General features: G+C 39.2%; 10 protein-coding genes across 12 annotated transcripts in view; 4 read left to right on the top strand and 6 right to left on the bottom strand.

Moving 5' to 3' along the window:
- Positions 1-16,634, top strand: part of trarg1a (trafficking regulator of GLUT4 (SLC2A4) 1a) — a 20,941-nt gene extending 4,307 nt beyond the window's left edge. Inside the window, exons 2-3 of the mRNA XM_074679256.1 lie at positions 13,360-13,486; positions 14,058-16,634. Coding sequence (XP_074535357.1) covers positions 13,360-13,486; positions 14,058-14,095 — 165 coding nt within the window. The 3' untranslated portion in view covers positions 14,096-16,634. The remainder of the gene's footprint in view (positions 1-13,359; positions 13,487-14,057) is intronic.
- A 4,453-nt stretch (positions 16,635-21,087) lies between these two features.
- On the bottom strand, positions 21,088-42,063 carry gosr1 (golgi SNAP receptor complex member 1). Its single transcript, XM_074679255.1, has 9 exons — positions 41,957-42,063; positions 41,358-41,469; positions 40,085-40,172; positions 39,747-39,854; positions 39,526-39,617; positions 34,014-34,088; positions 25,159-25,188; positions 22,058-22,140; positions 21,088-21,684 (listed from the first exon to the last, which is right to left on the bottom strand). Exons 1-9 carry the CDS (start codon positions 41,988-41,990, stop codon positions 21,560-21,562), a joined length of 747 nt encoding a protein of 248 aa, XP_074535356.1. The 5' UTR covers positions 41,991-42,063; the 3' UTR covers positions 21,088-21,559.
- Positions 42,064-43,734: 1,671 nt separating this feature from the next.
- Positions 43,735-61,898, bottom strand: cpda (carboxypeptidase D, a). Its single transcript, XM_074679177.1, has 21 exons — positions 61,102-61,898; positions 59,810-60,057; positions 55,040-55,182; positions 54,714-54,883; positions 53,826-54,247; positions 53,511-53,702; positions 52,964-53,131; positions 52,630-52,739; positions 52,383-52,485; positions 51,778-51,920; positions 51,156-51,325; positions 50,731-51,033; positions 50,405-50,600; positions 50,032-50,167; positions 49,720-49,866; positions 48,882-48,980; positions 48,717-48,781; positions 48,424-48,555; positions 48,091-48,276; positions 46,038-46,140; positions 43,735-45,825 (listed from the first exon to the last, which is right to left on the bottom strand). Exons 1-21 carry the CDS (start codon positions 61,743-61,745, stop codon positions 45,599-45,601), a joined length of 4,107 nt encoding a protein of 1,368 aa, XP_074535278.1. The 5' UTR covers positions 61,746-61,898; the 3' UTR covers positions 43,735-45,598.
- Positions 61,899-63,312: 1,414 nt separating this feature from the next.
- Positions 63,313-66,382, bottom strand: cryba1a (crystallin, beta A1a). Its single transcript, XM_074679393.1, has 6 exons — positions 66,197-66,382; positions 65,384-65,451; positions 65,101-65,219; positions 64,479-64,620; positions 63,802-63,944; positions 63,313-63,703 (listed from the first exon to the last, which is right to left on the bottom strand). Exons 2-6 carry the CDS (start codon positions 65,420-65,422, stop codon positions 63,556-63,558), a joined length of 591 nt encoding a protein of 196 aa, XP_074535494.1. The 5' UTR covers positions 65,423-65,451; positions 66,197-66,382; the 3' UTR covers positions 63,313-63,555.
- Positions 66,383-70,031: 3,649 nt separating this feature from the next.
- On the top strand, positions 70,032-72,778 carry crybb1l3 (crystallin, beta B1, like 3). The gene is made up of 5 exons (XM_074679394.1): positions 70,032-70,097; positions 71,485-71,603; positions 71,690-71,822; positions 72,338-72,480; positions 72,610-72,778. Exons 1-5 carry the CDS (start codon positions 70,032-70,034, stop codon positions 72,776-72,778), a joined length of 630 nt encoding a protein of 209 aa, XP_074535495.1.
- A 1,968-nt stretch (positions 72,779-74,746) lies between these two features.
- Positions 74,747-92,664, top strand: unc119a1 (unc-119 lipid binding chaperone a1). 2 transcript variants are annotated; one of them, XM_074679617.1, is made up of 5 exons: positions 74,747-75,226; positions 88,529-88,642; positions 88,793-88,883; positions 91,394-91,566; positions 91,686-92,664. In XM_074679617.1, the coding sequence occupies exons 1-5, from the start codon at positions 75,103-75,105 to the stop codon at positions 91,796-91,798; spliced, it is 615 nt and encodes a 204-aa protein (XP_074535718.1). In that variant the 5' UTR covers positions 74,747-75,102; the 3' UTR covers positions 91,799-92,664. The 2 variants fall into 2 exon arrangements, with proteins under 2 accessions (XP_074535718.1, XP_074535717.1); XM_074679616.1 differs by having other exon boundaries at positions 74,750-75,226; positions 88,790-88,883; positions 91,686-92,662.
- Positions 92,665-95,060: 2,396 nt separating this feature from the next.
- On the bottom strand, positions 95,061-102,393 carry foxn1 (forkhead box N1). The gene is made up of 7 exons (XM_074679532.1): positions 102,070-102,393; positions 101,292-101,390; positions 100,911-101,041; positions 100,689-100,785; positions 96,287-96,494; positions 95,735-96,166; positions 95,061-95,374 (listed from the first exon to the last, which is right to left on the bottom strand). The coding sequence occupies exons 1-7, from the start codon at positions 102,391-102,393 to the stop codon at positions 95,061-95,063; spliced, it is 1,605 nt and encodes a 534-aa protein (XP_074535633.1).
- A 13,447-nt stretch (positions 102,394-115,840) lies between these two features.
- On the bottom strand, positions 115,841-131,171 carry LOC141798344 (solute carrier family 13 member 2-like). Its single transcript, XM_074680232.1, has 13 exons — positions 131,150-131,171; positions 122,961-123,067; positions 121,362-121,490; positions 121,124-121,260; positions 120,716-120,969; positions 119,218-119,365; positions 118,983-119,105; positions 118,686-118,895; positions 118,392-118,486; positions 116,948-117,063; positions 116,705-116,866; positions 116,447-116,584; positions 115,841-116,147 (listed from the first exon to the last, which is right to left on the bottom strand). The coding sequence occupies exons 2-13, from the start codon at positions 123,060-123,062 to the stop codon at positions 116,019-116,021; spliced, it is 1,743 nt and encodes a 580-aa protein (XP_074536333.1). The 5' UTR covers positions 123,063-123,067; positions 131,150-131,171; the 3' UTR covers positions 115,841-116,018.
- On the top strand, positions 126,260-134,555 carry slc46a1 (solute carrier family 46 member 1). The gene is made up of 6 exons (XM_074680231.1): positions 126,260-126,773; positions 127,590-127,981; positions 128,076-128,554; positions 129,463-129,546; positions 129,723-129,879; positions 131,996-134,555. Exons 1-6 carry the CDS (start codon positions 126,447-126,449, stop codon positions 132,045-132,047), a joined length of 1,491 nt encoding a protein of 496 aa, XP_074536332.1. The 5' UTR covers positions 126,260-126,446; the 3' UTR covers positions 132,048-134,555.
- Positions 134,556-134,661: 106 nt separating this feature from the next.
- On the bottom strand, positions 134,662-141,554 carry sarm1 (sterile alpha and TIR motif containing 1). Of its 2 annotated transcripts, XM_074680475.1 has the most exons (9): positions 141,414-141,554; positions 140,418-141,293; positions 138,860-139,478; positions 138,565-138,777; positions 138,397-138,488; positions 137,992-138,318; positions 137,664-137,853; positions 137,193-137,314; positions 134,662-136,874 (listed from the first exon to the last, which is right to left on the bottom strand). In XM_074680475.1, exons 2-9 carry the CDS (start codon positions 140,879-140,881, stop codon positions 136,763-136,765), a joined length of 2,139 nt encoding a protein of 712 aa, XP_074536576.1. In that variant the 5' UTR covers positions 140,882-141,293; positions 141,414-141,554; the 3' UTR covers positions 134,662-136,762. The 2 variants fall into 2 exon arrangements, with proteins under 2 accessions (XP_074536576.1, XP_074536575.1); XM_074680474.1 differs by having other exon boundaries at positions 140,418-141,517.
- Positions 141,555-141,920: the final 366 nt, after the last annotated feature.

Here is a 141,920-nt window from a genome sequence, read left to right as displayed (position 1 = left end):
GTTCTGTAATATCACTCCTTCAGGCTCCACACACCAAAGGGAATATCAGGAAGTATCTATGAGACAGCCTGTACTTCCCCAGCCATCATCATGAACCCACTGACATTCACAAGTCAGTCACTTGCTAATGGCACTCTGTATGTGTGTGTGTGTGTGTGTGTGTGTGTGTGTGTGTGTGTGTGTGTGTGTGTGTGTGTGTGTGTGTGTGTGTGTGTGTGTGTGTGTGTGTGTGTGTGTGTGTGTGTGTGTGTGTGTGTGTGTGTGTGTAGTTGTCTTGGAGAGAGATGCTTTGACAGAGGACAGGAGAGAGAAAAGTGAAGGAGGGAGAAACTGGAGCTGGCCACTAACTCAATAGAAGGCGAGAGAAGTCAATTTGGTTTCTCTGCAGAGGGCAGATTGCAGCAGTTAGCCAACCCCAGGGCAGCTATCAGCATCCTCTCTCATTCCTGGGTGTATGTGGAAAGAGGATATGAGCTCTCTACAAAGAAGATCAAAACATCATTCTCTACAAGGGCAGATGGGTGTGAGGTAGAAGGAAAAGGGCCATAAAGTAGTTCCTATCAGTGGATTAGAAAGGAATTGAATCAGCTACCACAGTGATGTCAGATAAGTGCAAGGCAGCCTGAGCAGGGAAATAGAGGTTTACAACACTTACTCTGTGAAACAAATGAAGCAGAAGTAATGTGGTTGATACCACAAGATGTAGCGCCTGAGTGGAGGCTCATAACTATGTGGCAATACTCTCCCCACCCATGTGAAATGGATACTTCTGGAAAGTTCTACAGAAAAAAAAACATTGTTTAATACATCACTAGATTGTGTTGAGAGGGACAGCCTGAAATATGTACAAAGTGAAAAGGTTATTACCAAACAAAAAAAAAACATACTCGATGAATTTCAAGTCAAACTCAGTGTCATTAAGTGTGCTTTGTTGATCTGTTGCATCAAAGAGAACAAACATATTAATATATTTCCTGTCTTTAAATTGTCAAATTCTACTCAGTGGTGTTAAATACTTTATTTTGATTGGTCCGGAGAATAACAAGTGATTAACTCTAGACAACAGAAGAAATACAAGACCACAAACATCATGTCCAGTAAATCAAATATATCCATTACTAGTATTTGTAAAGAATTCCAGCACATTCCACCTATGCCTGCTGACACTGCAGGGAAAATGTTAGTTTGCTCTAGTCACGGTTTGGATTACCTGGCACAGATATAAGATCAGTCGAGAGCCACTGGGACCCTACCAACATAGAGAAAAGTGGGGCAAGATCCCGCCACACAATCCAGACAGAAGGAGCAGAGCTGGCAAGTGGATCTCTGAGCAAAGTGAATCTTGATGGTTGAAGTGAAATTTTAGTTCATCTCACAAAGAGGTTGATGAGCATAATTGAATGCAAAGAAGCCTTTTGTTCCACTGTGTACACTGTTTTTACTTTATAAAATAAATAGGAAAATAAATAAACTAATGAGGTGATGAACAGGGTTAAACAAGTAGCTGTGCAAATTAAAATCAATCCAGAGAGATGAGTGCTGCTCATTCTGAAGGGTTTCTGATTTGCATAAACAGCCATTCACTACATAATCCCAACTCCCCAACATGGCAAAGCTGTCTGTGAAGGGTTTTTGTTTTTTGTTTACTTTTTTTTTTATCACAGAATGACATGACAGATGGTGACGATGATACGGTCAGGTTGGTTTATTTTGTTGAAAAAAAAAAAAACTTTGTTCAGAGTTTATTTTGCATAGTATCTTTACATTTGTGGTCAAACCACAACAAATCTTGAAGAATTCAAGTTACAACATTGCTTTGGAAACTTTTTGTCACTTCTTTTCATAGGACATCTTACACATATGTAAAAAAAATTAAGACCTTGTGGCATTGGAATAGTAAGGGTTCACACTTAGCTTTTTATGGACATAGTTAATGTTATGGATTGTCCTAAGTTATGGTTGTTGAAAAGTATGTGACTCTCTTTAGTCTGATATTCTAAATTCACTTATATCTGCTTAAATCTACTCCCATAAAGCTACTCTAAACAGCAACAGGCAGTAGAACTACAAAAAGCAGGGAGAGTGTTAAATTTGAATTTACATTTAAAATGACACAAATTCAACTCCAGATGAACTTGAAACTGCCAGTAAGCCTGTTTACTGGATATAAATCGGGTGTCAGTATTGTGTTTGAGTATAGCAAGGGCCAATGTGGCCCCAAATATCTAAACAGGAACTTTTTAGTTGCCTGTTGTTTGGTATGTACAACTCAGATTAACACTAGATTCTTGAGCTAAAGTTGATTCTGCCCATTGGCATATGTTAAGTGTTTGAGGTATTGCTGCAGGAAAAGTGGAGATGATCAAATAAATAATCTGGATACCTGCTATCTGCTAGTGCAGGAAATGTTAACCAAAAGGATAGATTTTTCTGTTTTAATAACCAAATGAAGTATCATCAAAAACAGTCTGCCTCTTTTAGCCTCGTAAAAGAGTCAGCATCTTTTTCCTCTGACAGATGGTGCATTGCTAACAACAGAGCAGCCAAAAGTTACATCCATCATCACCCACTACCACTTCCAGCAGCAGGATGGCCTGAAAGCTGACTTCCAGCTGGCTGCTGCCGCAGATCTGTGAGAGATGCTGTGGTGGGGAAGGGTTGTGGCTGGGATACACGAAAGATGTGCAGTCAATTATGTGGATTGGAGAGGCAGGGCTTTTTACTGCCCACACCAGCCTATCCCAGTAATGGGGAGGCCCAAACTGCCAGAGCATTATTGCATGCTCTGCAGATTTGCCTGTGAAATATGGACTCGCAATGCTGCCTTGAATGGACAACTGTGTGAGTGTTTGTGGGCGTCTGTGTGTGTGGTGTTGGAAAATTACTTCCTATTAGCAATCTAATACTGCAGATGTTTAATTCTATTCATATAAAAACCGCTGGAGAGGAAAGCAGAGCCTGCTTGTTTTATTAAAGAAAACCAATGAGTTTATAATCATGTTTGAATTTTCATATCCAATATAAACATTCAACTTTGGATAAAGTACAGCAAGATAACTGCCATGTGGCAGACACAAGACATGTAAGCAACACTCAGCTTTATGAGCCATGGGGGAGGGGCACCATCAGTTACACTGCAGGGTTTTTGCTATTGTAGCACCATTAGCTTCCATTGTCAGAGAACAAGTTAAGTAATTATTTTAAACAACATATTTTCTTTTCTCAGCACCATTTAAAAGCCATTTGAAGCAGATAAAGGCCATATTATCTGCTGCCTGATATATAACTTCATATTACAAATCTATGTTTAACCCAAAGACTGTGGCAATATGATAATCAGAAGAAAATTGTTCACATGAACACAGCCTCATTACATTGTGATATTTCTGTGCTGTTAAAGCATCACATCCTTAAGCATAAAGTTATCATTTATTTAATATGTGTTCTCTCTGGTAAGTGCCTGTGTCATGTCAAGCAGACTGTAGCTTTTCAGTTAAAGCTTGCCCGTTAGTGTCTTGGTCTGAAATGTCTCAGGAACCAGCACATCTAATGTCAGGAAATGTAGTTCACACTCTCAGGATAAAAAAAAGCTGGTGACAGTTTTATTGTGAATTATTTTGTGTCGTTATAACTGGGTCATTGCTTATTTTTTTCTCTCAATCTTTCCCATTAAAAATAGAAATTTAAGTTAAGATTTAATTTTCACATATCTGACTCCTTGCAAAAACTAATTACAACCAAAAGGAGTTTGTCCATTTTTGAGCTTCAGTCTTGCAATGCAATGAGCCGCATGTGGCCCTCTCATTTGTCTGAATCATTGAGAGATCACAGCTTAAGGAAAAATTGAGACCAGTGAGAGTTCTCAGACTTGTCACAATATCACAGGTTTCTACCACAGATGCTAAAACCAAGATCTCCTAAAATGAATGAATGAGACTAGTTCAAGTTCCCCAGTAAATCTCAATATGATCTTATGATCTTTATGTCTCAGACATTTTTTATGTCATGACAGTCTGCAGCGTGTTGCCATAAAAAGTCTCAGAATATTAATTCACAAGATGTATAGATTTTGTTTGGTATACATAAGTCTTTGATATTCAAAGAACTACGACTACTTCACTACTGAAACAATGAGAACAGTTGTTTTTTGATTATTTGCTTTTTTCTGTTTCATACAATTGTAACATATTAATTTGTTGAGTGGTTGACATTAAATTGAGTTACCTATGTGGTTAAGTTGCCTCCAGCTCTCCTTAAGAAAGACTTTCAACTATCTTCGTCATTGTTCTGTCTGTTGATGGCAAATTTTGTCTCAAGATTTCCTTTCGGACCTGTAGTTGTTCGACAGCCCTAGTGCATAAGTGAATAAAGATAAATGTATTTCTCCTGTGATACTGACATTAGCTGTGGCTAAAGAGTTAGAGCTGTGCCTGTGTGTGGTAGCTGCTACGGCTTGATGCATCATAATGACTGAATCGCTCAGATTTAAAACTTGTTTTTCACTACTTATTGGAATTAGCTTCTTATGAACGTTGACATTAATTTAGCCTGGCACTTCGCCTGCATGTGGTGTTGATTAGGAGCTAAAGGCTCCTTGTTCATTATCAGTCTGATGCCTGTTTAGTTACAGATTAGTTCTGGGTGTGTTGACAGGACAGATGGCACTTGGTAGATGAGAGCTATAATTTAACTGATTTGGAAAAACCCATGACTAATAGCAGCATGTTTGTTTGTTCGTTTTATCTTAATGATTGTACTGAGTATAAGCCAGATTGTAAATCTTTACCCTCAGTCAGCCAGTCTGACAATAATTTCCTCAATACTAGTGTGCTAAAAGGAAGAGGCATCCACCATTATGGCTTTGTGTTTTTCTAGTGCTAACACTTAGTTACCTGTTTTCAGTTCCAGGGCCAACCAAGACATAAATGCAATTAAAATTTATAAGCTGCTGCTGCAGCAGCAGTAGCAGCAGCAAGAATGCATTTTATAGCTCCAAGTACAGGAACCTTACCATCATGCATCTGACAGATTTGATCATCTGACCACATTGAGTGCTTTGCAATTTTAATGGAGATTCGAGTGTAACAAGGCTAAGTCTAAAAGCCCTGTTAGCCTCCCCTAGAGGATGTGATGCTCATTACACATGAGACCAAAGTGGTTGGACTGTTGTGACTAAAAGACCAACCTGCAGCCTCATTCTCTTCCCAATTTGGATTTTAAAATCACTGTTATGTTGCAAACCATCTCAGCGGATTTTGGAAGTAAGGCTTTTTTTCTATTCTTGTTTTTTCTTTTTTCTTTTTTTTTTTTACATTAGTTGCTTTATCAAATTGAAAAAAGTACTATTCACTCATGAAGAATATTCTTAAAATAATACTGAAAATATTAATACTTGAAGGAAAATAATGGTGTGAAAAGCTAAAAGATATATTGGTTTGTTAAAAATGGTATTACATTGCAGCACAGCAGCTGCTGGCTGTTCACTGTCCCTCTCCGCCATGCTGCTGCTGCTGGCCTCCATTATTAATGACAAGGGAGACAGGGAGCACTCACTGACTTACTGGCCTCCACCTCCCTGCTGAACGCATGAACAAGAGAGAGGGAGAGTAGTGTGTGTGTGTGTCTGTGTGTGTGTGTGTGTGTGTGTGTGTGTCTGTGTACACTGGCAACACAGAGTGAATACTGGACAGGACAGTTTGAGGGTAGAATTTCCCATTCAGAAAACAAATATGACGAGGGTTACTCTCACTGTGAATCAATACAGACATTCATCAGCCAAGCCTAAGGGTGACTCCCACAAGTCACACAGACACACAGACACACACACACACACACACAGACACACACAGACACACACAGACACACACACACACACACACACACACACACACACACACACACACACACACACACACACACACACACACACTCAGGAGCACAAACGTGCTGTAAATCTCTTCCCCCCTGAGGCTAACATGAAAAAGAGTTAATTAATCAATATAGATTGCAGACAGGGAGCTCTTTCCATCTTTTCTTTTTGTCTTTTCAGAGTAATGGGGGAAATTTTATATTTGTAAATTTACTGTATATGTATTTTATTTTTATTTTTTTGGTATAGAATGACTAAATAGGCAGCATTTTCTGAAGGGACTGTCCATTGACTCAAGGTGCTGATGTTGCTTTACTCTGTGATGTGAGTTAGATCAATAACAGGCTCCACTGGGACTGTGTTGGTACCACAGCTTCACATTGCAGTCCTGGATATGAGAAGCTGAAGGAAGTGTTAGAGGGTAAAAATCTCTTACCTTACCGTCAGGGGCACAGATAGACATGTGTATTGATCATTTTTTTTAAAGCTACACATCACATCAAAATTTCTTTGTATACAAATATTTCTAACTTAATCAAGATATCTAGTAGTTTATTCCCTCTCAGTGTTGCTGTTTTGATTCAGATTATTTGGTTTAAGATATTGCTGTGCTTCAGATTTTCTGTAATTACAAATACTATAAAATAATCATTTTGAAAAATTTAGAATCTATGAGAGATACATGCATTTGATGATCAAAGGAAAGTTCAGTGACATTTTAAATCAGTTCGTTTTATTTTTTACAACACTGCCTTGTGTTATTTTATGTTATATTATAACTCTGAAAAAGCACTATTTGTGTTTACAATAAATAGTGATTAGCAGGAAATTAACAAAGGATAATTAAACGACATAACATAATTACATTTTTTTATATGCAGCAATGTTTTTGTTTCTTTGAAGACAGACTTAAAACTTTATTTCGTGTCTCTACAGAAACTTCTAAAGTAAATAGGGGCATTAGCATAAACAGTGATTAATGATGTTCACATGGAAACATTGGAATGGTTTTGCCGTCAGACAAAGGGATTGAAAGCAAACTGCAGAATAACAGGCCTGGTTACAATCCAAAGATTGAAAAAACTCAAGAGGCAAAATGAGTTTTGGTTACTGATACATGATAGGGATGTTTTCATAACTGATACAGGTCACTTATAATACCCTGCTCCTGATGTACAATACCAATAACATTACAAGTGTACTTTTATACTTGTGTATATATTTATATATATAAAGAGAGTTGGTTGGTGTTGTATTATATTTGTGTTTTGAAGCAAACAGGAGAGCTCATGACTCTACAGTACATCTTGGATGTTAAAGATTTCATCCAGCAACTGGGCTGTTAAACTTAGTTCAAGGGCTAGACTGGCATCAGGGGTCTGTATGTAGTCAATCAGACTACGAGCATGTACAGAGGACAAAGGCCTGGATACTTCTCCAAATACACCACCAACAGGGGTAATGTGGGTCACCAAGTGCTATGAAGTTAGGGATTTTATTAGTTACTGCTTCAGCCAGTCTCTGGTAAACAGTTTTCAAATTTGCACTACAACACTGTTGGCACTAGTTTTAGCTATGTCCACTGCTGCTTTATATTCTTGGTTGCAAAGACAATTTTTGGGAGGCTAGTAAGTTTGATCCTGCTTGAACTTAAAGACTTTTACCTCTCCTTAGAATACTTGGAGAATATTTTTTTTATCTTTTTTTTTCAAACCTTTTTTGTATCATTTTATTCTTCCCTGAAGCAATGGAAACACATGCATATGGGTTACATGTTTATTCTTCTGTGAGCTTGTTTGGTCTGTGCCTGTTGTAAATGCAGTTGTTACTTTACATCATTTTATGCCTGCTATTTTTGTATAAACATGTTGCACTATGCTTTCATGGTTTAAAACGATTATTTCATGTTTACTCTGCATCCATACATCTGGTTAGAAGCACAGTTAAAACTGTCAGCAGTTTGATGTTATTACAGCGTCTGACCACTTTCCTGGTAGCGCTCTAACTTTTTTTGTGAGTTCAAGTTTTGTCTTGAAGTTTCTACTGTTTTTTCCTGTTTTGGTTCACATGCTAGCAGCAGACTCATGTTTTCTGCCAAGAAACAGTCAAAAGTTCAGGCTTTGTGTGCTTCAAGGAAGTAAGTAAAGATGTTTAATGAGACACATGTTAGAAAACACAAGATTGTGAATAAGGTAATATTCACTAATGAAAGATGTGTTTATTGTGTTCAGAAGTCCAGAGATTCTTTAAGAGCATTTATGCTAACCCCAGGCAAGCAGGCAAAGTGGTCAGTGTATTTGTCTTGTCTTTGCATTTGTTTATGTGGACATTTGTTGTAATTTGAAAATTTGCTTTTATGAAGAATGTATTGATTTAAGAATCAACCTTTTGTCTGTATTTATTTGTCACTATTTTTAGTTTTACTGTGTTTTTATCAAGTCACCAAGGACATATCAGTGAAAAAGACCCTGAGTTTCATGTGTGATCGATGTACAGCATGTACAGCAGCAGGTATTTTGTTTTTACCATCACATAACAGTTTGACAGAGTTATAAAGAACAATATCAATATATTCTCTTTCAGCCCAAAATATATCATGTTTCTCTAGTTTTTGTGTCAGAAACCATGTCCTTTCAATATCAAAAACCAAATTAGCAGATATGGGATGCCCTGTTTTGTGCATGGGGATGCAAAATAAAGGATTATTGAATGATCCTTAAACTAGTATCAAAGATATTTATATTCCCCTTTTTCAGAAGAAGTCACATATTTCTTATAATTTTCATGACAATTTTAAAAGACACATTATTTTCACAAACATACAAAGGCAGCGTGTAAAAGAGAGCAGTAAATGTATCCACCTGGCTGAGGGATCTTTACTGGAGACAGCCCGGAGACAGAGAGGCTCATGGGAGAGTGAAAGGATGAAGTAACTGTAGGTGAGCAGAGAAGAGGGACAGAAGGAGGTGTGTGTCTCTCTTTGCCTCTCTCTGCGGTGAAATCTTATCTCACTCTGAGGCAACCCCAGCTCTGCACCCTCAGTATTGATTGAGTGGGCCAGTCATGAAGACACACAGAATTTATTGTCATTTCACATGTGTGGCTTGGATTTCTTTTCTTTCTGTAATCAATTGTAATATATTACCAAGGAGTCTTTTTGGTTACATCTAGATGACATGAAAATACAAAGTCTGTTAATTCAAAAAGTTACTGCAATAAATTAGTAAAATGGAAGACATATTTTCTAGAAAACAAACGTTGACCCCAAACTTCTCCATTTAATATCTAATAAAAATAGACCTTTCCTTCAGATGAATTTAAAAAAAGTATTTCTTCCCATGCTTACATATTTTAGTTAAAGTTACTTTTGGAAGTGACTTAATATAGATAAGCTCATTTCTGGCTGTACTGCACACATGTGGGGTAAAACAATTTCAGCACCGTGGACAGCTCCCGAAGCAAGGCATTGCACTTTATATGACTAATATGCCACATTGGCCCTGTGACTTGGGAGATTTGGTATCAGAAAATTAGTTTTGTTTTTTAACATGTTTTTTTCACCTTCTCCCTTTGCCCAAGCAGTCCCTTAAACAGGAAGTATAAATGACATTTTTCTATTAAATTTTCAAGCCCTGAGTCCAAGTTTTGAGCTTATTGGAGCATGGATCTGAGCATTAGTCTAAAACACACCACAGGCATGCTGACCCAGGCTGACTGCAGTGCTTTTTAACAGCTGGGTTTGTGCTTCAAGCCAAAGAAGCTTTGGATGAAATCTAGAGAGCGACAAGGGCACTGAGTAACCTGATTTTTCTGTATTGTTTATGAAAGCATTCCTGAACTCTTCCAACCAGCAGACATCCTGCACTCCAGCATAAAGACCTCCTGTAGGGTTTCAAATAATTAACACCATCACATTACCTCCAGACTGCAATGTTTCTTCCTGTGTGATGGATTTTGTGAGTCATACAACCAGAGCAAGACAGCAGGAAGTGGAATTCATGCGAGCAGCCGGGCAGTGTTTTACCAGCTCCCCACTGTTCAGTGTTCCTCACCTCAATGAAACTTGTTATTCTGGTTTCATGCAGCAAGAAATGCATATCTCTTTGGTCACTGGCTGTCAGGATGCACTTGTGTTAGGGTGGGGCAGGTTATTATGCATTCTTATTATCATATAATGGGTTTTCCTGACCAGTGAAGCGCAGCTGTGATGCTCTGCATGCTTCCAGCTGGCTTTTCTAAATATCAGACATGTAAGTCTATCTTGACAGGTGTAAAAAAAGGAGTGGTTAAAGTGGTATATACCATGTCAGTATGTAGGAAGAATGAAGGCTCTTATTAACCAATAATATATAATATAATACATCTTAGCTTTCTTTATCTTAAAGTGTTTTTTGGGGCTTTTTATCCTTCGTTAGTCCACGTGGGTAGAGAGTGAGAGTAAACAAGCACCAGATCATGTCAGGGTCAGGAATTAATGCTACAACCAGTGCAATAAGATCTTCACCCCCTGCACACAGAGCTCTGGCTTTACTGTCTGAGCTAAACTGGCACCCCCTATTTCCAAAAAGGATCAGTTTCCACAAGAAACTGTATTGTGTAACTAGGGACAGAAATTGGTACGATTTTGTCAATACCGATGCCCTTTTCAATTCTGCTTATCGATCTGATTCTGTATTGATTCCCTTATCAATTCCTGTTGTGAATTTTCTTGGTACAAAAAGTAGCTTTACAGGTTTTCTGTGTCAACAACATTTAATTGAGTTTATACTGAAAGTGAATAAAATGTAATTGGTCCCTGAGTCTGGATATTTCTGGGCATAATTATAGAGAAACAGGTAAAAATTGCACACAATGTGACACTGATGTACTGTGTTGTAATATATCAATAATTCAAGTAGGCCATCTAGTGTCTCAAAGTGGTTATAGCAATGGTTTAAGTTGTTTGGAAGCTTTCTGTAGTTATGAAGTCAGCCATGAGCCTTTCAATTACCTGTTAGCTTTTGACATTTGAAATTCTCAGTATTTTTTACAAAGAGTTGATGATGATGAAGTTGAAATTCTATTCTGAAGCTGAATTATACTGATGTATGCTAACTGCTAGCATATCAATGCAGTTTTCCATATACGTTAGCATCAAGCTTGCTCTATTTTGTTATTTTGGTAAACAAGATGATTTATTCCATTTCAAATGTACTGAATATGAATCTCCTGAGAGAGAGTAATGTACATTTCTTTATGAAGTCAGTTTTTCAGTAAAACTTCAAGCTGAAAATCCTGAATCAGAGTTTTCTTGGGAAACGTTATCTAACTGCTAAGCTGAGATAGCTGCAGCAGACTAGTCGATGTACAGCCTGGCAGCTCTGGCACAATGTAAAGAATTGATAAGGGAATTGTTAAGCACAAAGGCAAACAATATCAATGGATTGAGACATTTCTTATCGATTCTTAACAGGAACTGGTTTTTGATTCCCATCCCTATGTATAACAAGTGTTAGTCAAATAGGTGTTAATATGAGATTCTGTAGGTGCACGTTGGTGCTTGGAACCCGCTTCAGGTGGACACTTGAAGGGCATTGGCTTCTGTTGGTAACACCAGAAGCTGCAGCCTGATCAACCATTATCAGGAGACATTAGGAGCTTTAACTCAAAATAAACAGTAAAGCATCATAATGAAGGGACAGATCAACAATGGTAACTGAGAGAAGCATGCCCAATTTGTGTGTGTGTGTGTGTGTGTGTGTGGCACAAGCTACTTAGACAAATGGGTTGGCATTAGGCTGTTCACTGGGATTAGGATTAATAGGAAATATATTTTACACAAGCTTCTCAATTCTTTAAGGTAAGGTCAGTATTCTTAATTTGTCCCACTATGTTCAGAGCTTCAGTCTTTCATACTAAATCATAAAGTGAAAAAATATCAGAGGTCAGATAGTGTTAAGAATGACTCCGTACAACAATAAATGAAACTTTCACGCATTCAGCCTTATCAATGGCAATATTTCAAGGATTTTTTGTTGGTACTGGTGTGAGTTTTGTGTATTTCAGAGTGAGTTTAACTTAATCAAAATCTTCAAAAGTCTTAAAATCAAACACAAGCCAAGGTTGGTGATAATTCTGTGACATCAGCAACGGGGGGTTATTGTTTTTAGATGTTTACATGTGAAGGTAAAGCACATAATTGATTGTTTCCATCTTCCATACCTTGCATACCTATGCATATATCACCCTGTCTTCATATCTGCAGTACACATGAGGCAATATACATACAACATTAAATTGATCTACAACCCTGTCACCTCCTTCATCCTTTCTGTTGTGTAAGGCTCCTCCTTCCATCAATCTCCAATAAACACTTGACCATTCTCCTGGGATTGAATTTATGTTTTTTTTTACCTGACGGAGCTCGAGAGCAGAAGCGTCAACGTTATTGTACCACATGTGTGTCATGGCTGCTTTAAAATAACTCTCTTGTCGATTAGCAGAAAAAAACTTCTGATAAATATTTTAGTAAAACTCTCAGAGAGCTGCTGGAGAGAGTCAAGCTGCTGTATGTTGGAGGGAAATTTCACTTCTCTGTGTAGAGAGAACACTGCTAATCCCTTTAATTTGTTGTGTTTATTTTAGTGGTACTGATAGAAAGACAGTGATTACTGTTAATGCAAATGGGATTGTTCTTTTGGTTGCATTTTATTTCTCTCTATCATAAAAAGTGGTTCAATTGGACTAATTTCAATATTTTGTGTGCAGTTTTGGGATGAGGTTATAAGTCTTGGTTTGTTGTTTTTATCCATGAATTACTATTTGTGTCTCGAAATGAACCTTACAAAAATGCATTGTATTGAATTGAAAAAAGAATGAAGACACTGATGTGTCATAATTCAGTGTTATATTAAATCATAATGTATTGTTTTATTGTATTGTATTTCATTGTGTAGTATCATCGTGTAATGCTTGCGGCCCACTCCAGTTTGGAGACAGTTGTCTGAAGTCAGTGGTACATTCTTATATTCTCCTTTGCCGTGTTTATTTATTTATCTAGTTTTCTAAATCAGCTTTGATCACTTATCAAGTCGTTTTGCATTCACTCTAATGATCTGTTGTAGACATGGGGTTTGATTCATTGGAGTTATTTCTATGAGTGAAGTTCCCAACATACACTTCTTAAGTAAAATATCTTTAGCCATTTTTTTTCCAGACAATAAAGTATGTAGGACTTCTCCCTCCAAATTCTAAAAAAGCTAATGTATGTGCTTCATTTGATAAATCTGAGTATTAATGCAGAAACAGTAATCAGCCCATCAACTACAATGTCTGAGTGTTTATCAACAGAATTCCTTGTGGTGCATTCACTCTCTATCACTTGAGTTTGAGTGGCAACTGAAAAATATTCCCCTTGTACAGTCTGGATACTAACACTTGTATAACATCTTGTATTTCTGACCAGTTAAATGATCATTCTGTTAGTAACGCCCTGTTTTGTGTGTTTCCAGTCTAGAAACAGTCTCCAGGTCGGTGACATTGATGGGGCCCGAAGGCTGGGGCGGCTGGCTCGTCTGCTCAGTATCGTCTCCATCGTACTGGGTGTCGTCATCCTTATAGTCTTTGTCTCAGTGACAGGTATGGAAACACATATGTATAAATATCTGTATACATACACAGCATATTCGACCTTGAAAGATCATCATTATCTAGTTTTGTATTTGTGCTCTTCATTCAAGTGAATATACAGTGTTAGAGCCAAAATGCCATCCTATTACAACCTTGCATACATTTATGGTATCTAAGCATTTTTGTAGTTTCTAAAACGATGCAAGTTATGTTTGCATGAGTCCACACACAAACACACTTGGGGTTTTAACAAGTGTTGGACGACAAAGATACTACATTACAGTTACAGCGTGATATATGATCCTACCTTACAGGCATGAGATGTTGTTTTCTATATTCAAACTCAGCACATTTCCAAACAGTGTGTGTGTGTGTGTGTGTGTGTGTGTGTGTGTGTAGATTGATTTAGCACTGCAGCAGCTGTAGTGGGCTGACTGTGCACACTGTAAGCTACCCTACAGCTCAATGTGTTTGACATTTGCATTCACAATAGTAAACCTGATAGGGAGTATTAACTGTCTTAGTGTCACACTTGACATTATCTGACTGTGCAATGCTTCTCTTCTTCTTTGTTTTACAGTAAGGGGTAACACGGAGGGCCAAAGGGGAGAAAATTAAAGACAAACCACGGATAAGAGACAAGACAACACAAGAGGAAAAAAGGCTCATACAAAAAATTATATATATTAAAAAAAGAACACAAAAGGAAGTCTTTACTTTACGGCCACCCTCAGAATGAAAAATAAAGAAAATGATGACCAGAGCAGGTACTGCAGCAAGTTGACAAAAGAAAATATCATTCAGGTGCATGCATTAGAATTCAGTTACACTTGCTTGATGAAAAATCTGATGTAGAATTATTCAGGTTAAAACAAAGGAAAAAGAAAATGCAAACTTGAACACTGTCAGAAGGACTCAGAAGTGTCTCTCTCTGGACTTCTTAAAAAGAAGAAGATTGGACCGAAGAGTGGAAAAAAAGACTTTTCTTTCGGGTGAAGGTGCTTAAAAAATAGATTCCAGGTTTGGACCTTGGTAGAGCTGCATATAATCTTCATATACTCCTTACTGAACGTCTCGCATTCAAAGCATATACAGCTGAAAACAGGTCAATGTTTGAAACAAGGGTACATGAATATATACATAGATGTACATTTTATAAAATGTTTGTATGCAAAGTGTTGCTGGGTTTGTTCAGAATGTCTTAATGGCTGCTCTGTCAGCAGTAGAGGAACTTAAAGGCTGTGTGAAAATAGGCAGGGAACACATTTTTAATTTTGTGATTTTTTTTTTAAAATATAAAAGAAAAACAAAGACCAACTGCATGCCTGAATGTAGTTAACCACTCTTTGGCCTTCCTTCAGTTTGACTGTTGTGAGTTGTGTCTTTTCCCAGAAAGGAGTCAGAGAGGCTCACAGGTTTGCTCACAGCAGAGAGATTGATGTACTTAATGTGAGTTCAGCCACTGTTGAATGTGTGAAGACTGTGATCCAACACCCACTATATGTCTCTCTAAACCTGCCTTGCTCTCTATGCATGCCAAACCTTCCACCATCTTCAAACCCTTTTTTATTTTTTTTATTTTTTTGCCAACCTCACCTTAACCTCCTGAGACCCAAGCTTCTGTCTTTGCATTTTTTATTTCTCTTTGCTGTTGGATCAGTGAGACCTAATCGTGTGATAACTAAACTTGGTATTTGTACAGGACGTAGTTGGATATAAGTTTCATTATTAGTTTATTTGTTAATTATGGGTTATTACTTTTAAGTGTTACTGTACACTGTACATAATTTGGATATAATTTTTACTTTTCTCTTTTTTACTTTGGGAGCTGCTGCAGAAGTCTTTTAAAGATAGCCCCGCCACCTTGATTTCACTGAAATATGTGTAATGCTGTGATATTACCAAAAGATGATGCCCCCAGTGTCCCTGAACAAAGTATCAAGGGTCTGAGAGGCAGAAATGTGTTCTCATCTGAGTATGAAAGGCCTCGGGAGGTTAAAGAAGGAAGAAAAAAAAGAGAGAAATCAAATTTATTTTTTTCACTGTCCTTTTTGTTTTCTTCTCTGTCCCATAAGCTTGCATCCTCAAACTTTATTTACTATAATTTATCAACCAGTATCCAGAAACCTTTTTTTAGCCGTCTTCTGTAACATTTCTTCACCACAACTCATTTGCAATCACCACTTTGACATCACTCTTGACTGTTTAATTCAATGGCTACACTGAATGTTTTCTCCCTCTTGTATTGTTAGGAAATGTATTTATATGATAAATCTATATACACATATATGCAATATTTACGCATGCTATCGGTCAAAATGACTTAACACAAATTATTTTGTGGAGAAATTAACGAGCCTCTGAGTTCCACAAAGTAACAACAAAGAGCATTTAAATATGTCCTTTGAAGTCAAAGCACGACAGATTGTCTGTATTCATCACTTTATCAAAGAGAAGTCACAATTTTCAATGACCTGTGACCTCACTGGACTGTTATATGGCAGGTGTTTGCTACAAGCACAGGTTACATCATTCTAAAACAATGTGGCATTAAAAAGATTTCTTTTTGGTGTTTTTTCTCATCAATAAGTTGCCATCTGGGCAACATCTCATTGTAGAGATAAAAAAAGATGCCATTAGTCAAGTTTTTTCATTTTGTATAAGGGCTCCTAAAAGTAAAAAGAATCATTTCTTAAGTACAAGTACTGATATCTTTCAGACTATGCACCAAATGTGACACCGCCTGCAAGTCCTGTTAAGTCCTGTAAGATCATCTGCAATTGTGTCCAGTATCAAACCTTTGAACTCGAATGGCTGTTATCAGATTCATTCCAGTTCAGAGTTGTACATAAAAACTTCATTCTTATGCCAAACATCTAAAAGCAGCAAAATCCAAAGATTCCTTTAGAACCCCTGTTCTAGGAATACTCTCCAACATAAAAACTTCAAATTTTCACCTCTGAAAATGTTGATGATTCAAATGTTTTATCACAGAGCTCTGCTCTTTCTGTGCTACTGCATAAACCTTCATTTTATTCTTGTTTATTAATGTGTTTCTTTTCCAGTAAACTGTATGTAACAGTCTTCATCTCTGTGGTGTACATTGTGCATGTCTGGAATAAATGCTACAATGCATGATCCATGTTTTGCTGTTTGATGGTGTGCTTAATTAGGGGTTATGTTCAGGTCATGTGTAGATTCTAGCCACGTTTTCACGGTTACATTATAATGTTTAGTATAAAGTCCATCATAGCTTATCATGTTAAGTTGTTGGCAAATGCTAATATGTTCTCAATACAAAGTTTGGTGGAGGCTAATGGTAAGTTGTGCAAGTGAGATGTTTAGAATAGAATAGAATAGAATAGAATAGAATAGAATAGAATAGAATAGAATAGACTTTATTGTCATAGTAACAAGTACAACGAAATTAAAGTCACAGCAGCAATCAAGAAAATAAAAGCTAGAAAGTGCAAAAAGGTCCATAAGGAAATAGATGATGACAGCTTGTCCATCATTCTCTAGTCAGCCAGCCTACACCTCCACAGGGTCCAGGACTGAGCTTCTTCAGTCATGCTCCATCTCTGTCTCCTGTATGCTGTCTGCTCACAGCAGGTGATGTTCTTCCAACATGGCGTTGGTGTCTGGTGTTAGCTCCGTTAGCCATGTCTGTGAATAGCATGATGCTACTCTGCCCTCTGGTATTCCCTGTGTTGCTAGGTCAGCATGGCTAGCTCGTCCATCTTATTGGAGATAGATCGTACGTTCCCATTAACGATGGATGGAAGGACAGGTCCATGTCGTCACTTCTTAGCTCATACCTGAGAACCAGCACGTCGTCCTCACTTCCTTCTCCTCACCTTGTGAGGAAACATCAGGCCTTGCACCAGTTAGCATTGACATGCTACAGGCTGCTAACAGCTGAGTTCCCATGTAAACAATGCAGCCAGTGTTACACGTAGGATCTCCAGACAAACACAGGAGAAAAAGTAGTAAAAATATCACTGAAGCCACAAAAAGTTTGGTGTCCATGACCAACAAATGAGCCATACAAAGTAATGATCCACTCCAAATACAAAGATTATAAAAAAGAGACAAAAAAATTACAAGAAAGGGACAAAGAAGAGAGAGCTGCTGCAAAAGGCAGCCATAGCCAACAGGGCGGCATCTAGAAACAAACGTGACTACCATGTGACCCAAAAGCCCAGAAGACCTCACAGGAGTTATCACTTTTCATTTTGAAAGGATTATTAACTATATGGGCTGCACGGTGGTAAAGCACTCAGTGCTATTGACTTATAGCAAGGTCAGCAGTTGAATCACCAGTTCAGGCAAGGTGGGCCTTTCTGCATGGCTTCCTCCCAAAGTCCAAAGCAATGTGCATCAGGAGAATCAGCCATTCTAAATTGCCCATTGTGAGTGCTCGCATTAAAAGCTGTCTGTCTCTGTCTGTCAGCCCTGTGACTGACTTGTGACCAGTCCAGGGTTTATACCGCCTCTCACCCTAAGACAGCTGGGATAGGCTTCAACCACCAGCAACCTTGAATAGAATAAGTGGAGTGAAAGAATGACTAAATAAATAAATAATATTCACTAACAAGTGTTGCAACATAGATCTCATTTATCACTGCTAAACTTTGTCAGCCAGCGTGGTGTTGTCTTAGAAATGTATACGTGCCATAAATCAATCAAGTGGTGGCCAACCTGACTGGGAAGCCAAGAAATAGCATTTAGAAATAACCTGTTTTGGTGCTGATAATCTCATTTTAAAATGTGGATTACTATCAGGCATATACCTAGATGTGAGACTTTTTCTAGACCACTTAGGACTCCTCACAGGGGACTTTCTGTAAAATTTAAAGAGTAAACAATTACTGATAAAGTCTTGACACAACAAATGCAAGTCTTGTACTGACGACTGAATTCTTTGGCTTACCTACAATCCCAGGTACAGCAGAGGTACAACCTGGACAAAGTGATGGTCTGTGGTGAGAAAAGGATTTCTGTGGTATTCAATTTGACGTGAAACTCAATGAAAGGGTTATTTCCTCCCTGCATAGAAGCAGCACCGCTGTTTCAGAAAGCACTACACTGTTGCTTTTATTAAATCTGAACCTTGAACATGCAATTGGTCCCGATCCACAACCGTGCCTCAGAGGAAATAAACACCATTTATCAAAGCTGCCACAGGTCAGCTTACAGACGGTCCTGTTGGGAAACAGGTTCTTAACTACTTTTGCCTTCCACACCTACATGAACTGCAAAGTAATGATTTGATGCTACCTTACAAAACCAAAACGCTACAAAGAACTCACAGCTGAAAATTACAATTCTACTTTTTCTTAATCAGTAAAGCAAAATTAAAACTTAGCTTGTGATAAATCTTACAGATATCCTTCATCAATAAACACCAGAAGAGAAAAGTGAGGCAGGCCATTGTGTTGCCCTGTTTCACTGCTCAAAATAGCTCAGTTTTTTTTCTCACACACAAAACTGGACTATTTTTTTTTAGTTTCAGCAACACAAACCTGAATAGGTCAGGTGCACAGAAGAAATTTTGTACCACAACCCTCCAAAGTGAAAGTATCTTGTGCTCCGTTCTGCTTGGGTGACGTTCAGTTTCAAAGGCTGAAAAATTCAGGAGGTAACACATCAGCACCTCTGCTGACAGTGGGTAGGTACACATCTGTTCCAAATTTAGACTCCGGCACAGGGTTTCCCTTCAAAAGGAAGAGAAGTATCCAGGGAAAGATGGAAATGCTTGTGTGATTGCTGAAAAAGTGTTAAAAGGGAAATCAGAGTAGCATGCAAAAACTGCAGTGTGTCCAGTTCCTCTGAGATTTACTCTGTTATTGTGAACATGGCATCAAACAAAGGATGAAGGAAAACGCTTCTAATTTATCCTCCTCAGTCCACTGAAGTTTGGATACAAGTCCAGTATCAGCCTGGAGTTTTGAGACAAAAAAAAATAGGTTGATGTTTCTCACATTTCTGCACTGTCGCCAAAAGAAGCAGGACTTTCATCCAGCGAGTCAAACACAGTTGACAATCCTTCCCATCTCCAATCAACGCTTCAGCTCCGGCCTTCCATCTTCACATCACTCTGTGGTCCAGACAGACTGGAATCAAACAAAGGCACATGGGCTCTGCCAGGCACACTAGACTTGGAAGATGCAAGATTGTTAACACCTTCACAGGTGTATATTAAAGCTTTTTTGCTTTTGTTCCCTTAGAAAACTTTCAGAATGGTGTGATGAAGAAAACAGAGCTTGATGGTTTGTGTTGTTTTCAGTCTTTGTAGATTAACTTCATCCAAACAACAGCTCCCAAACACACTGCATTACTCTGACTTTAATTTTACTACAACTCTACAACAGTCTGCCAGTGATAAGGACCAACGCAGCGACCTGATACCATAATCCTTCACGAAGCAGATCACCTACAAATGGAAATCTTCATTCAGGGAGCCCGTGGGTGGAGCATGTGCCACAGAGGTCCAGCTGTGACTCTTTGATGAATGTCAACCCCAACACTTTTTATCACGTTTCATGTCTTCTTCAAGCAGTCCATTCTAATAGCAGCACAGACACACAGGAAAAAGCAAAAAAATGGGGTATCTTCATTGAGGTGCCTCCATTGTTGTTAATTTTGCAAGAATCTTCACTTTTGAAGCTGATTTGTTTTTGTGCATTTCGTTCATTTGGTAACTCCAGCTTTAAGACAGCAACTCATCTTTTCTCTCATGTGTCGTACAGCTGTTCTATGAAGATGTCTAACAGCAATTAAAGCAATTCAATTTTCATCTTTGAGAGTCTGCTCAAACTTTTTTTCTGGATCAACTTTACCAACGGGGAAGCTCAGATCCAGTGTTTTAAATACCAACACAAATACTGATACCTGGACTTTAGTACCAACCAACACCAGAAATTATCTGATTTGACACCAGTATCAATTTCACTTTCTTAACATAAGGATGAGACTTAGAGTTATGTTTTGGCAGTTTCAAGCTTTTCTGACTATTTAACAAAAATAAAATAAAAATATACTTAAACGTGTGGGAAGTAACAGGAATTTAAACTGAACTGTGAACCTCAGCAGTGGACAAGTGATGAACTTACACATACTACAAGCTGTCATCAGAGTTGTTGCAGAAACAAGTGAAATATCTCCAAGTTGCTGAGCCACTATAGCTTAAGCTACTTTAGCTCTACTGAGCAGGAATTTGACCTACCAGTGTCAGTAACTTAGAGCATGCCCACATGGTTAAAGTTGACGCAGAAGACTATAGAACTGAGTTGAATAGATATGCCCTATGAATCAGCCCTTTGTCATTCTTTTTTTTTAGTATGCATCAGACTGATAGCCAATATCAGGATTAGACTTGTCCATTCATGCTAGTCAGTGATAATTTGTTTCATGATTTCCTTCATGTCTCCTCAGTCCTCTCAGCAGTTATGGTTTAAAACTCTAAAAAGCAGTATTTTGTCCAAGTTAGGTTAAAGGTTGTCTTGAATGTTACAAAAGTGGTACTGTGTTTTTATGACATAGAGAAGGCCCAAACATGTTTCAGAACACTTTCAATCATATATTTATAATTTGAAAAAGGTTCAGTAGCTAGTAGTGTCACACACTTCTTGCACATACTGATATGAATAATTTATTAATTCACATTTTACAGCCCACAATGAACTATCATTCCCACTCCATCATTTAAAAAGGACCATTCAACTAAAAATACTTCCACCAGTGAAAAACATAAAGCATCACACATTCCCGCCGTCTCTTCATAACTTCCTCAGTTTTAAGTGAGTTAATAGAATTTCTTTAAAATCATGTCTTATTTGTACTTCTGGTCTTCACTCGTGTTGATATGAAGAGGACGCCACCTTGGTCCTTCATTCATTCCACCACTAATTACAAGTTCAGTAGTTCATGTTGGTCCTCGTCTAAGAACTGGACCATTTCAGAGCCCATCTGCTCAAGGGGATCTCCAGAGTCCTCCCAATGCTGAGCTCAGTCTCTCAGGGGTCCCCTGCTACAAAAAGAGCAGATCAGTCCTGCTGCTTTAAAGATTTCAGCAGGTCCTCAGTGAAAGGCGTAAAGCAGGAGGAGGATGGTGCAGACGCCGATCACTGCTCCGAGGATGAGGGAGTCTCGCCTCTTCCGCAGGTTGATTCGTTGGATGAGGTTGTTAATTGTTGGGAAACGGTCTAGGAAGGTCGAGTTCAGGAAGTTTTAAATATTCTAGATCAAAATTCTTAACCCAAAGAAGTAAAAATAAATGCAAAATAACCTTTGTGGGATCCGTTTGCTAAGTAAAGAAAAACTTATTTTCTCAAAGTCAAAATTTGTCTCCCCCTATTTAAAGCTGAAGCCTTTTATTTAGTGGTTCTTTCAAGATTTGGTCACCACAAAATAAAAGTATATCTTGATAACATAAGCTGCTGACCTCACCCTCTCCTATTGAAACAAAAAGCCATTATTTGCTAATGAAAAGCAGAACAAGAGTGTAGGTTTACAGAGGGTGGAGATGATTCAACCCTTTAGCTATCTGCCACATGAAACACGCAGCATAAAGGATACTGGCCAGGGTATTGACCTTGCTTTGTATGGATTTCAGCATGCCCCTCTGGGATGTCATGTTCTCCTTTGTCGCCATGGCAATACTAAAAAGAAAGAGAGGTGAGTGGGGAAGAGAAAAAACACTGCATGTGGTCAATGGTAGTGTGGGATGTGGGATGTCTCTAACAGTGAGTGAGTCCAGGCTTGATTTGGGATTGTTATGGAAAGACATGAGCGTCTGGTTTGAAGGAAAGATGCAAAATTTTAAAAGCAATAATGACAAAAGAAAAATAGCCCTCTGCTAGTGCTGAGCAGTATAAGATCAGATCATATTTTTAATACTAAGGTGTCACGGCATATCACAGTATGTCTCTTATTCATCGTTGCACACTGAATAGCCATGCAGGATCAACAGTGTGTCTCTTATTATCTATGCACACAGGTGATTTACGCCTCACACACTGTCAGGGGTCTGCCATTATGATGCAATTAACAAAAGGTATTCTGATTATAGCTTGCAAGCTGGAGCTTTGCTAAACAGCTGAGAGGAGGAAATCTGCACTTAGAATTAGGAAAAGTGGTGGAGGATTAAAAAAAAAAGGAGCCAGTTACACACAAGAAGAACGTGTACCCAGGAGGGGTAGTGGTGTCTTCTTTCATGAGCACAACCGGGGCAGAAAACCATGGAGGTATTTGCTTACTTTTCTTGTTATACGCCGTGCCTCGAGCAAATTGTCAAACTGAAGTTGATCAATGGCTTTCAGTTCGAGTTGCTTTATTCTTAAACAGCTTCAGACTATCTTTCATTACTTACAGTCAAGAAATTAAAAACAAAATAATTCATGGGAGTTTTTTTTAACAACTGTTGAAAACTCAATGGCCACTGACACGATAAGCTGAAGATCTTCAATTTACAGGGTCACTGTTAAAACCGTTTCACCGGGAGCTGAAAGAGACACATTCACACTATCGAGTTCAAAGATGGCACCTGTCCGGGAGTTTTCAAACGAAAGTGAATCAGCTGTGAGTGAAAGAGTGACATTAAAACATGGCACATGCTCTACCAATAAGAAACTGCAGGCCCCACTCCCAAAGGTTTCTGGGTAACTATAACGATTGATTAATTGGTTTTGATATGCGCAAGAATGATAAACAGGTACTAACCAAGCAGCAACCTCCAGTCTAAGAATATGTGACAATGCTGCAGTGCTAAAATCTGCTGTTTCTCGAGTGTTCGCTTGAGGCTGGATCTAGAAGTACCGAAAGTCACATACACACCAAGCCAAAAAAAGCAGTTTTCACAGCAGAAATTAACCTATTTACAGGCTGGTTCAAAAAACGTCTCCTGTTCAAGGCGCTAATTTTACTACCGGCGCACTGTACTGGCATTTCTAACTCGGTATGTCTATGGTACTGACAGGTACAGTAGCTGTGTGAAGAGCTAGTAGCCCTGGTGTGAACTGTAAGTCATACTATCATGTCCTCCAGTGTCCCTTGAGAATGAGTGAGAGTCTGCTTGAGGAAGCTAGGTGTACAGTTGCTGTGATACCGTGCTGCACTCTCGTTCATAAACTTTGGCCTTAGCAACTTTCAGCACTGCACAGTGCAGCTGTGCTGTGTAAAAGAAAAGTCCCAGTTGAGTTACTTCAAAAAGCAGCTGATAAAACTATTTGTCACTCTGTGTCAGTCTTAACTTCACAGCAGGTAAGCACTGGGTGAGACAGCCCTTTAAGGAGGCAGTTTAAAGAAGCAGATACAAGACACAGCTTTTCCTCAGTGACAGACATTGTCGGGAGCAAGCTGGGAGGTGTGAGGATGGTGTAGGGTTGTGTGTGTGTTTAAGAGGGAGAAAGAGAGCATGGCATCTTCTGACAGTCTGCAGTCTTTTAGGGATCATGTTCTCCTCAGTCAGGAAGAATCACTTTGCTGACTCCAGCTGCTCCCACAAGCCGTTATCTCAATGTTAACCAGCTAAAGAAAAACACAGAGCTCAGAGAAAGAGATGCTCTTTACACACTCAAATCTGTACCTTTTGTGACAAAAGGAACCCAGCCAAGTAGAATCAAGGTTTCTTATTCACTAAAAAGAGCAAAAATACATGCAACTCTGCTGAAGGCTTGCAGATTATTGATGTGTTGATACAGACAGTTCTTTTTATTTTGCAATAAAAAATGTGTCAAAAAGCACCAGGCTGACTTGTCATGACACATTTATTAATGACCCACTATATTTACAGCCCCAACTTTTATCTTTCAAAACATTTTATGGCAGGAGTATTCAAATTTCTCCCTACCACGTATGAACCAAGCAGAAGTAGAAAATACAGCTTGTGTTGGAAGAATGTGCGATATTATCATGTTTTTCATTATGTTGATTAGTAGGTAGTAGCATTTTTCTTTTTACAGTGTTCAGTACAGCTTTTACTGATACTTTGGAGAACTTGAGCTTCCACTGGATTTAAAAAACCTACACCCTTTCTTATCTAGACAAAAAGACAAAAATTAAAAAGGCAAGAGGTGGAAGAGGACAAAGGGAAATGATGAAAGAATTTGGCATTGAAGGATGAGAAATAAATCCTAAACAACATATTAATCATTCGTTCTGCTCTGCGGGAGTGACAGGGATGGTGAGAAATTGATGACACCCATAAATCACTGTGTACAGGAGAGCTGTCCTGGGGTAGCACAAGTCCTGGCTTTGTTCATTTATGCATGGAGGATATATTCTAAGCAGCAGAAATCACACATTTGATACCGTGATAAACATCAAAGTCTCCTAATCCAATAATCAGTGGGGATTCAAATAAAATGGCTGAAAGCTCACCGATCAAAAGTCTGAGCAGATCTTGCAACCTTGATTTGGTGCTCTGTCTCGACAGTACCAATAAATCACTTTCAGATTTTACAGCTCTGATGTTGCTGAAGTCATTAATTTTCAGCCTGTTTTCTCTGAGACATGAAGGCGGCTTGAGAGTTTGTTTCTGCTGCTGCAGACTGACAGGTTTGAGTCAGGAGATCAGGTGGATGAGATGATTAAAAGTAGAAGGGAGGAGGGTTACATGTGCATCTATATGTCTATGTACATGAGTTTGCATAGGAGTAGGGGCGGAAAAAAAGTCTTACCTTATTGTGTCATCCATCAGCCTGTCTGAGCTGTAGAGGTGGGAGGGGGGTGGGGCAAAGAGAAAGGAGAGGTTTGTTATTACACATAAGGCAGCAAAGCCATGGAAAAAACCTGCACAGTAAAAGCAAATAACATCACAATCAATTCAGCATTGTGTATGCAGAACCTGATGACCTATTCTTTCATATTAACACTCATCAACTCACAGACAGTCACCAGACTGATGGGGCTAAACTGGATTTGGATTTTTGGACTGTCATTACCTTGTTGGTGTTTCTGAGTTATTTATTTCTGATATTTGCAGGGTACTGTAAGAGCTAGATTTGACCTGAGTGCAGCCTCATTTTGTCCTTCAAATCACTCAAACAAAACACATTTTGTCCCTGACACTGTGTCAAAAACACTTGACAGTATGAGACCAGTGAATTTTTTTAACCTCAGAAACATCGCAAACAAAATACTTGAGTGTCATGTTAATTTTTTTTATTATACCCATAAAAAAGTATGAGTCTTCCTTTATCAAAGAAAGTGAGTAAATACTTGTTTTTGCTCTACAGAGACTGTTAGAAAACATGTGCAAATAGACATAAAGCCCTAATGTTGTAAAAACCAGTGTGGTGTGTTGGGATGCTGATTAACAACAATGCTCTCAGATGGTCATTTCATAATTGGAATCAATTTAGATAAAGTTCCAAAGAATCAAACCAAGCTAAAAAAAAAAAACCCAGCAGTGATTAAGTTTCAGAGTCTAACATCAATTGGACGGCATCCACAACCTCGCTGCTATGCTCAATATGTTTCTGTTGAGCTCTAAGCACTCTCGAGTGTCAAACTAGAGTTGCAGGAAAGAAGAGAAGGAAACACTGTAGGGTCTTCATAGATTTCTTCCTGGATTTTATCCCCTTCAAACCACAACCATATATCTCCATCTACATCCCAAACATTACAATTACACCTCGGCAAGAGGATCTGAAAGATCTGACTAAACTTCCTGGTTTGGTCATCAATCAGAGCACCATTTCTAATGCCATGTCAGTTTATGATGATGGACATACATTCCTGTCTCCATGACAGAGTCTACTACCATCACTAACCTCTAAATCTAAAGGAAATAAATCATAAAGGGTGTTTCAGGACAAGCCTTGTCTTGACTTCCACAATGACAGCTGTTTGGTCATATGACCCACAGATAAAACCAAAACAAACAAGAAAAGACTGCATTAGGGTATTAGACATAATTCATGATGAATCCAAAGACCTTTAAAAAGACACTAGGCACTAGCAGCAGCTTTTATTTTGACCTGTGAGAGCAGAAAAGTGCACAGTGTTACCAAACAGCAACCAAAGATGGAATATGCCTGTAATGGATTTAAAATAGGGACAGTTTTTGGTCTGTAAAACACACAACTTCAAAAGCACCTTCTCAAACCATCTCCACATCCTCAACCTAAGCAATCCAAATAAAAAAAAAAGTTCACTAAAGTGATGAACCCAACAGCTGGTACAGAAAACCAGGTAGGGATGGGAATGGAAAACCGGTTCCTGTTGAGAATCTATAAGAAATGTTTCAATCCATTGATATCATTAGCCTTTGTGCTTAACGATTCCCTTATCAAATCTTTACATTGTGCTGGAGCCGCCAGGCCTTACGTCGACTAGTCTGCTGCAGCTATCTTGGCTTAGCACTTGGATAATGTTTCTCATGAAAACTCTGATTCAGGATTTTCAGCTTGAAGTTTTACCGCAGAACTGACTTCATAAAGAAATGTACATTACTCTTTCTCAGGAGATTCTTAATTGTATAAATCACTTTATTTACCAAAATAACAAAATAGCACAAGCCTGATGCTAATGTATATGGGAAACTGCATTGATATGCTAGCAGTTAGCATACAGTATATCTTCAGCTTCAGAACAGAATTTCAACTTTCATCACAGAAACATATCACATCAACTCTTTGTAAAAAAAATAATTAGAATTTCAAATGTCAAACGTTAACAGGCAATTGAAAGGCTCATGGCCGACTTTCTAACTGTGGAAAGCTTCCAAACAACTTAAACCATTGCTATAACCACTTTGAGACACTAGATGGCCTACTTGAATTTTTAATATATTACAACACAACATCACATCAGCATCACATTGTGTGCAATTTTTACCTGTTTCTGTATAGTTATGCCCAGAAATATCCAGACTCAGGGACCAATTACATTTTATTTACTTACAGTATAAACTCAATGAAATGTTGTTGACACAGAAAACCTTTAAAGCCACTTTCTGTACCAAGAAAATTCACAACAGGAATTGATAAGGGAATCGATAAAGAATCAGAGTGATAAGCAGAATCGATAAGGGCATCGGTATTGACAAAATGGTATTAATTCCCATCCCTAAAAGCAGGTGAGTTAACATAGAGGTTAAACTACAAGGCCAAAACATCAAAGGCAGCAAACAAAACCAAAGAGCCATCGGCAGCTTCTAAATAACATGATTGTGGACCACAGAGGTCACTTTGAAAGTCGTGATCTCTCTGAGGACAGACCTCTTTCTAGGTTATATATTGATGTAATTACTGTCAGACTGGTCCTGCTAATGACCTGTTATGTTAGGGTACTGCTCTCTGTCAGTGGACCCAAAGGAACTTATTATTATGGATGGTTTAAATTGCTGAAAACTAATCGTATATTACCTCATACAAGGTTTTACTTCCGTAAATACTCTTCACATATTCATTCATGTCTTTGGCAAGTGATACCGATAATTGTCTGCAGAGTGTAAGACTGTTCCTGTCAGAAATGTTTTGCCCATTAGAGCAGACACTTCATGGGCAACGCGCAGTCACGGTGTGGACTCTTCAGCCTTTTGTTCTTGGATGAAAGCATCGCACACAAGCACCAATCTGTGATTTGGCAGTACTTTGTGTTATCATATTTGTCTTAGTCACGCTGAAACACATTGATTTACATGAAATGATTCTGGGTGGGTGAAATGGGAATTATGGCTGGCACAAAATGCAGTATGAATGCTGGCAGGCAAACATGGCACAAGTGAATTTTAAAAGTCAGAGGATGCAGGCAAATAACAAGAAAAAAAGAGGAAGTTATGATGCAAAGAGCTGTGGATCGTGCAGTGTACAAAAACATAAGCATGTTGTCTCTTGCCAAATTCAAATACTTGGTAATTCTTTCAACCCTTTAAAATCTAATATCACATTTAATCCAGCAGTGCCCTCACAGAAGGGATGTAGGTGAAACAGAATTGAAGGAGGTATCAGGGAGAATTGAATGTTACTTTAGCCAGACAGCTATGGTCCTGAATCGATCAAAAACACCACTCTAGACAAACGACTGAAAGAGCAGTAAGCCTCAAGCTGTTCATCAGTCAGAGGTTGTCGCTCTTATAAATCACGTGCTGAGGAGAAAAAAGGGAAGTGGCTGTTTGCTGAAGTGAACTTGATTCATGGGATTTTTATATGCAGCATGGGCCAAAAAATGTGTGCTTTCCCTCATCCATCATCGAACCACAGCTGCATTGGGGAGGGTGATAGTGAAATCACAGTCGTGTTTAAGTAAATCTGTGGGTTTAGCCTTGAGTGGATGCTTTCTGTTCTCATTGGTCACTGGTGTTTTGCAGCAGTCATTAAATCGTTTGTTAGCTTAAAGCTGATTGCCTTTTCCAACATGATGAATCAACCTACCCTGCCCTCGCCCTTGCTCTCTGTGTCCATTCACAAACAGAAGCACAGAAATGCCTGCATCAGGAGTAAGTGGGAAAAGAAGATGCTTTAAAGCTGCCCTCTAAGAGAATTGCTCTGCCAGGTGGGTTCTGGGGCAACATGAAGGAGCAGAAGTGGCCGGGTAAACGTTAATTACATTGCCAGGGAAACAGTCTTGTTAATCTTGGCAGTAGGTACAGAACACCAACTGCATCATCAGCAAAGAGAGAAAACGGTCACAAATTAAAGCTCAGAGCAGATTCAGAATGAGCGTCTACAGATTCAAAGCTTTCGATGGGATGAATAACTTTCTTTAAGGCTGCTTTTAACAAACAGTTCTGTAAGACTTACATGAATATTACCTTGATAACCATCCAGGAGCAGAGCATAGAACTGAAGTAATCTCTAATGCTTCAGTAACGTTAATTTTTATGTTTGATATGCCTCTGGCAGAACCATTAAAGCTAACAAACTGTGCTAGATGCACTAGGTCAAACAGAGAGCATAAAGCACAATACCCAGAATCCGCTGTGCCCTTCTTTCCTTGATCACATTAGCCTAGCAAGAAACTGGCTGCTCAGACTGAACTTCTGAAAGTGGGATACACTGACTGAAAACGGGGTCTCCAACTGATGAGAAGATAGATAGATAGATAGATAGATAGATAGATAGATAGATAGATAGATAGATAGATAGATAGATAGATAGATAGATAGATAGATAGATAGATAGATAGATAGATAGATAGATAGATAGATAGATAGATTTGGATTTTCAAAGTAATACAGAGACCTATGATAGATTTATAAACACACCAATTCTGTTTTATTCTTTTCTTGATTACTGATTGCTAACTATGCTCAAATCTTTTTAGCTAAATTTAAGAGTATTTTCCTTTGTTCAACATTTTCTTAAAACGGTAAAACATCCATACTATATCTTGACTCAACTACCCAGGTTTAAATTGTCCCTGCTTAAAACCAACACCATAGCTGTGTATCAAAAAATCTTTTCAACAGGGGGATCTTCCTGGAGTGACCACTCCCATCACAGCTCTTACAACATGAACTCTTAATGGACCTTTCCATCCCTTGCTCTAGTTTATTTATGAACACTGATCTTTATTGCTCAGAGATGGAAAAACTGATATAGAATTGCAGAGGGATGAACAAAGGAAGACACAAGAAATTAGCTAGTTAGTAGGTTGTCCAACTCTACAGCATCAAGTTACAATTAAATTAAAACATCACTTAGGAAACATTCAAAAGTCTGTGCAGACACTGCAGTCACCACTCACCTGAGCAGAGCTGGATTCAGCTACAAATCAAAAGTAGTACATGCAAAACTCAAGAAATTTAACTGACCAGTTTTGCAAACGCTAATTTACCCTCAAAATGGAAGAACATCACTTTTAAAGAGGACTTGTTTTAGTGCTGTTCCTGGTCATTGATCTATTTTTCCTCAGGTGGTTAGGAGGTGAATCATTCAGACATTTAGACACAACCCAAGGTCTGACTGATGTGTAACTAAAACATCTACTCCACCACCGGAAAGGAAAAAAAAACTTGACAGGAAAATATCTCTAAAAGTACTCTATCTCAATCTGTTGATACAGCTCTGTTGAGGATGCATGCAGGCTGCTAACACTCCAAACATTTCACTCAGTTAAAACAACCTGGAACAGAGATTTCTTTTTGTTGTTATTTTATTTATTTTGTGTTCAGGAGTGATGAGTCTTGGCGGATGAAATTGCCAACATGGGTGCTTCATCTGCCAACTTGTCCTTGGATCACACAAACAGCCACAGTGTGCAAGCTCCCCAATTAAATTTCTCAAAATCCAGCCTTAAACCATTTTCAATACAGATAATATTAATTATTATGGAGGCTAACTTGCCATTGGTAAATTAGCCCTGGGTAGAAAAGGCTTTGGTCAAAACTACATAAAGCTCTGTGTACTACAGGCTAGACAAACACCTAGTTCAAAACAGATCATGGAAAATGACAGAAGTGAAACTTCCTCATTCATGAAACTGCCTACAGATAAAGAGAATTTTGACCCAAATCTCTCCTCTTATAATCGAGTATCTCTGCTCTTCCTCTGAAAAGACTTCAGATGATTGCTCTAGTTACATTTCAGCCTTATCTCTTCAGGCCCTCCTTCCTGTTTTATGGCTTTAATAGGATCAATCAACCGTAACACGATCCTCACATTTAGTCTCCTCTTCTCTCCTCCCTTCCCATCTTAGTCAATGGTCTAGGGAAGCCCTCTGATATGGGTTGTGGTTTTAAATGATGATCCCATTCTCTTTATACTGATAGATTTGATGGCACACGCCTGAGTTTGGCTGCTGGGAAAGACTGAGGAGACTATGAACAATGTGCGCGTCCTGTTCTTTTATTAACAATAATCAGTTTGGCCAGTGTTATAAATGAGAAAAAGATGTTTGTAATCTTTTTATTATTTGGAAATATCTTGCCTCTCTGTAGTTTGGCCAAGAAATAAAAATGGCACAAAGCTGATACAACCTACCATATGTCTTTTATTGTCAAGGCTTCTTTTTCTCAAGTCTACTAAAGTATCACTTGGCTCTGTCCTTTTAATTTATTATAAAATATCACAAGGCAACTTTAAACTATTTTTGAATTTGCCCTTGAGATGGAACAAAACAAAGCGGCTATATTCAAGCTTTATTCATTGGTTTATCAAGTTGTCTTCACATTGTGTAGCTACATCCCACCTATACAAACCTATCTGAAAAGTTCTCTATTATTTCCAAACCTCATATATAGTTTGTGTACTGATATGATGAAAACACATGTTAAAGGTCCCATATTATGCAAAAATCACTTTATTAAGTCTTAGTGAAATTTGTGGGTCTTTGGCTTTCCTCCCAGCCCACAAAATGTGATATTTAAAGACCAAATCTGTACTTAGTAGTGCTTGTGAATGTAAAATCCTGACTTAATACGAGCTGTTTGGATTTTGGGGATTTGCCGATGTCAGCAATTCCCTTTTTTGATCATTTAGGAGCAAGTCTGACCTGATTGGTCCACCAGAGCAGATACCCCTGAACCCCCTACCCGCTGCTGCTCCAGCAGCCATCACTGCCATCACTGCTTTGTTTTTGGCTGTAAACAGCCACATATAGTTCCATGCTCAAGCTTCCCCTCTCAGAAGAAAACAACACCAAGTGGCTGGAGTTCATTTATCAAGGAAATGTGCCAGCTACACTCAGTAAAACTGTGCATGTGTGTGCTAGTCACTTCACGGCTGACTGCTTTTCCAACTTTGGACAGTGCAACAGAGGGCTAGTGAATAGACTGGTCCTGAATCCAGGCGCATTACCAACCATCCGCCAACAAACCTCAGACCCTGGAAATGTGAGTATTTTAAATGCTGTGTGCTGTGGAGCAGATGTAAGAGCTTTTCCTCAGTGTCCCCCCTGTCTCTGTGTTAGCTTCAAGATGCTAACTTCAACTGCGGTTAGCCTGTTGTTTTAGCCTGTAATGTTAATTTTGATGGTTTCCAATTTCTTCCCTAGGTCACTTACTGCACACTTTTACTTACAACACTTCCAGTTTGTGTAGAAATCTTAAAAAGTGTTAAAGGAATGCCTTTGGTTTTGCAGATTTGGTTGTATTCTTTATTTTAGTATGACTATTATAATGACTAATGTCCATTTGAGTTTCCCTCCTATGAGTCACTCATTTATAACAATCAGTAGCCACCCCATGTCAGAGCACACAGAGTGAGGCTTGTTCAAACTAATACAGAGACTTTCGATGGACAATAACTAAAGTGTTATTCCTTCAAGTGGAAACTAACTTCCAGCAAAAGAGAGAATCAATCGGTGTGCTCTGTATTCACTGAATTATCCTCCAGCCCAGCAATGTTAAAAGGCTCTTCTGTGGGTTGTTTGGGTTTTGTTTTGTGTCGTGTTACAGAGTGTATGTGCCCTGCTGACATCCCATTTTTCTTTCCACAGTGGGTACTTTGCACACCTCCCTCACACACACGTACACACATGCAGATTTTGCTCACTCCACCACCTCATGCTGATCTGCAGAGCTTGAGAGTCAGCCAAATGTTAGTAGGATGCTGATGAGGTTTCTGGCAGAATATGGTTTGACCTACAGCGTCTTGTGAGAAGTCTGCTAAACTTTTACAGCTCAAATAAACAAGCTATGTTAAAAATTGATGATGTGTGTTAAGAATGTGTCTTTTTGGTCATATAGGGTAAAGTCTACAGATCCTTTCTCCAGAAAGTACTCAAATGTGATCTTTTGTATTTACAGTTTACAGTTTCATTTGTCCAAAGCCACATACAACACAAGCAAGACTTTAGACAGAAGGACAACATGGTTAGTGCAACAACAGTGCTACAAGTTATTCGGCTGCAGGTGCTGCCATTAAGTGCAAGTTTATTTTTTATTTATCTATTTATTTATTATTATTATTATTATGTATCAATTAATTAATTTATTTATTATTATTATTATTTATTTATTATTATTATTTATTTATTTATTTATTTTTTTTGGGGGGGGGTGCAATTATTAACAAGCCAACAACCCACAATTAATTGCTGCAACAGTATACCTCAATCTTCAACAAATTTCAGTAGTAGTGAAAAATCATAAGAGCTGAGTCTTAGACCTACTGACTAATTCTACCCCTGAGGGCAAAGAGAAGAAGCGCCAGCTTAAGTGCACCAGTGTTCCCTGAACAGATAAGTTTTCAGACATCTCTTAAAAGTAGAAAGGGACTCTGCGGATCGTATAGAGCTGGGTAATTCGTTACACCATTTAGGCACAACAGAGGAGAAGAGTCTGGCTAGTGATTTGGAGCCGCACTGGGCTGGGATTTCTATTTAATCATAAAACACACTTATTTACCAAGACGGATTTTAGGTCTGCTTGAGAGTGACAGAATACACAGATAACATGCGAAGAAGTGGCACAGGGAGCCTCAGCGACAGTAGTGAGCTCCTCTGGTGTTAGTTGAAATGGCTGTGCTGCACAGCCAAAGCACCAAAAGTCATTTTGGCCTGAATGTGTGGAAAGGAAGTACAGATCTGAAATGCAAAAGCCAACAAACAAACCAAGAAATCATGATGGCTTCAGATTCAAACTTACTTTCTCAGGTGCTCATGCTCCTTTAAAAACAGCTCTGTTCTTCTGTTGTTGACCCCAGAGCCGCTCTTGTATGTCCTGAGAAGGAAAAACAGATAAGTATACAAACTTTCACTTTAAAAAAGCAAGGCCATATGCAACTATGTTTTGGCATATTCCCACAGAAGATGGGCAGGAGACCACACATGTGGTCCTGCCAGTCTGCACATAAGGGTCCAAATGAAATGCTGACTAAAGGTGTGCCAAGTTACACAAACTTCAAAGACTTGAGGTTTCATATCTTTATCTCACTAGCTCACTGTGGCTTCCTCTTCTTTTCCTTGGTATAGGATATCTGATCCACGGCTGAAAAGCCCTGATAAAAGTGCTGCGTAGACTGATGTCATCAATAACACCAGGCGCCGATACCACTGCTCCTCCTGCCTGAGCTTTACAGTAAAAGCCTTCTTGTGGTTCACCAATGGAAAGCTTTTAATGTGAAGTGAGCAGCCGGATGTAATCTGTTTGCATTATCAGTAACTTAACACATGAAATAATCACTGGCATGATGGTAGTGGAAAGAGAGTTTACTACAGCTTTAAGGATGGGGTGGATGAGGATTGTGTTGCCAAGTAGAACCACACATGCAGCAAACTGGATAATGAGAAAGATGGGAGAATTGATCCTTGATTGTGGGCATTATAGATGTGATAGACCTCTGGTGTTATCCATACACTGCAACACACAGTCTCAGGTTTTCAAAGCAGCGGAAAAGAAGCAGCAATAAACGAGCAATCTGGTAGCATAGCAGTTGAAGAGAATGGATTGTTGATATTGCTCATAGGGCTGACATGTAACAACCATTTTTCTTCGATTGATGCAACTCGAGCCATCAGCGTCCCCGAACAGCTGACTCCAAGTGCTCTCCTGGGTTTCTTGCTATTTAACACAACCCCACCCTCTGTTTGGGAGGCAACAACATAAACTGCAAGAGAGGAACAGGGAAGTTGGAAATGCTACATTATGCACACATATAGTCAAATATGCCTGCTTCATCCCCGTTGAGCCATCTAAAGTGGCTGAATGGAAATACTATACTATGTCTTGTGCACGAGCTGGCCGCATCACCAGCCTAGTTGGTGCGTCAACAACTGCCTGTATTGACAGCCAGCCTCCCGCTCCAGCAGGGCTTTTTAAAAGGGCACCGGTGTAAATCACCAGCTGGCTGTCATTTTTGTTGCTGACATTTAGAATCAAACAGGGGTAGAGGGAGGTGTGTGCGCAATGCTGCTCCATCCTGCTGTGGGGAATGCAGCTGAATGCGTACGTGCGTGTGTGTATGTGTGTTACACTATGTTTTGCTGACCTAGTGAAAGATATTGATACAGCGTTTGACAGATTGTCATTTTCCTCGTTTAGGTGCTTGAACAACAGAGACAGTGGGCACTGGTTCTTTTAATCAGTATGGATTTTGAGTATTTGCAGCATAAACAAAAGTGATGCACATTAAAATGTAGAATGGATAGCCCCAGGTTTGCACCATATCTAAGATCTCTACTGCCCTCTAGCTGGATATAAAAGATAATGGTAAAGCTGCAGCAAAAATCTCATGAATGGCTTCAAATTTTAGAATGCAACAACTGATCTTGACATTTTGTTTTCTACTTGACAAAAAAGTACTTTATTCCTCTGCCCCATGTCGTAAGGGCCTGAATTCTCTACTGATTACTCTCAGTGGGATAGTACTCATTGTTCTACTGTGGGGGAATATCTTCTATGTTTTTAATTCTTACACAAAATAAGCTGATATTTTGTCTTTTTCTTCATTGCACTGCAAAGAACTGAAATCTTTTTAAGTGTTTCTGTCTTATTTTCAGTAAAAATGTCTTTTTAGACTTGATATGAGCCACATTTGCCTGACCAGTCCAGAAAAATGTCTTATTTGAAGTTCTTTAAAAATGAAAAGGAGGTCTTAACTGCCTTCAACAAGTAAACAAATCTGCCAGTGGGGTAAAAAGAATGTGCCTGTATGAAGACATTATTCCAATCTTGACGAGCATATTTCTCTTACCCCACTGGCAGATTGTTATACTTGTTACAGGCAGTTTCAACCTCATTTTTGTCTTTAAAGAACTAGAAATAAGACATTTTACTGGACCGGTCAGGTTAAGGGGGCTAATATGAAGTTTAAAAAGATCTTTTTACTAAAAACACAAGAAAAACACTTGATAATCAGTCTTTGCAGTATGGTGGCTGCTTCATATGCTAAAAGTTTTCAAGAGATAGTTTTCTAAATGAATAGCCAGTCTTTAGGCTACAAATATTTCCAAGTCCCACCTTATTACTATCCTGTCCCCATCAGCAGATAAAAGTAAGGGCTAATCCTCTTTGAAATAAACAGTTTTATGTAAAGCGTGACTTCAGGTCTCTGAACTATGCCACAGCAGCAGCAGCAGCATGAGTTTCAGTCTACCTGTTCGTTCAGATCGTTCTCTCATTAGACGCCCCCTGGCACATTAGTCATTGTTTGGCTGAACACAGGGTCAACACCTTGACTCATTGAGATGCATTGCATTCATCAGCACTGAGCCTGTTAGCAGGGTCAGTGGCACTACTTAGCGAGGGGATTTAATGAGAAGTAGCTTGTAGTGCTGACCTCACAGGGTGTTACTGAGTGGGTATGCAGGTAAAATAGGATCGCTTGTTTGCAGCATGACTTTGAATGATTATTAGAGTGTAATGGCTTGGAGGTGCATTGATCCAAACAGTTTAGAAATGGATTACTTTGAGAAATACAATAACTTGTGGGAGAAGAAAAAATAGCAGGGCAAGACAAGACAAAGAACACTGTTACAGTGCTGGTTTCTTCTCAACTCAGTTTTATGGAAGAATGGAGGTTAATCCAACAAAGATGGCGTTATTGCACACCCCTAGAACTAGAGGAACAACGATTATCTGATAAATGGATTTTATTGGTCCAAAGAGGCCGTTGTTTTAATTAAGACAAGGGTCAAGTCCCTGTAAATGTGTAAAGTGTCAAGTAAGTAAAAGCTTTTATGGGCAAGGTATTGGCTCAGTTTGATCAACAGATTCACAAGACACTCCACAGGCAGCAACAGCAGCAGGCAACACTATTTATAAGGGGCTGGTTGACTCAAACTTCGATCATTATATGTCACTACTACTACTGATATAAACTGAAACAATGCCTGATCTCTGCCATGTGAGTGAGGGCAACTGCCCCTTTCCTGGCCTTTTCAAACAGCCAGTCAGGGTAAGCCTGTATGTTATTAGCCAATCACAGCAACCCTGTGAAAACTTGTCCCATTTGGCTTCTACATGACTTGTGTCAGCAATGTTAGTTAGACTTGTAGGTAGGCTGCATTCAGACCTATCAATACCATGAACTGCAACTGAAATATCTAAAGTTATCTTTAATTAAATTTTGTCAGCAATAATGAGAGTTTTTGGGGGTAAATTAAGAGAGTCTTTCATGTCTGTTCCTCTCCCCCTCACATTGGTGGATTTGTGACCTAGGCTGGCTGTGCAGGACACACCAGTTTCAATCTACTTTCATGGTTTTATATTAGCAAGCAGAAGAAAGACTTTTTTCAGGTTCAGGTTACTTTATTTGTACTTGTAGATTTGTTTGGCTGGCAGTGAGGTTACTAAAAGTAGGGGTAGAAAAAAAATCAAAAATCAATATTTCACATATTTTTTGTTCAACAATATCAAAAACAGGACTCTGTCAAAAAAATCTTTTTTTTCAAATTCAGATTCTTAATTTCAGTCTTTGCTTATAAACTAGATTGGAAAAAAGTTAACACTTTTCTCCAGCAGAGGGCGAAACGTTTCTCTCTGACTCACATGATGTGCATTTTATGCCTTCTGATATAGTCTGTAGACATTATCATCATCATGTAACTTTTTCACATGGCCTGGCGTTAAAAAAAACAAACTAAAAATCTAGGCCTGTCACGATAATCAATAAATCAATCAACCGAACGATAAATAAAAATGTCCTTGGTAAGTTTGTCAGCCTCGATAAACTGACACGTGCATGCATGTTTGTTTTCCTCCTCTCTTTCGACCAAAGAGGCTGAATGAGAAGATGGCTCAATATGTCTATCTTTCCTAACATCGGGGTGCATAGGTTCTATAGCGGATTTAGCGGATTTATAGCAGAATGAGCATCTGTCAAAAATGCGATCTTTGGGGTGAAGACGGGGCTGCTCACACGTACACACGGAGAGAGCTGAAGTGAGCGTCCTGGGGGGTAAGGAGGAAACACACGCTAATATGAGTGATGGCACCAAAGATACAGTTCTTAAGCTGCCTGCCACAGCCCCAGTGTGGGAATATTTTGTTTTTATCAGAATGAACAGTGTGAGCTCATGAACACCAACAAGCTGATATGTCACATTTGTTTGAAAATAGTGGCGATGAAGAAGAAGAAATTAAATTAAATTAAAGTTTCTTGCTTTTGATATGGTGTACTCGCTTTATTAACCCATTTATCATGATTACATCAATAAAAAAATTGAAAAAAAAATCGAAATAATATTTGACAATAATATCGTTTATGGGCAATAATATTTTGGAAAATTATCATCTAGCAAAATTTATTATCGTGACAGGCCTATAAAAATCACAAAAATCACAAATATCCATGAATCTAAAGAAGAATCTTCACATAACAAAGAATTTAAATCAAATTGATCCCCCAAAAATCATGACAGATTTGAATCGCAAGAATAGCATATCGTCCCAGCCCTAGTGAAACAAGCAGACTATAGGCTGGACAGCTTTTCTCTGTCTATTGGCCATCGTATTTGGAAAACTTTTAGACATTTAATGTAAAGGGTTCTGGTTAGGGTATCTTTTTAGTGAAGTATACATTTTTGTATGGTTAAGAATCCACAGCTTCATAAGACAAAGATCAGATAAGAAGTGAAAGTGAGACAGATGGAACATCCGGGGGGCATCTGCAGGCCATCTGCATGCTAGAGGTGGATCAATAGGAAACCTGCAGTGCTCACTGTATGCTCACTACTGCGTCTTACAGATCAATAAGCCATTACATAAAAAAAACGACTAGAGCCACAGTCTGGGGGCCTCCACCCTATTTCAATACACTCACTCACCACTGAGCCAATGTGTGAAGGGGACACACTTTCTCAATGCAAGGCCAAATAGGCTATGAATTATTTTAGGGTTAATGGCAAACATTTTTCAAGAGCTTGCCGGGTGGAAGTCAAGTAACAGCTAATCCTTTACAGACACATGACACAGAAGCGCTGTGAATAATATGTGGTAGTTTATTTTACTCCACAGCCACCAGATTAAACACTAGAAATGAATCATTCAGACTTAAGCTGCCATCTCATTACTCCGCCTTCACTCAACAATTTAATCAATAAGCTGTCAATAGCTCTGTGTGAAAAACGAGCCGCCGAGATAATTAAGATGAATAATAAATAAAGTAAACTAGCTGAAATAAATAAATAAATACACGGTGTTGTGACTGAATACTCACTCAATGTCTTTCCTGACAGACCCAAGCAGGTCTTCTCGTTCCCGGATGGCCAAGAAGTTGCCTTTGGTTTTGTGAAATTCATGTGTGTAATCCTGCAGATAAAACATTTAAAGAGAAAATATTAAAGGTTGCAAGAAATACAAAACCTGAAGTTCCTTTTAGTCAAATAAATGAGTGAGGGTACTAAAAGGAAAACAATTGAGAACATAAAGTGGGCAAACCTGTAAAATGTCTCTGTGTCTCTGCAGTGTGTGCATAAGTGCAGCATTGTGGGATGTTGTTCCCGAGGCGTTGGTGTACTCCGCCATCTTGTCATTAATTGCAGTCAGCTGGCAATGAGACAGAGTTGATTCAAAGATGAAAAGAAAACACATCTTATAATTCTTAAATGTCTTTATCAATCCTGTAAAACATTTAAGAATTATGGGTCCAAAGCAAACCAGGAGGACACCTGCAGTCTTGTGATAAAAGGCACGAGCCTTGACATAAATTCAGAGCTGTTCTTTTCAATCTTTCTGCAGACCTTCCAGAACTCACTAGTCCATGAGAATTTACTCACTTTGGCAAGAAGCTGCTCAATCTCCACTGACATGGTTTCAAACATCCTGTCCTGGGTGGAGTTGTTTAGCAGTGGGGTTGTGTCTGACCTTCAGAGGGGAAACAAAGAAAAGAGAACAACTGAGGAGATGCCTTGAAGCTGCTTGCTCGCACTACCTGTTTTTGGCCTGGTACCATAAAAGATGTATGGTTGTACTAAATTGGGTGGGGATTTGCATGTTTATTTAGCTAAATGAAATGTTTAAGTTTTGCACCAAAACTTGACAGAAAAATGTTGTACTCCGATAAAATCACACTCACTAGGGTTCAGAGAGTGGAATCTTTGTGGGAAATAATCTGATTAGATCAAAATAAAAACTAGGAATAACTTGTATCTGACTCAAGGATAATTTTTGCAGCAGTCAAACACAGCAATCAAAGTAAGATTGACTTACAAATGATCTTTTTAGAAAAATTACATCAACTATTTCGAGTTTCTGAGCTTGTGATAATCAAGTGTACAATGATGCATTAGTATAGCTATGCACAGGGTCTTGTGCCTCTATATGCATTGTTCTTAACACTTCCTTCCTGAAGGCAACACTTTCCTGTGGTAGCAATTCCCCCAAAATACCCTATACGACCACTACAGCACAAGCTACTCTGAGAACTTCATGATCCTCAACATTGTAAAATAAGGATAGGAATACTGCAGTTTTCAGTGAGGAAAAAAAATTACAGTACCATATATCAATACAATATGTGATCAGAAAAAAATCCTCCTATCTATCTTAAGTATTAAAAATGTACCCTTTGATTTAAAGCTGTTCATGAGATTGAATTACTTTTAGGCAGCACCTTACAGTAAAACCATTAAAAACTTGTTTTCAGAATGTTACAAAGTTTATGAACCCACAGCTGTTGCTCAGAACTCAGTAATCCAAAAGTGTATTGCTCTACACAAACACCCAATGTAGTCCACTTTAAGCAAACTATTATAAGTACAATGGAAAACAGATGAACAATAAATTTGTGTGTGTTTAATTTCCTTCATCTCTACACTTATCAACCACATTCAGTAAACATCCGGGTTGGACTGTGTCTCTCTCTAAGTGTACTCTTGCCTTGGCGTACAAATAAGTGGTTTGACTTGCTTTGAGGTATCAGTGCAGTTTGAATGCGAGCTACCTTTGCCTCACCACTTGTAAATACCCTCTGATATGCATGACTGACAGGCATACTTTAGCCCTGGGTGGTTGTTAATTCTGGAGGGGTGACAGAAGGTATTATCTTACGTGTCTCCTCGACGTCCATCCCTGGAGCTGCTGTAACTGGTGCATAGTTTACTGAAGGAGACCAACTTCAGATCGAGTTCATTTTCCAACTGTCTGGCCTGCTTTCGCAGATCTGTAACACAAGCACATATTGCTTCAATGCAAGCTTCTTTATGTCACTGGTTAGTTTGGAAAGTAGAAGCAGTGACAACGTTAACAGCAATCCTTAATAAACTAAATTACTGAAGAAAGCTGGACGACATCACTTCCTTCCACATTATTAGGGAGAAAACAAAGCCACTCTTTCAACTTAAATACTGCCATCTTATTATTCGGGTATCTGGCGCTAGAGAGTGTTGGTATATGTCAGGTAACCCGTTGGGAAGGTGCGGCACAGATTTAACAGATTAGGGAGTAACGTTGACTTGCATGGCGTTGTGTTAGCTAGCTTGAAAGGGGCTAGTCGATGTGGAGTCACGTAATGAGTTTGAATCTTTGGCGAATGAGTCGAATACGACACCAACCGACTCTGGAAAATTAAATGTCCAATTATAAACACTTAGACGAATGCCACAGTAGTCATTGTAGCCGGAACATTGCGTCAAATGTTGCTCAATTACCTTCCCAATAGTTGCTGCCTCCAATTCCTGCCATCTTTGTTGTTCTGGGACGTCACCAAGTTCCGGGGTAGGTCACGTGTCAGTGAGAGACGTCGCCGCTGAACCAATAGCAGAGAAGAGCTTTAACGCCCTCAGTTTAGCCTCTCAGGCAAAGACACCACATGATTCAACAATGAGCACGGCGCATTTACTCAACACAGACCACATAAACAATCAGAAAAACACTGAGTTGATTAACTAAGGGATGAACCATTACTTGTGGGACTCCTTAATGCAGGTTATGAGATTGTGGGTGTTTATTACAAAGAAGTTCGGATCTATAAACATATCTAACCCCAATTGTTGTTATCTTCCGTCGTTTTAAATAGTTTTGCAGTATGTTAACTTTTCAGCTTGCTGACATATGTGAAGCCCCATAACACAAAGCTAGCTATAAAACAAGAGACAGTATTTGCCAGTAGTACTTCAAATACCATGGAAAATGTTCATGAAAAAAAAAAGGTTAAACTGGCCTTATTCAAAATGTATCGTATGTATGATAAATGTAATCTATAGTGGCACACGTGATTTGCTGCCTGAGTTCTTGTTCTATATTTTAAGAGTCACAAGTAATTTTTTTGTTTGGCATGTGTTAGCATATGCATACTGGTGTTGCCAGTAGTCACACGAAAAGTTACTCTTCTAAATGCTTCCTTGTGGTCCTAGATAATTTCCCCCAGATCACGGCAGCCGATTTTAATGACTGCAATTGTTTCAGCAACACAAAGGCATGTCAAAGGAGTGGTGTTTACTCTTGATATTTTTACTAAAGAGACTGAAAGTAGCCCTTTTTTATCACACTGAGCTTATGTTTAAAGCAGAAGACGGTTGTGAAGAGATGTTCTGATAATAACATATGAGTAAACACTGCTTTGTAGGCACACACTTTGGTGTAAGAAAAATTAAGACTACAAATCAATCGTTATAGAATACAACTATGCTTTTCAATTTCATCTCAGAAATTTTGTGACAGAATGCATCTAGCACTGGTGTAAGTTGTGCGCTTTTCTGCCCTCAGGTGGTGAAGGAATTATATAACATTCTCATTCTGAAGCTCCCATCCCCTCTCACCCTGTCAAGTAAACCTTCAAGTAAAATGGAGGTGAAAAAAAGTATAGACTAAAATTTCATTACTTCTGCTTAACAAAATGTACCTGTAATTTTTTGAAGGAGGATTAACATAATCACTTTGCTCATGAGCATATTTTTTGTCCTCTTTCCCCTCAACAAGAAAGCAAACACAATGATGAACAATTTATGTAATGCAGAGTAATTCTCACACGCAATAGAAAAAAAATTAATAATGAAATATGTAATCTTCCCATCTTACCTTTATATATTTAAATTAATAACTGATGTAATCATCCCACTTAGGAAATGACTAACAGGCTGGTAGCTTCATTTCTTGCAAAATACCTCCTGAGAAATTTAGAAACATTTATGACTTGATGTAAAAATGTTGCATCATTAATGTCAACATGATTAAAAACTTGTCTATACTAAATCTATGCTTATCCTTTACCAGCTATTTTATATCGGTTTTATGTTATGTTATATGTGATCCTGTCACCCGCTCTCACTCCTGGAAGGAATTTGGCCGCTTGTGTCACTGATTACACGTTTCACTTTTTGATGCTCAAACACATAATTCAACAAGCAAAAAGGATTAAACTTTTCAAATATGTGCCACAAAAAAAAAAACAAAGCATCAACATGTAATGCAACATCAAAACAAGAGAGAAGCTGTGAGGTGTTTTATTTCATTGTGTTTCTTGAGTTTATAACAGAGGGTTTGTAAATGTTTTTTGTGTGCACTCATATTTTTTTTCCATTCACAAGAGGCAAACATTATTTACAGTTGATTCCAGTTCATATAAAATCTTCACACCAACACTGCGTGACCCTAACGTACACTCAAATGTCAGAAATCATATACAGGCATTCACAGATGCTGAATGAGAACGTAAACAATATACAAAACTGTATTTTATACAGGTAACAGGTTTAATGTGTAAATGAGAGTTGCATTTATTATTGGAGGGGAAGTCTCTCCTCAAAGTAAGAGGGAACCAACTCTTAAGTGAGACGGTGTGAGTTGTATTGACTGCTGCACATGAAAAACATGCAAAGCACTTTCAGTTAAGGGTACAATTGTAATCATCCAGTGCAGGTTTTTAATACAGTTTGATGTGAGAACAAACTTGTTCCTGTTTATAAGATATGTATTTCAAACTCTTCCTCAGAAAAATGGGAAGTGTTTCACTTTGCACTGAACTCAAAGTGAATATGGCTCTTAAATCAACTGATTTCAATGGACGGACAAACTTAAAAGGTATCTGAAGTGGGGTATAAACACAAATGCAAATTTAAAACAAGTTTCCTATTCCTATTGTAAAAAGTTATCAGTGCGTGGTGAGCATGTACATAATCAAACCAAAAAAAGGGAAGTTATTTAGTGTGACATGCACTGAGGTTGCTTTCCACGCATGGACAGTATGGAAATGCTCCAAAACAAGTTCAAACGTAAAAAAGGAGAAAATACATTCTGTCTGTGATTACAAATTCAAAGATTCCTGGCCAATGATATGGGACAATCTTCCTAGTCCATTTAGTGTGAGTGACCTCGACACATACATGAGATCACGCTGCACCTCTTCAGAAGGACTTCATTCAAGCATTTTATCAGTAACAGACTCTGCCTGATGTTTCAAGGCCTTCCTGAAGTGCTCATTTTTCGTCCGCAACACCGACTCAGGAAATGTTCAAAAACTCCTGGACTAACCACCTCAGAACCATGTGTGCAGAAGCAGTGCAACTTTGGATCCAATCAGACTTTAAGTCCTCTTTTTAGCAACCACCTGAGTAAAAGATGGATTGTATGACCAAGCATCATCTATTCTCTATATCACTGCTCTGTCATAACCTACAGTCTGAATGGACTGTAAACTGAACAGAAGCAAAGGCACATGATTGGATTCAGTCTCCCAAAGGTTTGGGCACTATATATAATGTGGCAATGCTTTCTCAGATACAAGACACATGACAGGTCTCCTAATATCCCTGCTCGAAACAGAAAGAAAAGCATGATTTCAGAGTGAGATTTAGAACTTTCATTCAGAGTTCCTTAAACATTCTCTAACTCAAAGTTAACCTGGACTTCTATCAGCAGGAATCCCTCAGCCTGCAAGACAGATAGTGGTCTCAAAATAAAAGCACTGGTGTGTGTTTTAGAAAAGAAAAATAAAAAATGCAGGGCTTGAACCTGGACGGATGTGAACCACAGCAGACCAAACACTCTTCCTTTTTTTGTCTTCTGTGTTCTCCTTCTGTTCCAGTGGAAAGTAACAGGTCTTCAGATCACACACAAGCGGGATGCTTTAGTTAATTTAGAAGCAGTGGTGACCATGTGACGGGGGTGAGTCCACAGAGTTTGTTGGTGTTATAGAGTAAAGTGTCAGTATCACTGTTGTGCCTCAGCCAGAAAAAGAGACATATTACCCTACTCCGTGTTAAACAGGGTTCAATTCAATGGGGCGTGGAACAAAATGGAAAAAAAAAAAAAAAAAAAAACCTAAGCTGTTTGCCAGAAAAATGCAGTGTTCTTCAGATTTTGTTGGCATAAAGTGTCTCCTCGTCACTCTCACTCTCATCCTGAAACTCGTGAGCTAGCAGCGACTTCTTGGAGCCCATAGAGGTGAGTCGGATCTCGTCTTCATAGTCATCTCTGTGCTGACGCAAACGGTGAAAGCCATCTTTCTGACGGTTGGACTTGGCAGCACAAACACACCAGATGATGCATGCCGTCACCACAAGAGCTGTCATGGAGGCGGCTGCAGGGAGACAGACAAGAGAAACCTCAGCTTGTCAGGCATACAGGAATCATATCTGAGCGTTTTAAAAGCTAACATGTCTGCTAACTGTTGAAAGTGTTGACATGAATGTCTTCACAACATGAAACTTTGTGCATGAGACATGATATATTAATTTTATGTCATATGAAGCACAGAGTTAACAAACGTCCCAGTAAGGTAGATATGGTTACCTGCACTGGCCACCACAAACTCTCTGGGAAGGCCAAAGATGTTGTTGTCCATGTCAAACTCAATGATAATGGAGCTGGCAGCTTCATAGGATGAGACCACAACCTGAAACACACAAACAAACATGAGCTGAGCAGCCTTCATGAAATTATGCATGAAGTGAAACTTCCACCAACATTACTGAGGGTGGGATTCTGCATCAAACATCAGAGTTAACATGCTTTGTGCCTCCATTTTTGATTTTGGACCAACTTTTAAGAGTAGCAAACTGCTAAATGCAGCTTATGAGTCTGGCTACTTCTCGCATAGGGTTTTCAACAACTACTTAATTTTAAACGTGTCATGAAATTTAGATAAAGATGAGGTCTTTCTGAGGGTGGTTTTCTATATTCAACAAAAATTTCCTTTGTTAACGGATAAAAACAGATCATCAAGCTGTACCTCATTGTGTTTTCCATTCAGCCTGTTTCTCCAAATGGCTCTAAAATCCAGTTAGTGGTGTGTTTAAGCTCCCTACTGAAATGGGGCTGTTAATCACCTGATTAGCAGGCCTCATTTACAGGTGTGACTGCTTAGCATAATGCACTGCAGGTTGTCTTAAATGTCTAGAATAGCATTAGGGTGCTGACTCATAAAAATCCCAAAATACCAGCTTTCTTCTGAAAGGTAAATCATGAGAAACTTTTTAACCTGCTTGACTTCCCTAGACAGCACTGAGGGTTCTGTGTTTCATTTGTGTGTGTGTGTGTTTGTGTGTTTTGGAAAAGATAAAGAGCTAAGAAAGCAGTGTTACAGATGTGTTTTGGTCTGTTTGAACATGCTCAAGCAAGAGTTTTCACCAAAGACTCAGAACATACTGACACTTCAATCCATACACTTTCTGATCAACTGATCTTTACATCACTTTTCATTTTCAGAGGAATGAAATGCGTCCATATGGCCTGAGGCAGCGTGTTCGATGTCCTAAAAAATATGGGGAGTCAGTCAAAGAAAGGAAATTCAGGCCAGCTCCTACATCTGATTTGGACCTGGTATGTGAGCAAAGTGGAGTGGACAAGCCCCTGGATGACAGGCACATAAAGAACGCTGCCCTTCTCCCAGATCTCACACTGCCCTGCACAGACAGAACACTCAATACTACAGACAAGATCTCGAATAGTCAGCCGGGGCCTCTGCTGATCCACGGCTTCACAGTACCGGAGTACCAACAGACGTATCATTCGGTGGTGGATCCTCTGCTCTTTAGTCCAAGTGGTAAACTCACAGCGTACAGTCTGGAGCTGGGGCGTAACATCAAGGAACATTTATTCAAAGAGCTTGCTTACCCTACTCTTCAGATTTCAGAGCAGACAAATGGAAAGGTGGAGGTGTTGGAGAGGTTTTGTGTACTTCGGCCGACACCTTTCATAGACATAGACAGCATAGGGGAACCAAAGTGACGTTCCCCCAACAGACTTTCTCTCATTGTGATTTTTGTTCCTATCTTCTACTCTTTTGATACTTTTGTTCTTTTAATTTTTAATTTCAAAGCTGAAATAGCATTTCATATGTTAGATGAAAAAGGCTTTTCTCAGTGTTTATCATGTTGAAATGAAAGTACTCATCAAGTCAATTATGTAGGAACTACGACAACCAATTTCTGTGCACAATGTGCTTAAAAAAACAGGATTTGTATCCTAAGTCGACCACATATCAAATTACACATTTCAAAGTCAATCAAATTTGAGCATTTTGTAGTAAATTATGTGTTTGTTTTTGTGTTTACCACTTGTTAGTGTGGTTGCAACCAGGCAAAGCTAATTTCCTGCTTTGTGTCATTTAAATAACCCTGAACAAATACAGTAAGCTCTCTGTTTTACTCAGTTGAAACATCTCAGTCAAATTATCATTAAATTGATAATGATTTCTGGCTTTGAGAAAGTGTTTTTGACGGCACCCGTGGGAAAAAAATCACAATTCAAAAAAAAAACTATGACCTGGCAGGAAATGCTAACAGTGTGTTGACTTGTCATCTTTCCAAAAGCCAGTACATTCCTATTTAGTTGGTTTACGTACCTCTTGTCGTTGTTGTTGGTAGCCATCGGCAACAGCTTCAATGTTGTGGTTTCCAGGAGCCAGCAGGGCATGAAAGTATCCACCCTCTGTTGTAAAGACTCGGACTCCTCCATTCAGCACAATGATCGCCCCAACAATAGGCTTTCCACTCCTATCCCTCACCACACCACGCACTCCTTTATGAACCTGAATGAGGTAGGAGAGGGAAAATGCATTTAGTCTGATGATAGGGGAAGTATGATCTCAAACAGTGATAACTAAAGAATAAAACACAAAACACAAAGTGTTAAAAGCCATGTATAGTATGTTGAGGGATAAATTCTGACAGCATACCTCTACTAACATGCTGAGGAGAGCTTTCTTGTTCTCAGCCCACAGTGTGGGCAGCTGATCAGCAGGAGGGTACAAACAGCAGCCAGAGTACACAGTGATTTCTGGACAGTGGCCAAAGTCCATACTGAAGTCCTAAAAGGAGAAGAAGAAAGGAGATCACCAAGGGGTCAAAACTGAGGCAAGAGTATGTTTTAACTTTGCTTTATTTCTCATATAACTAAAATGCAAAAATGAACCGTCTTAAAGCTCTAACATTTGGAAAAACAAACTCCACTGAAAAATCAGAGCCTTACCTTCATGCTCCCCATGTGACTCTGTCTTTCTGCTGCTCTCATCACTCCATCTGGGATGTTGCCTACTGAGAAAGAGAAGTCTATTTTAGATATTAACCTCAGCCATCTTAGAAAAATGACAAATGCTTGACTTGTGAAACTATGAAAAGTGATTAAGTTACATACTCTGACCATTATTTGAACACCCTGTGTCCCCCAAGTGCATCTTTGGGTGGTTGTTGGCATAAACACTCGCCAAATACTTCAATGTTCCTTCATTTTCAACTGAAAAAAAGGAAAAGCTGAACTTTAAAAAAGGTTAAGATGAGGTGTTAGTTAGAAAACTCTTTGGTAAATGATTACAGACTGAACTGCTGAAGTCAACAACCAGGTTATGGGAAAGTACTAGAAATCTTTCAGTTTATGTTGGAAACAAAATCAAAACTGACAAGTGACTGCAACTGTTGTGACTGGCACTATTTTTAGTCACATCAGGGCTAAAAATACCACAATTTTTCTGAAGGGGGAGCCAGAGGAGGGACCACAGTGCCTCTCAAATGGGAGCAGCATTTCAGTCAAACAAAATGTATTAGAAAGTATATAAAGGTAAAAAGAAAAATATAATGGTTCTTCTTCTTTGCAGCATTTTTGCTCAGTAAATAGCACCAGATTTTAGGGTTCAGTTTTAAGGAAAGACTTGGCCAGACTTTGTTAGTAATAAGTTGGATAGTCACCAAAAACATCAGGATGCTTTCACAATCTGACCATAACTGTTACATGACACACTCTACGCTCTACGTACATGACTTTTTTGCTTAGTGTGCAGAAAGACAAGACTAATTTCCAACAAAAATCAGCACCCCTGATCTCTACAGTGTGCAGCCCTGTAGGTGGTCCAATTCGAAAAATCATAAACATAAATCTATATGAGAAAATGTACTGGTACTCATTACATTGCAAAGGCAGCTTAAGTCTGTGAAAATCATGTGAATCAAAACCAGGGTTGTGTATAGTATGTCTTTACCAGACTGCACAGGCTTGTCATAAGGATAGGTGGCAACAAGTGAGCCTCCATCCAAGGCCACAGAGAGAGTGTAGCTTTTGTCTAAAATCAAGTCCATCATGGCTCTGGTCTCCGGTTGGGCCTCCACAACTCGCTGTGACGCATTGCCTTAAATGGGATAAAAACAAAAGTTTGAGAGGGGAACCGCATTGTACAAGCTTGGCTTTGCCATGACAACATTTGTGACATTAAATAGGCATGATTCACTTTTATGCTGTCTTTTTCAATGCCTGCCACTTTATCAAACTTGGAAAACACAAAATATCAACTGACCAAAGAAATCTGTGTCCAGGTCCTTCCCATGAGCATTGCTCAAGCCCTGAGTGGAAGTGCACTGCTTTTCGATTGCCAGTTCTCGTCCATCTGGATTAATGGATGGCACGATAACAATCCGGGTCTCATTGATCAGCTGGGAAAGGAAAAAGAGGAGGGAACGATTACTGACCTATTTGAACCAAATACTTAACTTGCTGTGAACAGTTCTTGTTGTCGTAGAAATATCAAAATATGCCATCTTTCTGGTAAAAATTACACTGATAGGATTTTTAAGAGTAAAAAAATCAAAGCATGATGATAAAGTTGACTCATTTACAGTGTCTTTGTATCAGTCCATTCCAACATCACATTTTCTCTGGGGTATACTCACCTTAGTGATGGCTGTGTTCTTGCCATAGTTGATACACAAGAAGGCAGCAAACTCCAGCAGCAACTCTGTGCCCACTGGGGCGTTGCCATGGATCCCTGCCGAAAAGCGCAGCTTGGGTTTTGATGGTTCAGCTGCCCCTGGTCTGTTGGAGATTTCCAAAGCCCAAATTGTTCTGAATTCTACGCTTTGGCCCAAACTAGAAACAAGATAAAAAAAACAAAATAGCATGGTAAAATAGCATTGAATGACACATTTGGGTATTTGTTAAAGAAAAATATGCAAGCTAATGGGTTGGATTAAGACAAGGAGAGATAAAACCTGTATACCTGTTTAAAGATGTTATTTTGGGAAAGTTAAGGGTAAGGCCTCTGACAAAGGCTGACAACTCCTTGTAGCGTCTGTAGCGGAAGCTGCTCTCAGTGGCTGTGCTCCTGACTAGCTGCTCCAATCCCTGGCCTAAAGACAGGTCCTTGATTAAACTGTCAAACTCCTTCTCAGATGGGTTCTGTGTGGGCTGGGGTCCCTCAGAGGAGTGGCCACTTGGGTCTGAGTGAATACGTGTCAGTCTGAAGTCTACAACCTCTACTCCTTCCCTTGGCACAGTGGCATAAGTCCTCACAGGTTTGTAACTGCAGATCAGAAAGATAGTTCATGTTAGCATTTATGGAAAAAAAAATTTAAAAATAGAAATCTTAGAAATAAAGAGACACACAGAGTAAAGTTGTCTTAAGATCTGAGATCAAAATCTCACCCATGGGCAGAGGCAGTGATGGAGTAGGTTCCAGGTGTCAGCAGTCTCCAGTAGTCTCCAGTATGAGCTGTGCTGATATTGTGGTCTATCTCTTCCACAATAATGGTAGCATTGGGAATTCCTGTACCATCCCTGATGTCAGAGACTGTGCCTTTGACTCCAGTGTGGACCTACAAACAGACACAATCACACAGACATGGGTAGATGTAAAAATTATTAAAGTTGTTTAACGGGAATGTTATGCAGCTCCACTGACAGTGTTGTTGTTTTTTCGTTGTTCAACATTCACTACGGCCATTTCACTTTTTAGCTCACATGTTCTTCAGATAACAGTATCTCCACATCTACAGCGCTGTCTAGACCTAATGGCTGAACTGGTTTGGCCAAGATGGCTTTCTCTGATTGAGGAACCTATGACTAAGGACGGGCCTTTGTTATAAACAAAGGCTTGTTTCATTTGATTTTTGTCTACAGCACTCAAAGGCACTCAGTACAACTGTCACTTTCTTTGCAAAGAACCTGTCACTTAAAATTCAAAAGGTATTCATTTCAAACCCAAATACAATATTTTACTACAGCAAAGAGACAGCTAAGGGTAAAGTCAAAAAAGGAATTTTGTTACCTGATGTAAGAACTGGAGCAAAGCTCGACGGTTTTGTTCCCAGTATTTGGGCAGTTCTTTTTCTCTTGGGTACTTCACACAACCCAGCTCGATGGTCACCTCAAAACAGTTTGTGTTTAAGTAGTTCCAGTCCTGCATGCCACCTGGAGAAAGAGGAAGCCTTTTAAATTACATCTTTTTGAGTGTTGCATCTGTGAATCACGTTTTTGTAAACAGAAATGACAACCACATTGGAAAGTGCTTCAATCTGTTTCCCCGCCAACCCATTTCTTCTCAATTGAGCAGCAAAATGTCAAATCTCTGGTGCTGAATGTAGATTTTGTGACCACAATCCAGTAACAAAATCTACACCTGCAGTGAGTTACAACTTTGCTGATCTACCAGCTTAAGTTGTAAATAAAACATGCGTATTGATAATCTGCAAATTATGAGGCTGTGAAAGGGAAGGCTGAATCAGTCAAGTCTTGCAATAGTATAGAAAAAATACATTTTTTGTGATTGTATTCATTTCATCAAATGCCAATAATAAGAACGTTTTTTGGCTGATGGCTTTTGGAAAAACTAATGTGATGACTGCAAAAGCAAGATATGATGTCTGGACATACCAGGAACATTGTACCAATTGGCCCCGTTTGTGATGCCATCATGAAAATACTCCTCAGGGTACAGGTCCTCACAAGGGTGTCCATTGTGCATTGCTGGATTTTCCTGTACAAACATTACACATGGGTGAAAACTATGAGCGCTGTTGTATCCAAATTTAATCACTAGATCGTAGTCCCAATCTGATTTTTTTCCTTTTGATTTTAATGACCAGCCCAAAGAGTTCCAGTGTAAACAGTGGCCAGTTACCTGTGCATACGCCCTGGACAACTGCTGAAAGACTTTGTCATCAGGGCACTCACTGTATTGACTTGTCCCTTTCTTGTCGTCATCATAGGGGTAGTTGACCACCAAAGAACCTGAATTTTACAACACAAAGAAGGTAAAGCAGACCTGTGTTAATTGTAAGTCTCTAGCGGTAAAACACTGAAATAATTGAACTGACTTTATCCCTGAAGTTGTACATCTTATCACCATCTATGACAGATTCAATAAAAGCAGGACCAACAACAAACCAGTCTCAAAATCAAAAGCAGTGTGAGGCTAAAATCAGTGACGGTCAGCGTTTCTAGTAGGTCTGTACCTCCATGAAGGTTTGCTGATAAAACAAAGGGGATGCTCTTCAGCCAGTTCATCACAGCTATAGTCTCTGGTTGCCTCGGCGCTGTTATGGTGACAAACTGGTCTGGGAAGTTGCGGTTCAGATCAAAATTGTTGCTGTTGTTACGCCCTTTGTAGCCTTTTACATCACCTGTAAAGTAAAGTTGGTCGTGATGAGTTGTTGGCATGCATTTCAGTTTGTCAACAGAGCATAAAGAGGCCAAGAACCTCAGCCCTCTCTTTTGTGCTCTTCCTGTTTGACAAAAACAGCTAACAAGTATCAGCACATGAAGACAGATGTTCTGAGTTAAAAAAATGTCAGTCTTTTATGACACCCAAAAGTTTGTAACACCTGTAATATCACCTTGTTTGTAATATTGTCTGTATGGTATTCATTTATCTAGTGTAATATGGCTGATACCTGTCTGACTCATTTACTCTCCTGTTACATATATCTGATCACACACTGCAGATCATTTTTCTTTTTCATAACTTAAATAAGAAAGCACAGAACCGTCGGCTTCTTTTACCTTCATTGGCTACCTCGTAACCGTCCGGGTTCATTGAAGGCATGATGTGAATGCGTGTATTGTTGACTAGCTTTGTGACCTCAGGGTCGGTCCCATAGTTACGGCACAGGTACTCAATAAGGTTGAGCATTAACTCTCGCCCCACCACTTCATTACCGTGCATGTTAGCCACATACTTGAACTCTGGCTCACCTGAAACAAAAACAAAAAGGAGGAAGAGATCAAACTCCTAACACACAGCACAGAGATTAAGCAAAATGTAAACAAAAGTAGCTATTCTTTGACTGATCATTCAAGCAGCCATGTAGGACATACCATGCTCGTGGATTTTTGGGTTGTCTGAGATGACCATCACATAGAGTTCATGGCCATCCACCGAGTGTCCGACTGTGTACAGATGGACAATAGAGGGGAATTCGCTGCTGTACTTGCGTAAAAACAGCTCCATGTCTGCATAGTTGTGGTGACGAAATTCTTGTGGCTGGATGACATGCTCTTCGTTTGGAAGGACAGGAGGGCTGCTGTTTCCCTCGGATGGATTTGTGTGGATTTGAGTGGAGGTAGAGGTTTTTATGGTTGTCGCGGTGGAGGTGTTAAAATCTTTTGTAGATGGCATGGAGGATGTACTCATTGTGGTGCTGCCTGCAGCCTCACTAACAGCTGGAGCCAAGGTGAAGTTCAGTTCTGTGGCTTTACCCTCCACGACCTGGACACCCTGGACTGTCATTGCTGTGTATCTGCAAACAGAAATGTGCTTGAAGGGTTTCACTGAATCAGGGAGTGGCAAAACTTTTTGTTGTAGGTGCTGTAAGAAAAAATGTTCCTCAAAACTTTCTTTGCTATTGCTACACAAGGAAGGAATTGCAAAATAAACTTTAGACACATATTTTTCTTTGTTTTAGTCTGAAAGTGTTACTGTGTAACCACATGAGGAAGTAACTTCAGCTCCTGTAGAAAATCTTTAACTGACATGAAGACTGTGCTTCATGGTTTGATGGTCCAGAGAGTTAGGTTACACCATTTCTTTTAGTTGTTAAATGCCAAAAATCAACAGGCCACAATCAGCCAAAAATAAACCTCATCTAAGTTAATTGATGACACCAATTTTCATCTACTGTTAAAGAAAATTAGCAGTTCACATGTAAGCTCTGGTTTTGAATTTAAAGATCTGCTTTGCAAATGAAGTTCAAAGTAATTTCTCACCCTGAGGCCACAGCAGTGATGTTGTATGTCCCTGGTAGTAAAAGGCGGTAGTACTCTCCATACTCTGCTGTTGTCAGGTTGTGGCGGATGCTTTCCACCACGATGCTAACATTTGCGAGAGCACTTCCAGAGACAGCCTCTTTCACATAGCCTCGAACACCTATGTGGACCTGGAAGACAGCAGAGCTTTGATTATAAAATAAATTTATCTCAGCTGAAGAAATGATGTGCAGGATTTATCAGGTGAGCTCTGTTTGTAGCATTATGCTTACAACGATCAAAGTCTGTATTGTAACGAGAGCTGACTCATCATCAACCCTGCCTACCTGCTCAATGTAGGCGATGAGTGATTCCCTGTTCAGATCCCATTCCTTCGGGAGCTCAGAAGCAGGGGGATATTTGCAACAGCTGAGCTCCATGGTGATCTCCAGACAGTTTCCATGGAGGTAGTTATAGTCCTGCATACCACCTGGTAAACAGAGTGGCAGTTGAGTAAACAAGTCACAAAAAAAACCCGACAATTTAATCCTATGTTGTATAAAAAAATGAGAGGTCATACCAGGACTTTCTTTGTCGCACACATTATCATAAAAAGTTTCTGAACCATGCTGATTTTCGTAATTGTGACTTAACAGGTGCCAGACCACTCAAACCACAGACGTCAAGGCTCAGTTTGGAAAGGCTCTCCACAGTTAGGAGATTGTTTAATGTGGCATCAAGCCACAGCATCTGCTCCATGCCAGCCAACCTAGCCCTCCACTGAGGCCAACGGAAAGACACACAGGAGGGCAGGCTGTTCTGCAAGACCGTCCCAGTGGAGCGACACCAGGCACCCAGAGGCTGCAGAGCTGGTGGGTTGCCATGACGGTCTGCTGAGTGGCCACAGCCATCTAATAAAAACAGTCAGCACTTGCAACTTTGAAGCAGTCAAAGTGAAAAGGGCTCAACTTCCAAACAATGACAAATAACTGTCGCAGAGCAACCAGTCAGAATGAGAAGGACATCAAACACACCCCCACAGATAAATAAAGGTCTGTGCACACAAGCTTAAGCTATTAATACAACACAAGTGCATTCTTCAACTGATGTGTTTCCCTTGGGTCAACATTTATGTATTGAGTCACTTAAAACATCAGAATTTGTTTTTCCACACCTTTGTAATTTAAAACTTATTTGTTGGAGTGAAGAGGAATGAAACACTTTAGAAAATTCCAATATCTTTGCTGCATCGTAGCCTGTCACTTCCGCTCAGCTTTGCCTTTCATGTGCAAGCAAAATTAACAACAAAAAAATGTTTCTTTTATGAACTATTCTATGCAATTCCCCTCTGTTGAACTGAAAAAGCACTGAACAAATCCTCAAGATGGTAACTTAACTCTTCCCCTGAACATTTGGTTTAAGTACCAACTTTTCAAAAAATCTTCTGTACTTGTTGTATGAGATCTTCCCGAGAGTTGTTCTATTGCCTGACTGAAACAGAAGTCGTTGCAGTGTAGGAAGTTACACAGCTTCATGGCAAACTAAAGAGAAAAACTGCAGGCTGTGATGTGGTGAAGCCCTGGCTCTGACAGCACGGCACTCAAAATACATCCCACAAACACAAGCTTCTCTGAGTCACCCATGGTGAAACTCCAGCTGTTTTTCTGTCTGGAACTTAGTGAGGGTGGCTGCCAGGTCTTTCAATGGAAAATAGAACTGGAAACTTCAGATTAGAGGAAGTGGAAGAGATTTTGTGGCACTGTTTTTGCTTCAAGAACTACCCTTTACTGGAGTGGTTTGTTATAGTGTCATGAAGGTGGATGCAAAGGCACAAAACAATGGTGACCATACCCTGTGAGCTTATTTTGTAAAAAGAGGAATCAGGGTGATACATTAGAAGTTTAACCCCTGCAAAGAGACAGCAGGGTGCTATGTCAACCAAATCACACTGAACTGTTAAACAGCATCGCCTGATCGTGGTGAGCAAATAACATCAGACTACGTTGGACATCTAAACTTGGCTTCAAGGACTCAACAATCAACACTGAACTTGTTCTCTCAAAGTCATGAGACTCAAAGGCGTTGTCATGTGCTAAGTGACTTAAGCAGTTTAAACTCAATCAAGTTACATTGCCCTTAAGTCAACACACATATGCTGATAGAACATAGCAAACAACCAAGACAGACAGACCCAACCTTAAATATCCTGCCTCTGTCCCGGATCCAGCGACACACCCAGGACTGAACTTAGCAGGAAGCCAGTGGTCAGACAATAGAGCCAAGAGCTGAACATGCTGTGCAGAGAACAGGGATGCTAACAATGAATAATGATATCAGTCACACTAAATCAAACATTTGAACTGTTAATCATCAAGAGGAGCAAGTTAGTTTTCATGTGTCCACACGGTGTGCAGAGTTTGAAAGTATCTCTAGAGCTCAGTTTATCACGGCAATAGAGCTTTATTTCCTTTAAGCAAAACCACATCCTGCACCTTGTTCTCTTGGATTTCAACAAAGAAAGTGTCTCTTTCATTTCATACTGTATCACAATAACCAAGCCTCAAGCTTTAGTGACCTATGAGCAGCTTAGACTCTGACTCCCTGAAAAGTGGCACAACAAAGCCGACATCATGTGAGTAAAGGAGCACAGTAACAGCTGAGGAAAATACCTCATGTGCATTTCAACAATAAAGACATGCACAGCAAAACTACAGTTCATACAAGTAAAGGTCACTTAGCTCAGCAGCTAGAACGTGTCACGAGATTAAGAGTCAACATAACATTTCATGCTGAATTATTATTTCAAGCCCCGACTGCCAAACAAACAGCTCTTGTTCCTGACTCCTTGTGCTGGCTCTTTGCCTGGGCCCCTCATTATGTCACACAAAGTCCTGACTGACTCCGTCATCCGCCATTAGCCCAGTTTCAGAAGCACTGACATTGTGTCCGCTTAGACCAATGAGATAGGTCAGACAGGCGAGAGCATTGTTCATTCACCTGGTTTACCATCTTACAGTCTGCCTGTATCTTGAGAAACAAACATTGTGACTGGTCAGCGCTGTCTCAAGCTCCTGGTAAAACTTGAACTCTCTCTGCTGGACTATCATCTTTTGCAACCAGACAGAAAGTAATGTTCAACTAAAAAAGCAATCCAGTGTTAAATATGTGCCTTGATCCTGATAGCACCAGAGTCTTGCTGTCATTTCAGAGTGTGAGCTGAAGGTCTTGGTAATAATTTACAGCTCCAGTTCCTTCTGGCAGCAAACAATGTGAGAGGTAACAGCATTTTTTCAGTATTAAGTGACAACACTTGGTACAATCACGTTTCAATTTAATCTAATTCAATTAAGAAGAAGTAAAGCATAAAATAAGAAGAGAAAAAAGCAAGCAAAAATTATACCAAGATGATTATTTCAAAAATGTTCAGAGTTAAATAAACTACTAGACTGTATCCTTGTCTGAAATGTATCACAGCAAACTGTGTTTCAATAAGAAAGGAGTGGAGTAACCTGAAGCTGCAAATATCACCACCTCCCAACCCCTCGGCCAAACCAACAACACAAAAGCAGACAGCACGCCGATCAAGTTTCTGCCCAAGTCAAGAAGGTACAGTTGACATTGACTGAACCTGAATGAAGTGTGAATCATGGACAAAAACAAAGGCTGCTTTAAATACACTGGCGAGGGATACATCATAGAAGACTTTGTACAGCTGCATCTCAATAATTAGGAATATTGTGAAAATCTTTTTAAATAGATTAATCAAAGGAGTAAAACTCATATAGGTTCAGTACATGCAGAGATGGATATTTTAAGCATTTATTTTTTGCAATTGTGAAAATTTAAGCTTGTATTAATGAAAATCCCAGATTTAGTATCTCAAAAATTTTGATTACATAAGACTAATAAAAGATATTTTAATACAGAAATGTTGGTCTTCTGAAAATTATGTATGCACTTGATGGCCTACTTGGTTGGGACTCTTTTTGGATGAATTACTGCATCAATATTGTGTGACATGGAGGTGGTCAGCCTGTAGCTCAGCTAAGGTGTTGACCATTTAACCAGCTTTTGGTGCCAAGTCCTGCTGGAAAATTAAATTGGCAACTCCATAAATCTTGTCAGGAAAGTAGCATAAAGTGCGTTAAAACTTCCTGGTAAATGGCTGTGTTGATTCTGGACTTCAGAAAAAAAGTGGACCCACACCAGCAATGACATGGCATCCCAAACCATTACTGACTGTGGAAATTTTACACTAGACTTCAGTCAAAAAAGTGGTTGTGTAGACTGCTGAACCAGGCTAAAAGACAATCTAAAGGCTCAGGAAACCTTTGCAGGTCATGCACCTGTATAGAGAACAAGAAAGAGGCAAAGTCCCATATTTGTTAATAGCAAGCTGACTTGGGTGACATTCTGCTGCTCTGACACTTTGAGTAATTGCAGGCTGTGACAGACAAACACTCTGAGCTCTAGTTCTTACAGCTTTTGCAGCATTCTGACACCTGGCCAGCTTAAAACGAGGACATACTGTCTAGTGCTTCAAATGCTGTGAGTATGAGAGCAAAATTATGGTTGGTTGGTGATTAGACACAACGTTGTGTAAGAGGAATCTGTCAGTCTTTAGACCTCCAGGGCCTCCACACTGTGTATGACAAGTGTGGTGCAGCAATATAAAATGTAACAGTAAGTACATTAACTGTGAACTTTGCTTTGCTTTATCTTTTTCACTGGGCCCATTCTTCACTCTTTGTCTAAGCAGCTTTGGTGTGGAAAACTGTTCCTGTAACTTCAGCTTTTGAAACCAGTAAAGGCTGATTTGTGCTCGTGATTTGGTGTGGGGGTGAAATCTCTCTCTTGCAACAGCTTGTGCTTTGCTACATGAAGAGAAAATATTTTGTAATCACTTTTGAGTCAGAGTTTCCTCAAACAGGTTGTAGCTTGTATGAACCCACATTTACTGTGCACACTGCAACAATAAAAATCATGTTTTTGGTTTTCAGTTGAGAGATAACAAGCAGCAGCACAGGGTGAAGTTTCATTAAAAGTATTTTGAAACAAGAGTTGTACCTGCCTAGACTACAGGAGGCTTTTCAAAAGAGGAAACTGGATCAGCTTACCAGGTACGTCATACCACTGTGCACCGTTGGTGATGCCATCCTCAAAAGTTTCGTCCATTTCTTCAGGACAGTTCGGGTGGCCCGTCTTCATTACAGGATGGTGCTGTGCATACACCAGGGCCAAGTGGCGAAACAGGCTGTCATCTGCAGACTGGCTGTAGAAGCCCTGTTGCTGGTGGGAGGCTGAGTCATCAAAAGGGTAACTGGCAACTACAGTGCCGCCATGCAGGTTCCCAGACAACACAAATCTGAGGAGACAAAGGCCCATTTTAGACAGAGAGAATCCCTAAATTGATCAAGCACATTGTTTTTTTTTCCCCTCAGGCTGAAGCAGAGGTCTGCTCAAAATAGATTCAAACACAGGAAATATCTTCACCAGGCAAGCTGCACAATCACATCCAATCTATGAACTGGATGACTGCTCAAATCACAAATGGTCAGGTAAGAAATTTCAGAAGAATATTTTAAGAGAGGCCACTGCAGAAGGATTTGACAGGAACAAATATTAAGAAATGTGACGTCCCCTTTAATTGATCTGTCCTAAATCCAGGATGGCATGAACGACATAAGGTGGTCAATATTTGTGAGCATGTCAGTCTGAATTGTTATGTTAGTAGCACATTCAAGGACCACAGTTCTAGCTCAATTGATGTCAGCTACACCTTCACAGAAAATGGTAAAGAATGGAGGGTAAGTAATTTATGTATCGGTAAATTTTGTATGGTGTCTACCTCTCAAATTAGGGTTGCAGCCAATAACTCGTTTTCCAATGGAATAGTTCTTCAAATGGAGGTATAAGGACTGTAAATAAGTCCATACAATTATAGTTTTGGCTCTTTCCTATTTCCTAACAAATTAACTATCACTAAATTAGCAAATTTTCAAAAGGGAAGGTGGTCCATGAGCTCCTTAAAATCTGAAATTAAAAACAAGTTGTTCACTTAAAAAACGCCTCTGAATATTTTGTGATACAGCATTTCTATAAACAAAACCAGCTATTTCAGTTCTCCTTGTTGTGTTTTCAAGATACAGTACCATGTCAATATGTTATGAGCCTCATCTGTCTCCCTTCGGGTCTTGATTAAAAAAAAGTATTGATCACTGAATGGACTGTTTACCACTCTCCAAACACTGCACAGTGATATATTCATGAACCTGTTTAAGATGACTTTACTGGTTCATTCCAGCATGTGCTCAGGGGAACAGGACCCCAAACAGCTGAGGATTATGGGTGCTGGGGGATCTGAGGAGACCCAGCACAGCAGTGTGTTTCACAGAGGACAAACACTCACTTTTTCTCCTGGATCCATCTGATCACAGCCATGACCTCTGGTATTTTCTCTGCTTCGGTTGTCGTCCCGTCATACTGGTCCGGAAAACTTCTGTTGAGGTCTTTGCCTTTGGCATTCTTACGTCCCCCACTTTCTCCGGTGCAGTCCCCCTCTTTGGACTTCTCAAAGCCGTCAGGGTTCATGCTGGGCATGATGTAAATATCCGTAGTGTTAACCAGCTCAGTTATACGCGGCTCTTCCCCATACTTACTCAGCAGGTATTCCACAAGGTACACCAACACCTGCCTGGACACCGTTTCGTCTCCGTGCATGTTCCCCACGTATTTAAATTTAGGTTTCCCCGGTGCGTCTGTGTTAGGGTCCTTGGTGATCCGCATCACCCAGAGCTCCCTGCCCTGCGAAGACTGACCTATACTCGTCAGGGCAGAAATGCCAGGGTACCTCTTGGCTAAAGACTGCAAGCGTCCAGTCAGATCAATATAGTTGTAATATCTACTGTAAGTCTCTACAGGTTCCTCCGTCGAGGGGGTAATGCTACGACGATTCCTGGCGTCACCAAGGGAGACAACAAAAAAGAAAAGAAAGAGGAAAAGTGACCCCCGTAGTTTCGGCGTCGTGAAGAAAAGCTCCCGGAGGCGAAACATGATGATGTTTGCTCCACTTTTACACCATTCAGACTTTTAAATTAAACAACAAATACCTTGGCCGAATAATTCATGAGTGTTCAGCTCCCCTGCGACAGATGAGACGTGTTTTCTGTGGCTGACAGTATCTGGCCTGCCTGTTTCCATCTACTTCCGTTCACCTCATAGGGGGCGTGGCCACTGCTCGATGACGTTAGTTTTAAGGTGGTCTGATACTGATACAACTACACCGTCTTCATTCTTTCGCCAAAATTCAACAATATGAACCACAATTTCACATTAGAGGTTACAAGAATGGTCCCGAAAGGTTTGTGTCCATCGAGTTTTAACAGTTGAGTAATGCTTACGAATTGCGTTTAGAAAAAGAGCTTTTTCTTCATTGAGATATGACATGACTTGGTCACATGACTACATGACGAGGTTAACAAAAAAAATTAACCTTTTTTGAAGGCGTGAAACTTTCTGAATTTTCCGTCACAAACGCGAAGACTTTTCCCATTATTTAGATGACATTTTACTGATAACTGTTTTATTAGTTTATTCAATCTGTCATAACAGGTTAATAAAAATTGCCTAATAAAACAGTGTGATGTGTACCTAGTAGTTATGATCGCTTGGTACACATTGTCAAACGTATTAACTCTTTAAAGTAATCCTAATTTTCATGTCAACACCTGTAGAGTGAGTATTTTCCCCCTGTATAACATGCTTTCTGTGTTGAAATGTGTCTTATTTTGGGACTGTATACCAAATTTGTTGTATAATGTGAATTAAGGATCTTAAGACAAATCTTAAAATGTTTTAACAGTGTTATCATGGAATATATCCGATTAGTTTTACTAAAGTAGGAGGTTCATTTGCTGATTGCTTGTTTTATGGCTTAAGATTTCTATAAAGTGTCCTAATGTGAGCTTTTTGATTTGGACTTGAACTCTTGGCTCAGGGTACATCTTTTCAAGACTTGCATGACTAATGAAGAAAGAATAAACATTGCCTTGAAAAAAAAGTCAAGTTAAAACAGAAGTATTCATCTAAATGTTACCAAATAATCAGTTACCCCGGGAACCCATCATAAAGGGGGAGATGTTATTCTTTTAAATTGTGGATTTCATGTCAGAGCTTAAGTCCATGTCTATTAGTGATACATCAATATCAGTAAGTGCATGCCTGGAGTAATTATGTACTGCTTTTGTTAAATCGTGATTATCAGCTACTGTTCAGCTCTTGTTAGCAGTGTTTCAAATATTAGCAGACAGATCTATCTGTAAGGTCAGTGGTGTTTGTATGCTTTCTGCTTTCATACCATTCAATCCAATAGAGGTCCCAACCAGACAGAGCAACCCTTAAACTCCTTGTACTTTTAAACATCAAAAGCAAAGAGCAAGAATAAATCACAGTACCATAAAATTTAGCAGCAGAATCTTTCGTGCCTGTTTATTTCAAGTTGCCCATTCAATGACTGGTCAAACCATGTTTATCCACAAATAAGAGGAGCACTGACAATGGGATACATCACCACCTTGCCACTTAGTGGCCCTTTACTTCCTCTTAATATCTGTTAGCAGGGCATCAGTCAGGGGCCTCACTTCAGTTGCTGCTCTTTCTTTCTCTTTATTTTTATTGGCAACAGAAAAGAACAAAGTTGCGGCAAACATCTTAGTCATGAAGCACTAGAAAGTGTGAGCCATATAAGGCCTGACAGCTAGCTGAAGCTTGGAATGATTGGGTAGAGGAAGTAAGAGAAGGAGAAGAAGCTGATAGAGATAGAGGAGGTGAAGAGTGGGAGGCTGTGGAAAGGGGGCTTCAGGTCTCACTGCTGGATCCGACGCAGGGACTGCACCTGGAAGGACTGAGCATGGGAGCCCCACTCCCTGTAATGTTTGTACTCGCCACCATGACGATCGCACTCCAGGATGTACTGGTAACCACGATAACCTGGAAACTGGTAGCACACCCAGCTGGAGGAAAAGAGGGAAGGAGTGAAAAATATTATCCCATTGATAAATGAAAGCAGTGACATGTAAAAAGCCTTGTTGGGAGAAAGGTCGAGACTTACGCTCCGCTCCGAACTTGCATGGATCCAATCTCGTGGTTGCCCCAGCCCATGGCCTGCAGAGAAGGGTAGTCATCGTTGATCTCCCACTTGCTTCCCATAAAGTTCTCCCATTCGTACACTATCATCAATGACTCTTTGTGGTTCTGCATGGATCAGATGCATGAAAAAGGTTCAGTGAGAGTTAATAGAAAATCAAAATACATAAGCTGCAAATCTTTTGTGGAGACCAGCTGGAGTAAGCTAGAAATAATTAAATAGATAGATATAAATAAAAAGTTATATTTATTGCATGTTGTTATATTTTTGTAAGTCATGGGCACAAAATGATTTGTATTCTATGTTGAAAGCACATAACAATGCAGAGACAAAACGTGCACAAGATTGACTGAAACCCTTTCGTTTAAAAACTTGATTTAATTTAACTGGTCAGAATTTTTTTTTTCCAAACTCAGTGTTAGAAAAAGCTTCCCAACCTAGTTGATTGATGCAGAATTTTACCACATTAGTGTGAGATTTCCAAAGGGTAATGGTGCGTAAAATCCCAAAGCTCTGCAGTCTAATGTCAGCTGACATCCAGCTTGCTTAAGATACTCAGTGACTATCACTTTAGGGCTGAAACTCTGAGTGTTTCTGGAAACACATAAAAAGACCTCACTAGGAGTAGGACAGAAACTCACAGCGGAGCAGATGGGGCGGAAAGACATCATCCTCTCAATGTGATAGGCGTTGCTGCCGCTCCACGCTTCCCATTGTGGATACTCCCCCTGCTCCAACACAAACTGCTGTCCACAGAAGCTGGTGTGCTCATATCCTGCCCAGCTTAATCACAGAAATAGAACAACATGTATCAAAACCCACAACCACAGTCTCCTCGATCTGAAGAGTTAACGTTGTGAGAGTCTGTACCCTTTACTGTCTGTCTCTTTTTTTATTCTTTCTGCTCCAATCCTCTCCTTAAATCTTTCCGTCCCCACCCACTTTCTCTTGATAGTTGAGGAAAAAAGGCTGTTCACCTATGGGTACAGCTCTGCCAAAGCTCTCTACCTGTTACATAAGTTTCTTGGCCTGCCTCTGTTGCCATGTGCTTGCTAATGATTAATTGATTGATGTGAGGGATCTGTTATTAATATTACATGCTTTTATATTCCTGACTTGCTCATCATGTCAAATGTCATGAGAAAACTCTACTTTTGGGCCACTCAGTGGGGGGTTATTTTAGCCAAATTTTTCAAACTTCCATTGCACCAAATTTCTTAGCACACTGATTGATTTTTTTTTCTAAATCTGAGTTGGACTTACGCTCCACATTCCACTTTCAAGGAGCGGACATTGTCGATACCACAGTCCATGACATTCTGGCATGATGAGGTAAACTCCAGCCGCTTTCCTTGGTAGTTCTCCTGGTCATACACTGTGATCTGGAGAGGACACAGATGCATACATGTAGTATGCACATGCCATGCGCACACACTGATGTGTGTACAGACACACACATCATTGACACCATCAGGCCAGGCATGAAATAAAAAAAAGAAGAAGAAGAAGTAAGCTTTTGTTAATCATGTGGCGACATCCCACTCACCTTCCATGGTCCCATAGGGTTAGGGTCATTCAGAGCCATGCTACGGGGTGAGTGTCCAAACTGTTAACCTATAGTGTAGAGGGCAGGGAGAGTTACATTTACTTTACGATAAGGTCACCTTATGTTTGACCTTAAAAAGTTCAAACTCAGTCTGTTACCACCCCCATGCTAAAAAAGGTGATCAGGCTGATGTTGTATTTGTAAATGTCTGAAATCAATTTGTCATCACCAAAAGAATCCCCTAATATCACAGTAGTATCACACTGGAGGGAGTGTTGTTGCACTATTAGCACAGTTATTCAGACACATGCACCAGCAGCTGGTTGTGCTAGCTTTCAGTATAACAGCACAAACCTGTTTGGTGGTGTTATAAATAGTTTTTCTAGTGTTACATATACCTACCAAGTTCAAAGCAACAGCAGGATGTTTTGTTTTATATTATCATATTTTCATATCGTTGTTAAACCATGTATCAGCGCTAGAGGAGTGTATCTTATCTGATTGGAATAAACTGTTAGGATATATAATGTAGCATGAGAGATTGTTTCAAGCTATATATATGAAAAGTTAATTTATATGTTATGTTTTAGCACTGGTCCTTTCCATCTGCTCATGCATGTTGGGGGTGGAGGGACCAAGCTGTTTCATCAGCTCCTGCACAGTCAGTTGGTCTGTAGCATTTGCATGTCTGACCTCAGTCCATACATTCATGTGGCTCAGCAGAAACAACGAGAACAAAAGACACAATAATGTAAAGCCACAATGATCTGCACCTTTTCTATAGGATGAATGAGATTCGGATGGAGGGCTTACCTGACTGGCCCCAAAGAATAGCGGTGCAGTGCTCACAAGGGGGCTCCACAAAAACGACGCCCTGACCCCAAACTAAACGGACCTATTTATACATGCTGGTGCTGAAAAGCAGATGGGCCTGTGGGTCCGGGCAGGAGTCAGCACATTGCTGTTCCAGTCATTGTTCCACTCTGAGCTTCTGGGCTTTAGTTTGCTACAGGGAGGACTGGATGGAGGGCACCGTGCCCAGTGCAGATAAGCACAAGTTTCAAATGGGCCGTGACCAGTGGGCCGGACCACCAAGCCTGGCATGGCTGCTGGTCCAGAAAACAGATCATCACTTGTAAGGAAAAGGAAAAACATGGTGAAATCATCCAGAAATGGTGACCAATACGGGTTAGATATTCTTATTTTATTTTTTTCACATTAGATATTTTTACTCACAAATGATCACACATGAAAATAAAGTTGAAAACACATTCAGATGCAGTAACCTCATAATGCACTTACTTCTTTCCACTCTGTGCCATTCTCTGTGTCTGACCTGAGCGTCACATCCACCTCAAACTGACCCCACACCTCCCGTCCTTTCACCTTTACTCTCCCTCCTAAATGAGCATGTGTGTGTAACATGCCCAGTCATGCAGACACACAGTCATGGACAGAGACTGACACACAGCCTGTCCATGAAGTCACCCATACATTCAGGGCACACAATGAACACAAACCCACGTCCACAGGAACATTCATTGATGGATGTCGAACTGTTTTATATCTCTGAATGACAGTGACTGAAACTTTGTAAACTACTCCTACATTCCTTCTAAATTTGACGTAAAAGTTTTTGATTAAACAAGGTTTAGATAAATGTTGTTTGAAATATAGGTTATTGAAGTCCATTAAACAAAACTGTAACTACATCATTTTTTCTAAGCGAATGGCAGGATGGTATTTCTAATGCTGTTGTACAAGCTGATACTCACCACACAACAAATGCATTTTAAAACTCCTGTAAGAAATTTTTGGATTGTTATGGAACAGGTTGGAAATCAACAGTAATCAAACCATGACTAGATGACAATTTATATTGTAGTTTTTATTTTCTGTAAACATTGTCAGGGGTATTGCCACAGCTTTTTCTAACAATGAGTAATATATTTACTTGTCAAAGAAAGCACAGTAAGATTATCCAAAAACCTATTTACTTGAGTGTGGTGCAAAATCAGTAAAGCTGTGAGAGCTATAGTTATAGCCTGAGGGGGGCGCTAAAATCAACACAAACAAAAAGTTCCGTACTGGGGCTTTAATCACTTCTGAAAAGCTAAGTGTTAACTAAATGAAGAGAAGAACAGGAGAAGAGAAGTCTTCAACAGGGCGTCCGCAGCCCTAGGGGGTCCATGGAGGTACTGTAGGGGTCCGTGACATTTTTGTTTGATGAGGCAATTTTTAATATATTTGAATAATTATTCCCTATACTTATGTAACTGTCTTTGAACACACAGAAATCGATATTCGGACATCCCTTATATAGAGATACTGTCTTTTAGCTAGAAATGAACACATTCAGAAACACAGCAGCTCTCAAAAACTGCACACAGGTCTCTTAGCATTCACTTTTAGCTCCTCAGGACGGAGAAAGGACCACATGATTTTTTCTTCATTCAGTTTCTGTCAAAAACAAAAGATGGCATTTCTTGCGGGGTCTTTATCTATGCTCCAGAAACTCATCAAAAGTTCATTCTGCAAGTGTTTACAAAGAGGTCTTTCACAACTGTAATTATCTGCTTAAGAAAAAATAAAACTGTATTTGATAGAAGAAATGATTAAGTACCAATGAGATATATACATTTTGTTTTATTAGATTGAAAAGCTTATCATGCCTTAGATTGTAAACAGATATGTTATATCCTAGGTCGCACTCAAAGTGACAGTAACAAGAAGATGGAAGCAGGACAAAAAGTTTCCATTTTGCTTCAAAAATTAGAGGTATTTCACATATGTTCGGCCTTTTGGCCTAATGATTGGCGTTAATGTGCACATATTTGTGTATGTGTGAATGCATGAATAGGCATGACAGGTAAAGGTGTGTATACATAATGAAAGATTACAGCCTGTCTACGCCTGCAATTAGAAAAGAAAATAAGAGAGATGGAAAACAATCCTGCAGTCAGCACTTTACACACAGGGCTCAAAGACCACACACACCAAGAACGAGCAGAAAGAGAAAACCGGAGGGACCTTGAAGTTGAAGGAGAACGTTGGTCACAAAATAAGAGAAGAAAAATATAGTTTTAAAAAGCTTTAAGTGAGTACACAGCGGAAAAGGTGTGTGTGTGTGTGTGTGTGTGTGTGTGTGTGTGTGTGTGTGTATGTGTGTGTGTGTGTGTGTGTGTGTGTGTGTGTGTGTGTGTGTGTGTGTGTGTGTGTGTGTGTGTGTGTGTGTGGACAGGCAGAGCCAAACTTTCTGCTGATGGCAGTGACTGCTCCTAGTCCCTCTCCACAATAGTGCCGGACAACAAAGCAGGCAGCCAAGTCAGCAGGACTAGTCTACAGATAAGCAGCCTGACCTTTGACCCCACACCATGCTCCAAACAGCTTCCAGCCAATGAAAAGCCAGGATCCAGCCAGTATATGCTCTGGCTGTATGTGAATGTATATATATATCCCCCTGACAACGCCTGTGTCCATCACTTTCTCCCAAGGTTGATTTGTTCCAGGTCGCAACTTTAACTGTAAGTTTTGACTTTTGAGGTCTGTTTGTTCTGAAATAACTGCTGTAATATGTGGAAATTAGGGGAGATATTGTGTTTGTCTTGTCATCTTTGACTGTGAAGGAAAAAACAAGAGGAGTTAATCATCTCCTTAATGCACAGTCCTTCAATTTTGAGAGAGAAGTAGATATAAAAAAATGCATCAAGGTGTTATTTTTATGTTTAAATGCTGTTTTCTTGTTGGTCCTGTTTTGATGTAAAATGGATTTATAAAAATGTTTCCTACCTTTATCCTTAAATAACAAACCACAGTTTTGTAAAGACAGTGTTTTGTGGCTGCTTAGTGACTATTCTTGCAGATATGAAAGGAACAAAACATCGGTGGATGTGTTTTGAAATTCACAGAGGGAGTACTTTTCAGTAATAATGAGATAAAAACTATGGTGCAAACTAAAAGCTCTCCTGATACATTTGAAGGACAAAACATTTAGAACTAATCAGGCTTGCCTTGCTTTTATGAGATGCAGCAGTTTGTTCAAGGAACAGCTTCATTTTAAGACTATTTAATTACAGAACAAAGTATCTTTTCTATTCTTGCCTCTGAAACTCAAATGTCTCAAAAAGAACAAGGAGAATTGTCTGAAAATGAGTTTTAACCTGAAAAAGCCAGAAAACACTGAAAAGCTCACTTTGCTGCAATGATGCAGAAGTGTGCTCTGTGGTTTCTAAGTATGCAGTGAAGTCATGGTTTGCTGTGGTTACAAGTGTAAAAGATCATGTAATTCACCTTTCTTGATTGTCATTTACTCTGGTGATTGAATTATTTTAGTTTATTGTTGAAAGGTTTAGTGAGCTGATTGTTTCTTTCATAGGTGAGAACATCCTAATGTGTCATTACAACTTAATCCATTTCTGCCTCTGTTTACTGAGCTCACAGAGCTGGGACATGATATTTACACAAGTTTAACAACATTTCGAATGCTTCTGAGTGTATTATCAGCATCAGGAATTATTGTGCTCACACACCTGCATTTTTAACACCTCACCTGGAGCACATGTTCTGTTCAAGCAGTAAAGAAGCTCTTCTTCAGACATAGTCTCTAAAATGTCTGACTTTTGTGCTTCTCCTTTCTCCAGACCTGATCATGTCTCACTCAGGGGCTCAGGGCAGCATTGGCAGCCACTCTGCTATTGGGCTGCGTAATCAAAAGGTAAGTCAGGATTTTTATTTTAATTTGACTTGCACTTCACATGGAAAATTGAACAGGGATTGAAAATATTTTACCCCAGAAATATAACCCCCATGCCCCAAAGGTTGGAACAATGTGTAAAATGTTGATTGAAAACTAATATTTAGTGAGTTTTTTGAAGGCTATTTTAAATGAAATGGTGAATCAAATGCTTTAACTGAAAAATTGGATGGTAACACATAATTGAAACAGCAACAATAAAACTGAAAAATTCAAACACAAATGCAAAAAGAAATCAAATAAGCCCTCAACTTGTTAGGATAGCTTGATTGTTTACCAAAGGAACATTCTTCAGATACAGTCTCTCTCAGGAGTAAAGATGGAAAAAGATTCACCACCAGGAGTGGCTGTGTGAGAAAATGGCTCAACAATTTCAGATTCATGGCTCTGTGGTGGAAATTACTGCATGGGCAAAATTTCATTTCCAGAAAGCATAGTCACTGGAGTAAACAAAGTTTGTCACTGCAACCACAAATGAAGGTTTGGATTAAACAGTACAAAGATAAAACCACACATCAAGATGATTCAGAAATCATCAGCTCAGAGCTGGTGACCTTTCTGGACCAGAGCCCCTTTAAGATAGACTTTAGCAAAGAGCAAAACTCTCCTGTGGTCTCAAAAATGAAAATTTGACATTACTTACTGGCAATGGACTCTGCATCCTCTGCCATCCAACTTGTTGTCAATGCAGCATTTGTGATAATATTGGTGTGCACAGTATCCTGTGGCATGGATAGCTTAAACACATGGAAGGACACCATTTATGCAAATCAATTAATACAGGGTTTTGAGCAACACATGCTACCACCCGGATAATGCCTTTTTGGGGGATTTTGTATATTTTAGGAAGTAAATGCCAAGCCACAATTTGCCCAACTCTAAGGTAGATGGTACGGGTGCTAAACTAACCTATCTGTATAGTCTTGTCTTTGTTTGTCATCTATTGAACACATTTGGCGCATCATGGAATCAAAATATGGCAAAGAGACCCCAAAATGTTGTGCAGCAGTAATCCAGGTAAACATGATGCATTCAACCTTTAAAACTCCAGAAACTGGTCACAAAAGTTCCTGAACAGAGAGTTGGATGAAGAAGAGGTAGTGCAACACAATTGTAAACAAGTCTGTTGCAACTTTTTAAAATATGTTTCAGGCATACAGTTTGAATAACAATTTAAAAAATGAGGATACCTGTCAAACATTTTTTTACTTATCTTTGCACTATTTTCAACTGGACATAATATTTAAATGAATTGCTAAGCACCACATTCTGTTTAAAAAAATGACAGTGTCCTACCATTTCGGCATTGAAGTTGTGAGTTGTACATTTGACTGTTGTCCTTTTTCAGATATACCTCTACGAATTTGAGAACTTCCAAGGTCGTAGGATGGACCTTTTTGGCGAGTCTCGTAACTTGAGCGAGAAAGGTTTTGACAAAATCGGCTCCATCAAAGTAGAAAGTGGACCGTAAGTCGCAAACCCAACATCAAAACATTTCATCACACTGTGTATAACTGAACAGGGTTTGAATATCTGTCTGTGTGTTCACCCAGCTGGGTGGGTTACGAGCAGCAGAACATGACTGGTGAGATGTTCATCCTGGAGAAGGGAGAGTATCCACGCTGGGATACCTGGTCCAATAGCTACAGGTGTGACCGTATGATGTCAGTCAGGCCATTGCGGATGGTGAGTTGGGATCAGAATGAGAGGATTTTTTAGGGCCTGCTATTTCTGCTATCACCTGATTTTCATCACTTCTGTCCATCTCCATTTCTGCTGATGCACATATTTAGTCAGTTGAAATATGAAATGTTGTCACCCTTAATAGCTGACACCAGGAGTTTAACTAATTATTAGTGTATTTATTACTCCAGCTTTTGATCACCGGTCTCATGATGTGTATAAGCTCAGCCACCCTCCACTAGCTCGGTACTCTTCTAAAAGGCCGGTGTCATATTGTTGCATAGCAGTCAACAACCTCGATGCAAACAAGCTCTATTTTCAAGACTAATGGCTGTGAATTAAATCCTGAATATTTTTGACTGTAAAGTTGTTTCCCTCCCTCGTAAAGCAGTAAATGGTTACAACAAGGACCTTTGCGCTTTACACAAGATGCATTGTTACAGACTTGTAGTGCCAAAATCAAAGAAAGTAGAAGTTCCTCACATGAGCTTTATGTATTTTTGTCTTGCACATGACAGGATCCCCAGGACCACAAGATCTGCCTGTTTGAGTGTCCAAACTTTGAGGGCCGTAAGATGGAGGTGTGCGATGAGGATATTCCCAGTCTGTGGTCTTACGGCTTCCAGGACCGCGTTGCCAGCATTCAGGTCACTGGTGGAACGTAAGAAGAAATTCTTCTCTGCCTAACTCGTATTCAATGGCTGCCCACAGGTTACTGATATGGTAAAAAATAGCAGAGGAGCTCTAAAGGGTTTCTTGTTTACATGTCTTTTTCAACTTTTCCGCACAGCTGGGTGGGCTACCAGTACCCAGGCTACCGTGGCTACCAATACGTGCTTGAAATGGGTCCCTTCAAGCACTGGAATGAGTGGGGAGCCCACCACCCCCAGATCCAGTCCATCCGCAGGGTACGGGACATGCAGACGCATCGCAGGGGCTGTTTTGAGCTGACGGCATAAGGACGAGCCAGGCACAAACCGGGCCATCAGAAGAGGACAGCAGATAGCAGAAAGTTAGGCTTGCTATGCTGCCAACCTTTTCCTGAGAATTCTTAAACAACCACCTAGCAAGACATGCTAATGGCTTTTGAATATTGTTATTGCTTTTAGTGGTAGGATTTGGGAGTATGTAGCCTCGTCAATGGTTCTTATGAGAAGTTCTGACTGTCAAAAACTTGTGAGAAACATTAAAATGGTAGCAATGCTCTCTGTCTACAGACCTCATAGAAGGATAATAAGATTTATTGTATTTATTAAAGTAGCTTTAAGTTTGTGTTTATTAGTTTGTTTAAATGCTATCATAACCCTTTTACTTTATTTCTATTCACACCTTGTTTCAAACTAAAACATTGCTGATAAGCCTGTTCAAGGCACTCCTTTTGCTCTCCTGGGATCTTTTGAATCTACGAAGTAAAAACAGAGGAAAAAAACATCACTCCTTGGAGTAATACCATGGACAGCTCTTTGCTCTGCACATGTCTCGCAGTAACTTTGTCAAGCAGAGGGAGGCGCTGTCGCCTCATCACAGAGTGAAAAGACTTGTCTCAGTGAGTGGAGCAGGGCAGAGTCTCCTCTGTCATTGAACAAGAACATCTTTTGGCTGCTAGGGTTGTCCAGGAGATTCGCATTTTACACTTTCTCAGGGATGCTGGCATCTGGAACAACCTGCATTAAAAGAAAGGCAAAATAAAAACACTACAAAGCTGAAACTGTCTCCTTTATTTTTTTTTTAAAGGTTATATTTGAAACATGGTAACTCAAGTTTACTCACAGTATTACTTCTGAGTGTCACAAGCAACAATTGCTCGAATATTTAAGATTTATTCCCTCTGTCTTTCTACATTTTAAGCAGTTTGGCCTTATCTAGTTAATTGTTTTGTTTTTTCCGAGAACAGGTTTAAAGTTGTAGTTCAACCTGACTGCTTCAATCAAATCTGTCTCTCAGAAAATTGATCACAATTGATCACATTTATCAGCGTGAAGGATAAATATCTACAGTGGGATTTGGTGCAGATTAAAAACTGAGGAATAAGTCTCAAGAAGTCTGGGCACATCTCTGAAATTTGTGCATTTTGAGTTTGATTTTCCGTTAATTTATTTTTTCTGTTCGTTATCACATAACTCATCATCTAAGAAATAAGTTTGCATGTTTTTAAAACTAAAGCATATTAATATAAATGGGTAAGGCTAAAAATAATTTTTAAAAAAGCTCAGTAAGAGTACATCTGAACTCTTTAGCTTCTACATAGACTGGGGGTTTGTAAGCACAGTTTGAACTATTGATGACACAATGATGTTTTTTGTGTTTGTTTTTATGGTTTTGTTTTGTTTTGTTTTTAGTCATTTTTACTTCTATATTTAGACCAACAACACGACTTCAAAAAAAAATTCTGCCAAAATGTTTGTTATTGTGAGCTGGGTCTTAAAAACCTGTAGCCACATGTGTTGATCATTGACCAGTCACTTTTGTTTCCCCTGCCTCCTCCCAGTGGGAATATAATTTTTTGATAAACTTCTCTTACTTTCCCACCTTTTCATCATTTTGAACATCAATTTTAACTGAACTTCTAGACTTTACCAGTTACTAGAGGGTTGCCAATCGAGTATCTTTGTGCTAACTGGTTTCAAAATAAACTAAGGTCTCAGATGCCATAACTAGAGTTAGCAAGGCTATTATTGAGGTTTTGCAGATAAATATTTCTTTGGCTTACTGTGAAGTGTCTTCCCCCAGTAGCACTAGCATTCTGATTTTTGCCGTTATTGATAAACATGCCAGAGCTTTTTGATATCCAAAAGCAAGAGCTGAAGCATCCAACTGATCAACTAGTGCCGTCAGAGAGTGAACTAGTACACTGCTAACGCTTGATACCAAGGATATGAAGTAAATGCTCAGCGCACGGCGGTCCATCCACGCTGGAGCATGGTCAGATGACGAGGCGCGCAGACTGACAGCCACGCAGCAGCAGCGCTCGGTTTAAAGCCAGCGGATTTGGATTAAATAGCTTGTGAGAGAGCCGATGAGCTTCTAGCGCGGGAGGGTGGGAGCTGAGAGCTGATTTTTATCTTTTACCGGATCGAGAAGGGGAGGAGGCAGGGAGAATGAGTTATTCTTGTAGCAGCACAGAGCCTGTTTGCTGCACGGTGTATTAGCCAGTGCGCGACTAAAGGCTGCGACGCAACTAAATCGGTTCCTGCGGCGACGAAGCCGAGAGAGAGAGAGAGAGAGCATCAGAAAGGCTCAGCTCCTGTCAGGTTGCGCACCGATCAGCCCTCTTCTGTTGGACATGAAAGTGCAGCAAGGCTGCAACTCAGCAGACATGGGGATCCCGGTAACTACTGAAGAAGAACTGCGCAGAAATACCGTAATTACGCCCGAAGATGTGCTGGGGCTGCAGAAGATCACCAAGAGTAAGTAACCTGCTGCTGTAATTGGCAGGATGAGAAGAGTAGTTAATGCCATACAGTTAGAGGAGATTAGTACAAACCATCTGCTGTTGCTTCCTTGTCTATCATGTATACCCAATGTAACATTTCCCTGTGTTTATCGAGGACATACACACCGATACCATGGACAGCGACAGTCTGGAGACTCACTGTAGCTTTAAGCAAGACTTATTACTTAAACCGCTATGTGTTACCGTCATTGAGCCTACAGGTTAACCCAAGGACAGATATAAATGATGCACAGGTCAAGCAAAACGCTGAGTTTATTCACATTTAGCACAAACTATGCGTTTGTGGGTGTTTCTGACACACTGTGTAGGCACAGAAACGGAGCACTGATTGTACTTCCTGCTCCCCAAATCCCTCTGAAAGAAATCTGGCTCTCACTACATCCTCACCTCGAGACACCTGTGGCTTTAAAGGGACTGTAACAGGTGGCCAGAGATGTGATCAGCTGATTATAGCTCGTCCCAGACAGTAAGTCAGCCAGGACAAATGCAAGAGAAGAACACTGGCAGCCTTCCGTGTAGTATGTTATGAGAACTGTTTGCATGTTATGTCATACAAAGAGAGGGAGAAGGGGGGTGTTTGTGCAACATGAGGATGGTTTTCAAGCTGAACTGATGATTTTTACTGTTGCTTGAAAAAAGTTGCTGCTTTAAGGTCAGATTTTGGTGGCTGAGATGGTACAAGAGTCTTAATATGCATAGTTACTGACAGTACCAGCTGTTCATGACACAAACGATGACAGGATTTAAATCTTTAAATCTCTCTCCTATAGACTTTTACACCAGAAACAAGAAGTTAATTTCCTTTATTTAAGATAATTCTCAATTCACTTTACTATTCTAGTTAAAAGCAATGGTTCACAGCCAGTATCCAATTGAAAACTAACCCCCTTTAAGCACTCTTCATTCATTCAGATCTGGTCTTCTCAGACCATTATGTCTGTGATTATAAAGTACACCCCCCGCCCTATCTCACTGTAAGCAATACTTGGGGCTCATCAGTGCAATTATGCCCAAATCACCCATAATGGAGCTGTAATCTCCACTCTCCATTGACATTTAAATAATCTGGATTATATCAGGAGAGCTGTAACACAGCACACTGCAACAGCACGATACTCCGTAGGTAATTATTGAACCTTGAGAAAACGTTAACGAGTTTGTTTACATGTTAATATCAGGATGGAAATACTGTTGTGTTCCCTTGCCATTTATTTACTGGCTTTCCACTGCAGCAATTTTCAACAACACCGCTGAAAAATATGTATTTCGTTGAATCCTGTAAGCGTTTAAATTTTAATCTATTTAAGAAACCACAGCAGAATGATATTTGTTTCTTTTATGTAGAATCAAGAGCACCAAAATGTGCCCCCAAGGCCCAGTCATTTGAGCAACAGTCCATTCAAAACACTTTTACGGCAAAGAAAAACACACTGTGAAGCCTCTGCTGCAAGAGAAGGGACATTTTGTTTGGCAAAAGAGAATAGAAAATGCTCCCCCTACAGTGTAAATTACTTTGTGAGTTGGGCTTTTGGAAGGAAAATGCCACCATTTGGGGGCAGCCCAGCTCCAGCGTGTCAGGGTGGTTCAGCGCTGATAAGCCAGGCACAACATCTCTTTGTCACACAGGCGCAAGAAGGAAGAAATGTGATCCAGAGAAGCTGTTGTGATATAAAATAAAACAGAAAATTATCAGTTTATTTCAACATGATGGATGAGTACAGGTGTGTAAGCAGGCAGATATTGCTGTTATCATCGACAGTTTTTAACCCCTTTTTTTTGCAACAAATGTTAGCATCTCCTCCCAGACTGAAGAGTTAAAACAGATGAAGCTCTCATCTTTGTTGTTGCTGCTCTGCTCATAACCACTATTCTCAATTTTATTTCTATGTGTGCACTGGATTTAGGACAACAGAGTAAAGGATTCCTGTCAACAACAAAAGAATATGCATCTTATTGTTATTTTAAGAGATGCTAAATGTAAACCCTGAACTACCAAAGGAACAAAGTCAGGAAATTCAACAAGCACAAGCACTTTATAAATGTCCTGATATATTTCCAGATTATTTTGATACCAGAAGTAGAAACATCACATTCTTTGCAGAATATACTTTCTTCTGTAGCAAAAAAACACATTGATATATTCCATACATCTGATTGTGTTCTAATTATAAACTTAATAGCTCGTATATAAAAAAAAAGAAGTTTATGACAGCTGTTTGATCGTTATCAGCAGACAATCTGGTTTCGCTGTATCAGGTTGAAGAGAATCTTCTTCGGTCTACGCAACAGCCTTAAGAGAGTCTGGTAAGAATTAGGAAAGTATTTTCTCTGTAAGCCTGCAGACAAACATGCAAACAGGCTGGGAAGCAAAAACATAATGTTTTGGTGGAGTCTAAAGTTAGATCTTGGCAACCCCAGAGCTCCTGATCCCTAGCCAGAGTCACGATGAGCAGGGTTTGGGACAGAGAGCAGATCAGAAGTTAAATCACTGAAGGATCTATGTTGGGTAGTTAGGGCTGTATAAAATAAAATGCCAAAGTATACCATGGATGTGTGAGTAACTGAGTAGAGCATGAAGCGCTGTGTCTATTTTATTTTATTTTTTTAATTCTAGCCTGAATGACATCCCTCAATGGTTTCTTACATGGGTTTTTAAGCCAAACAATGGTGGCCAACATATTGGAAGGCACATTCAACCAAAATTGTCAGCTAACCAAGAAGCAATTGAGGCAGGGTGTAAGCCTCCTGCCTGTGAGTATATCAACTGCTCCCCTGATGGTGCAAATCTATGCATAATGTTTTTGATTTTATATCTTCGAACTATGATACACATTATGATATAATTTTAAAGAATTCATTGATTCCTTTTAGTGTTTGGAAATGAAATGAGCTGGTGAGACCCAAATCCTTTCTTGCACAAGGTTTTGAACATGCTAAACGGTGCTGTTAAAACGGTCACATTAACATGGGTGTGAATGGATATATATCAGGCCTTTTGCAAACAGCCTCATGTGGACACTCTAGGAACTGCAGTTACTGCTCTTACAGAGATGCTGCTGCTTGGTTTCAAGTCTATCTGAAGGCATCTTAATGCTCAGAGAGGTTTCTCTGGTCTGAAAATAATGATGAAAGAGATTTACATTACTTCCACTGCTCAGATCAGCAAAGCTAAATATGATCTAATGATAAACCATGGCACAAAGATCACAGAGATCCCTAAATGCCTGTCACAATATAAAACTACTGTTCATTGTTCACGTGACATTTAGATGTACACAAAAAGAGAGTACCAGAGAGACCAGACAGACAGAGAGACCTCAGAGAGACATTTTCATATCATATGATAAATCTTCAAGTCTCTTCACAAGTACCCCTAAATAATCCACTTTTAAAGCTTTGCCAGACCAGATCCTCTGTTACATCACAGTATTTTGGGTTCAAAAAGATTTCTGGCGGTATTTTATTTTTCCTCAAACTGATGACTTACTTTGTCTGGTTCTTATTACACTAATGGGAGATCAATTATTTGGCCTTAATAAGTCTGGGACAGAGAGCAGTGTTTTATCTATGGAGGGAGCAGGATCTCCACTCTGTGATGTGTGCCAACACAATGGATACAGCTTTAATTAAAATTGATTGGTGCAGCCTGTTCTTAATCTCCATGCACAGCTGTCACAAGGTTACTCTTTCAGGGTGATCTGACAATGAGACAGACAGCTTGTTATACATCAGTAATCGACACTCCTTTATACCTGTGCCTGGCTGTATTCTTCAATCAATCAGCTGATGAGAGGCAACTGTATTGCCCATACATTTTTTATTCCTGTGTATGACTATAGTTGTTCAGTAGAGACTATAAATGTTACAACTTCTCCTGATAGGATGAAGTTTCTGACTGATCTAAATCAGATTAATCAGGGGTGATCCCGAAAAGCCAATAATATTCTCTTTTTTATGTTTTGTTGTAGAGTTCAGAGACATCTGTCAGATCAATATTTCAGCTTGTAAATAAAGCATTATTCATAAAGTTGCCACAAAACCCGTTTTAAATCATTTCTGCATGAATGTCTGTGAATAAATCTAATGTTTTGTGTTTTCATGTTTTATGTGCATGTAGTCCACTGGAGTGGACATGTATATCACCTTCTGGGGGGAAAAATGAAAATTAAAAATAAATAAAGAATAATATTTTTTAGCATCCCCTAAAAGGACTTATACGATCTTGACATAGGCTTTCACAATTCATGCATCAGAGAGTCAAATTTTCAATAATAATAATAATTATTATTATTATTATTATTATTATTATTATTATTATTATTATTATTATTATTATTATTATTATTATTATTATTATTAAGTGGCAACCAATTTTATCAACTAGAAGAAGTGAAGACCTTCTGGAGAGGGAATAACTGTTTTACACATCAGTCAGGCCGTCCTGCAAGTGAACTGGAATTATGGTTTGATTCTGACTCTTGACTCTCATTATGATTTTTCTTAAGCAGAAGTCCATGCCATCAAGACAAATGATGCACAAATGGGCAGCAAACACAGGGTTTTTATTGACTCTGTGTAAGCAGCCATATGCAAAACTGAAAGAATCACATTTTCATCTTCTTTTAGAACCTGTATATGAACACCTCATAGAGCATTATGCCTGACAAATGACACCATTCTTCTTTCTTGTGTATTTTATGGAAGATGGAGCTTTGCAGGACATTTCTTTATTTATTCAGACTGACTTTTAAACAAATCAGTGGACTGAATTTTTTTGACTGGAGACAAGCTTAATTAGAAAAAGAGAAACAAAAGAAAAGAGACTTTTTGCCTGGCTTTGTCTGTCTTGCAATGTCTTGTTCAGTTGGGTAACCATGTATATTTATGTCTTTAAAACTTTTGCTAGTAGTTTCATGAAAATCTTTGACAAAGACTTTAATCAAAAGGATTTGAAAATCTTTGAAACTGGTAGCAATTTAATTTGAAGAATTACAAAAGCCTCTCCAAAATAATACTTTTTACAAATATTAGACAGTAAAAGTATTTTGTAGAAGCAACTCAACATAACTCATGTTTGCTCTACATTCACTGCAATGCAAAGTGGCAATCTCAAGTAATACTATCAAGAGTAAAGAGGGGAATTAGTTTATGTGTAGTAGTGAATTGATGCTACATGTGACCTTCATCTTTTCAGAGTCTTATATTTAATCTGAAAGTCAACCAAGTTTAAACCATGAGCATAAATTTCAACAGCACATGTGACCAGACCTCGCTTTTGTAATTTTCCTACTTCTCCAAACTAAACTATAATCTTCTTGAACTTTTACATCGCTTCAAATGTGCTGTCCATTTTAGTCTCGCTGTTCCTGCTTATTGACAATCAGCTGAATCTGCATTGTGGAAATGAGGATGTCTTTTGACTGTCAAACACATTAAAGAAAATACTTTAAAGACAAGATTATGTTTAACTTTCATGGTTTGATTACTCGATTACTGAGCCAACAAAGCTAAACAAGCTAACAGCTAGTTTTGCTTCCTATTCACTATGGAGATGTTGTGGTAAATCAGGTTTATTATAGGTTTAAATGCATATTCAGTTACCTCTGACCAAGTCATGAAGCAAGTACCAGCTCCAAAACTTAGCTTGTCAAGCAAGAAGACTGGAAGCTAGGCGCAAGCTAGCTAAATTGACTTCAGAGCATTCGTCTTCACGTTAGTCCTGTTTGATGCTTTGCTAGGCTCATTATTTTGTGGTTCAGTGTCACCTTTACCCAAGAAGCTTTAATCATAATATTTTTCCTCATAAAACACTTTCATATAGGGATGTTATTTCTTTCCACCCAGCACATGTCAATGAAAGATGAGAGAAATGAATCTCATTTGCATTCAGCTGCTCAGAATGCAACCTCTACATGAACTTGAGCTCTTGCCAGTTTGCCTACAGGTGTTGTAGAGCAGGAGACATGAAACACACCTTCATACTCAGGTGCACCGTTTATTATCAGGTATGCAGATCAAGGTGTACTGCTAAAGTCACGAGTTGCCTATGGCTATGAATTATTTCATCATGAAGACAAGTAAACATGTCCACATTGTTCTGCCTCATGTTCTGGGATTAATTCAACACTCCCTCTGTGTTGATCGACGACCACTGAGTCAAACGGAAAGAATAAGGCATGTGAAGTCAATCCCTGCAGTTGAAGTCGGTAACTCCAGGCTAATCTTCAGGATTAAAGGGCTATAAGTGGCAGCTTGCTTGCTCTTTATGAATGCCACTTTGGTGTCAGACAAGCTGTGCGTATCTGAATACAAGAACACGGCATTACTCAAGACTTTGCGCTAATTTTACTCTCTGCCTGACAGATCTATTCAGGACAGTAATTAAAGAAAATGCTGATGTGTTTTTTACAAGGGGCTGTTTTCACAGAAAAGTCAAGCATGAGGAATGAAATACAGATTGACTTGTTTATTATCGTGGCAGTCAGGTCAGATGTGCGTAGGTTTCATGATGTGTCCCTACGGGAACAATATAGTATAATGTTGTGTTGTAAGTGAAATTGGTTGCACACACCCTCTTAATATTCAGCATCAAATCTGGTTTGAAAACTCTGATTCCTTCAGTGCTTCATGGCTCTGTCAGAGAACAATAGAAGACCTCTCCATCTATGGGTGGAGGCCTCAGATATAGCTTTGTCTGACGTGGATCATTTCATTTGCATACCACTGATGCCTAACCTGAGATACTCCCCTTTGATTTGCTGCTCAGCTTGTTGTTTCAGAGCAGCAAGGTGGATGAGGGGAAGGAAGAAGACAGGCTAATCGAGCTGGCACAGTATCAGAAGGAGTGTTGCTAGGTGACAATGTTGAAGGAAGTGAAGTGGAGCACTTTTGTGTCTGGAGTGTGTATGCATGTGTGTGTGTGCTTCTGTGGTAGAAAGAAGGAAAAAAGAGAAACAAAGAACTGAGCAATGAATACCTCAATCATGATGTGGAATTCTGCTCTGGCGTTGTACTTTTAAGATGAGAAGATTCATTCAGTAGAGTATGGGAACAGAGGAGCCTTTTTTCTTAAACGGTTTACAGGGTTAATAACAGTTTAGTAATAGTTTGATTCTACCTTTTTTGTTTGCAAAGACGTGCACTTATTCATCACCATTGGTAAAATCCTTCCAGAGCTTTTGCTGTTTGAAGACCAACAGATAAGGCAACAATGTCTGGTGGACAAATTATTTTTTAAAGCAATGAAAGAAATAGTTGGGTTTTTTTTTTAATTCCCCCTGTCCTTTAAATTCTTGCCTATTTTTGAATAATATATATATATATATATATATATATATATATATATATATATATATACATATATATATATATATATATATATATATATATATATATATATATATATATATATATTTTTTTTTTTTTTTTTTTTTTTTTTTTTTTTTTTTTTGCAAATGTTCAAAAGCGAGATTCCTGAAACTCTGAAGTTTGTACATGGCTTGAACTAGTGGCAACCTCTTGCCATGAGAAATGAAGCTGATGCAGAAGATACTAAAATCTGCAGTTCCTTGGTTGTCCACTAAAGACTGGCTCTGTAAGTACTAGAAACCCCATCTTTACAGTTAAAAAAAAAGTGTTTAAAAATGGTTTAGAGGCAGTCGGAAAGCTAATTTCTCTGGGATTTTTTATGACTAAGCAATTTATAAGATATTATAAGTATAAGGCCACGTTTACACGACAATGTTTTATCTGAAAACGCTGAAATGCAGTGAAAACGCAGTAAAAAAAGAATCTGTATTTACACGGAAACGCCGAGGGACTGAAAACACTTTAGTAAGCATGCCAGGCCTGTACATGGTGCTATAACTGTCCTGTCCAGAAGCCACTTTTGGGGGATCTCCACCGAAGTAGAGTTGAGCTTATCATCTGGTGTATTGTATTGGAGAATGCTAAGTGCAAAAATGGAGCAACTGATGCACATTTTGTATGAAGACAGTCAGCAGATACAGCAGATTGAGCAGCACAAGCACAACATGGTAGTTCACGACAATCGTAACAACGGTACTGTTGTCCTGTTGTATGGGCTCGCGCGAACCGGAGTGTGACGTAATCTGACTTTATTTCTGTTAGCAACGACACTTTTCCTTCAAAATTAACTCAAAAGGTTGAGTCGGTTTCTGCAACATGGTTTCCACAGACAATATCAAAGAGGCTACAACCAAGTTTTCAGTTAATGGGTGAGAACAAGCCGCCAGTTAGTTTAACCCATGAACAACCATGCTCTGCTCAAGAAGTACCTTTTAAGTGCACTAATTAATTTATGATATTTTATTCTGCTAATGTTTGAAAAATTGCCTTTAAAGCTGTGTCTCATGTTAAAAATGTCTCAGCATGACAACGTAAAGTAACTGACTGCTGGGTTTAGTCATGTGGACAAAGATTTGACCTTAAACCTCTTATTCAGAGTGAGTTCCCATAATTATCAACAGCTTCTTTGTTCTTTGTTTGCTAAAGCTTGTTTCTAGCATACAGTCGAGCAACATGCAGGGACTGTGATCCATTTAACCCAGGATAAATTGTAGCACCTATGGACTATATTTGTACTGTAAGACTCCAAGAACCAATTCTGTAAATTTGATCTCTTCAACTTTTTATTTTGATAGGAAAAAAAAACATCTCAAGGTGTTAAATGCTGGCACAATAATTCCCAGACCCTGGTTTATAAAACTTTTAATGGAACCCCTTCAGCTGTCACTACCACTTAACAGTGAGCCTCTGAAGAGGGTGGATTTCATTTAACACTCTCAGAAATCTTTGTTAAGCTCCATGTTCAATTACCATAGGTCATTCTACTACATGTGCTAATGCTGTAAAATCAAAGTGCATTCAATGCAGTGTTGCAAAGAGGCTCTGAGTTTCATGGCACTGTGAAAACTTGAACTTAACAGAATGAAACTCTTCTAGCAGATAAAATTCTGCGTCTGTTTAGTTCAGCAGGTCTGGTGAGTAGCTACCACTGATTCACAAAATACCTCTATCAGTCATTATATCAGTCATTAATATCAGTCATTGGCACACAAAGAGACTTGTCAACTGACAGCAGCACAAGATCCAACCACCACACAGATCTCCTACTCATTCCAGTGAGACATAATGGCTGACAAAATGACAGTTAGACTACCATTAAGCAATGGATGGTATAAACTTCTAGATTTGTCATTTGGGCCTTCATATTGTTAGACATGACATGATATAAGCAAGGTTTAGGGATAACCTTTGATAATTATTTGAACAAGATATATTCTGTTTATTGTCATGTTTGCAATGTAAACCAAAAATATGATCCAATCCAACTGATCATTTTTCATTAATCATCTTTAAATGACTGGTAACCAGCTGGTAGCCTTGGCAAAGGCTGGTCGATTACTCACTTACTGTTTTAATGTTCCTGTGAGAACCTTCTGATCTGTGTTGATTTTGCCCCCTGATAAAACAGTATGACTCATTGCTTTGCTATTTTCTCACTGTACATGTTTTCCAAAAGTGTCACACTGATGTCACTAAACAGTAAAATGTATCACTCATCTGGAACCTACGTCATAAAATATGTAGACAGAGGCAGTCTCAGCATTGTGCTGCTCACTGATCTGACACCCACCACAAGGCTGCTGTGTTAGGCATTTAAAACACACTTCAGTCGGTCTTCAGGCTGATAGTCTTTATTGCTTTTGTTGCTTATGGAGGCCTCTTTCATAAACAAATAAAAGCCCCCTAAAGAATCATTAAACAGGCTACTTTTAGTTTCCAGCAGATAGTGTTGCATAATACTGTGTAATAGCCAAACACATTATCATAACCTGATTGGACGTCACTAACACCAGTTTTTGTGGCCTCAAAACTAGCATGGTGAATTGTAAACAATGAGTAATCACTATGATACAGGTGGGGACGGGAGTTGTAAACAGTTGTAACAAACCAACATTGTAATGTTATTTACATTGCTCTTGTCAAATTAACCATTTAAATGGGAAAAAAATGAGGGCTTTGATGGAAAACTACCAGAGAAACATTCATCAACAAGAATACAAGCAGTTTTATAAATAGTAGAGTCTCATCACTAATAATAATTATGTAATTCTAAAACACCCACAGTGGATAATGTCCAGTTTAGTGGACATATAATAATGAGATGATAATAATGGGATAATAAATCCCAATCTTAAAATCAATACTTGGAAATTGCTGGATACCTAAACTACATGGCCAATCACATGTAGAATAGATCTGTCCACTTTATTTTTCAATTCGCCCTAATTTGCTGGATGAGATTGAGGTCTGGACTTGAGGAGGCCAGTCCATCAATTTAATGCTGGTTTTTGTAAGGAAAATGACCCGAATCTCTATTATAGCTTAAAGATTAGATGATCTAAATTTTTACATCTGTTATTGTCGCTTAAAAAGGCACATACAAAAACAGAGAATGGCAACAGCAACCTACAGTTTGGTCAATTTGAATTCAGACAATTGATGCCGAAAGACCTGAGCCACTGCATGATGATATAAATCACAAAGACACAATCTAAAAAAAAAAAAAAGCCAGACTTGTATTAGGGCTTTTATCTGTGTTTAATATTTCAGGAAATCTCTTTCTGTGTTTTTTTTTTCTTAAAAAATGCTGTTTTGACAGGCACCTTTTATTCTCATTTGAATTTCTTTTTTGGGTTAGCGTTGCCTACGATTGTCTACATTTGTCTACATCCGGAAGTTCCTAATTGAGTTGTTGAAGCTAAAAAAGGTTTTGTAAAGTTCTAATGACAGAAAATATCAGATTGTACAATATAATCCTTCAGTTTAACACCAGAGTTAAAAATATGTGGTCCAGTGTGTGAAAGTGGGCTCTTAAGAGATCTGCACAATGAGAGGGTCACTTTTAGACCAGGTGTCAGGTAAAGCATACTGTTCTTTATGAAAAGGTCTAAAAATACTTTCTAGCAGGTGGCTAAAGCCTGCATGACCCATCTGCTCTCTAAACCTTAGAAAACAGTGGAGCAGCATGAGTTTAAGTGTGTGTGTGTGTGTGTGTGTGTGTGTGTGTGTGTGTGTGTGTGTGTGTGTGTGTGTGTGTGTGTGTGTGTGTGTGTGTGTGTGTGTGTGTGTTCCTCATCTGGCTTCATTTTTGTCCACTTCCTTGCTTTAGAGCAGGCTGCATGAAGCCACTGAAGACCCTCTGACCCTTATGTAACATACACTGCCAATAATAACTACCCCCTTCATAAACCTAATGAGATATGTGCGTGTGTGTGTGTGTGTGTGTGTGCGTGTGTGTGTGTCCAAGTGCGTGCATGTATGTTTCTCAACTAGTCAGTCCATGTGATGGTAAAACACAATAAGCCTCTTAGGCCTAATCCCGCTCCGTTGGGAGGGAGGTGTCTCACACATGCTCATACTCTTTCTCTCTCTCTCTCTCTCTCTCTCTCACGCACACACACACACACACACACACACACACACACACACACACACACACACACACACACACACACACAAGCACTCTTCAGCCTGCTGGAATCTGTCATCACTCATGATACTTGGATTTCTGTCCCACAGTGGTCATGTGACCAGTATAACAAATAAGAAGTGTGTGTGTGTGTGTGTGTGTGTGTGTGTGTGTGTGTGTGTGTGTGTGTGTGTGTGTGTGTGTGTGTGTGTGTGTGCATTTGTGTTCTATAAAATCTTTTGCTTAAGCGTTTATAAAAATCACTTTTGAAAATTTAATCTTTTTCAAGTTAACATTGTAGAGGTTATGGTGCGGTGTTTAAGTCAAACCCCATTTCACTTTGGGATCAGAAGGAAATTACCAAGCAGGAAGCCCACAAAATTATTATAACTGAACTCGACAAAAAAAATGGCTAAAAGACACACAAAAAAGCAAGCGCACAAAAAGAAAACAAGTTGAAAAAGGTTTTAATTAGTGATGTGCATAACACTTCACTATATGTGATCTATAAATATCTTCAAGCATTCAAAACTCTTCTTGTTCTTGTAAAGTAATACAAATTCTCAATAATAGATCAATATATTCATGAAAAGAATTGATTTTTAAAAAGTAAATCAAAAGATGGAGCCCAGATGACGTAGTGGTTTAGGTTGCATTAGATAAGGTTCGCCCTTGCACAGAAGACCCAAGTTTAAATCCAGCCTGTGGCCTCTATGTCACTCCCTACTCTCACCCTGTTTTCTGCTCTATCTACTGTCCTCCTCTATCTACTCAAAGACATGAAAGCTCAAAAAGTAACTTTAAGAAGACAAGTGAATAAATAAGCAGCAAGAAGGGATGAAATTCATATTTTAACTTTTTCCCCCAAAAAATCACCAAAAAAATGTCTTTAAAACCACGAGCTGCTAAAAGAATTGTGGGACCGTCAGTGCTGAGGCATGTTTCAGTTAGAAAAATAGAATCAATATTATTATCTAAAATTAGGTCATTAATAAGATTTTTTGTTAAACAGAGACTCATGTTTAAAAGTGCCGTATATAATGTTTTTGGTGAATCAGTGGCAGTTGGCGATTTATGTGCAGGAACGGATATAAGGTTTTTTAAGTTGGCTCCCACAGACCATTTTGTTTTTTGATACCTGTGTTGTCTGTCAGTGATTATAGTGGGGATAGATGGGAAATTGTAGGGTTGATGTGGTCCAAGCCCTGTACAACATGTATTGTTGTTCAAGAAGGAGCTAGAAAAGTAGAGACTAGGACCCAAGGGACATCAGTCATTCCCCCTGACTTTATCCCATTGTTTTTATGTCTTCCAAAAAGAAAGCAAAGGCTTCACCTTTAGTTACACTGAGATTAAGAGCATTTCTAATGGTTCAAACATGATTGTTGCTCCAAATAACTTTTTCTTTTTTTAAACTGGTTCCCTGAAAGATCCCGGAAAGAATGTGTATGACATTTAATTGATCATAAAGCAAAAGTGTTCTTTGAATGTAACATGAAGTGTTGGGTTTAAAACACAATCCAAGAATTTCAAAAGTATCTTCATTTACCTTCCATACAGTATGTGAAGTATGAGTAATTCTGCTCCACGACATAAATCTGGAGCAGCCTTGTGAGTTGTTCCTCTTGAATCGTTCTGTTCCAGCTGTTCGTTAAGTTTGATCTGGACTGATGCCCCAGATTATGTTTGTGCAGAAAGGGTACTGTAAATGGTATCATTTGATAATACAGCCTAAAGAGTCTTTTCTTCTCTTTCTAGATTATCTTTGTTCTCCGGAGGAAAATGTCCACATGATCGACTTCACCAGGTTTAAGATCCGTGACATGGAAACAGGAACCGTCCTCTTTGAGATCACTAAACCTCCAACACCAGGTCAGATCACACCTCTCTCTGAAAGATCCACAAGAACTTTTTTAGTTAAACTCTGTGTGAACCATTATTTTTCACACTTTTCTGCTGCGGTGCGATTCAAGTTTATACTTTAGGTTAAGATGTTCAATTTCACTGTTTCCTCTTCAGCAGGAGACAGGAAGCAGTGTGACCCCAATGCAGGCCGTTTTGTCCGGTACCAGTTCACTCCAGCATTCCTGCAGTTGCGGCAGGTTGGGGCAACGTGAGTTACCATTTGGTGTCTATTTTTTTTCCATGAAACTACAAAGGCTTAATAATGCATTCGTGTTTGGACGGTGTAGCACTGACAGATGATAGACACCGGATGTGGGAGGTGTGTGTGGGTGTCAGTGTCAGTGTGGGACTACATGCTGACGAGAATGAGTGGGAGCACTGAGAACAGTCAAACCCCCACTGAGTCTGGAACTGAGTATCAGTCTGTGTTCATCATCTCCTACTCAGTGATTTCACTTTGATACAAATGTTGTATCCGGATAAGTAAGGTGTCCTAAAACATTGCAACTGAGAGAGATTTGTGTTGTCTGCTGTAATAGAGGACCAATTTACAGGGCAGTAGTCACATGGTGGGTTTAACTTTTTAAGCTTTGACTAAACTATCCATCAAATATTATTGTTGAGAATATCATTAAATTATTAAAACAAAGTGAGACTATCACACAGGTCAGAAAAAAATCCTAGATTACGCATTCCCATATTCTAAACATAGATATACTGTAAAGAAGCAGTGCTCCATTCTAAACGTACAAATTTTCAAACTACTCCATTTTTTAAACGTTCTTTCTAATTAAAACTAATTGCACAAGATCTTAACAAGAGTAACACAGGACTTACTGAAATAACAAGCCCATCTCATAAGGATCTCCCAGTTGGTTCATGACGCATAGAAGAGTGGGCCTCAAACACCAAGGTCGGTGAGAAATACTGCTCACCCTGGTGGCTGGCTGCAGTATAGGTCAAAAAAAATCTGCTTCCCAGTCATTCCAGATGGGCTGTGGTCAAATTTTAAAAAGTAAAAACGACTTGCAGAAATTTTTCTCATGTCTGATTGTTGTGATCATTTGAAGATATCATTTGGCTGTCTTGTATCCAAGTCCTCTTTTTTCAGAAAAGTTTCGTTTTTATTGGTTATAAGAGGTTAAAAACGAGGTTTGACGCCACGTTTAACAATGATTGACAGCTGACATTCTCATGTATTTTTTTAGGGGATTGTAAAATATGTTAGGAGGTAGAGTCAAGAAGAGATTAGACTCTCAAAAGCAAAAAAAAATATATATATTTTTAAAACCTGGCTCCACTCAGATTCTCCCAGAATCCCTCACAGTCTGTACTGCGCAGACTCTGGCTGCACAACTGCCTCTACCCTGGGTCTCCTCTCAGCTGGGCATGCCTGAAACACCTACCCAGGGAGGCGTCCAGGAGGCATCCTACCCAGACGCCCGAACCACTTCATCTGAGAAGCAGTGGCTCTACAACAAGCCTTGGTGTTCGTTCATCTGCTTGTATTCACCATCTCGTCCTTTCAGTCACTACAGTCAATTTCACAAACGGTACATTTCAACTGGAACGCCCCCTGGAGTCGGAATTTCCGACTAGGAAGTCGGGGGATCCACACCACCTCCACCAATTCCGACTCCAGGGGTAAACAGTAATTAAGCTCCTGCAATATTCTGTTTATTTTAGAATTTCTGACTAGTGTTTTACCGCTATTCTCCAGCAGAAGCTCTGTCTCCAACAGGCCTCCAGAGAGAAGGGGGTTTGTGGATTTAGGATCCTTCATAGAGACTAAAATAAGCCAATTTCAACACAGGGTAAAATAAGGGTTATCTGAAATACCAGTTTGAGTAAAATAAGTAAAGCTGCCAATGGGATACCAGGAAAATAAAATAAAATAAAATAAAATAAAAAAGCACAATACCTCTTCTTTGAATAAAGCAGGCAGACATCAAATTGAGGCTTTAAAACAAGAAATAGGAAGAAGGCCACAACAGCCAAAAGCCCTCCCATCTTATGCCATTCAAGGAGTTAATCTAGCTCGGTCAGCAGCTTTGTTTTTTTTACAGGACTGGACCAAAGGGTTAAGTTTAAAGACTGTTGTAAAGCTTGTTTTAATTCTAGCATACAGTAACAAGAACCAGCACATCAATAAAAGCAATGCTGTCTTAAATAATGTTTAACTCTCATCTTAAAAATGTCCTTCCTAAAGTGGCCACCAGAGGAGCTGCAGATTTGACACTTCTGGTTGACTTTTTTTTAAAGAATTAGAAAAAGGGCCATTATTAGCTGGTGAGCTATTTTATTTGTTTTTAGAATCTGATAAAAGTTTCTGAGAGTAGATCTCAGTTTGTGCTGGTTTTGGCCCCATACTGTGGAAGTAAACGCCACATCTTAACTATTTACCATGTTGGTCCTTTACATGTCAAGGTCATGTTTTTTGTTTTGTTGTTTCTTTGTTTTCTTTTTTCTTTGTTTTTTGTTGTTTTTTTTTGTAACCACAAAAATGTATTTTTCTTCTTTTTCACTGTTAAATGAATCATTTTCAATGAACCTTTGCTATGAGAAAACAGGACTTGCTTTTTTAGCATATCTTAATTCACAGTTTTGACACCTTCCATCATGCAGTGATTTAAAAGCTTTAAAAATCACTCTACAGAAATACAGAATTTTTATTCTAATCGACCTGTTTTTCATTCATTTCCTCCTTTGTCCCCACAGAGTGGAGTTCACAGTGGGAGACACACCCATCAACAATTTCCGTATGATTGAAAGACACTACTTCCGTGATCAGCTGCTCAAGAGCTTTGATTTTGAGTTTGGCTTCTGCATGCCCAGCAGCAAGAACACATGTGAACACATCTACGAGTTCCCTGCGCTGTCTGAGGAAATCAGTGAGTGTCACATCACACGTAATAACAAGAGACAAATACACCCACACAGAGGTTTTATTAGATCTAACAGGATTTAGAGATGCAAATCCTCAGTGCTGTGTTTCCTTTCTCTTTCCCAGTGCGAGAGATGATACTGCACCCTTATGAGACGCAGTCCGACAGCTTCTACTTTGTGGACAACAAGCTGGTGATGCACAACAAGGCGGACTATTCCTACAGTGGGGGGCCGTAAAAGAAGACCACCCTTTGTCCTTTACTTCTCCCTGTTTTAGACATTTTCCATAATCCATGTACCTCTTCAGGACCAGAAACAGATGAACTGATGGACGTTTCACACACTTGTCTCAACTGTTAACTCGATGATTTTACATTCAGGTATTAAGCTGCCAGACCAATAGATTTTCTCCCTCGGCCTCTTTGCAGGAACATTGAATTCTAGCAGTTTTAGCATCAGCGTGAGTGTGTGTGAGAGTGAGTGTGTGGGAAGCAAACACATGCGGTGTCTGTACATGCAGTTGATTTCAGTCTGTGTACGTGGGTTCCTCTTGGTCACTGGGAAAACTTTGAGTCATTTACATTTTGTAGGTTTTGATAGTGATAAACATGAGGAAAAAAGGGACAGAGAGTGTTTTTGACATTTTGACACCACACGGACACATCGACAGAAATAACTTTATCGAAAGTGAAACTATAGAGATTAATATTCATCTAGTTTGTGTAGAAACCTTACCACTGAAGTCTCTTGAATTTCTTGTAGCACACATCTGAATGACTTTGGTCTGCCATGGTTCATTTCATACAGAAACGTGTATTTTGTCAATGTAAATGTGTCATTTGTTGTGTGTTTTCATGTTCATAGTACTACTATTAGTACTTCAGGAGTTTTTTTAAGCAGATAGACAGTTTTTAAGTGTCAGACACCTGCTTTAGTCAGAAGTCAGATACCAATTTTGATATCCAGTATGTCCTCTGTAGTACTGAACACTGTGTATACTTTAATTACTATTAATGTTTTAAGTACAAAATGGAAAGTATGTAAAGTTTTGACAGCGGAAAATCCATCACTGCAATAAATACAGGATTTTTTTTCGAAACCTTGACATTGTTTTTGTTTCCCAACAGCTGATGTATGTTGATATAAGGCACTCATATTAACGGCTGGTAAAAAAAAAAATAATAATAATAATAAATCACTTCAGCAGCCACAATGTGTCAAACTCTACCAACAATCAATTGAATGAACAACAGAGCACACACATCTTGACTGGTATCAAAAACCCATCAAATGTATTTAAAGTATTGCCCTTACACCAGTCAATACTTTTACATAAACAGACTTAGCTTGTTCCCATAGTTCTTACATAGTTTGTAGGTGGTCTATGCTCTGTTTTTACTTATTTTTCAGGCTATTGAAAGTCAGGCACAGCTTTGAAAGTTCTTTCAAATTTTACAACTCTTACTCAGTCTTAAATCCCAACCCCTTCATCAGACATTTGTCCTGAAAGCACAGAAGTTTAATAATTTATGGAGATAATAAAAGAACCTGGAAGATCGGCTCCTCATGTTGAATATGCTGGAAGTGTTGTGCTGCCACCTTCTGTGACAAAAATCATACTGCAGCATCACCATTTGGCAACATCCAAGCAAGCCTTGTACTGAACATCCAATTTTATCACAATGAAATAAATAATAATAAATATGAGCTCAGCAGTTTTTGTAAAACACAAGTTTATTTTTTTTTAATGCAAACAATTATAGATTTTCTTCTGAGAAATGTTAAAATGTGTCAAATTGTTGCTAGGAAGTCAAATTTAGTGAGTACGTTGAACCAAGTCAGTGTATTTGTGTAGTGGCATCTGAACAGCAGGATGAGCTGCAGGTTAATATATTCATTGTCAAAATAATTTTCTTTGTTTATGACCTGCATTACATTATTTTCACATTTTCATCTAATTCAGTTATATTCATTTATTTATTTAAAAAAAACCCACATATTTCTTTTCAAGTTGCTACAGCCAGCTCGTGGTAAGGTGCTTATACAGAAGAAATACTAAAACAATTAAAACTTTGTTTTTGTCTTTTGTTTAAAAAAAGAAAAGTTAAACCAGAGATACGGACAAACAAATAAACTGAATTGAAATAAAAATTACAAATGACTAAACAAAACATTTATTGTTTGAATTAACACCACAGTAATGTCAAAACTGCAAATAAACTGTAGACAATAAATAGATAACTTTACAACAATTACAGTATTTTCCCTCTTTTCCACATAAACAAACCTATTGTTGGACATTTCTTACTCATGAGATATATCAGGAGCTCTTACATCTGAAAGGGGCTGTGAGGAGTTTCTAAGTGATCTTGCAAAATTCTCCCTTCTAAATATATGCCTGACCATAATCCACACTTTAAAGTAGATTATTCAACACCAGTATTACAGATTACAGGTTATTTCAAAATGCTACTCCTCAGCCTCCTGATTGGGTCAGGCAGGACCAGATCAATTTACGGCACATCTAAGTCTCTATGGTAACAAAATGCCGACTGACAAAGTTTAGACATAAGGAGATAGATCTGTGTTTTTACCTGTTGAAAACAATTTCTGTGATTAATTTTGTAGTGATGGTGGACACTGGAGCCTAACTGTCAGGCAGAAAAATAACAGAAGAAGAAGAAAACTAAAGGGAAGAGTGATAGTGCAGTGGTAATGTCCATTCTAACCCACAGTCAGCAGTTATTCTGCAGTGGTCTGATCAAACTTGAGAGTCTATCAATAAAATGAAGAGTGAGGTTACATTAGCTCTGCTTGGAAGATGACTGGCAGGACATAGCTAACCAGGATTCATTAACAATACACATTATGGACATGTCTTAGAGCATTGGGCTGCCAGCTGCACTAGATATAGACAGCAACTAAGCTACATACAAACTGACAGTGTTTACTTGTTGTCACGTTAGCCTACAGATACATCAGAGCACTGGTTTGACGATAGCGCTACATATAGCCGGCTACTGCAATGTTTGCCTATAAACATGTTTCAAACTGTATCATACATAACTGTACTGATAAAGACTTAAGCTTGGGGCGTTATATCTGGTACAAAGTTGTCTTGAAGAAAGAAAATTTGTTTCCATCCAATCTCCTTTTAATTCTGAAACAAACACACACTGCCGTTAAGATAGTGTTAGTGAGACTCTGGGCCAGAAGGCAGCAAGGCCAATTAGAACAGATCCTCCTCATAGCATCTTAACAGAAAAAAAAAAAAACTAGGGGAAGAAGATGTTTTGAAAGTGTTATGGATTAATCAATGAGAACTCTTATTTCATCATCTGTACAAGGTTTTCAGAGTGGATGCAAACTGTGAAACCCCATTCCCCCAGCAGTCTGCCCCACAGTGGAAAACAAGGTTGAACGACCACCAAGCTAATACTGTGGCATTGAGCTGCCTGCATCAACTCAATTTCAGTTAAACAGAAAAAAAAAACAATCCCTACATTAGGGAGATTGGTGTGGTGCAAGGAGAGGTCAGATACCCTGTCAGGGTCTCCATCCCTGAACAAGCTCCAGGATGGAGTCCGTTCAAACAGCTATGCTGCTCTGCCTGCCGTCCCCCTGCTGCGTTTCCATCCTCATACCCTGCTTTGTGCTGACAGACAACTGCCTCACTGACAGGAGGAGGAGTGATCAGTAAGCAGCTTCTGTGGACGTGCTCCTCCCGCAGGGCGGAGGTCAGTGACGGGGTTGTGGTAGTTACTTGGGCGTCTGATACCAGACTTTCTTCTCTCAACTCCTCCCACAGGTTACCTGAGAAATGGAAGAGTTATTTAGTGGTTTTTGGAAAGCTATTATTGTCCAACGGCACACAACAGTGTTGCTGCAACTACAGGAGTTACTGACATGTTGGCTCAAGACACAAAGTAATAACTCATTTGGACACCTAAATGAAGCTTAGTCATTCATGGGCACACCTGTCTTTTCATGACAAAATATCCGCATTTCCCAGGAGTGCAACAAAGACAAACACAGCTTATTAACACATGATTAATTCTCAATAAAAGCTTAGTTTTTATGACTGTCATCACTCCAGGAGACACATTTGCTTTGATCACCAAACGTCTCCTGTTCTTTGTCTTTCAAGCATATATATTAACTGAACTCTCATACCTTGCAGCTGAAGGTCAACCAGACTTGGGTCGAGTGTGTCAATGTCGTAACTGGCGTCTCCCTCCAGCAGAAATTCTTGCATGCTCCTGGGACCAGCGGTGTAATCAGCTTGCTGGGCGGCACTGTAAACAGGTGGCATCTTTGGGGCCACAGGTGAGTTCAGACTTCCAGTGGCTGCCTGCTGTCCACAGGGTGAGTACAGGGGGAATGACTTACTAAGATGAGCCGAACCAGGGGTCTGGTAGCACGGCTGCTGCAGTTGGTTGTTTGCATACTGTAAATGTGGAGCAGGTAGGCAGGAAGGTTGAAGCTGGGATAATGAGTTGATGCTGTAGGTAGCAGGGGGGCCTCTGGGTATCAAAGATGCATTGGTGTAAGGTGGCAGTGACCTGAACTTTTCAGGTCTCTCACCAAGCAGACGGTCAAGGTCTTCTGTAGGTAACATTTTGGGTAACAAATACAGTCTCAATGAGTCAAGTAGTACTGAAACTCCTGCTCAGCTCAGAAGAATTAAAGCACCGTGTAATAACTGTCCAGGTTTAGGGGACTCACCTGGTTTTGCCATGCTCCTGCGAACAGTGACGGGGTCTTTGCGACGCCACTTGTGCAGCTCTTCCTGCATTTTCTCCACCTTGGCTGGATTGAGAGCCCACAGACAGCCTTTACGGGATGAGTTCCCGTTTTTGTTCTCCACCTTGACAAAGCACTTGTTCAGGGAGAGGTTGTGGCGCACAGAGTTCTTCCATCCATCAGGAGCTGTCTGAAAGCAGAGGTAGGTGTTAGGGGATAGATAGAGGTAAAACAGTGACTGTTTTCCAAACCACCTACTACACTAGCAGTGCCTACTAGTTTGGCCGAAAATTAGTACATAGTAGTCAGTATGCAAAACTTCAAAAATCTGCAGTATGCCAAAAATCCCTGGATGTCCTACTGATCCAGGGACATTTCTCAGTATGCAACGGACCAGTCTACCTGGGGTACCGTTTCCTACAATGCACGGCGCTGACGCTGTTTGTCAATACAGGTGGCAGGTTTCGGTGAATTACCGCCATCTACTGGAATGAGTCAGCATTATAACTACAACACAACAACACTAACGTTATACGGTCCGTGAGATAGAAGTGAAGTGATGAGAAAGAAACACCTGTAAATCGTCACTTCTGGTTGTAAAAGAGGTTTTTACTTCTACAAATTCATTAAAGCCCATATAAAAGACGAATTACTCCTTTTTTTAACCAAATGTGGATTTTATGGAAGTGTTTTTTTTCATCAGCTGTAAAAATAAAAATCCAGATTTATTTTCAGTCAGTGATATAAATTTTGGTTTTAGATTAGAAATCCAGAATGATGATTCTGCTATGATGTGATTAATAAAATAACTAAATGCTGAGATCTGCCCACAGCTTGTTTTGTATATTTATATTAAGGCCAAAAAAAAATCAACATTATCTGTAGCTCCACCTTCCGAGACTGGAAACTAGAGTAGTATACTCAAAAACAGACCCAACAGAAAAGTCATACTACATAGTACATGCAAAAGCAGTAGGTAGTATGTAGAGCCGACTACATCCTACATTCATATGTAGTATGTAGGTGGTGTGGAAAACAGCCAGTCTGATCTGAAAGCAGCTCTTCCATTTCCTGGTCTGACATCATAACCATAACCGTTTAATCAAAAATGCCAGAGAATGAAATTTTTACATTAAAAAGATAAAATAAAATGCTTTTCATTTAAAAATCAGTTGTTTTAAGTTCCACTTTTGAAGAATCATCAACACGTATGAGGGTGATAGCAGTCATAGCATGACAAAAAGGATCAGGGGATACACAAGACAACAAAGGTTGGGAACCACTGCTGTATTGGACTAGATATGAGTAATTACGAGTTATGTGAAGGAAAATGTCTCCTGAATGGCTTTTTAGCATATCTGTAAATGGGGTAAGATCCGTTCATTTGTCAAGTTTCTTAAGCAAAGATAAATATCTGAACACAAGAAACAAATTAAGTATTTTTTTAACCCATCAATAATACAGATGCGATTTTTTATTCTTTTAATGTGTTGAAATGTGACATTTCTCTGGACTTTTCAGGTGAATGATGTGGCTCATGTTAAGTCTTATGAGGAACACACACACACACACACACACACACACACACACACACACACACACACACACACATACACACACACACACACAAACACATACACACACAAATAAATAAATAAATAAATAAATATGAATTGGAAAACAATATTAACATCAGAATCTGTTGAAGTGCAAATTATTGACCAAACTAAATGTATGTTTCCGTTTTTGAGAAATCTGTAGCTCACTGTGTCCATGGGTCCTCATGAGAAACTAAGCAGTCCTGTTTGTGTTGTAACTTAAATCCACAGGTACACCAGGATCTCTGCCTTCCCTTTAGGGAATCTGAAAACGTGTATTAATTTTACCACCATCTGTTAAGCATATTTGATATCTGCATGCCAAAGCAAGTGCCAGCTGAACTGAAATGAACTGCATGGTGCTTGAAAATATTCAGGAGTATTCAGAAATGTCTTAAAAATCAAGGCTTTTGCAGAGTCATATGACTCCCCTTGGTGTATCACCAATCATCTGCCTCATGTACTTTTTTTGGCCCTGCAGCCTGGGTTTAATGTGACAGGCAGCTGTTTGGAAAGCAGCCATCTATAGAGCACCTACTTGAATATGAATGGCAGCAAGTCTTTGAGCCCTTTCCAGAGGTGGGTCTGAATTTATTTGATGTGTAGATAGCTGGAATCCTTTGGAAAATGAACAGTAACGTGTGTCAACGAAATCAGAGGTTCAACCCTGCGGCCTGCTAATTTGAAAAATGCATTAAATCGTGGAGGGACACAGGCACTCAATAAACGATACTGTGACTTTCCTGTTTCTATCCTTGCTTTATCCTTCAGTTTAAAAAAAACTACTTGCTTGTGACACATATAAACATAAACTTATAACACAGCCTGCTTTTTTTTGGTCTGCATGCCAGCCTCATGCCTCAACAGGTTTAACCCAGCTGATCCCGTGTCACCTGGCTGCAGGTGTAGCGCACTGCTTTTTCATTGCACCATCAGACATCAGAGGGATTTTAGGAGAGTAATTAGTGTCAGCTACAACACTGATGTGGTTTATTGTAACTTTTGTGCAACAAATTTGAATGTGAACTTTCAAGCTGAGGAGGGAAGCCCAGCGTTAAGACTCAGGAATGAGAGTCAGGTGTGACAAACCTGCAAAATGATTTACTGAGGGTGTGCTCTGACCAAAAGCAGAACAAATTTTCTGCTTCATTATTTAAAACAAAGCTAATGCAAGGATACAAATAGATTCTCATTCACCCAAGGCTATATAAATGTACACGCATGCTTCTGGGCATAGTCTTTTTCAGACTGAGTGAAATGTCTGGACTCATTAGCAACCTATAACAGAGTCTGCTGCATCTCATAAATAAATAAAATTGTGTAAAATAAATTGTGAAATGAAAAGAAATCAAGCACCCTCATTAAAACCTAAAACAAGCAGCTCATGAGTCATCTCAATGACTTGGGGAAAAAAAATGAAATGGCAAACAGCTGAAAAGGCCAAAATAAGTCAGTTGATGCAACTTCAAAATAGTCCAGGGTCTGCAATCTTTCTGCTAATCCCCCCTTCTAGCTGAATCAGCTCACAAATAAAAGTTTTCTTGTGTTAATCTGAAGTGGACACTTGTGGTTTCTTTGTTTTTGCTAATCCAGTAAAGACGCAGCTTCTGTCAACAAATGTTTCATTTATGACATGATAAAAAATCATCTGTAAAATGAACACCCATAAACATAAAACAGTGCCAGATGGCATGTTTGAGGAAAATACATAAATCTTGTAATTTGTTTCCCCATTAATTCCTCTGTCTGCTTTAATGACTTTTACTACTGTCAGCCACTAGGGGAGCTCTAAATATTGTGTTATCCCTTTCTTGTACATTCAGTGATATGTATCCACTGTGATGATTAAGACACAAAGGCATTGGTTACAAACAAAGACTGTATATAGAGTGGACAGTGTGGCTTTAAGCAAAGACTTAAACAAAGTGGCATGGTTTTGAAGCCAAAATTTCCCCGTCACAGGCGCAGCCAATGGCAGCAATTGCAGCCAGAGTCTGCGCAGTAGAGACAATGAGGGATTCTGGGAGAATCTGAGTGGAGCTGAGTGACTAAAAAATATATATATATATTTTCTTCTTTCACAAGTCTTATCACTTCTTGACTCTTCCTCCTGACATATTTTACGATCCCCGAAAAAAAAATACACAAGAACGGCAGCTGTCAATCATTATTAAACGTGACTTAAAATCTTGTTTTTAACCTCTTATAACTAATGAAAATGAAACTTTTCATAACAAAGAGGACCTGAATACAGGGCAGCCAAATGATATCTTCAAATCACCACAACATCGGACACAATCGAAACATTTCTACGAGGAGTATAAGGTTTTTAAAGTTTGACTACAGCTCATCTGGAATGGCTGGAGAGCCGGATTTTTCAACCTATACTGCAGCCAGCCACCAGGGGGAGCAGTTTATGTGGAGAGCCGAGCAAGATGACATTCATTTTTTTACAGTCTATGGTTACAAACTGTCTGACTGTGTGAAACCAGAGAAAGTGAGCTCACTCCTCAGTAAACTTGTGGCCTCAGATTAACATTTGCTATAACATAAAAAATTATGTCTTTAACTTTTGTTCCAAGGTTTGTTTTTTCTTTGGCATGCTATCCTTTTCAAAAGTATTTGTGGTAAAGTCAGTACTAAACCAAGTAGTACTGGAGATTATGGCTACCTGTGATTAGTAGTTCTTACCACAGCTGTAACAAACAAAAACAAATAAACAAAAGTGCTCTTTTATAGATTCCTCCAAATTTTGATTGTGACACATGGAACATAAACTGTGATACCTTGAAATACGGGAAGTGTTCAGTCATGAAGCTGTAGATCTCACTGACTGGCAGGCTTCCTGTTTTACTGTTCCTCAGAGCCATGAAGATCAAGATGCTAGAGTCATGAGAAAAATATTTTTACATCATTATTTTATGGATATGTCAGGGTTTACTTTTTCAGACTGTTTCAGATGAATAATTGCCACAAAAAGAGTCTACAAACTGTGATGTAAGGTTTACCTGTATGAATAAATCGGCTTTGGGAAGAGAGACTGTGAGGGGCTCTCCTGGTGAGTCTGGTTGGAGAAACTTTGGAGGGAATATTTTGGGGCACTGGATTGATCATTGTTATGATGCAGCTGAGTTGAGATCTGAGGAAAACACACACAAAAATATTTTCCCATTTTATTCCAAACACATTGCCTAAGTCCACTGCTTGTGAGACAAATCCTGGGTCTGTAACTCTACTTATACACTGAAGCTTAATGTGATACCCTGAACCGGCAAGGCTTAGCCTAATCATCTGCTCCTTTCCCTGAGTTTATCACATACAATCAACACACAAACACACACTTCAAATAGTATTTCTCTTTGGTTGGGCACTAAACTCAAACTCCTCACCTGTTGAAGAGTGTTCGAAGAGCTGAAGGATGGATAGCTCTGAGACAGGAAACAGGGAGGGTCTACTAGTCCCACAGCTGGTAGCTCAGTGTATGAACTCTGCAAATAAGTGAAAAAAAAAAGAAATTTGTTTGTAACCATCTTGGTAGTACTTTGCTAAAGGAACTGTATTTTTGCTGAAGGAATTGTGAGTGTGCCCAAGGAAATATCACACAATTATTTTATAATATGTTAATTATTTTAGCGTCATACTGTGACAGTAAATTATTTTTTGTCCAATTGGAGGATGAAAAAATAAGTTGTAATTACCGTAACAAAAAATTGACATTCCATCTGGCTGAAAATATTAACTATACTCTGAGAATATGGGGTTAAAACTTTAAGCAATAGTTAGCTATCTGAGTATGATATAGTTTCTGGTACTGCCGGGTTTCCAGGGCTGTTGGATATCCAACAATACAGTCGTTAAAAAAAGGTCAAGATTTCCTTTTCCGTGCGCTAATCACTGCTAACTGTCTGACACACTGCTGTAGGTGGTTTCACTAGATTAGATAAAACTGTTTACTCTTTAACACTTACTGTTTTTTGAACGCTGCCTGCTGTCAGAGAGTATTTCAGACTCATTAAGATTCCAACTTACTTTCCTCATTTTGATCTCTAACTTCTGAGACAATATCCAGATTTTTAGATACTCTATTCTTCCCTTTTAAAACCAGGTTGTTTTTTTAACGGTATAGAAACTGTGAGGACAAAATAATGGTGCCACCAGTCTAGAAACCTGAACATTGCCGCTGTACTGGTCCCAAGGTGTCGATGCCTTGTCTCTTGAGCTTTGTGAGCAAGGGTGGTACTCGTCCTGCAGACAGCCGAAGGAAGAGGAGGAATGTCTGAGACAATCTGAAGTCAACGCTGCTCCATCACTGAGCTGTCGATGGTATGGATGGTAATGGTCTGAGCCAATGGGCCCTCGTCCTCCTGACCCTGACATGGTGGTCCCCTCCGTGCTGTGCCTCCGGTCAGCAGCTGTAGTGCTCAAGCTGAAGGTGTTGCTCTCCTGCTGGGAAAGGTAAACATCCTCTAAAGTCTTAGATGTGATGATCATCACAGTGGGCACAAAAGTTAAGGACAATCTACACTAACTGTTGACAAACCAATCAGGGCTAGGCTTAATGTGTAAATCCTGTCTCAAATCCCATTTCTGGAGCTAGAAGCTGCCAAGATGCTTACTGTGAATCTCCTGAGGCCATTAAAACCTCCTGTCTGATAGTAAATAAACCCTCTCAGCCAGCTATGTTTATAAAAAAAAGAATGTACAAAAAACTCTTCCTCTAAGAAAAAATATAAAAATATGTTCTCCTACTCATTGCCTTTAACAGTTTATAGGTAGAGCATTGATATTGAGCTTTTTTCACTCTGTACTTTAATATTACACATGACAGCCACAAATCAGTAAGCTGAAACAAACATCAAGACTAAACAGAGGGGGCAAGCTTGGTTGTGTTCCAAGAAAATCAAAACAGAAAGAAAAACTGATACTAAAACGAAAAATACTGTATCTAAAAAAAGATGGGATAATAAATATACCTGGCAGAAAAGAAGTGATGGCACGCTTATCAAAGCAGAACCATAAAAGTTTCTATATAAGCAAATCCAGATTTGTTTCTTTTACATTTTCCACATTAGCTTCCTAAACTAGCAACTGGTTTTTATTCTAATTTTGCCTGAAAAAGTTTGCATGTGGTATCTAACTTTTTACATACTCCCTCATGAGAAAAAACAGATCATTTTACATATTCATGAGTATCCAGTGAGATGCATTTGTTAATACAGGCAAGCTGATTTAAGGGTTACTAAATTTGGAATAAATCAAAACCGCTAGAGGCACAACAGTACCTGTGATTCTGCCATCCTTTAGCAGGAGGTCCCACAGGGTTCACAGCTGTGTGGCCTGACCTGAGGGGTTAATGTTTCAGTCCTGTCGCTGCTGAGGTAGAATGAGGATTCTGACTTTCTGCACCAACTGTGCTCCTGAAAAGAAAACAGGCCCTTAGTGGCACATCTTGTTGATGCTTCTGACGGACCCTAAGGTCCACCAGAGATCTGCATAGTCTGCAGAGCCTAATACGTTTTTGTTTGTTTTATTTTATTGTTTGTTTGTTATTGTTTTGCTTTTAATTTTCATAAACAATATCACAATATCAGCTTCTTTACGCAAAAGGTCAGATAAAAATATTTTTTTCCTTACTTTTTGTTTTGGCAGCCTCATGTGTTGATTAGAATAGATGTTATGAGGAGTGAGTAAACATGAATCTTTTACTGACAGAAACTTAGCTTTGCTACAAAAAGAACGAAACAAAGAAACAAAGAAACAAAGGACCAAAGAAAGAAAGAAACAAAGAAAGAAAGAAATCTTAACAAAGTTCTTTCTGTCACTGATTCCTTGTGATCATATCTACTGAGCGATTGTCTACTGTATACTCCTAACATCAATTAAACCCGACTCTGACAGCATGAATGCAAGCATGAGAACAGTTTAGATCATTTTCAGTGCTGCTTTTTTAAAGCCCCAAAGTTTGACATCAGTGCACATTCAACAAATGGGCCAATGTTATCTGATCCCAGCAGAGATGACAGACACGTGGCCTAGGTTCCAGCAACAGTAACCTCACCCCTTGACAAAGACCAAGCTCATTAAAACTGCAATCAAACCATGGCGACAAGGTCATATAAAGCTAGATAATGGCCAAGCAGAGTTTCTGAGGCTGCCTCTGTTGCACTGTGTGTTTTTTTGTGTGCGTGTGTTTCTGTGTGTGTGATGTAGGTCAGCATCACAGTTCTTTCAATTTTGGATCACAGAAGGTTTAAGTGTTTCAGTGAAAGTTGAGAGATTTCCTTTTCACCACTGTGGCAACAAACCCTCTCCTCTGCTTGACAGACACTTCGCCACAAGCCAGAACGGATGCACTTAGAGTAAGAAAACTTGATACTTGAGAAGTGGGGTGTGTCTGCATCTGTACTAGTTCAGTGAAAACATCTTTCTGCCTGTTTTACTTTTTAAGAAGGGCAACTGTTGCACAGGTCTTACAGAAATAGAAAAGATGAAGTCAAAGTGTGTGTGTATCTGAATATAATCATAAGTCAGCTATGTCAGACCACATTTTCTTATTTTATAATTATATATTTTATTTATTTTATTTCAGGCTGTAAGTCTTCTGTAATCTGATTAATCATTAACATTGCACTGGTTTTAAACTAAAAAAAAAAATAATAAGATAGTATTCGTGGAAATCTGGTAGAAGATGGGGCCAGGATTCAAGTGATAACCACACACGATAACACATCCCTGAGATGGCAGTGGTTAATGTTCAGTGACAGATCTAAAGGTTATATTTGTTTTGGTGTGAGAGTCACTGAATTCTGTCTTTTTTTTTTTTTAACTTTATACATGTGCCATATGATATAATATTTTAGTGATTAATTACTGGAATTATTACTCCAATTTTTATATATATATATATATATATATATATATATATATATATATATATATATATATATATATATATATATATATATGGTCAGTTTGCATATAGAGCCATAGACACTGTACAGACTGCTGTGAAAATGAATAGTGCAGCTGCTACAGTATCAACAACGATACCCTTTGTTTGATAAGATGGCAGGTAAGACGTGCCCATTTCACATTTCTTGGCTACCATGAAACACCTCTGACAATATAAATTTCACCTAGGTTTTCTCTGAGTCCTCAGCCAAATTATCTTTTGTCATTTATCATCCTTCAAGTCAGTAAGTCAGTAAACAAAGCGTATTTGATGAGAGTCTTCCAGAGAAGAGGTCATGAGTGCATCCAGCGATGATGTTCAGGCAAATGATTGATTTATGATATTTTTAAGGCTGACGTAGTTATGAAGTATTTGTTTAATCCTTCATTAATTTCTTAACCACAAATCTCTCTTTAAAATTAATTTTGAAAGATTGTGGAAACTGCCATGCATGTTTCCTTATGTGTAATAAATTGTGCATTTCACTGTACACTCCTCCTTTCTTCTTTTTTTTCTTTACACAGCAAATCAGCATCTACTTCTCATTTTCACGCAACATTATTTAGAAATGCTTTTGATTCTGATTCTGAAATATCATACAGTCATTTTTTGGTGGCCCTAGCCATCAGAATCATCTCTGATTTTTTTTTTTTTTAATTGATTTTTGTATATGTGTTAAACATTTGTACAGGTTAAAAACTCTCCTAAACAACCTAATCTAAAAATGTCAGGTGTTGTTGACCGGAAAAGGTATCAAGTACGGTCATCACTCAAAGGAACAAAAAACAGGTTTTGCTTGCTTCAGTCCTTCTTCCCTTTAACACAAGCCATTAAAGGATTCCTTTTAGATGTGCTTCCAGTGACAGAGATCGGGCACAGATGTAAACCTTTTAGTTTCTTGCTGAAGTGTGTTGATAAATTTGAAAATACTTGAAATAAAAGATGAAAATGTTTTTTTTTATGAAGCTGGCTCACTTAATGAAAGTGGAACTCATTGGATGCTGTTTGTTGTGTGCCAAAACTCTACTCCAAACCTCAATACAAGGTTTTAAAACATAATGATCGCCTATGCTATGACAGTGTCGTTAAATTTAAATGCTTAGGTCTGTGGGTTGAGTCTGAACTAGATTTTAAAACACACACATCGATCTCATAAACATAAAAGTTCATCTTAGAGTTAGAGTCCTGTATCACTCCAGGCATCGTTTTACTTTCAGAAACAGATTTGTTACACAGTTTATGTTACAGGTTATGAATTATGCTGGCTTCCCAGTTTTATATGGGGCTGTGCTTGCTTTCGTTACGCACCACTGTACAGTAGACTGTTTAGTAGACTTGTATGGGTAGCTCCATTAAGACTTTGGAGCCAGGTTCAGGTTTTTCAAAGGTATTTATTTTTACTATCCTAATTACTGGAAACAGTTTTTCATCCCTTGTACTTATTCAAGTTTAAGTAGTCTTCTTTTGATAGATCTACTTGTATTAAGGAAGTTTGGCAAAAAAAAAAAAAAAAAAAAAAAAGTTCCATGTTTCAGTCCTCTCCTGTCTGGAAAATTTTACTAATGAATAATTGTTTGTTGTCTATACTCCTCTTTTGAAAAAATAAAAAAATAAAAAAATAAAATGTATTATCTCCTTTTAAATCATAATGTACATGTTTTAGTAAAGCCCTCGCTTTTACTTTTTTTCTTTATGTAATATAGTAGTAATCACTGTTATTAATTTATTTATGTATGTATTTATTTATTAATTTATTCATTAAATTTTATTTTTATTCATTTATTAATTTATATTTTTTAACTTATTCATTTATTTTTTTTATTTATTTAGAAGTTGTTTATTTATTCATTTATCTATTTGGCCCAATTGGTTTGTTGTCTGTGTGGCTAGTCTTGATTTCTAGGCTTTTTTGGTTTTGTCTGTTCGAGACTCCCCCAATGTCTAGTGTGTGTGTGTGTGTGTGTGTGTGTGTGTGTGTGTGTGTGTGTGTGTGTGTGTGTGTGTGTGTGTGTGTGTGTGTGTGTGTGTGTGTGTGTGTGTGTGTAGGAATCTTAAATGAAGCAATCATATGCTCATAAAATCTTTGCCAGAACTTGGCTGAGACCCTGCGGCGTTGGGCCAGGCAGTTACCAGGCCAGACTCAACCAAGCACTGACTTAATGTGCGGCATTCGTCAACTCGATAGAGTGTGTTAACTCTCTTCATGCTCCCCCATAATACAGTGTTACCATAACATTTGTGTGGGACCGTACTGTAAGAATGGGTGTTGTGTTAAAACAGCTCAAAGGAAACCGGGAAAGTTATTAACAAAGATAAAGACTTGAATCTCTTCATGATTATATCGTACATTTAAAGGAGACCGTAAGCGAAGAGCGGAAAACTATGGCATACCATCTGATAACCAGTCAAAGTTGTCATGTGGTTGCTTCATTAATGTTTTTCTCTAAGAACCTCTCAAAGAATCTTTTCACCAGAAATACTCATGGTATTTTATCGGTGGTGTCATAATTTTTTATAGGCAAGTTTGTTGTTTTTATGATCAGTAGTTCAATTACAGTCTGACTTCAGATAAAAGCAAAATACGCCGAAGGCACGCTAGTGATTCTGTTTGATACTCTGCTATTAAAGTATTTTTCAAACTGAATAAGATCCACCTGAAGGCTGCAGTTACACAGATGATGATGTACAAACAAAAACGATGCTGACGTAGACAGAAAAATAGCTATACATAAAACTTGATTATTTAAAGAAATAAAGAAAAGAAACTCATTTGACCCTCATCCACCTCCTCTAATAATCTGTTTTTATTATTATTTATTCACGATTTTGGATCACTCTACTGAGAGAAGTTGACATCAGGGTTCATTTCGTAACTTAAGATTTTCTTCTGATCAAGGGAAACTTGGTGTGCATGATCAATGAAGTATTTTTAAATAGCTGCAATGTTTCACTCATCTATGTATTTCATCAGGACTGTTCTTGAATTTGAAAAACACCCAAAATCTGACGGTTTACATTTTTGTGTTTATGAAGACTAGCTCACATTTAGGCATCATTCACTTTATGTGCCACTGTAACTTGCTTCATGCTGCAAAGTGTGCTACTCATGTTGATAAAGATAAGATTCTTGTCTTGATGCTATATCTTTGTTAGTAATATAGCATCGGCAGGTCTTGACTTGCTGTTTTTGGAAGTGTCTTGAGGTAACATTTGTTTTGATATGGTGCTGTACAAATAAAGATTGATTGATAGACTGTTCTTATTTACTTTGCACACTCTGAGTAACATTTTTACTCTGAGACAGCTATAATGAGAAGGTGCTTCAGCCTGAGTGCTTCTGTGTGTAAATAGTCCCAGAGACCTCACACTCCCCTTCAGATGTCAAGCGTGCCGCCCTGGCAGAGTACCAGTGACCTAATTTGCCGAAACTGTGGTATGATTCCATGTAACTGAGCAGTTAATGGTGCCGGTAATTCCAGGAATGGAGCCAATGGTGAAATGCCAACAGTGACAGCCAACAAATTAAAGTCAAGACTGAGTAGTCTTGTTTAATTCTCACTTTGTTATCTCTGTTCCATTGACAGCTATATGTCTGTAAGGTTTAGACAACTCAATTCAAACTAGGGGCTTCTTTTTGAGCTAGCGGTTAGAGGTTCAACATTTTTTAAAATAACAAAGTATTACTAGCCAGGAGTCTCTGGAGCCCTGTGTTTACAGTTGTTAATTTGCAGCGCTTTGAGCAGTTTGCATTGGTGCACTGGAACAAAGAAAAGATGTTACACTCCTGCTTTTACATGAAAGCTTCTTTTAAGAACCACAGTCTAAAAATTCCCATTTACTGAGAAAGCGTGACTGAACATTGTTTGTTGTTTCACATTGTTTGCATTTATTTCGTAGACATTTTTATACGCTTTTTCATGTTCTGCTGCAAACTAATTATTATATGATATCAATATTTATATCGTATATCCAGTTTTATGATTTATTACCGTGCATCATTTTGATTGGAGAAATATACTCAAATGTGACATAAAATATAAAGTTATAAGAGTTTTGTACTTTCTCTTATATGTGGAACATGCAGAGGTGTCAGGTAACAAAGTAAAAATACTTTACTTAAATAAAAAATTTGGGGTATCTATACTTTACTTGAGTAATTATTATTCAGCAGACTTTTTACCTCTACTCCTTACATTTTCAGGCAAATATCTGTACTTTTTAACTCCTTACATTTAAAAAATTGCCTCACTACCCCTGTTTTATTCCAGCTTGTCATTATTCAAAAAGAAAAACATACCAAAAAAATAAAAACCTATCCTGAAATCATTAAAATTGTGCCATCTGGAAAGAGTGAATTTGATGGTGGAAGAGATGTATAAACATGATCCTTTTCAACACCCTATTGGTTTGTACGCGGCCCATCACGTCTGCACACAACACAAATCACGTCACACTTCAGCAAAGATGAAATAGGTGTTTGTAGCACTGTTTGAAGATGTCTCAGGAAGAGGATGAACTATATGAACTCTAGGCCCCTGTGGCACAGCCCAAGCTTTTGACCTTGATGGCACCCCCTACCACCCACCCCTTATAGTAACTTTTACTTTTATACTTTAAGTAGTTTTGAAATCAGTACTTCTACTTTTACATAAGTAAAAAGCTTGAATTCATACTTGAACTTCTACAAAACTCTTCTTAAACCCTATTATTTATACTTCTCCTTCAGTAATGAATGTGAATACTTTTGACACCTCTGGGAACATGGTTATAAGCCCTAACCTGTTAACAGCACTGTTTGGTGTAGTCCCGCAGGAGATATCAACAACGTCTTATCAGGTTATAGCATTTTCCACCTTACTTGCTAGACGTCTGATACTTACAGGTTAGAAGAAAGCTACTCCACCATCTCAGGGTGGAGGAAGTGATGCCTTATCTTAAACCTGAACAGCTCAAATACAGTGTCTGAGGCAGAAGTATTATCAAGTCTGGCAACTGTTCCTTTCTGTTAATATAATGTAGCTACCCCCCACCCCTTTGTTTTTTTTCCTTTTTTTTCTTTTTTTTTTTTTATTCTATGAAGTATTTGTATTTGTATTTTTGTTGTTTTTGTTTTAACTCATAATCTGGCTTCCATGGGGTTTTTTTTATGTGTATCCTGTTTTGGAGAATTGATTTTGATTATATAATTGTGATTTTGCTTGTACAATACATTTGTGGGAAAACTGATAAAAACAATTGAATAATAATGATAAAGGTATGACATTATAAAAGTGTGTAATAGTGCAGCTCTGTAGTTCAGTGTCAGGCATAATTTCATTATTTTAATTTAAGAACAGAATTACATGTATTGTGTATTTTCAAGCAAGATGATTTTTCAAGTATTTGCCAAGAAAATTATGTTTTGTGTTGACTGTCACAATGCCGATATCTCAGTCCGTACATGTGGTGTGATCCTGGGTTTGTACTTCAGCATGAAATGAATGTAGTAGATTGGCAGACAGGCAGCCACAGGGCCCTGTCATCTAACTAAACCGGGTGAAGTGGACACTGTCCAGGCTTTAAGTAAGACTGCCCCAACTAGAATAGCGCTGTGAGTGAAAAGAGGACTCATACCATCTTTTTGTAGAACAATAAAACAAAGCTGAAACATTTGAAATTGGGTAAAGGCAGTTATTTAATTATTATTTAACCCTAAATGGATTCTAACGTCTAAAGCAAGTAAAGTGTTTTTAAAAATTGCTAATCTGTACACCTGTCCCTCACATCTGTAAAAGGTAATTTTTAACTGTTTGTAATTTCATCCCAGAACTTATCCTATTTATTGATTTTGGCGATAAATTAGTCTTTCTTGTCTTATAATTGCTTTAACGAAATGACTTGATAGGCCTACAATTCAAACTAAGCTACCCTCCAAAGATCTCTTTAGCCGGAAGAAGATGGATTATTATTATTTTTATTTTTTTTGAGAATTAAGAAAAACAATTTTTTATTCATTAACAAACTACAATACATGTTTATTTACTTGTTCCATTCTGTAAAAAGCTTCACACCTGACTTACTGACCAGGATTCTCTAAAGATGCCAATCATCAGAATCAAAGTACAGCTATCACCTGCTTGTTATCAGGTTTTTTTTTTTTTCACAACAAAGATTTTTTTATGAAGTAGGGCTTATTCGTTGTACAGTTACAAGAAGACACGAGTTTTGCTTCTAATAGTCAAGATAATTCACTGACACACATCATCCAGCAGTGTTGACATTAGAAAAAAGCCGCCTCCAGTTTGCAAAGGTTAACCTTCATTCATTGCCTACAGCAGTGTCAACAATATCAGCACTGCTTTCTCTCTGTCTTTGTTGAAATAAAAACGTGAGGTGAAAAGCACGCTGATACTGTTTGTAAGGTCAAAGACTTTAGTCAAACACATTAACAGGTTGAAAAACTGTTGAATTAACTCACCGAGCCTTTGCAGTTAATAGCCGCTCTCTTTTTTCTATGAGGATTTGTAGCTTAAGTTGGATTTCCTCGCTCACACCTGTAACCTTTGTAAACATCTGTGTCCGTTTCCCTCGTGGATCTGTGCACCTTCTGCCTCTTTCACAGTCCTGACAGTGCAACACTTCAATTAGAATGACTGTCTAAATATGTATGGAAGTGGTTGATGGGCTGGTTTCAGATTTTGGCACCTCAGAGTATCATCCTCATCCTGTGAGTGTGTGCATGTGTGAGTGAGTGCATGTGTTTGGCTCTGGTCCAGGGTAGCCCAGAAATTAGATATACAGAAAGAAAAACCTGCTGCAACAGGTTCCAAAAGATCTACTGGTTCAGTTATTGGCAGCTGGCAGTGCACTCTTTCTCCCTCTATCAGTCTTTCTTTGCCTGACTGAATGGTTACTTGTGTGAATGGGACACCAGATACAGTACAGATCACAGCCAGTGGCAGTGAGCGGGCACTGTTCCCTACTTTCTGAGCTCGCCCATGGCAGGCGCTGTCTTAGATGCAATTCAGTTTCACTTAACAACATGTGCAGGAGTAAACACAGGCAGACTCATCCATGCATCTAAAGTGTGCAGAAACACATGCAAAGTTACAAGAACCAAAAGCACTGGCTACTCTGGCTACAAAAAAAAAGCAGTCAGTCTGGAAATTTCACTTTCTGTTCAGCCAATAGGAGCTAATGTCAAAAATAATGGACATACCCAGGAACCAGGCGTTTGTGGTCTGCAGAATATGGAGTCAGCTAATCAAATCCAGCTCCAATGCACACTCCTAGACGCTCCAAGAGGCCCATGTTTGAAGTTTTTCTTGTTTTCTTGGATACATATCTTCAGCTCCTGTCTGAAACTTTAAAAGTAAGAAAGTGAGTCTCAAAAAGAAAGGGAGGTTGAGAATGAAAGAGAAAAGGAGAGAGGGAGAGGGAGCAGTAGGTATGTCAATACAGGTAGATTCCTATCCTATCCTCCCGATGAACCAGGAAAACAGTAATACCCTTTACCTCTTAGCTATAGCTTGTACAAACCTTGTCCTCAGTGAGGAGGCGAGGCAGAATGACAGAGAGATAGAGGATTAATTACAGATTGAATAAACTCTTGTGTTACAGTGCAAGGTCTCTGCACAACAATTTTGCTGAGGGCTTTTTTGCTGCCAAAGATGGAGTTCTTGAGGAGGGTGTATTGTGGGAACAGATTCCAGGGGGCACCTTTGTGAAAGTCTCATTGTCCTGTGAAAAGGAAAGTCCTGGACTGCACCCGGGTGTAATATAATGTTGAAAAACACACACACACCAAAGTAATAAGTCTTTGATCATTTAAGGAAAACAAGTTTTGTTTTAAACTTAAATTGTTCAAAATCTGTCTACACATTTAAGCCTTGTAAATCTGAACTACATGGAGCATGCTCTGATATATCATCTGACAAAGAAATTATTTATGGCAGGTTGACAGGTAACTGTCATCACAAGATTAAATCATGCCGATGGCTCATGCGTATCTGTGCACGCAACTTTATTTTGCTGTTTTTAAATATGCACCCTGTCATCTCAATGAAATTCAGAAATGCCAGTCTTGGCCAGTCTATTCTGATCATTTCTAAGGGTTTTAATGGTTACAGGTGTTTAAGGGTTAGGGTGTTTTATGGTTGGAGTAAGTGTGTTTAAAGATTATGGTTAGTAAGGGGTAGGATTGGGGTGTTTTAGGGTTAGGGTTAGGGTTAGGGTTAGTGTGTTTTAGGTTTAGGATTAGGGTTAGGGTTAGTGTGTTTTAGGATTAGAGTTAGGGTTAGTGCATTTTAGGTTTAGGGTTAGTGTGTTTTAGGGTTAGGGTTAGGGTTAGGGTTATAGTTAGGGTAAGGTTAAGTGTGTATTTGGGTTAGGGTCAGGGTTATTGCATTTTAGGGTCAGGGTTATTGCATTTTAGGGTTAGGGTTAGGGTTAGGGTTGGTGTGCTTTAGTGTTAGGGTTAGTGTGCTTTAGGGTAAGGTTTGTCACAATTTTGTTTAGTGTCAGGGCATCATATATATCATTCGTAAGAAAAATAATAATGCATTATATTAATAATATTTATTCAAAGCTTCAAGGAGCCATCTGTTGAAATGATACTGTACCAATGCCCAGTACCTGGCAATTGATACCAACAGTGAACAGTACCCATATCCGTACTTTTTTTTTGTTTATGTGGTAAAAATATATATATATTTTTGATAATCAATTTTTCTTTTCGATTTAACATATTTATTTTCCAATATACACCCAGCACAGCAATGCTGTGTTCATGTCCAGCATGGAAAATCGCCTACTCTTCCACTCCCTCACAGTCTCAAGGATGCATTTAGGTACACAAACATGGTACCTTTTGGTCTTACATAAATTTGTACCCAGTACTTTTTACAGAATGTGGTCGGTACCAATAGAATTGAATTGAATTTATTTAGGATTGCCCCTTGAGATGCAGCATCTCGTTTTCGAGAACTTGGTACTAATCCTTATTAGTCATATATGGAACATCATGTCTTTTTTAAGAATCTATTTCTCTGGTAAAAAATCAAAATACAGAAACATTAAACCAAATACCTGATAAAAATGCCGAAATACTCATGAATTTCAAGTTAAGTACAAATATGTTTCTTTTGCTTTCTTAGTGTGTGTCATCTCACAATCTCCTATAGGTTGAGACCACCGCCCTTTGTATGTTCAAGAGCTGCAGTAAAGCAAAGTCTAATGAAAAAAGACGTCGTATACAAATTCCTTTCTTCACCAATGCTGTCCCAAAACTTTGAAACCTTGAGTTTATCACAAGGCCCTATGTTATTGATTAACTTATAAAGCATACATAAATGTGTAATGAAATCAAAGCTTAAATTTAAGATGAATTAAATGTAAATCTTATTCTATATATTCTGTGTCAAGTAGAATTAATTTACAAGTGCCTTTTAGAGTATTGAGTGGAACCTTTGGGATCCCTGAGGCAGCGAGATTTATTGCTGACATCACCTTTTGGCTCAGAGTGAGGTTATATAAAAACAGCAATTACTATTCCTGTCCCAGGGATATTTCATGATATAATGTACAGCTGTCTCCCCAAGTGACTGTTCCAAGTATGGTATATTCACCATTTCACCTGCGTCAATCTCCCTTATCACAATAGCCTCAAAAAATGTTATGTATATACGAAGTGGTTTCCAAGGTGTATATTATTACAGATAACAGAGTATCATAATGATTGACATTTCATAAAGAACAATTCCTTCACATGGCCAGTAACCTCAGACTTGTCAAAAGTTATGGTGTTGAAATCAATCAACCCAATGGATCACCTTCATTGGTTATTCCTGGTGTTGTGCTTACAAGTAGGAGTAGTAGTTATAGTAGTTGTACTAATATAAACAAGCCATTTACATTCTATAGAAGCCTTTAAAACAGAAACTGGAACAAAGGTGAAAAAAATATTCAACTTGTTATGCTTATCTGTTTGGAGTTTACAATGACACAAACAGGACTATCTTAGGTTATGAAAGACCAAAAGCATTAAATAGTAAAAGTAAAACTAAAACACGACGGCACTGAGACAATCTCCTACCTCTGACAACTGATGTCCATAGAGAGTTCATAAACTTCCATCACTGTGAGAGATGATCTAGTAAGAGAGACAGTTTCTCCTTTGAATGATGTTATCTCTTGTCCCATACTAGACATACTGTTGCCAGATTGGATGAAAAATATTACCGATGTCAGTCCTGCTTACGTGTTTGACCTGTGTGTACAGTAGTTTCAGCATTTTAAAATCCTTTTTTTTTCTGCCAGTCAAACGGGAAGTGAATTTATACAAATCCATGCCAAGAAGTTCAATGAATTTTTAGTTCTCTATAATTGATTTCATTTTGCTTTTCTCTCTCAGTGACCCTTGAAGGGATTTGCCGTCTGTCCTATTAGATCTCTTTAAATCAATTGGGGACCCAGTGGTCCTAATCCTATGGATAGCAATGAGATTTGAGACCGTTGTTTAATTTAACTCTATCCAAAAAAAATGGAACCTGCAGGATCTGTAAACCATAGATTTATGTTTTTTGCATGTACATATTCTGCTTTTGCCATAAACCATGAATGGCAAAGGTTAATTCTTTTTTTTCAGAGCTGCCTGAAGTTTCTTCCTGCAAGTAACCAAGTAGGAATAATTATTGTTCACTTGTGTAAAAAGAAAGATCTGTTTTTCAGTCCAAAACCATAATAACACTTGTGTACAACAGTAAGAACACCTCTACTTGCTGAAATATTTTAGCAAAAGCACTAAATTTTATGATGCATTAGTATACAAAAAAAATGTTTTTAAGTCAGTAAATTTATATTCACTTAATAATATTAGTAATTTCAGTTGAATGTAAACAAGATGATTTACAGAGTAGGTATAATCAAAATGTTAACAGTAGATACTCCAGTGTTCATAGCCAGAGAGTCCTGTTTTTTCTGAAGAAAATCACAATGTGTGGTGAGACATTTGATACAAAGCTGCAGTCCAGGCACTTAAGGACAAGGTTTAAGTGCATGTCAGGCTGTGTTGGCTGTACTGAGCATCCAGGGCGCAAAAAAATACCAAGTCACTTGGGAGTCAAGTCCAGTTCTGATAAATAAGCTGATACTGTTCGCCATCATTTCCAGTTTCCTGTGTTCACAGTCAAGGGCTTCTGGTGGCATTGACCCAGTCCGGGAAGGTATCTAGCTGGAACATGGTCACCCCCCACGTGTTGATGGCAATGTTGATGGTTACGACCCCAATGATATTCAACATGGATCCAGCTTTTGCCTAGAATAACCAGGAAACAAGGTCATATTTTAATCTGATACCAGTCAAAGGCAGTGCAGTGCTTAGTCAACATCCTATCAGAGTTAGACTTAAAGTAATCTGATAACGTCCGTTTTATTTTTTTGACAGGCATGTTTAAGATACTTTTGTATTCTCAGTCATCCGGGATTAGTCAGATATTTGACAACTTGTATGAACATTTGGGATATTATGTCGATGAAAACAGAGAAAAATGACCAGAGATGAGATCTCCTCACCCAGAACTCACAGAGTGTATGAACAACTTCTGAAGGTCTTACCATGTCGATGACTTTTAGGTTACCAAATGAGAAGGCAATGGCGTTGGGCGGGGTGGCCACAGGCAGCATGAAAGCCAGATTGGCAGCAAAAGTGCAGGGAATCATGACGTACAGTGGGTGTATCTTGATGGCAGTGGCCTGAATAAAAGTCAAGTGAACATTCAGACACCTGTTATAAGCCAGTATGTATGTATCATCACATATATCAAAAATTCAAGTCATCTGGAGATGGAGAAGTTATGTTGTGTTTTGTCTCACCATTGAGGCCAGTATAGGTAGAAAGAGAGTAGTGGTGGCTGTGTTGCTGGAGCATTCAGTGAACAAGGCCACCAGAAAACACAGCAGGATGGAGATGGCAAATGGAGGGATGCTCTGAAGTGGAATGAGACTTTCACCTAGCCACGTAGAAAGACCTGATTTCTGTGTGTAGAATGAAGAAACACATCAGCATCAGAGCATTCACCTCCATAAAAATGTCAAATTTATTGTCACTTCATCTACCTCACTTCCATGGGCCAGTGCAAAACCTCCACCCAAGAGTATTATAATGTTCCAAGGCATCTTTTGATGGACAATTTCCCATTTCAGCAGAGGTTCAGGGGATTCAGCAGGTGTTCCTATGGAGACGGTAAAAAGGGCAAGGTTACAGCTCGTAGCCAAACCTCTTCGGACAGACATAAGACAGGTAGATAGTAATGTACAGTACATCACAATGCTGGCATTGGTCCACTGTTTTTTTTGTTGAAGTCCAGACTCAAAACAGCCGTTCAACAGGAAATTTTAGAGCTTTAGTGCTTCCTTAATCTGAAAAGCTTGGAAGAGCAGGACTATATGGCTATAAAAATGCTGATTTCATTATCAAGCAGCATTTGGTACCTGTCCACAGCACCAAAACCACTTAAACATTTCTTTATTAAAAATCTTCTATTTTTTTTTTATTTATCTTGTGCAACATAACTCCTGGGAAATTTGGTTGCTTCAGGGTTTTTTCATTAACTGTAAGCCGTTATCATCACGATTAAAAGAAATAAATGCTTGAAATGTTTCCTCCTGTGTGAACTTATTCTTTATAATATATGAGTTTAACTCTTTGGCTTGAACTACTGAATAACTGAACTTTTTAACTAGTCTTTGTTGTCTAAATTTAATGTTAGGACATGATAAGTGATCTGTAAAGATAAAGGGAAATGTGAAAAACAGCCAAGCCATCAAAATTCTGATTAAAGAGTGACCTTTGAACTAGACCTTGAACTGTTTTTTTCCAAGGTGACAAATGGACTTTGGTGTCAAAAGGGCTGCATCACACTCTTAAACCATGGCCTGAGTGAATCATCCTGTCACTGCTCTGAGTTTGAAACAAACTGCTGTACTACTTCTCAGATGTAAAGAGGACTCTGTTGCTCAAAGGCAGGGCATGGACGTACTCATGTTCTCAAGGCTGAAACAAAAGAACACTGGTTCAAAAGTAATTTGTCTAAGGAAAAGCACAGCATGAACTGTTGTCCGGACTTGACCTCGGTGCTATCAGGCTACATTTAGGAAGTTGTGACAACAGTCAGTAGAAAACACTGATTAAGCAAGACTAGTTTTCACAGGCAGTGAGGGTGGGAACGGTTATTAAACTGCTTCGTTTTCTTTGTATGACAGTTTTGCAGCAACAACCAGCTTAATAAATGTGCTGTACATGCAGCTGAAGGCTTTACTGCCCCCTTTTAAACATGTACAAAGTTAATTTTGTATTTTTGATACAATCTGATCAATGCTACCTAAAAATGAGAGCATAAAATGAACAAAAAATTATTTATAAAGTGACGTAATGTGTTTGGTTTGGTTGATTGTTCACAGGGGCAGGGTGTGTTTGGGTTTTTTCAGGTGATGATAGAGTATGAGAACCAACGTACCCAATACAATGACATGATATCTTTTTACATGCTTGCTGACCTACCATCTTTGGACTCCCCAGAGCACCTGGGCAATTTGGATGGGATGCAGAACAAGAGCGATGACATTAATATGGCCACAGTGCCATCTGTGACGTACCTGACAAGGAAACATATGTCATGTTTACATTTTAAGAGAACACTGAGCCACTGTTTGAACTTGGTAACAGTGCAGCTCAAAGAAACTTGCGAATGAACCCAAGACTGCATTTCTAGCAACTGACACTGAACTGGGTCAGAATAACAAAGAACTTTGTTGATTCAAAGTTGCTTTTTTTTTTAGAAATACAAACACTCACGTTTTCTCTTTGTTGAAGAGCACAGTAGCCCAACCAGGTATAAACCCAGGCTCTCTGGTAAACCAAAGCAGAACCAGCAGTGTGAAGATAGCCAGCACACTGGCTTCAGCAAAGCTCATGGGGCCTAAATTTTTGCACTGGGTTTTGATCACCTGGTGCGCCTCGCGGTCAATGTCTCTCTTGCCACCACACCCAAAGGACTTTTTCAAGCTGAAATAACAGGTTGTGAATCACATCACTCTGATTAGTTAAAGCACCACCTCAAAGCAGAGATGAGTTTCGGTTGATGACACTTACTTGAAGCCAAAAAACATGAACTGCAGCCATAACCAAGACAGGGCAAGCATCATCACCATGTTAGGAAATGAAAAAGCAAACCAGCTTGCGAAGTTAATTATGTCTCCGTTTTCTGGGAAGAGCCTGTTTATGAAAACAATAAAGCAATAACCTGTAAGGATTAAGTATTTTGTGTTTATCTTGGATAGTCTGTTCTGTTTAGTTGTGTGTTTATTGGCGTGTTTGTTGGACTTACTCATTTATCTGGCCCTGCAGGATGACATTGGGTGTTGTTCCAGTGAGGGTTGCTGTACCACCGATGCTGGCAGAGTAACAAACACTCAGGCACATGCCTTTTCTCCAATTCTCATACTTCTGCTGTCTCTTTAGTCGGCGCCGCTCGTCTTCTCCACTTTTGGGACTGACATCTGGAGAGACTGAATCAGACCTTCATCATCAACAAAAGTCTTTCTTATTTAAATGTGAAGCCGAAGCAGTTTTTGATGGTATTACTACTGGATTTCAATAGTTCAAAGAAAGATAAAGGTCCCATATTATACAAATATCACTTTAGTAAGTCTTTAAGTGAAATTTGTGGGTCTTTGGCTTTCCTCCCAGCCCACAAAATGTGATATGTAGTGACAAAACCTGTTCTTAGTAGTGCTTGTTAATGTAAAATCCTGACCTAAAACAAGCTGTTTGGATTTTGGGGATTTGCCGACGTCAGCGATTCTCTTTTTTGACCAATCAGGAGAAAGTCTGACCTTATTGGTCCACTGGGGCAGATACCCCCAAACCTCCTCCTGCCCACTCCCCTTCCTGAAGAGAATGCCAAAGTTGAACAGCCATCACTGCTTTATTTTTGGCTATAAACAGCCACATAGTTCCGTGCACAAGCTTCTCAGATCGGAAGAAGACAAAACTAAGTGGCTAGAGTTCATTTATCAAGGAAATGTACCAGCTACACTCAGTAAAACTGTGCATGTGTGTGCTAGTCACTTTACGGCCGGCTGCTTTTCCAACTTTGGACAGTACAACAGAGGGCTAGCAAATAGACTGGTCCTGAATCCAGGTGCATTAACAACCATCTGCCAACAAACCTTGGACCCTGGAAATGTGAGTATTTTAAATGCTGTGTGCTGTGGAGCAGATGTAAGAGCTTTTCCTCAGTGTCCCCCCTGTCTCTGTGTTAGCTTCAGGATGCTAACTTTAGCTGTGGTTAGCCTGTTGTTCTAGCCTGTAATGTTACAGTAAAGGAGTTTCTCTGTTTTCTAAACATTGTGCACTCGAAGCTCGTGGCGCCGCTCCCAGTGACGCAGAAGAGCGGGGCGGTATCACCGGTGACTCATTTACATATAAAGGTCACGCCCACTAAATCAGAGCGTTCTGAACAGAGGGGCTATGAGAGCCTGGAAACAATGCTGCTGTGCTTGGTTTATTGAATTGCTTTATCAAACTGCAGAAAAAGAGCATAATATGGGACCTTTAAATTTTTTATTTTGGGTGATGGTAGGACTACATCTGGCTGACATTTTGTCTGTAATTGATCTTGTATTACTCCCTTGATTTTTGCAAAGAAAGGAAATTTGAAAAACGTACTTGATCTCACCCCGTTTTCTGCAATGTCTTCACTATCATCTTTATCTGCATCTGCAAAACACCATTTAAACAATATCTTTTAAAGAAAAAGTAACCGAAAGTTAACTGTTTTTATATGACATAAGGTTTAAAACAACCTAACAAAGCTGACATACCAATGCTGATGCTACCATCCTCTGCTTCGATCTCCTTCTCAACAGTTTCTTTGACATCTTCCATCTCGACTGCCTGATCATCCTGAGAATCACTCTCAGCATCTGCATTACAATCTCTCTCTGCAGACTTAGCCTCAGTGTCATAGAGCTGTTGCAGCACAGCGCTGACGATGGGCAGCATCATGGCTGTGGAGGCTGAGTTACTGATCCACATGGACAGAAAGGCTGTGGTGCTCATGATACCCATCAATAGGCTGCAGGGAATGTGGGATAAACAATAGAGAATCCGGGAAAATTGTTAAAAGATGTGACAGATGTAATAAGATACACTTTTTAATGAATAGAAGTGATGAATATCTCATCTGCAGTGTGTGTAGGTTCATGCATGTAGAGAATCAAGTTTCTCACAGTGACGGTTTGACCCCAAGAAAGAGCAGAACATAAAGAGCAATCCTCCTGTGTAGGTTCCACTTCTCCACAGCAATAGCAACCAACAGCCCACCGATAAACAGCATGTTGGAGTCTTTCAGGTACTGCACACAAACCTACAGGAGAATGTGAGTGGACAAAAAGATGAATTCTTGAAAAGCTTGTGTTGGAGTACTTCACTTACTCATTCTGTATTGAGATGAAAGAAAAGTTATACCTCTGGTGCATCCATGATGCCCAGCATAGGGTAGAAAATGACAGGCAGCAGGGCGGTCACAGCCAGAGGGAGACACTCGGTACACCAGTACAGGGCCATGAGGATGATCACAAAGCCACATTTTGCCTCCTGTATTGACAGATGAGTGATCAATTGACATCAATCAATCAATTGAGTGAAACAATTGATTGTTTCACAAATGTCTAAAAGTGATGGTTACACATAAGGTCGTAGTCTTATCTTTAAATGTTTGCTTAATCTTATTGGTTAAAGATAGTGTGTTTTACTCAGGAAGAATTTTGCAGTCAGAGCAATAGAAGTGCTTCCAGATGTCTATATTTCTTTTATCAAAGGAAACAAAAGTTCTCCTGAGTAAAGATTGTAGACTCTATAATTAATGGTCATAGTCTCCCTGACACCACAGCTGTCTGTTTTTGAAACAGAGTTTTAAAGCAGATCAGCTATAGCGGCCATACTGAAAGTGAAGGGGGCTTCAAGTACAGCTATAGGGTGCACGTCAGTCAGAGCTGCCCCTCTGATTGGGCGAGCTCATAATCTTAATATCCTCTAAGCTGCCCAATTTTCAATCTCACTGACTTTAACCATGGCTCCACAAAACAAATGACCCATATTTAGACTTATTGTAGAGCTCTCCAACACTTTGTTTATGTTCTATAAACATGTTTTACACCATCAAGTTTTTTTTAATCTTGTTCAGATTTAGGTCAGGACCTTTGCACTGTGGCTTTCAGCTGGTCACAATCATTTTGGCTTTTAAGTTTACAGCCTATAGCTATATTGTTGTTTTAGTCTCCAAATATGTTGCTCACTTAACTCTGTTCAAAATTTCAGCACAATTTGTCGTAATTTTGTAACACAAATGTTGCAAAATTACTTTAAATCTCTAGAATGAATATTTAAGACAGCTCTTAAAATTGTGTTATTGGTGGATAAAGGATGAGTATAGAGAATACTGAAGCAGTGTCTAAACTCAGGCTCTCCTAATAGATGTTGTCCTGATGACGGGGAGCAGGCAGCTGTGGTTAACAACCTCAGCAGGGTGTTTCGATGCCAATCTTCAGAAATAATTCAGTTTTTCACTTGAATGGGTGTTTCTACCATGCGATCAGTCTCAACCTGTGTGGTGTTGGATTTTGTCCCTGTGATATTCATACTGCATGGTGCTATAGGCAACCAGTGTTGACAATATTTTGAACAAAAGCCGAAGGTCAGAGATTAGATATGAGAATTAAATGAAGGCTGACCTGTTGCCTGACGTAAGTAAATATATAACTAAGTAGATCAGTGACCTCTTTGACCCCTTAACCTGCCCTGGGGATGTTCCAGGGACACCTGTATCTAAAACCTCATCTGAAAATGTTGCAATTCATTGCTCTGCATTTTACAGAAACACTTGGTTTAAGTTAAAGAAATGCAAGCTGCAACTTACTGGCTTCCTGTAATTTACTTTTAAACTGAAGTTTAAGGAGAAATCAGAATCAAATTGATGGTCCAAAATATGTTTTATATGTAAAATCTATCAGCACATGTATAAACTGAAAGAAAAGCACATGCACTTCGTTTTTGCCATTGTTTTACCTGGGTCTGGATGACAAGCGGCAGAGGTAGAAGTAGAAGAGGCGTCAGGACTATGATGATGTAATTCCTGTTTTTCCAAAGATATGTAAGAAATCCAGCCATGATCCACAAGGTGTGATGGACATCCAAAGTAAAGCGTCAGAGAGGTAAGACATCATATAGACAGGAACAGACAAGTCACGTTATTTATGGTGGTAAAAGCATAATGTCGACCTGAAAGCAGGTTAAAAATTAACTGACAGAGGACAGTTCAAAGTGTGTTCCCCCTATCTGTAAGAGGCATAAAGTGTGAACAAGTTGATAAAATGTGTGGAAATGATCGACAGTGAAGAAAGATGATTTATCTGCACTATGTGGGGCATGTATGATAAGCGTGGAGTGCTCCTTTTACAGAGACATTCATTAAACTTCAACAGCATACTCATACTCTGCAGTGTAATTTGTGGTTTCATTACTTTGCTCATAGGCACTAGGTACTGTGATAAGAGGGACAAGGCATTGAACCTTCCCCCCCCCCCTTTTTTTTCCCCCACATCTCCAAAAATATGAATGATAGAGAAAGACAATGACACACAAATGTATGAATTGGTATGCATTGGGTCCAATGGTGCAGGAATCATTCCTATAATTTCTATCATTCCTGTAAAAATTAAGGAAAAATATAGGAAAAAATGATCCAAAGTAGTCAGGTTAAAACTAGCATAAATAAGAAAAACAGAAACATTAAGGCTGAACTGTAACAAATTAACTGTATTAATACACTGATACTGTTGCTGATATATAACCCTACGTGCCACCAAATATCACACGCTCATAACCCCTGAGGATGCCTGACAGTAACTAGAAAGTCATGTCTATTGTTCAAGAGTCATACTAAAGGCAGGGAGCCAGTAATCTATGAAAAACAAAAACACGAGATGGGAGGGTTCAAGGCGCCATAAATAAATGTTGGGGGCGTAACTTATGAAAAGTAATGTTGTGATTCCAAGGAAAAGCCTCCCAGAGCTGAAATGTTGACAAACCAGATCAGCCTTCCACAGTGTGTGTTGTGACTTCAGAGTGTGTGTGTGTGTGTGTGTGTGTGTGTGTGTGTGTGTGTGTGTGTGTGTGTGTGTGTGTGTGTGTGTGTGTGTGTGTGTGTGTGTGTGTGTGTGTGTTTAGTCGGAAGCTGAGAAAGGTTTTTGAAGGTGAGAGTGATGATTGATGTTTTTATCGCTTGGAGCAGCCTTGAGTTTATAACTAATTCTGATCAAAGTCCCACCAAGTGACTGTTGTTAAAGGCCTTTAAGAGTTAACTCAAGTTTGCGATTGTCGGTTTAACTTCATAAAAACTCTTAAAAGCTCAAAAACTAACAAAGGAGAGATTATTTTTTCCAAAGGGGTTACTCAAAACGGTTAGAAAATCCTTTCAAAGATATCCTTGCAGTACCTGTAATAACTTGTCGGTGAGATTTCCAACAACTACTCTGACTTTGAAAGACCACTTTCTCATGGATAATTCATTCCCATGAGATTCATTTTGTTGTAACATTGTTTTTACTGATCTTTGTGGTTTCTTTTTCTCTTTTCGGAATATATGAAGGCCAGCTCTTACAGAGTGAAGTTTGAGCAACACAAAGTTTTCTAGTAGTTTTCCAAGACAGACATCTTAAACCATAAAGATAGAGAATCTGTAAAAGATGGCAGCAGGTGTGTTGCTGGTGCTGGATGTCAGTGTTCTTTTCAAATGGCAATAAAACATATAAAAAGACAAAAAAAAAAAAAAAAAAAAAAGACACACAAAGCTTGTTCATTACCTTAAGACGTAAAAAAAATCAGGCCTTTCTCCTGAAGCTGTCACTGTCTGTAGCTCTCTATGCAGGGTGGAGAAAACACATTTTAAAGTGGTCGGTAGGATTTTTTTTTTTTTTTTTTTTTTTTTCATTTATATTTCAATATCTTTTATCTTTAAGTTCTGTCTCTAACACTACCAAAAGTGTTGCTATTAAAGGCATGCAGTGTGATAAAATATACATTTATAATAAGAAACAAGGATTAATCAGAATGCAGTGATCATAATGTGCTTTAGTTAATGTGTCATAAGCTCCCTGTTTGTTCTAAGATCTAGAGCTTTAAATCAACATAATGTGTCGACTGACTGTAGGATTAGCGCACAAAAAGCACTCGTGCCAAGTTTTGCAAAGGAAAGATTTTTATTTTTATTATGCATTAAGCTATTTCTGCTAATCTGGCATTAACACAAAAGAGCCAGTCCAGTTTGTAATTTAAAATTAAGGCCAGATTTTGAGGTTAGAGGAAATAAGATCTCTCGAATGGAAAGTTTTACTTTTATAGAGGTGATAGGCAAAAGATGTCATTGTAAAACCTGCTTTTAAAAAAAATAAAATAAAATAAATGAAATACTCCCTTACATCTCAAACTTGAATGTCTTGAGTTTTTTTTTTTTTTAAACAGGCTTGGAAAACAAAATAGGTGCTGTAATAAATGTATTTGTAAGGTAATATCTATAAAAAATACTATTTATTAATTTGATATATTATTATTATTATTATTATTATTATTATTATTATTATTATTATTATTATTATTATTATTATTTGTAATCTGTTTTTACTGTTTATGACTCATGATTTTATTTTAAATGTCTGACATAATGTTAGTCTATTTTATCTTCCACTACTAACATCTCAGGTACTACACTCCATGTTTTTCTTTGTTTCATTATCTTTTTCCTTCTTTTTTAAACCCTGTTTGTGTTGCATTTTATTTTTTTGTGTCAAGACCTTTGTTGCTATGTCTTCAAAGGCGCCATACATTTTTTTATTTCAATTTTTTTCGATCATTATAAAATTTGCAAACTAATTTTTTAAACTTCTCTACTGCTATCTTGGTGTCTGTTTTTGCATGTCTGTTTCTCTCTGTCTTTCAGCCTGCTTCAACTACATACGTCACAAAATGCATTATTTTCATTGGATATGAACTTTATTCTTACAATTACCCTTCTATTGTGCATTTCTTTAGCCATTAAACCCCTAATATCTGCATATGGGTGAAGTGTAGATTTCGCGGAGGCTCTAGGAGCCTATTAAAAACGGGTTACAACAACAACTACGACCTGCATTCAGTCTGATAGCGGTGCCGTCAGTGGTCTTTGGTCAGTTTTGGAGAAGCGCACTAAATGGCTCATGAAGCAGGTTGAACATGTAGTTTCCCTCTTTGCCCAGACAAGGTCGCTGAGCTGCAGCTTTACTGAGCACCGAGTTCCTGTAAACCGAGCTGGTAGATCAGTTACCTTCACACTCATGTCCGTCCACTGCACTTCGCTTGACGTGTAGAGTTTGACACACCTAGCGTTGGCAGGGATCAGAGAGGGCTACACCGCTGACCACTGCGTTACGTAATGGAATAGAGAGCAAGTGCTGCAGTATTCTGAATAAAGTTCTTGACGGAAACAAAGTCCATGTGTTCAGTTTAAGTCGGTTTGACATGGAGGAGCGGGACACCGCAGCTATCGTTCCTGAAGATGTTCTCAGCGTCAACTTCACCGAGGAGGAGAAGTCCACGTACGGCTCATGTGGGCCCACGGAGGAGGCTGCAGCTGCCACCGTCCGCTCCTGGCGACCACCGTACAAGTGTCCGTTACCACTGTCAGTGGAGCCGGTGATGTTCCTCTCAATGTTCTCTATTGCCCTGCAGTCTCCTCTGGTCACACAGTATCTGTGGGACCGGATAAGCGATGACCTGGGCTTCAACGGCACAAAGAGGCTGATGTGCAGCAACAGCTCCGTGGACACTACGGACTCTCTGCAGCGGGTAACAACACTTAACACCTGTTTACTTTTCCTCATACCAACATAGATCACGCTATACTTTAATAATGGAGATGAGATCATATCCAACTTTTCTCAGTACTTTCATCAATATTTAAATCTTCATTTGGTGAGCAAGTTTACTGGTTTAAAGGAAAGGTGATGTCCTTTTTCATGAGCACAAAGTAGGTGAAACCCATTGAGAAACATCCAAATAAAGATTGATGGTTTGAAGTGTCTTACTTCGACATAAGCTGCTTTGTCCAATTCTCAGTTGGTTAAAATTACTCAAAGACAAAACTAGTATTCAGAACAGTACAATGAAGTATATCAGTGTTAATTAAACATTTAATAATTACTTTTTGCTTTATTATGACACGTTAAACTTGCCTTAATTAAACACCTAAACCGGAGGCTACACCAATAAAGCAGAGACAGTTGCTGTACAATAAGAAGAAAATAGGACAGATTCATGTAAAAAAAAATCATAAAAATGGGAAAGATTTTTGATCCTTGCATTGTTAAACTAAGGAGCGGTTTTCTGAGGAACAGCAGTCACAAGTTGAAAGTAAGCAGCTTAATAATGTGTAACCAAAAGAGATGTTTAAAAAGATCAGCAGTTTTCAGTTCTGTTCAAAGATGCAGAACGCTGAAGTTTTGTACTACTCATCACTTTGGGGTCAAATTATGTCAAGGGTGCATAAAGCCAGAGTAACGTGATCACTAGCAGAGACATTATAAATGCTCCTAATGCAACGAGCCTGTTTGCAGATACATGTCCTTGACTTGTTTTTTGTTTGTTTATTTGTTTTTCAATCAGCAAGTGGAGACCTTAACAGCCCACTGGAATCTGTACATCAGTCTTGGGGGATTTTCTGTTGCCCTGCTTGTGGTGCCTATCCTGGGATCTTGGAGTGACCTTGCTGGTCGGAGACCTGTCCTTATCATCCCTAACCTTGGCATAGCCATCCAAGCTGGAATTTACCTTGTGGCTATGTACCTCAAGCTGCCTTTGGTGTACTTTCTCATGGCCAGGCTGCTTAGTGGCCTTACTGGTGAGTTCAGTGCTGTCCTGGCTGGCTGCTTCTCTTATACAGCAGATATCAGCGACAAAAGGTCCCTCACTTTCAGGGTAGCAGTGTTAGAAGCATGTCTAGGCCTTGCTGGGATGCTTGCAAGCATCATTGGTGGGCAGTGGCGAAAGGCACAAGGGTAAGAAAAATGCATCACAACTTCTGAAAAATTTCTGTCTATACTAGTGTGTACAAGTAAAAACTATATGACTTGTGTTTGTGCTTGTTTTCAGATACATAAACCCCTTCTGGCTGGTGCTGGCCACTAACTTGGGGGCAGCTCTGTATGTTTACCTGTTCGTTCCTGAGTCTATCACACCAGACCCAAATGCCAAGCTTCTCACCACACGCCATCATAAAAATGTCTGGCAACTCCTCTCAACAGGCGGCTACATTGGCCAGACAAGGGGAAGTGCTCACAAGTACAGGTTGTGGCTTTACTTGCTGAGCCTCGTCCTGGTGGTGACTGTTCATTTTGGCAGCAGGGAACTGTACGTACTGTATGAGCTGAGCTCACCGCTTTGCTGGGGATCAACCCTCATTGGCTACGGAGCTGCAGCACAACAGATGGCATACCTCACCAGTCTGATTGGGCTGAAGCTCATGAAGTTCTGCTTGAAGGACCCCTGGGTGGCTGTTGTGGGTTTGGCCTCCAATATCTCTGGGCTCCTAGTTTTCTCTGTGGCTGACACCACCCAGCTCATGTTCATAGGTGAGAGCAAAAGCAAAAATAGAGTCATTCAAGGTACATAGTGTTTTTCTTTTTTAGCTTTAGTGGGGTTACTTAGATGATTAAACTCTGTGCTTGATGCAAAAAGGCTGTTGTCCTAACACCTAAACATGATGATGTATACAAACTTATTTATCTGATATTGACTCAAAAGTTCTGTTCAGATTTTTTTTGCTGGTTATAAAACTAACTGAAATGAGCTGGGGCTATAGTTCTTTGAGCAGGCGTTTCAGCCTGTTTTGAAGGTAGGGTCTGCAGGACTTTCATTTCTTGTTCGTAAACACAACATTCAAACTGGGCTCCTCTTTCTTGGATCAGTGCCAAGGGCAGCGTACACCCACAGCTCCCCAACTATGACTACGTGAAAACACTCACTAGCCCAGAAACCACCTGTAGTATCGCGTTTCTACATAGGAGAGTCTCAAGAGCTGTGCACCTGACTTGGCATGTTAGCACAAGCTAATCACTAGGTGGCGAAAGTTAGTGAGAGTTAAGCCGAGCTTCCCCCTCTTTTAGTAAAAGACTTTATTTGTTTGGCGTTTCATTTCACTTTAGTTGCATTTTTCCTTCTCCTTGCTACGGACACTATCGTAGCTGCTCAGGATAGCTTCTTCGACTCACTAATCAACAGGCGAAGTCACTTCAGCACTGTGATTGGTTGAGGTAACCACACTTACTCTCCGCCCAAAAACGTCCCACTACAACCAAAACATCAACATTCAGGCTGAGGAGAGGGTTCAAGGCAGACACAGACAGTGACATACACATATAGAGGCCCAGAAGTGACGATTGAGCAGGATTATTCCTGTAAAAGTTAACATTTTATTTTATTTAGACTCTACCTTTAAGTCTACATTATATATCAAATTAGTTTTTTTTTCAATCCTCAGGTTATGGTCTGTTATTCCTCTTCATGGCTCCGCTGCCTGTGCTCAGATCAAAGCTGTCCAGGTTGGTGGACCCGTCAGAACAAGGTCAGTCGCTGACAAAAAAGTATTTTGTCTCGATGAAAGCAAAACCGTGTGCAATGCTTTCCTGGTGTGAGGGTTGTTTTGTGTGAGAGTCTTGTTCTATTGTGAAAATGTAAATTATGAGGAGATATCCAACAATGAGAGCTGTACCTAATGTGTGTGTTTATTCTTTTTCTCAGGTGCCCTATTTGCCACCACTGCCTGTATGGACAGTTTATGTTTTCTCGTCGGAAGTGGCTTGTTTAACTCCATCTACCCCGTCACCTTGAAATTCATGAAGGGTTTCCTCTTCCTCTGTGCTGCCATTCTCCTTGTCATCCCTGCTGGAATAATTGGGTGAGTTTACTCTTTCTTCATTATTGTGCTGTTTTTTCGCCCTGCTTCATGTAATTTGGAGGTTTTCCGGGAAAAAAAACGAGTTTATGAGCTTCAAATTGTGTAATGTAGTAACAAATTGGACAAAGACATGTTACACTGTCAGCTCAATACCAAATGTCACATGAGAGGCATGGCTGCTGGACTAAACATTAGCACAACTTTTGCCAATAAAATCTACAGCGTGCTGGCATTCAGTACATCAAACAACTGTTGAGACATACTCACACTACTTTGGCTGTGTCTGCATGTTGTCAGGTACGCGCCAGTGTAGGAGCTTGAACAGTCTGTTTCATTTTAGTGCTACATATGAAACATTACTGCTGCTTACTGCAAAAACTGAAATTTTAGCTCATGTTTATGTCTGGTTGTCATTAAAAAAAATCTCATTCCAAAAGAAAAGTGCCAATCCGAATGGACATTTAATCGGTTTCACGGGGGTGGAATATTCCTTTCCTCAGGGTGCGTTCCTTAAGCGCATGCACAGATATAACGTAAGACGCAACAAGAGACGTTTCTCAATTTGTTCATGGTTGTTTACGGTTGTTTGCGCATGCCTCATGGACTATTCTGTTTGATTATAGCAGCGCATGTAGACCAGAGATTGTAATATTACTTTCCACGTATCCTATTGTTTTCGGAAAAGTCATTCAGAAAGATTCATTTCAGAAAGACGAAAAACTCCTCATTTAACTGTGTGTACAGACCTTGGATACTGCCAAACAGACCCAGACCATCATGCTTCCTCCTCCATGTTTACATTAATGCCACACGCTCCTCCAAGATCCTTTCACCTTCTTCACAACATACAAAAATCCTTCGTGATGAACCAAAGATTTCAAGTTTTGATTCATAAGTCAGTAACATCTTCTTCTAGTCTTAAGTTGTCCATTTGTGGCCCAATCAAGCCTCTTTTTCTTATTCTGACATCTTAGCCATGGCTTTGTTCCTGCAGTCTGACCTGTAAAACCTGCATCTCGGTGTCTTTTCTTTACAAATCAAACTGAGACTGCCTACTAAGACCATTACAAGCTGTGCTTGAAGCTGTTGTCCTGTGAGCTGCCAGTTATACACACCATTGACTCTCAGAAACTTGTTTTCTGATTCTGTGCAGTTTGTGGTCTGCCAGACCTCTTCCTGGCACGGTTTCCTGTTTCTGAATGTGTCCACTAAACTGATGAAACAGACATGAAAAAACACAAACTACTATTTGATATGGGCTTAGACTGTGTTGAGTGAGTGGTAAAAGCTGACAGAACAGCTAAGGAAGAAGACCCCATGCAAATATTCCTTTTGGGAGGACGAGTACTGCTTCAGTTTTCTGCACCTGTTTGCTGACAGAGTGGTAACAGTAAAAAAAAAAAGATTTATTTTGACTTAACAATGAATAAAACTGTTAAGTTTATAGTTTAATCAACATTACATTATCATAGGATAATGTACACAGCTGGTTGCTGTGTGAGAAAGAATTCCTTCATTAAGGAGGCAAATGAGACCCCTTCACTTCTTATTTTGCAGAACAACCTGCTCACTATACATTATCACTTACTTAATTAGTAATATTTTTGTCCCCCTGAGCGGGAGTGATATTCTTAGATAACTGTTGAGTTTCTGCTCTGTTCAAGCTTTCACAGAAAGCCTCTTTCATCTAATTATTCACACGCAACTAACTGTTGTGTCATACAAGTGTCGAATTAACCAAAATGTTACTCGCAAGGAACTAATTGTTATGCAATACTAGTTAAGAATGAGCTCAACTTTAGCGGGATGATGTTTGATTATCAAGCCGATACTTCTTTTGTCTTTCATGTTTATGTGGGATATGACCTCTAGTGTGGTAATTGTGTACTTCTGATTTTTATTTTTCTATTTCTTTTTTTTTTTTCAACTTAATTGAGACATCATGTTAATATCCTCAGCAGAAAACTACTTTTCTGGATTAGTCACTCAGAGGATATACAGCTTCTATTGGATTTCAGTTTCAAAAGCAAGACAAATACAACAATTAGAATACCAAAAAAAACCTCACAAATGAGCAGATTAGCTGATTCAGCTTTTGTTATGTTTGTTTCCCCAGCTCCCTGCAGTGTTTTGACCAGAAGAAAGGCCAGAGAGACTCAACATGCTGACCTGAGGAGAGGCTGGGTGACTCCTGGTGTCAGTCTATGAGGTGAGCAGCTCTGACACAGAGACAGCCACCGTGACCTGATGATGTGTTTGATGCTCGGAGAGACTTTTCATCTCAACAGAAAGACAAAACAGCTGACTGTAACTGCAATTCTTCTGTTTGGTCACACACGAGTGATCAAGACAAGAGAAACAACGCACATCCTAAGCCCCTCTGTCACTGTAATGAGAGTGAAGAATGAGATCTTTTCAAATGATTGATGGCCTCAAAATCAGCCATTGCAGCCAGATATTTAAGCGATTAATTGAAGTGCAACAACTAAGACATAATGCACACTTTTGTTGCGTGACACTTTTATCTCCATAACAAGTCACCATGAGGACTCTGATACACACAGTGGACTGTACACCCTCTTTATGTTTCAACAATATGCTCATCTGAGTATGAATGGACGCTTTCCTAGAAAGCGGCATCATAAAACAAGGTAAATAATCATTGCTGATTGTAATTTGATTTGTTTGACAAATGGGCACAAATTATTTTGGAGGTAACCTTAAAATATGCCAGTCAGATACTAACGTATGTAAGACTGAACTGAACATCCCATAGAAAGCACTTTGTTTTGTGAATATTTGTGATAGCATTTCTTTCATTGTCTTGCCTACACTGTGAAAAATTTTTGTAAGCTCTTAGATTTGTTAGGTTTTGTCAGATGCTGCTGTTTTTGAGATAATGTACAGGAGACATATAAGCCAGTATTTGTTTTGACTCAAACCTGTAATAACATGGATATAAAACCTCACTTTAATGTCTCAGAACATAACATGTACAGTCACCAAATTTGGTGTAAAAAAAATGGTTGCCAGGTTATTATGGGTGATATTTGGGATAAAAACAGAGAGGCCTTTTTTGGAAAAACCAGGGCAGACACTTGGGGTGCACCGATCACAATTTTCTGGCCGATCACCATTTTTATTGAAAATCATAGAACAATACCTGTGAAACAATAAAATCTTTGTGTTTTAACTTAAACAGCCAATTAAGTGTCCTGAGTTTTAGGTCTCAGAGCAAAAAGTAAAAATAGCTGACTGTCAGACCTTCCTGGAGGTATTTAAGATCAGTTTCATATGTAAGGATGGGCCGATCACCGAACCCCCAAAATTAAGGAAAATGTCACCGATCGATCGGTGCATGTCTAGCAAACACCAATTTGATATGGCATAAAACGAATAGAGGGTTGGGTTACCCTTGTTTTGAACTTTGCTTCTTTGTGATCTTGTGCCAGTTTTTCAAATCAACTATCTGATTTAATGTTTTTAAAGTGCTGCTAGCTGTCCCTCCTCTTACAGTGTCACTGAAACGTGTTTCAAACTGATAACATTTTCTTCATGTTTAATTATGAAAACAAACCAGAGATGATTGGTAAGATATACATTTACATCAGCTTCTGCCATTGCTGCATGGCACAGTATTTGATGTAAGACCTCTGCACGTGAACAGGGCAAATATCAGCCAACACTGATTTCCAACAGAAACATCTGTGCCATACAGATATGAAATGTTTTAGATCCAAAGATCTTTTCTTCATTCCAATCTTAAGGAATGAAAAGTTCAGCATTTTAATATTTTTTTCAGTACTGGAGACCTTTTTTATTACACGTTTAATGAGCTCAAACTCCACCAAAGTCTTCCCACGTCTTACATATGTTACTGCTTTGATTGTGTTGCTTAGTTCACAGGTTTAGATAAGGCAAGACTTTATGGATCCTCAAAGGTCAGCTTCCCAGCAGTACATAACATGTTCAAAATGATCTCTACCTTTGTCCAAGATCAGTTCATTGACTGATTAATTATTAGTGTATTTCTGTGGCTATACTGAAGAACTTATGTGGTGCCATTGGGATAAAAGCTGTTTGTGATAAAAGCTGTTTTTGCCAAAAGCAAAACTGTGTACTTAAAGGCTCGAAGACGTTGTTATTAAATAAGATTTTTAACAGTTATGTCAGCACCTAAGCCCCATAGCATTATCCTAATCTGGGAGAAGACCAGTGCCAAATATGTTGAAGCCCAAATTTTGTTGGTACAGAGAGCTGGTACTCTCCTTGCAGCAGAGATCACAGTCCAAACTACTTGGACAGCTTTCCTGCCCTCAGCACAAACAACACTGGATAGTCCCAGAGCACAGACCCACGGCCAACATGCACAAAGGGGTCAGGTCCTTGTGGCACAGTGAGGGAAACAGAAGCTGCCAAACCAGCTTCAAAATGCACAAGGGTAGATCAAAGGTTAAGTAAATTGATCCACAAAGAGATTATTTGCGACTCTGGGCGATCGTTTTGTTTGTTCATGTGGTCAAAGCCGCTCTGTAGATGTGAAGACTTATTATGTAAATGAAAAGGAACCTGTAAAGCTGTTATTTCTTCATCCTAATCAGATCCACATTATCTACTGGCTGCAATAATCACATCTTTTGGAATGAAACTGAATAATTGTGATAAAATGTGACAGAGATGATGACTGAATTCATTTTTTTTCTTTGAGTATAATGTCACACAGTTAAATGACATCAAAATAAAAGATTTTGCTTTCGAATTTTTTCAACACATTTTATTCTGTCTCATGTTTGAAATGATGTCAGACACTAAAGCATCATTATTAAAATTAAACACTGATGTACTACTTGGAAAAAAACAAAACAAATTGAACAGGGACTTTATTTACAATACTACAATAACATGGGGTGACAATAATGACAAAGGTTAAGGCAAGATGAGAAAAGCCCTGCAGAGAGGTTGTTGCATTCAGGCTACAGTGGAACAGTTTTACAAAGTAAATCCGGACAAACACATCGTGATGCCTCTTCATCATTGGTACATTACTATTTCATTCCTATAATATTAAAGCAGTTTTAAATATCTTTATTTTTTTACAGGTGTGATATAATTTGTTCGTTATATGGTCAAAGCCTCAGTGAATCATATTGCTGAATTTCATTAAATGCACCAAGTTTGCAATGATTACATCTCATTCATTGAACACAGATTTAAAGGTCCCATATCATGCTCCTTTTCAGCAGTTTAATATGGATCATTGATGTCTTCATGAAATGGTAGTAACATGTTTTGGTCCAAAAAGCCAATATATCAAGCACAGCAGCATTGTTTCCAGGCTCTCATAGCCCCTCTGTTCAGAACGCTCTGATTTAGTGGGCGTGACCTTAGTCGACGTCACTGAGAGCAGCGCCACAAGCTCCGAGTGCACAATGTTTAGAAATCAGCTAATCTCAGTTACTGTAACATTACAGGCTAAAACAACAGGCTAACTGCAGCTAAAGTTAGCATCCTGAAGCTAACACAGAGACAGGGGGGACACTGAGGAAAAGCTCTTACATCTGCTCCACAACACACAGCATTTAAAATACTCACATTTCCAGGGTCCGAGGTTTGTTGGCGGATGGTTGGTAATGCGCCTGGATTCAGGACCAGTCTATTCACTAGCCCTCTGTTGTACTGTCCAAAGTTGGAAAAGCAGTCGGCCATGAAGTGACTAGCACACACATGCTCAGTTTTACTGAGTGTAGCTGGCACATTTCCTAGATAAATGAACTCTAGCTACTCAGTCTTGTCTTGTTCCGAGATGGGAAGCTTGTGCATGGAACTATGTGGCTGTTTACAGCCAAAAACAGAGCAGTGAGCAGCAGTGGGGAGGGGGTTCGGGGGTATCTGCTCCAGTGGACCAATCAGGTCAGACTTGCTCCTGATGGGTCGAAAAAGGGAATCGCTGATGTCTGCAAATCCCCGAAATCCGAAACAGCTCGTTTTAGGTCAGAATTTTTCATTCACAAGCACTACTAAGTACAGGTTTAGTCATTAAATATCACATTTTGTGGGCTGGAAGGAAAGTCAAAGACCCACAAAATTCACTAAAAGACTTAATAAAGTGATTTTTGCATAATATGGGACCTTTAAAGGTTTAATGTGTTGCTTTGTTATGTTACTGCAGTCTTCTGTTTTTAAGATAAATACTATCACTTTCAGTGGCAGTATCTCAGCAGGAAAAATGAGATACCGAGGTAAGGAAATGTCGAACACTACACTGGATTGTTTTTTGATTTATATGATTATTTGATTACATCAGGCTTGCAGTTATACATTAAACAGCTCATTTCTTTTTTGTACATGTCCCAATCATCAGATGAAGCCCACCACCACTATGGACCTTACCATCGCCAATAATTGCAAACATCTGCTGGGAATATCTCTCTGCCACAAACTGAATACATTTACATAAACTCAGAGACCCACTTTGGTCCTGTTAATGTACACAATGTGAGTTAATCAAAAGATGACTGAGTATTTTGATGTGTTAGTGAAGCTTCAGAGAGTGATACATGATGACTTGCTGGGTGCCCATGACGGCTGATCTATCACAGTTATTTTCCTGAGAGACAGAAGGCGTATACTTTACCTGGTTACACACGCACAGCAGTGTGAGTGTACTACTGTTGAAGGCTTACAGTTTATTATAAACAATGAAATCACCTTTTTGATTTCATTTATTGTTTCGCGGTTAATAAGGTCTTTGATATTCGGTCTTTGTGTGTGAGCATGTAATCTATTACACATGCATTTGCTGAGTAAGCTGCTGGCCGGCTCACGGTTGAAATTTGGCATCAGTGAAGATTATTTAAACTGAAATCAAACTGTTAGAGTCACATTATTTCTTTTTCTGCGTTTTGGAGGCGTCTGTGCTGTCCATTTGATCTTGATGTCCTACCAGAAAGCGCAGGATCTTCTCAATCGTGGCCTCCTGATATTCGTGGGACCATCTGTGTAAAGAAAAGACAATTTTCAGTGTAGCATACACATGGTATCTAATTATTCTATTTGTTCTGTGAACAATGATGTGTTGCTCAACACCTTTCTCAAACAACAAAAAGCTTTATTCCTGAATTATTTATTAAGAAATAAAAGAGGCTTTCAAGTATTAATAATCTGAGCTTGAATGGGAAATAATAGAGTTCATGCAACCCAAATTAGAACTCCTACATTAGCTGTTAAACCGATTGAGAAAGGGCAGTTCAGACATACTCGAGGCTATAATTTGAGCTGTTTAGTTGAATTTTAATAAAACATCATTTACTCACTTGATGCCGTTGAAGTTGAGAATTGCTCTCATGTCTTCTGGCAGAGATGTGGGGTCAGGCCACATGAAATTGTCTGTGACAGGAACAATGTTCTTCTTGCCAGCCAGGGCTGTGACAATCTCCTGCAAAATTAATGAGAGTTCCTCGGTAAATGTAAAAGCACAAATCCCTTGACCCATCTGAAAGCGAACCAAAACATCTGAACCCTTTTTTTCACTTCAATATTTATGTGACATGTAATTTAAGCCAAGTGTTCACACAGGGACAGCAACAGGGCTGACAGAGCAGGTTTTTATGCACAGTAGCCTGTCTTTAACCAGTTTGATGGATTTTAGTTAAACTCATTCAGTTCTCATATCAACATAAACATGGGGCATCTTTCTAAGGACCAAGAAAATTTTCAAGTAACATAGTGGATCAGACAAAATTTCAATAACTTGAATTCATGCCGAAGAATAGACAGCTTCTGACCTTATGCACCCAGTCTTTCATGGCAGTGTCACCCATGCACTTATCAAGCGCATTGGCTGATAAGACCAGGATGAAGTTCCGTGCCCTTTGTACGCTCTGGATCAGTTTGTCTTCAAATTTACCGGCCTCTAGTTTTTCCACATCGATAAAGACGCTGTATCCTCGAACCTGCAGATGAACCTTCAGAAGACTTGACACACAGATAAAGAGATCATGAAAATGAGTGATGAGGAAACAGTAAGACAGTGATGCCCTTCTTTGATTTAACACATTATACCCTTGGCCTGAATGACCTCCTATTCTGATCTGATCTTGTGTCAGTTCTGACCTTGCCAGTTGGGAGCCTGTAGTCCTGCGGTAGCTAATGAACACATCAGGTCCTGCAGGCTGGGCATCCGTGTGGCATGGCTTCAAAGGCCTGCGACTAAGGGACAGTATTTTGGCTCTGTGGACCCCGTTGTCAATGTGACAGTCGTGCTGGAGCTGCTGATCGGTCAGGTGCTGGACACTGTTGCGATCCACTCCTGATTGGACGAGGCCGTAGGTGTACTGACGGAAACGAGGGTCCACCCCAGCTAACCAGTCAGCCATGTTGTTAGGGTCACATGTTGAGTAGTTGGCATACGTTTTCAGGACCCGCAAGTCCCTCAAAAACCTGGAAATAAGAGAGGAAGTCTTAAAGATGGAGTCACAAATCTAGCATCAGACTCTGGGGAGTGTTTGTACCACTTGCCTCTTGCGAGTGAGCCCTGCAGTCATGCCCAGGTCAGTGCTTAGATCCTGGTCTGTGATGTTCAGCAGGAGGTCTCCATCCACCTGGAGCTCCTACAACAGAAGACAGAAGTATCACATGCTGTATAAATCCTAAAGTCTATATTTATTTCTAAATCTTTGAACATACCTGGAAACGGTCGCAGTAAGCACTAAAGCCAATCTGCTGCAGCCAAGTCTGGACCTCACAAGATTTCCAGTTAGGGACACTTGACAGAATACGCTTGGGCACTTCCTCTCCCATCATTCTCAGAGCCCGCTTGGCGAGGGAACAGGCTGTGCCATTACTGGAGTACATGACGATCCTCTTTAGACTCTGCACTGCACCAATCTCTTGAAATATCTTCAAAGACAAAAAATAAACTTGGTCACAAACAAAGACATCTTCAATCCTGGGCCCTGTAGAAAGTAGACAGAGATTGTACCTTTGTGTTTCGCTGACGTGTCTTGATGCTGCTCTCAACGCACAGGTAAAAAGCTGCAATGCACTTTCCCTCCAATCTTGTGCCATCTAGTAAAGGCAGAAGATGCTGCAGATCAGAGGCCGTCCTCCCCTGCATGCTGTCAGCACTGTCCTGCAGGCTGCGGGCAAAATCATCCGGATCCAGAGAGGCAATGAACGGCTCTACCAGCTCCAAGGTTCCAGATTTCACCACTTCTTTCTCGATTTCTTTATTTGCAGCCAGCACAGTGACAGCAAGACATGCATGGAAACGAATGAGTTCATCCTCTTTGGAAAAAGCCAACGGGAAAAGCCACTCAGCTGCCTGTTTCTCAATCATCCATCTCTGGCAGCGGTGGCCTCCGTACATGGCACAGTTTGCCAGAGCCACTGCACAGTGACGCAGAACAGTGGGGTCTGTGCCCCGGCACCAGAAGAGGAGGGCATCCAGGGCACCATTGGAAATAAGGTGTACTGATGTTTCCTCGGTGTGTTTGAACATGTGCTCCAAGATCCCTGAAACACTGCGGGCCAGCTGAGCGTCTTCCTGCTGCCGGGTCAGGTTGAGGATGACCCCCAGACCCAGGCGGGCGATATAATCTCTGTCGACACAAGCATATGGAAACAAGTCTTGAATCATACAAACAATTTGAAGAAATACAATGCACAGGCAACAGTCTGTCAGGGCTAAGACTATGGTTAAATTAAGACTACTTGAAATATTAGTCATTCTTGAGATGGAGTTGGTGGAGCTGGCATGACATGCACAGAAGCTAAAGTCTCTGTCACATACATAGTGCATTTTATCCCCACTCTTCTCAAATTTTTGTCTCTCTTTGCTTATCTTTAAATATGGGCAAGAATTTTCAAAACTGTTTTCTTTAAAGTTTTAATCTATCCTTTTGGTCATTATTCAGTAAAAAAAAATACTTTCCTTGTCTCAGTTGTCAGGATTGCCTGCTTTTTCTCCCACACTTTTATTGAATAGCTTTTTGTTTTGTGCTGGCAAAAAAAAAATTGGATTAAAATGTAATCTTGCTTTTCTGTTTTCAAATGGGTGTCTAAATTGATTTAAAAAGAGAAGGAAGAGGGTATACTGAGACCTGCTGCAAGGAAATTTTGATTTGTGTTGATTTTGGACAGCCCCGTGGATTCAGCAGTCTGTTATCTCTGGTACTGTATACTTTACTAGGTTTATAACAACAAATGTCACCCTGCTTGCCTCAAAAAATCACAACAAAGGCATGGACAGATAGCTGTAAGTCACTGTCTGACCACTAACTGGCAGCTTAACTCTAAAGAAATGATTTATCTTGTTGCTGATTGTCTTTGTTGGTCAGAGCCATCTGTTATCATTTTAGACTGTGAAGCAACAGGCTAGAAACTGATGAGCTGTCCTGAACACCATAAGTCAGAGAAGTAGGTTTATTTCAAGTGTAGCTTACAGGTTTTGAGAATCTTTTATTCATCACACTAGAGCTGTGATGGCTTATATAGTTTCCAACAGCTCCTGTTGTTAAGTCTCTGCTTGTTCTCTGTACCTGTTCTCTGAGATGAGGATCTGTTCCAGCAGTTTTGCAGACTCATAGGTGATTTCCACAGCAGGTGTCTGCTGAAGCTGCAGCAGCAGCTCCAGGCCTCCATCCAGCCGGATCCTGTTGCAGATCTCCTCGGCCACCTGACGGCCTACAGCGGGCAGGACCCAGGCCTCCTCCACCAGCTGGAAAATCTCAGCGATAGCCCTTCTGGTCTCATCAGAGTCAGAGGTTTCTTTGGATGCCTTCAGCCTCCTGATGGCGCAGCGCAGGGCGGGGAGCGAGTTGTCTAAAACCAGCTGTACATCCGCATTGATACCCGGGGAGACCGCTTTGGGGTCTGAACCGGAGCCGCTCCTGCCCCTCTGCAGCCGGCTGACATACTCCGGGACTGTGAGTCGATCTGAGCTGAACATGATGGAGAAATGTCGGTAGAGCCTCCACAGGAAGAGAGTAAGAGAAAAGAGCATCTACCGGCAGAGACACGTCGTTATTGTTTACAGAGGCCTCTGGTCCGTGACAGTGTCTTCCGGTCGACTGTACGCCTCGTAAACACTCTCAGATGCGCCAAGTGGGCCTTTACTGTAAATCAAAGTTGACAGCTTTCATCAAATTGCATCACCTCTCTCGTGCTCATCCCTGGCGATAAGCGCGTAAACACTCAGCAGATCCGGATCCTTTCTTGTTGTCCTGTCTCAGCAGCTGTGCTGTCTCTGTACCCCACCGGCCTCTACATAGATCCAGTCATTTACGAGTTATGATGTAAAGAAAAGGAAGATGATCTCAGCCCAGGGCCTTCACCTGACAGCCCAAGAAGCAGTTATCTACTTGTCGTCCGGACAACAGTTATCTTTTATTGTCTGCTCCTGCTTTCACTTAGCTCTAGAAGACAAAGAAAAGTCTGTTGTCTCAAACATTTCAGCTTGTCCGACGCTCTGCAGCTGCGCGTCATCTGCCAAAACACAAAATATGACACCAATATGCAAAAGCATTCCCACTGACCTATCGCCTGTGGTCAGCAGCATCAGCAGGTTTTCAGAGTGTCCGGGGTCTCAGCACCGCCCACCGGCTCCGGATATTGCCGAGGATGAGCAGTAAGAACATAAGAAGCACCCCTCCCTTCTGTCTTTCCTCCCTCTCCTCCCTGCGCAGGACTGCATGTCTGAGCATGCTCATATCTGAGCTGCTGTAAGCGAAACGCGCCCTCTGCTGGACAAACTGGAGAATTACATCATGTATACACTGGATGTTTTTTTTGTTTTGGTTTGGTTTGGTTTGGGTTTTTTTTTTTTTGCTTTCTAAGGAACAATAAAAAGGCAGAATATGCTTCCAAGCACAAAAAACCCAAATATATATGTGAATTTATTAGTTTGCATTATGATCAAATGTTCAAAGTTATTCATAAGTTTTGTAATGTGAAATATAAATATATATATATATATATATTGTTTGGTGTTTTTTAAAATAAGTTTTCATTTTTAGTTCTCATTTTCATACGTTGTGTCACGC

The sequence above is a fragment of the Halichoeres trimaculatus genome, unplaced genomic scaffold (assembly GCF_033239565.1).
Source record: "Halichoeres trimaculatus isolate MK-OKI-2021-1 unplaced genomic scaffold, fHalTri1.1 fHalTri1_scaffold_9, whole genome shotgun sequence".
NCBI classification, from domain to species: Eukaryota; Metazoa; Chordata; class Actinopteri; order Labriformes; family Labridae; genus Halichoeres; species Halichoeres trimaculatus.
Note: the sequence above shows the minus strand (reverse complement) of the source record. Positions and strands in the feature narration are given on the sequence as shown.

What these genes read in the sequence shown, in the direction of transcription:
- gosr1 (XM_074679255.1), bottom strand. Translation starts at nt 41,990, where the DNA reads ATGGCAGGAATTGGAGGCAGCAACTATTGGGAAG. An exon ending in GATGGACGTCGAGGAGACAC is followed by an intron (nt 40,173 to 41,357) that starts GTAAGATAATAC and finishes TCCCCTCTGAAG; the next exon opens with GTCAGACACAACCCCACTGC. An exon ending in CAAGGTCAATACCCTGGCCA is followed by an intron (nt 21,685 to 22,057) that starts GTATCCTTTATG and finishes CGACCTTCCTAG; the next exon opens with ACCGTTTCCCAACAATTAAC.
- cpda (XM_074679177.1), bottom strand. Translation starts at nt 61,745, where the DNA reads ATGTTTCGCCTCCGGGAGCTTTTCTTCACGACGCCGAAACTACGGGGG. An exon ending in AGATGGATCCAGGAGAAAAA is followed by an intron (nt 60,058 to 61,101) that starts GTGAGTGTTTGT and finishes TTGTCTCCTCAG; the next exon opens with ATTTGTGTTGTCTGGGAACC. An exon ending in CAATTGGTACAATGTTCCTG is followed by an intron (nt 51,921 to 52,382) that starts GTATGTCCAGAC and finishes CTCTTTCTCCAG; the next exon opens with GTGGCATGCAGGACTGGAAC.
- cryba1a (XM_074679393.1), bottom strand. Translation starts at nt 65,422, where the DNA reads ATGGCTCTGAATGACCCTAACCCTATGGGACCATGGAAG. An exon ending in TTGAAAGTGGAATGTGGAGC is followed by an intron (nt 64,621 to 65,100) that starts GTAAGTCCAACT and finishes TCTGTGATTAAG; the next exon opens with CTGGGCAGGATATGAGCACA. An exon ending in ATGCAAGTTCGGAGCGGAGC is followed by an intron (nt 63,704 to 63,801) that starts GTAAGTCTCGAC and finishes CTTTTCCTCCAG; the next exon opens with CTGGGTGTGCTACCAGTTTC.
- crybb1l3 (XM_074679394.1), top strand. Translation starts at nt 70,032, where the DNA reads ATGTCTCACTCAGGGGCTCAGGGCAGCATTGGCAGCCACTCTGCTATT. An exon ending in TTGGGCTGCGTAATCAAAAG is followed by an intron (nt 70,098 to 71,484) that starts GTAAGTCAGGAT and finishes GTCCTTTTTCAG; the next exon opens with ATATACCTCTACGAATTTGA. An exon ending in CAGTCAGGCCATTGCGGATG is followed by an intron (nt 71,823 to 72,337) that starts GTGAGTTGGGAT and finishes TGCACATGACAG; the next exon opens with GATCCCCAGGACCACAAGAT.
- unc119a1 (XM_074679616.1), top strand. Translation starts at nt 75,103, where the DNA reads ATGAAAGTGCAGCAAGGCTGCAACTCAGCAGACATGGGGATCCCGGTA. An exon ending in GCTGCAGAAGATCACCAAGA is followed by an intron (nt 75,227 to 88,528) that starts GTAAGTAACCTG and finishes TTCTCTTTCTAG; the next exon opens with ATTATCTTTGTTCTCCGGAG. An exon ending in TTGCGGCAGGTTGGGGCAAC is followed by an intron (nt 88,884 to 91,393) that starts GTGAGTTACCAT and finishes TTGTCCCCACAG; the next exon opens with AGTGGAGTTCACAGTGGGAG.
- foxn1 (XM_074679532.1), bottom strand. Translation starts at nt 102,393, where the DNA reads ATGATCATCACATCTAAGACTTTAGAGGATGTTTACCTTTCCCAGCAG. An exon ending in CTTCGAACACTCTTCAACAG is followed by an intron (nt 101,042 to 101,291) that starts GTGAGGAGTTTG and finishes TGTTTTCCTCAG; the next exon opens with ATCTCAACTCAGCTGCATCA. An exon ending in CAGGAGCATGGCAAAACCAG is followed by an intron (nt 96,167 to 96,286) that starts GTGAGTCCCCTA and finishes TGTTACCTACAG; the next exon opens with AAGACCTTGACCGTCTGCTT.
- LOC141798344 (XM_074680232.1), bottom strand. Translation starts at nt 123,062, where the DNA reads ATGGCTGGATTTCTTACATATCTTTGGAAAAACAGGAATTACATCATC. An exon ending in CTCTGGGGAGTCCAAAGATG is followed by an intron (nt 117,064 to 118,391) that starts GTAGGTCAGCAA and finishes CCGTCTCCATAG; the next exon opens with GAACACCTGCTGAATCCCCT. An exon ending in TACCTATACTGGCCTCAATG is followed by an intron (nt 116,585 to 116,704) that starts GTGAGACAAAAC and finishes ACTTTTATTCAG; the next exon opens with GCCACTGCCATCAAGATACA.
- slc46a1 (XM_074680231.1), top strand. Translation starts at nt 126,447, where the DNA reads ATGGAGGAGCGGGACACCGCAGCTATCGTTCCTGAAGATGTTCTCAGC. An exon ending in CTACGGACTCTCTGCAGCGG is followed by an intron (nt 126,774 to 127,589) that starts GTAACAACACTT and finishes TTTTTCAATCAG; the next exon opens with CAAGTGGAGACCTTAACAGC. An exon ending in GGTGGACCCGTCAGAACAAG is followed by an intron (nt 129,547 to 129,722) that starts GTCAGTCGCTGA and finishes TCTTTTTCTCAG; the next exon opens with GTGCCCTATTTGCCACCACT.
- sarm1 (XM_074680475.1), bottom strand. Translation starts at nt 140,881, where the DNA reads ATGCTCTTTTCTCTTACTCTCTTCCTGTGGAGGCTCTACCGACATTTC. An exon ending in CACGTCAGCGAAACACAAAG is followed by an intron (nt 138,778 to 138,859) that starts GTACAATCTCTG and finishes TTGTCTTTGAAG; the next exon opens with ATATTTCAAGAGATTGGTGC. An exon ending in CTTACTGCGACCGTTTCCAG is followed by an intron (nt 138,489 to 138,564) that starts GTATGTTCAAAG and finishes CTTCTGTTGTAG; the next exon opens with GAGCTCCAGGTGGATGGAGA.